General features: G+C 54.8%; 2 protein-coding genes across 6 annotated transcripts; both read right to left on the bottom strand.

Moving 5' to 3' along the window:
- Positions 1-39604: 39604 nt before the first annotated feature.
- On the bottom strand, positions 39605-107335 carry LOC144730392 (uncharacterized). 4 transcript variants are annotated; one of them, XM_078611189.1, is made up of 20 exons: positions 107083-107335; positions 80283-80395; positions 69162-69392; positions 68339-68547; positions 67294-67521; positions 65895-66581; positions 65440-65550; positions 56096-56189; positions 53946-54019; positions 53322-53431; positions 52411-53025; positions 52182-52247; positions 51990-52054; positions 50339-50510; positions 49866-50102; positions 49424-49508; positions 48398-48513; positions 47053-47220; positions 46749-46841; positions 39605-46236 (listed from the first exon to the last, which is right to left on the bottom strand). In XM_078611189.1, the coding sequence occupies exons 1-20, from the start codon at positions 107164-107166 to the stop codon at positions 46117-46119; spliced, it is 3678 nt and encodes a 1225-aa protein (XP_078467315.1). In that variant the 5' UTR covers positions 107167-107335; the 3' UTR covers positions 39605-46116. The 4 variants fall into 4 exon arrangements, with proteins under 4 accessions (XP_078467315.1, XP_078467317.1, XP_078467316.1 ...); XM_078611191.1 differs by lacking the exon at positions 107083-107335 and adding an exon at positions 97687-97762; XM_078611190.1 differs by lacking the exon at positions 107083-107335 and adding an exon at positions 86283-87053.
- Positions 107336-108835: 1500 nt separating this feature from the next.
- On the bottom strand, positions 108836-121367 carry LOC144730391 (uncharacterized). Of its 2 annotated transcripts, none has more exons than XM_078611188.1 (4): positions 119402-121367; positions 115628-115789; positions 114458-114628; positions 108836-113176 (listed from the first exon to the last, which is right to left on the bottom strand). In XM_078611188.1, the coding sequence occupies exons 1-4, from the start codon at positions 119913-119915 to the stop codon at positions 112371-112373; spliced, it is 1653 nt and encodes a 550-aa protein (XP_078467314.1). In that variant the 5' UTR covers positions 119916-121367; the 3' UTR covers positions 108836-112370. The 2 variants fall into 2 exon arrangements, with proteins under 2 accessions (XP_078467314.1, XP_078467312.1); XM_078611186.1 differs by having other exon boundaries at positions 119384-121365.
- Between the last annotated feature and the right edge of the window lie 10332 nt (positions 121368-131699).

The raw sequence follows: 131699 nt of genomic DNA, 5'->3' as shown, positions 1-131699 counted from the left end.
CACTTGGCTCAATCCACTGCTGGACGAAGGCCTCCCCCCCACCCCCCCACACGCTCTGTCAATCGTGGGGGCTACTTGGCCCCCCATCCCCCCCCCCCGTTCTTCACCGCATCGCGCGCTTTCTGATGCGGCCGTCTGGAACGCTCTGCCTCACGATATCAAGAAGCCACTGGGAGCTGTGAGCACGTTTAAATCATCTAGGGATTCTAGGCTTACAAACTCGATTCTTTAGAACTGCTTTTTGCGTTTAGTTTGTTGTTGTCCCCCTCTCACCTCCGTACGGTGCGACAGAAGTTCAACATAGTTGTCGGAGGACGTGGTTAGCTGACATCACCAGTTCGCGTTATGATATCACTCGTGCACTGATTTTAGCCGTGGCAGGGAATCAAATTTACGCGTCAGGTGGAAACCAATACTGTAGAATGAGAGATGGAGATTTGGGGTGATCGAGGTTGGCAGAAAAGGCGCTGCTGCTGGACGAAGACGAGCTGGAGCTTTGTTGAGAGAAACGAGAGTGCCGGATGCCAATTCAAGGACAATGGCACAGGGATATCTGTGCAAGGAGAAATGCTAAATGACTTGAGATTCGCGGACGACGTAGATCTGATGGGATTAAAGCTGCGTGGTACAGCAGGAAAGTGTCCATCCGGTGAATAAGACAGGAAAGGATGCAGGGCTGAGGATTAAAGTGGACAATACAAAGACGGCGGTGTTCGGAAGGGATGGCATTGGGAATGAAGTAATAATGAAAGAAAGCAGCAAGATTGTGAATGTAAAGGATTGTGTTTTATACTTGGGAAGTCTCCTGACATGGGACAACGTCTCCATGGAAGACAGAAGCGCGATGATCGCAAAGGCAAAGTGGTGATGTCAGGATTCAATAACATCTGGGAGGAGCAAGCAAATCTGCGACAAGACCAAACTGAACATCTTCAGAGCAATGCGTGTTCTGTGCAGCCTTGTGTGTCTGCGAGACTTGGACGTTGAAAAATACTGGCAGAGATACGATAGTGGCACTTAAAATGTATTGCTACAGAAGAATAATGCATCTAAACTGGGCTCAAAGAGTGACTAACGTAGAAGTGAGAAAATATGTTTACATCGAAGAAGACGACCTGATGATGCAGGCACTGTTTTAACACACATGTAGGATGGACAACAACAGGTCAATTAAAAGTGTTGTTTGGAATAATGGAAGTAATCGGAAAGAGAAGAAGACCTCACAGAGAACGGCTTAACGACGACGACGTAAGAGATTGGTGCAGAGGAAAGTGGATACAAATGGCGAAATGTGCAGTGGAAACCTACGGGATATCTGCCCATGGGCCGTGACGATGACAAAGAGTGAGTTGACAATTAAAATGAAGAGTCTGCACTGTGTTTGCTGTTACACCGCAGCAGGAACATTGGTGCCAGCCCTGTCCAAGTTCTGTTTTACACACACCTATACAGCACTTACAGCTTATGCGAATTGCATTGTTAGTGTCACTGGATAGATGGTCAGTCGTTGTCAAGAGCAGTGGCTAAACATTCCTCGTTGCTGTGTCTTAGGGTCAAGTGCTCAGTGGGTGCATCCGTTTAAAGGTGTTGATGCTTGGATTACGTGCCATTATTAGTACAGTCAGATTCTTGTGTTTCGCGATACAAGACAGAGTTGCTATTATTGCAGGGCTCAAACAGTACTGTACTGTAAAAATCCAGGCATACAACAGGGTTCTTAGGTTTTGTCCATAGTAGTTCAGCAGCACAGGAAGAGACTCTCAGGGAACAGTTATCCCCACCAGCAGTGTCTTTAGGGGACGGAATTATCGCGACAATTCGTGTCGGTCAGTCCCGGCACCACCAATATTCAGAATCAGAATATGTTTTTGTACTGCAAGAATCCGATGAGCTATGAAGCTCTTTTTCACAGATGTCCAGTAGGGATGGGCAGACTGTTACAACAACAAACAATACAACAACACGATAAGAGTGCAAAGTAGTGGAAAGATAAACAAATACCTAGATATATAGAAATACAACTAAGCTAGATTTGATCTTAGCAGAGTCCCAGCATCTAGACCTCACGCTTGGCAGGAGGCCCTGTACCCATTTGTCACCATTTACCCTCAGCCCCTCTCTCCTCAGTAAACGTTCTACATTGGTACAAAAAATATCTGCAAGAATATTACAGCTATTTAAGATGTTCAAACACCAAAATACACCTTTATAATAGACATCGTCTGCATTAACCGCACATACCTGTGGTAAAACAGGCAAACACGCATCCTTTGATCATTTAATGTACGCCATTGTCCTTGAAAGTGATTTGTCTACACGAGAGACAGTTTCCTTTATGGCTATGTCTCACCGGTGCTAGCGAGCAAATAAACGCCAAAAGGCAAACAGCAAACGCCAAAGCATGTTGAGCCAACGTTGGTATGCGGTTGGTACCATTGGGCCAAGGTTGGGCCAATGTTGGTATGTGGTTGGTACCATCGACAAAAGCATAAGACAGCAAGTCTACAGAGAACTTTATTGCACACTAGATAACTGCCAAGAAACCTCTGAATTCCCCCGTCCATTCTCAGTGAAGGAAGTAGATGCCGGTATTGCCCAGTTGAAATGCGGGAAAGCCTCAGGTCTTGACGCTATTTATCCAGAATTCATCAAGAACTTGGGACCAAGAGCAAGAAAATGCCTAACCGCATTCTTCACTGACATCCATTCCACAAGCATCGTTCCCAAGGAGTGGAAATAGGCAAGGATAATAGCCATTCTGAAACCAGGCAAGGACGCATCGGGCGCTCAAAACTACCGCCCTATCTCCCTACTCAACGTCTGCTACAAACTAATGGAGCGGCTTCTGCTCAAAAGGCTGATGATGCCCACGCTTGAGGAAATAGTTCCCGGGAACAAGCAGGATTTAAAACTGGTCAAAATTATTGTGACCAGGTGCTTGCCTTAACAAGTCACATCGAAGCCGGTTTGAACGCCAGCTCTAAACAGCAACAACTTTCATCTACCTCTCTTCAGCTTACGATACCGTATGATGGAAGGGACTCCTGCTGAAGCTTGCGAAAGCCGTGCTTTGCCGCCCGACAATTAGACTAGTCACGGAAATGCTGAGCAACCGATGGTTCACCGTCCACCTTGGTGAAGCTGCCAGCAGCCCAGGAAGATTGAACAATGGACTCCCATAGGGATCAGCTCTGGCACCAGCGCTGGTCAATCTCTATACTAGCGACATTCCAGCAACATCTTGTCATGTGTTCACATATGCGGGTGATATCGCACTTGCAACCCAAGCACGGAATATGGAGGACACTGAGGCAGTCCTCGAAAAAGATCTGAAGACTCTGGAAGAATACTTCAAGAATTGGTGCCTTAAGCCAAACCCATCAAAGAGTGTCGTCTCCGCCGTCTACCTGAACAACAGACAAGCTTCGAAAACGTTGAACATTAACTTCTGCGGGGCGAAGCTAAGGCATGGTGAACACCCTCGGTATCTAGGTGTTAGCCTGGATCAGACACTTAACTACCATCACCACTTCAAACAAGCTGAAGGTAAAACGAAAGCACGAGTGAATATTATTCAGAAACTTGCAGGAACAACCTGGGGAAGTGATGCCAGCACGTTGAAGATATCGACGTAGGCCCTTGTTCACTCCACTGCGGAGTACTGTGCCCCAGTCTGGGGTGCGAGCCCTCACACGAACCTTGTCGATGCCGAAATTAACAACGCGCTTCGTATCATCAGCGGTTCCCTAAAGTTTACTCCGCTCCCGTGGCTTCCAGTGCTGGCGAACATCGCTCTGGCCAACATGCGACGCGATGATGCGATGACACGGGAGTACAACAAGATAATGAAAAACTTCACTCTGCCGTTCCTCAAGATCTAAAGGAACCCCCACACTCAAGGCTAAAATCCAGGAAACCGTTCTGGATACGCGCCTCCGCTCTAGCAGCCGAAAATAAAGACACCGCCACTCGGTGGTCTGTATCATGGGCAGCTATGGACGTGACAAACAAAAACATAATTCACGATCCGACGGTGGAAATACCGGGATTCTCTCTTCCACGACGACTATGGACCGCACTGAACCACGCTCGAACACAACACGGCAGATGCGCGTACATGTTCCATAAATGGAAGATCAAAGAATCGCCCAACTGCGACTGTGGAGAAGTCCTACCATCAAGCACATCACCGATGAATGCTCCATCCATGCACATCCTGGCGGTATCGCTGAAATCCACACTGCGTCATCCACATCAGCGGACTGGATGAGGAACCTTTGCATTCATTTATGACAAGAATTAAGAAAAAATAAACACTGTTGCTTTTCACAATGCCATACGAAAGAAGAAGACCATCAGGCCTATGTTGGGACAATGTTGGTATGTGATTTGAACCATTGGGCCAAGGTGGGGCAATGTTGGGCCAAAGTTGGTATGTAGTTGTTACTATTGGGCCAACCTTGATACAAAGTTGGTATGTGGTTGTAACCATTGGGCCAATGTTGGTCAAAGTTGACCCAACGATCCATCCCTCATCTCCTCCAGTAGTTCAGCTAACCTTACATTTGGGTATGGGGGAAATCTGCGAGTAGTTTGTATCTTGAAGCAATAATGGGGCTTCCGTGATGGTCTTTTAGAGGCAAAGATGGGGTACAATTTAGAGAAGACAATGGGTCGGAAGGGATATGGTGTGAGAGGGAAAAACTTGCTGAGACCTTGCTGGATAGTCACCGGGGCTTGCCGGGTGTTGTAGGCATGGGGTCCGAGTTCACCAGGAGATGGTAATTACAAGTTCCATTGTGAGATACATTGATTCCGTTCATCATTCCATTCCCATTGTCTCGTTGTGCCCTTTCATTTGTAATGTCTGGCCTCGTGTTTTGTCTTGTTCCAGCCACTTGCGGTGTTGCCCTTACACTATGATGAGGCCTGTGTATCTCGGAAGACAATTATTTTGCGCCTTACGAGGTCAGCTGTGGGGTTTGCAGTGCCTGGAATTACTTAGTAGGCCAATTCTTGAGTGGCAATCCTTGCCACATCCATTGCAAGTGAATGCGGTGACAGCTCCAGGGGTGTTTGTGTTTTTTTCTTTACGTAACTCCCTCTTGGTCTGCCACGCAGTGTGTCTTTACTCCTCGCCTCTCCTGAGGCCTGTTTGCACAGCCGGCTGCCAGCTGAGTCGGTCGCCGGCAGTTTGCTCCCAGTCCCATGGGTTGATGTCACAGCTCTTCGTGTCCCATTTGCAAACTGGGCGACCAGTGGCCCGTGTGCCTGATGCCAGCTTGCCGTACAAGACATCCTTGGGTGTTCTGCCATCCTGCATGCGGCGCATGTACCCAAGCCATCTCAGGCGCCTTTGACTTAGTACAGAGTACATGCTGAGAATGTTGGCCATGTTGAGGATTGATGTGTTGGAAATGCGATTTTGTCATCTGATACCGAGGAGGTGGAATGTGTTTCGTCGATGTTCTTGTCGGGCGTATGTTGTCCAGGACTCGGACCTATAGAGCAGGGTGCTAAGGACGCAGGCCCGGTACACCTGCACTTTGGTGTTGAGCGTTAGGGATTTGTTCTCCCACACTCTTTTGCTCAACCTGAACATCGCTGTAGACGCCTTCCCAATGCGCTGTGACAAGGGATACGTTGCAGGTGATGGTGGAACCCAAGTAGGTGAGGTCCTGAACGGCTTCCAGGGTGTAGCTGCCAATGCTTTTGGAAGGGGTGTCTCTGACACCCTGACCCATGACATTGGTCCTTTTCAGGCTGATTGTCAGGCCAAAGTTGTTGCAGACATTGGCAAGGTGGTCGATGAGTGTCTGCAGACCTTGTTCTGTGTGAGCTGTCAGCGCGGCATCATCAGTGAAGAGGAGTTCTCTGATGAGGACTTTGCGGACTTTGGTTTTGGATCTAAGGCAGCCAAGGTTGAAGAGTTTGCCATCAGATCTTGTATGGAGAAAGACTCCCCTCTTTTGCTGTAATTTGCATATGACGTTCATAAATTACTATATAATAGTTTTTAATACGCTATTAAATGCATCTACTATACTGTATTTTGAGAACTTTATGGGCAGCGGTAGTAAAGCAGTTAGCGCTACGCTGCGCTACGAACCCAGCGACCCGAGTTCTATTCCCGCTCACGGCCAACTCACGGCCAACACCAGTGACGATTATCTGAATCGGTCCTGGGCCTCCCCCTAGGTATGCTCAGTCTCGAATGAGAACATGGTGTGTAATCATCGCCACTGGGGAGGCAGAGGCTGCTGGGCGGAGTGATGGCTATCCAACCATTCGTGTGCCGTTCCGGCCTTCATAGGTGCTCGCTAACAGCACCTGCCCCAACAGTCTGTTCAGGCTATACGGGGGAAATCTGTCTTTGTTGTCTGAACATAAGAGTCGATTATAATTTATCAATGACTGCAGCCTTTTGTCAATCCACTGCTGAATGAAGATCTCCCCGTGTTGTGCGGGTCGTGGGGGTCCATATGACCATACTTCACCACGCTCGTCAGTTCCAGTTTTCGAAGGCAGGTAGCGCAGAAATACAGTCCAACAATTGATTTTTCTGTACTGTTGCAATGCTCGTATAGCTCCCCTTTGTGTGCTGATAAAGGCTGAACACGGCACAGCGAGAGCCAGAGGTCAGCATGCCAACTGTGCAGAAAACAGCCCGTGATGGCGAGGTGCGGTGGCCTATTGACCTTGACAATAAGCAACAGTCACTATCGACCTGGGGGGTGGGGGGTTCGTTACGGCCAGACTGTGCTCCGCCATGGGAACGTGGAATTGATTCTACAGCACTGGTCCGGAACGGCGGTTGTTTGAGAGCAGGCGCTGGTTGGTGGATTGACTTTGACAGGTCCGTGCGACGGACACGTGCATTTTACATCAACGTTGATGTGATGCTAACGACGACGACGACGCTGATGATGCTGGGGGTGATGACCGTGACGACGTGGCCGTGCAACGAGGTGGCGGCGAGCGGGCTCGAGTGGTGGGGATCGTGAGCGGTGGGAAGCCGCTGCACGTGGTGACGTAATGGCTGCTGCTGCTGCGGCTGCTGCGTTTTTCCCGCGAAAAAAAAAGAAGTTTGCACGCGCCGGTGGGCGGGGCCAGACGGCGGCGCCGACCACTGAGACCACGCCGCGGGCTGTGACGTCACAGAGATTCTTGGAATCCCGCGCTGTGGCTCCGCCCCCACCCCAGTGTCGGCGGTGGGGGCGTGGGGGAAAGGGGGGGGCACGTGGAGGAGACGCGGCCGCGTGTCCACAGTTCCTCAATTCGCGAGGTTCACTTTTCTTTGTTTGGCTGCTGCGGTGGTGGCGTTGGCCGCATCCCTCCCCCCGCTTGTTGGATGACTCCCCCCTCCCCGCCCCCCCGTGCTTGTGTTGTGAACGAGGAGAGAGGAGGAGGCGGTGTGTGACGCGGCCTCCCCGGGGTTAATGAGGACGACGGGCGGGCGGGTGGGTGGATGGGTGGTGGGAGAGCTACGAGCAAATTTAAATGTGCGGGGGATCGCGTTGGCAGCCGCGTTCCAAGTGCAGGCAGAACCCGTGCCTCCCCTCCGCCGTCTCGATCCACCACCCCCACCCCCACGCCTCTAAAACTCGAGGACAGACAGCACCCGTGCGCTGCACGCTCCATCCGAAGGCTCACCGCCGCTGTAGAGGGAAGGGCGGTGCTTTGCCTCTTCACGAAGCGCGTGAAGTCAGTGCCCACGGCGGCATGGCGCATGTGCGGTGCGTGCACCTGGACGGGTCGACAGGTTGCGTGGCTCTGCCGCCGCCGCCGCCGCTGCTGCTGCTTCTGTGTCTGGACGTGCCCCGCTTCTTGAAGCCTCTGCAGGCGAGGTGAGTGTGAGCACAATGCCCAACGCGTGCCCTCGTGTATGCGAAGGCATCTGGGATGCTGGCTAGGCAAGTGTGCTCAGCTGGGTGAGTGGGTGGGTGAATGATCAGCTGGGTGAGTGGGTGGGTGAGGGGGTGGATGGGTGAGTGAGTGGCTGAGTGAGTGGGTGAGTGCTCAGCTGGGTGAGTGGGCGGGTGAATGATCAACTGGGTGAGTGGGTGAGTGATCAACTGGGTGAGTGGGTGGGTGAGTGTGTGGGTGAGTGGGTGGGTGAGTGAGTGGGTGGGTGAGTGAGTGCTCAGCTGGGTGAGTGGGTGGGTGAGTGATGTTGGCAGGTAGTGGGGAATCTCTTGCATCCGTTGCGTTCTGTGCAAGTCGCGTGAAGCGCCGAGTGCCATATCAAGGTTGCTCTAAATTCCACAATATTAGCTCCGAGGGTGAGTGGCCGTTGATCCACCCGCATACGACACGCGGCGTCGCGTCACCGCTCACATGGCATGCGCGCGCGCGTGCGAGGCTAACCCTTTGTTGCGCCAACGCATCACACACGCGGGCGCTAGAACGGTTTCCCGTCCAGCGGTGGATAAGACAAAAAGGGCCGTGCGTTAAACGAGGCCACGAAGCGCGCACGAAACAACGAAGCGAACAACAAAGAACAGGAGCGTCGCCGTCTCTGGGCGGCGTGACACGCGCACACGCACGCGCGTGGTGGTGGTGAGCGCGCCCACCACCCTCGGAGCCCCACCACTTTTCCGAGCCGCGGGTTCACGGGCGGCGCGGAATTCCTAGAAAGAGCTCGGGTCACGCGCTCGATGCGCACAGCGGCGCGGGCAGTGCCACGGCGCTGGCGGCACGCATTCCTATAGGGCAGCAGCGGCAGCAGCAGCAGACGGCAGTAGCAGCAGCAGCATAACCAGCAGTAGCAGCGGCAGTACCAGCAGCAGTCCCAGCAGCAGCGGCAGTACCGACAGCAATAGCTGCAGTAGCAGCAGTACCAGCAGCAGTAGCTGCAGCAGCGGCATTACCAGCAGCAGTCCCAGCAGCAGCGGCAGTACCGACAGCGGTAGCTGCAGTAGCAGCAGTACCAGCAGCAGTAGTAACGACAGCGGCATTGCCAGCAGCAGTAGCAACGTTATCAGCAGAAGCAGTAGCGGCAGCAGCAGCAGCGGCAGCAGTGGGGGCTTGCAGCCCACGACACACTCCAGCAAGTAAGCCTCATTCATTACAGCCGCTATTGTATCGGCGCTGCGTCTACAATGCTGTTTGTGCTGAAGCGTGCTCAAGTTAATTCAATGTCATTCGCTCCGTTTCTAGAAAGCGCGCATACAGGACTGTAACGTGTGGCCGTGTAGATCGCCAGACGTGTCGGTGGGGGGGGGGTCTTGCTGATATGTGATTTCACAGGCTTTGTGTGTTTTATCCGAATGTGCTTTCGACATTTGAGGATTTTTTTTTCGCTACGTTCATCATTGCGTTGAGTTGATCACCACTCAGCACGCTTGCACCACCACCAGCACCACCACCAGCACCACCAACAGCACCACCAGCAGCACCACCACCAGCACCACGGTGAGCACCGCTATTATGACATCACCAGCATTGTCTTCACCGGTTCACGTCGTCATCACCTGCAAGCAGCGATGCTGTAGCCATTGTCATCTCCACCACCACCACCTTGGGAGCGTTCACCACTGACCTTGCAGTCGCGACACTCACCACTTGCGACCACTTTGGTCACCCGTAATTAACGCGACCGCCACCAATCCTCGTCTTCGTCAACGATATTGCTCATTACTGGCACCACCATCGACAGCGACCAATACAATCCTCATCATCGTCAGCATAGGCGGTGGTGGCGGGGTTGGCGGGTTGCGTGCGCGAGACAGACAGCCACCTTCACCGGGAGGCAGTGGAGTAAGTAGGTTTCCCACCTATCCGTGCGCAGTGTTATCCGCCCCATACCGTGTGAGGTTTCCTCCAGGGACTTGGCTCACCTCCCACCCACACAATAAAGGGACTTGCCAAACGCCTGAACTCGTGAGTGAATAAAGAATTTGTCACAGTCGTCATCATCATATTGTCATCATCGTCGTCATCATCATTGCCATTATCATTGTCATCACAACCATTGCGATCACGATGAGTCGTCACGACCGTCGTAGTGGTCGCCGTCGCTGTCACGCAATCTGGCGGATGTCCACCACGGGTCGACATGGCGAGGAGGAGCCTTGGCGGCCACGATGCGCGCGTCTGGTGCCGGGGTTTCACGGTGCCAGCCGAGCCCCACAGCGGATCCACTGGCCCGTAAAGTCCCGACGCCCGGCGCCGCTCACGCACGCGCAGGCGCCGGGGCTCTCAGCTGATGCTGCTGCTGCCCGCATTCCACGGCGGCGACGTCACTCGGACGAGCTTCACAGGCGACCGCGCGAACACACGAGGAGGAGGCACATATCGAACGGGAGTTGAAGCGGGTTCGTTTTCACTTCGTATGCTCCACCGCTCGCAGCCTCACTGGGACCCCCGGCGGTCCGAGGTGGCGAGATGTTAACTACCTCGCCAGGTTTACAGGGGGTCGGGGGTTCGATCCCGTGGTCGCGTGGGTTTTTTTCCGGATCCCTCGGGTTTCCCCCTCCACATTTAGGATCGACATGCGTGTCCACGTGACGAGCCACTTTGCTGAGCTTATCATTTGTGGCCAGGTCGCTTCTGAAAATGAGGCGTCTAGTTCAGTGGGCCTTGCCTGGTGAAATTAAAATAGCACAGTAACAGTGTGAGGACCGCCACACATTGCAAACCATTGGGGTTGGCAGCACGATTGGGTGTTGTCATATCCGTTGTGTCGTGTCGGAGGTCCCACTACAGGCCACGAGGGGCCGCCAGTGGCTCGCGGGCCTTGTAGCAGCGAAGATCGCGGTGACTAAGAAGTTCGTGCCATTGACGGAGTCGGTGGTTTCCATCGCGAGTCTCGCGGTCACAGGGAACGCCTCTGAATGGACTTGCTCCTCCCGACATCGATGACCTCCTTCAGCCATCAAGATCATTGAGATCAAGATCAGTAAGATCCTCACATTGGGCATTGACCGCTGTTCCACGGTCCAGGCTTCACACGGGGGGGGGGGGGGGGTGAAGGCGCCTTTGCAATTGCGGCACCTAAACTCTGGAGGTCAGGGGGACTCCCAAGACACTGCACATCTTCAGATCTCGACGAAAAACGTGTCCGATTAAAATGGCTTTCTCCCTCTTTCGTTATTTTCCAACGTCTTTCTCACTTGTTATTTTCTCGGTTGATGTTAAACTATTTCCGCCTTTCCATGCAAAGCGCTACGAGAACGATTGTTTAAGGGCGCTTCGTGAATTTAATGACTATTACTCACCTTGGGAGGAGCTAGGGATGTGATGCGTGCTCTAAATGTATCCACGCGAGTGTCGTCGAACAGAAATCCACCGTCCTCCAGCTGACCAATGGTGGGCCATTCCACGTTCCGATGGCGGGAGCCATTCTATAACCATGGGTGGACTTTATAGTGTTGAGTCCAAAAGAGATGACATGGCCGAGTGGAACCCCCCCAGTAAAGATTATAACTCGCAAACTTCCGATTGTGAGACGAGTGATATACATAGCAAGGCAGTATATATGCTGTACTGTACATGATAAGTGAGGCAGAGTGGAAGGCACGGAAAGATGAATGGATTGCGTGTGTGTGGTCCTTCAGACTTCACTGGCAGAAATCTGAGATGCTTGGTGGATTGGAATGTGATTTTTTCTTCCTTCTACGAAATGATTCTGCAAAGCGGCTGTCAGAATAATAATCATAGAATAGAGGTCGGAGCGGGCGGGCGAGGAGACTCCGGGGCAATAACGAGCGGAGCCAGAGACGCATCAGTGCGAGCCACACTCACGTGAGGCTCAGTCACGTGGGAGTCACGAGCTCACACAGACAAAGAAACCCCGTATGGGCTAAAGAGACTGTTGGGGCAAGTGCTGTTAGACTTTGAAGACAGGCACACGAGAGGGTGGGTGGCCAGCACCACGCCCGGCCGCCTTTGTCTCCCTAGTGGCGATGTTTTACACATCGCACCAGGTACTCATTTGAGACTGGGTCGGCCTAGGGGAGGACCAGGACCGGTTGACACTTTCTCCACTTGTTATTTGGTCGTGAGCGTGAATCGAACTCGGGTCGCCGAGTCCGTATGGCGCTGATCACCACTGACACTTCCGCTCCCCCACGCACACACCCCAGACACCCACCCCACCCACGCACCCACCCCAGACACCCACCCCACCCACGCACCCACCCCAGACACCCACCCCACCCACACACGCACCCACCCCACCCACGCACCCACCCCAGACACCCACCCCACCCCAGACACCCACCCCACCCACGCACCCACCCACCCCAGACACCCACCCCACCCACGCACCCACCCCAGACACCCATCCCACCCACACACGCACCCACCCCACCCACGCACCCACCCCAGACACCCACCCCACCCACCCCACGCACGCGCCCACGCTCCCTCGCGCCCAGAGACGCGGGGACTCCTCTTCGTCTGTGAGCGAAGCACGCGCTGAGGCCGACGCGGTCACACAAAGGAGCCGATGGGGTCCGGCACCAGGCCCCGCAGCCTTTGTCTTCCCAGCGCGTGTCTCGATCCAAGACACTGCACCAGATTCGATCCTGGGTTTTAGGCTTAGTCGACCTCGGAGCAGCGACCACGCCAGATTGAGCTGACAGTAACCACGATCGGCTGGAATCGATGCGTTTAAAAAGGGGGGTATCGGACGTGAGTTCGAACCCCAGTCGCCGCAGACTCGCACACGGCCATGGATGCTCGGGACCCCGGTTCGTCCTGGGGTTGAGTCTCAGGGCTTGCGCAGGGCAACGTCGCTCTGACGTTGTCCTGGGATGGGCCGGTGGGGGGCGACACTCGCAACGGAGTGGGCAGCCAAAGCGGGCGGAGAAGAAGAAACACTTTCTAGAGAGCCAGGCCACTGCGGAGATGGAGCGACGGGTTCATGCCACGCGCAGGAGTAGCTCGAGAGAGATTGCAGCATCACGAGACCGTGAGGGATCAGCGACGGTGTGGGGCGGGGGCTTATCGCCCAGCAGTGGATAGAGCTTCGCCGACGCTCGCGATGACCGCCGGAGGTTGAACCGCAGAGCGCGGCGCGCGCAGGGCGGTGTCGGGGTGCCTCTGCGCTGAGTCACCCGCCCGGTGCGGGGTGGAGGGGGGGGCTGGGGGGGGGTCTGGGGGTGGATGGGAGGGGGGACGCATTCCCACCGCAAGCATCACTCCACCACCACCACGAGCAAAAAACAACCACCGCTACCAACCACCGCTACCATCCACCATCAACCTATACACCACCATCATCATCATCGGCACCACCCAATCGACCACCACCACCACTTCCATCACTACCCATACCAATCGCCACCACGAATGCACCGCCACCAAATCATCATCGCCACTCCCGTCCATGCAACCACCACCACCAGCGGCGCCACGGGGTGGGCTGCGAGAGGGATTCTGAGTCTAAAATAAATGCGCGTCGCTGGGGAGCGCGCGGGGCGGGAGGGGCGCAGGGCGGGGGGCGGGGCGGGGGGGGGCGTGGGGCGAGGGGGGCGGGGCGGGCGCGCTATTCCCGGGAGCAGCGCCGCGCCGGAATGCGCCACTCGCTGTAAGGGGACCCTCACTGCGGGACCGGGGGGGGGGGGGTGGTGTGATGGGGGGGGGGGTGATGGGGTTCGTGATGGGGGGGCGGTGATGGGGGTCGTGATGGGGGGGGGTGATGGGGTTCGTGATGGGGGGGGGGGGTGATGGGGGGGCGGTGATGGGGGTCGTGATGGGGGTTCCACCAGGCTCCATGTACAGTGTCTCTCCTGGTGAGATGGAGGTTAGGGAGGGTTGGTGGACTATGTAGAAGGTATGGGAGCATGCAGGAGAGTGGGGGGCAGTGCTGGGGGAGGGAAGGGGGTTTGGGAGGAGGGGGGCTCTGGTGGTGCAGTGGGAATGCGCGTCGCTTGGCTCTCTGCCCAGACGCTGCACAGCCCCCGGTCCGCGCTGTGGCGCACACGGGGTTTCAATTAGAGCCACGGCGGTTTAATATTTAATTTTATGTCTCTTTCTCTTTTGAGCTGACACCGCTGCAGTGCGAATACCAGAGCGAGGCATTGTAACCCATTACAGTAATTCATACATTGACACACAAAGACAAAGATCTTTCGTTTTAGCCTCGACATACTATAGGGACAAGTGCTGTTAGCGAGTGGCAGCACCTATGAGGGGGTGGGTGACCAACACCACACGCTCGGCCGCCTTTGTCTCCCGAGTGGCTATGATTTCAACCACCGCACCAGGTACTAATTTTAGGCTGAGTCAACCCAGGGGATAATCGTCACTGGTGTTGGCCGTGAGCAGGAATCGAACTCAAGGCGTCAGATTCGTAGCGCAGCGCACTAACCGCTACACTACCACTCCCCACAACGCCAACACACACACTGACATACATACACATTGACATACAGACACACACATTGACATACAGACATACACATTGACATACATACAGACACACACATTGACATATATACAGACACACACATTGACATACATACAGACACACACATTGACATACATACAGACACACACATTGACATACATACATACAGGCACACACATTGACATACATACAGACACACACATTGACATACATACAGACACACACATTGACATACATACAGACACACACATTGACATACATACAGACACACACAATGACATACATACAGACACACATTGACATACATACAGACACACACATTGACATACATACAGACACACACATTGACATACATACAGACACACACATTGACATACATACAGACACACACATTGACATACATACAGACACACATTGACATACATACAGACACACACATTGACATACATACAGACACACACATTGACATACATACAGACACACACATTGACATACATACAGAGACACACATTGACATACATACAGACACACACATTGACATACATACAGACACACACATTGACATACATACAGACACACACATTGACATACATACAGACACACATGGACATACATACAGACACACACATTGACATACATACAGACACACATTAACATACATACAGACACACACATTGACATACATACAGACACACACATTGACATACATACAGACACACACATTGACATACATACGGACACACACATTGACATACATACAGCCACACACATTGACATACATACAGACACACATGGACATACATACATACAGACACACACATTGACATGCATACAGACATACACATACATGCACGCACGTTGACATAAAGACACAGTGACATACATTTGCATTCAAATCCATGTGCTGAATGTCATTACATTACACCTCGTATGATTACTGATTACATTACACATCACGGGGATTACTGATTATATTACACATCACATGGGTTACTGATTACATTACACCTCGCGGGGATTAATGATTACATTACACCCCAAGGGGATATTTAAAAATCTCAATATTTTTTCAGAGGTCAGGACAGGGAGCATCGCTGAGAGCCTGGGTTCGATCCCGGGGTTCAGCCGCCTCTGAGTAATCCAGGCTCGCAATCCGCGTAACGGAGCACAATCCCGGCTGGAAGAAGTCAAACATCACTCTGCCGTGTCGCAAACTTCAATTCAAGTCAATTTATTCCGGTTAACATGGCGCCTTTCTCGCACAAATCTGCCACCGAAAGCGTCATTGTTAAACATAAAAAAATAACAATTACATTCTTTGGGTCTTTTGGTAAAGCCACGTAGATAGAAAAATTATTTAAAAAATAACAAAAATAATCACATCATCACGATGTTTCGACCGCAGCACAAGCAATCGTTATCAGGTGAGAGCTGCTGAAGCAGGAAAAAAATTGGCCATTTTTAAAAATAAACAATTATACACAGCTAAACATAGAGCAGACCGTGTCAATAAGCGCAGTAACTATGGGCGGAGTTTGGGGGGCGGGCGGCACTGGAGGGCAATGCCCCCCCCCCCCCCACAACGTCAAACTGGTCACAATTATGAATTTATTTTCACTGGTTTACAATAAAGATTAAAAATAAATCAATGATATGCACCCGCGATTCGTCATGTGAAGGACGAAGCGACACCACCCCCGTCCCAATACAGACGTCAAACTCCGCCGATGGCAGTAGCTGCTGTGTAGCTTGAGAGGGGTGTCCGCGGTAGTTCTGCAGGTGTCTCCTTCCGCCGCGCGCCGTTCTCGACACCGCACGGCGAGGGTTTCCGAGTGGGCGCTTCACGCCATGGGCCCAACTCCGACAGCACAAATGGGAATGACGTTGAAAGCGGCAACAAAGAAAAGGACAAATCTACCACCACCACCGCCAACAACAACAACAACACGATTCCCTGCGTAGTGCTGGCGAAGGAATGGAAATGTATTGATGTGAGCAGGCCTCGTGGGCATATCCGGCACGGGCAACCTCGTGGCCCGAGCCTCCAGCGGTTTGAGACGCGGAGTCGCCGTGACCCCGGCCGGAGTCGCCGTGACCCCGACCGCGCGTGCCAGGTCCGCAGAGCGTCTCACAACGGGTGCCGAGGGGTGGACGATGAGTGGACGATGAGTAGACGATGGCTCTCCTCATTGTCCACCTTCCCCGTGCACCAGCGGGGAGATGGATGCTGAGGAGGACACAGAGAGGGGCCGGAGATGTTGAGCAAACATTTGAATTCAAAGAGAGAGAGAAATAAAAATCTCTCTGGAAACTTGTGAATGTGGGCCAAGTGAGTTGTGTGTGTACGGGGGGTGGCGGGGTGTAAGGATGAGCGCGAGTGCGCTACGAACCCAGTGACCCCGAGTTCGATTCCCGCTCGCGGCCAACGCCAGTGACGATTATCTGAACCGGTGCTGGGTGGACTCAGCCTCCCCAAGTAAGCGCCTTGCGTGTGCCGTGTCGGCCGTCATAGGTGCTCGCGATCAGCACTTGCCACAAAAGTCTGTTAAGACTATGAGGGGGATCTTTGTCTTGTGTGTGTGCACGCGCGCGCGTGTGTAATGCATTCCAAGTCGTGGCATTTTTGATTGAAGCCCTCCTGGCATGATTGGGGGCATTCCACTGCAGCCTCAAGCCAGCACAGCTGTTTCGCAAAGTTTCCCACTTAAATGGGATGTTTTTATATTTAAAAAAAAACACATTGGAGGCCTTGGCAATTGGCTTCATTACCCTTCACGAACCAAATAAATAATTAAACGGAATGCAATTACTATTATTATTGTTGAATAGATCAGCGGCTGGTTTTCAAAAGAACAAACTAAACATACAATCTGTAAACCCACAGCTCACGGCCAGCAATCGTCACAGAGTCTTTAACGACGCTCAGAGGCGAGACTCAGAGGGCATCTGGCCAACTCAGAACCACCGTTTGGCTCTGGGAACTAAAGCCACGTGTACTCTAAACTAGAAACTATATTTTTGTATTTAATCGGGTAAGACCCATTAAGCTCTATAGCTTTCTTTCAGAAGCGACATGGTTATCACGAATAGCTCAAGGAAGTGGCTTATCAGCATCATGTGGCAATGTATAGCAGCAGCCAAATACTCTAAATGTCTGATGTCGATTCTAAATGTGGAGGGGAAACCCGGAGGACCCGTAGAAAAATCCACGCGACTACGGAGAGAGTGAACACGCAAACTCCAAATATACAGCAGGCATCGTCAGGATCGGGATCGGACCCACGACCTCCTGTATACCAGGCGAGGGAGATCACATCTCCTAGCCACCGTGGCGCACGATTCACTCCTGTAGCATGCCACTCCGCTGACTCGAGCCGGAGTGAAGAAACCTAAGTATTAATTCTCGGAAGAGGGAAACACAATCACACTTGCTACACGAATCGACGGCCAGGATCAGTGTTTCCCGTTGGCAGTTTGTCAGCGGCGGAGATTTGGATGGTTCCACGATCGACAGCACTGGTCAGCCAACCACCGTTATTCGACATTCATGTCCACAAGGCACGATATTTAGCGCTAGAAGTGCGCGCATTTGCACATAATTGTAGTTCCTCCAGAATCTAAACCATTCGTGGTAGATTTCGATGCTGGGTATATATCACCTGCTTGGCTGACTTTCAATACATGTTGGTGTACTTAGAGTGGGCCCTGTATCCCACCCAGCCCTTGTGTTTGTGACGAACACCTCATCTCAATGGGTCCTCAGCTGATACTCACGTGCCTGCCCATCTACCGAAATACATGATGATGATGATGGTGATGATGGTGATGATGATGGTGATGATGGTGATGATGATGATGGTGGTGATGGTGATGATGGTGATGATGATGGTGATGATGGTGATGATGATGGTGATGATAGTGATGATGGTGGTGATGGTGATGATAGCGATGATGGTGGTGGTGATGATGATGATGGTGGTGGTGATGGTAATGATGGTGATGATGATGGTGATGATAGTGATGATGGTGATAATGGTGATGATGGTGATGATGATGGTGGTGATGATGGTGATGATGGTGGTGATGATGATAGTGATGATGATGGTGATGATGGTGATGATGATGGTGGTGATGGTGATGATGATGGTGGTAATGGTGGTGATGGTGGTGATAATAAGCCACCACTTGGTCGAGCTATTATTTGTCACTTCTGAAAACAAACAGCGATATAACTTAGTGGGCCTTACTGGCAAAATAACAAAACACCCCTTTTAGAATTTCGTTTTAGGACTCCCCCTTTGGCGCTCACCCAGAAAGCATCGATTCACCAAACGACACCGGGGGGTGTGGGGGGGGCTGGGGGTGGCGTGATGCCAGGCAGCGGGCACGCGCCGCGCTCCCTTCTGCTCCCTTCTGGCCTCGGCGTCGCGGACTCGCGGAGCGGCCGCCCGCGGCGATGTCACCGCAGTGCCCCGCGTGCACGTCGCTGGCGGTGGCGCCAGTGGGGGGCTGTCGTGTCAAGCACACACGGGATGAGCGACTTCGTTACTCAACAGAGACAAGGGTCCCCCCCCCCCCCATATAGCCGTGAACAGACCTGTGGGGGGCAAGTGCTGCGAGCGAGTAGCACCGATGCAGGCCGGCACGGCGCACGAGGGGGTGAGTGGCCGGCATCAGTGCTCGGCAGCCTTTGTCTCCCTCCAGCCGATGTTTACACACCGCACCGGGTGCTCGTTTTGAGGCTGAGTCGACTTAGGGGAGGCCCAGGATCGGTTCAGATAATAGTCACTGGTGTTGGCCCGTGAGCAGGAATCGACCTCGGGTTGTTGAGTTCGAAGGCGGGGTGGGGGGGGGGGCTTGGAGGGGCGGGGTGGGGGGGGGGCTTGGAGGGGCGGGGTGGGGGGGTGGCTTGGACGTAGAGGGCCGAGAGCCGACAGCTCCAACTCCACTGCCTCACTGCCATCTGCGAGGCAGTGAAGCAAAACATTTGAGGACATACCAGCGAATGTAATGTACGCGTGTTGTATGTATGTTCAACTTCTTTCGCACCGTACGTAGCCAACCGTGCTAATCGTTGGTGCGGGGTGAAGGACAACAAACTAATTTGTAATAAGAAATTAGTTGATGATGTAAAAGCGCACAGCTCTCAGTGGCTTCCTGATATCGCAAGGAGAACGTTCCCGACGGCCGCAGAAGCAGCGCGTCTGAAAGCGCGCGATGCGACGACCGCCGTCTTTGTTCGATGGTCAGCCAACAAATAACGAAGACATGCGCTGGACAGTGCACGCTTGGACGAGGCGACGAGAGACAGAGTTGGGATCGCAGGCCACGCGTCGTCCATCCATTGCTGCCTCCGGAGGGCAAAGGCGGCGAGACGGAGCTACCGGGACTCGTGGACATCGCAAGAGCGCAGACTCTGGACCCCCCCCCCCCCGCAAGGGAACCGGCTCGGACGTGTCCGCGGCTGCGCAGCAGGAAAGAGAAGGGACTTTCAGGGGCAGTTATGTGCGCCGCCGAGCAAGCCGTAATGCCCCTGAAAATCCTTAATGCTCCCTGCCACTCGCTCACCGCCTGGCGACCACGGAGACAGCGGAGAAGAGCGCGCCACCACCATCACCAACAGCACCACAGGGGCGGTTTCTTCATTAGGGCGATTGGGCGACGCACCACCAATGTCATTCAACCACAGAGTCACGCTAGCCGTCACTGTGCCTCTGGATATAGTCCAATCAGCGTCATGCTACGTTCTGTGGAGTGCCGCCTCTTTTTGGGCGATTTCACTCCGGCTGAGAATCGCCCCGAGTGGCCCCATAGACTTACATTCAAAGATGTTTTTTTTCGAACGGGGGCGCTGCAATGCATTCTCTATGGCTTCCGGGAGGGCTCGCCCTAACGTGCTTACGTCATCATACGTAAGCACGTTTCATCCAACAATACAATTTGTCGCCACCTAGTGGAATCTTTAATAAAAGAAACTTGAGTGGTTTGTTTTAATAGTGAGTATAGAAACAAACAAGATGTATTGTAAGAGTCACTTTATTTTTCATTAATATTAAAGAAGTGAAGTTGCCTTTACATGTTAATTTATCCATTGCATGGGTGGTTAATTGGATGGGTGGTTAATTTATCCATTGCATGGGTGGACCTTATCCTTATCAATCATCCAGACATTTGCCCCCCCTGAGAGATTTTGCAGGAGCCGCCACTGCAGCACCACCAACACAGCACCACCAACACAGCACCACCAACACAACACCACCACCATCACCACCAACACAGCACCACCATCACCAACAGCACCACCAACACAGCACCACCAACACAGCACCACCACCATCACCAACAGCACCACCAACACAGCACCACCACCACCAACAGCACCACCAACAGCACCACCAACACAACACCACCAACACAGCACCACCAACAGCACCACCAACACAGCACCACCAACACAACACCACCAACACAGCACCACCATCACCAACAGCACCACCAACACAGCACCACCAACACAGCACCACCACCACCAACAGCACCACCAACAGCACCACCAACACAGCACCACCATCACCAACAGCACCACCAACACAGCACCACCAACACAACACCACCACCATCACCACCAACACAGCACCACCAACACAGCACCACCATCACCAACAGCACCACCAACACAGCACCACCAACACAGCACCACCACCAACAGCACCACCAACACAGCACCACCACCATCACCACCAACACAGCACCACCAACGCAGCACCACCACCAACAGCACCACCAACACAGCACCACCACCATCACCAACAGCACCACCAACACAACACCACCAACACAGCACCACCACCAACAGCACCACCAACACAGCACCACCACCATCACCACCAACACAGCACCACCAACGCAGCACCACCACCAACAGCACCACCAACACAGCACCACCACCATCACCAACAGCACCACCAACACAGCACCACCACCACCAACAGCACCACCAACACAACACCACCAACACAGCACCACCAACAGCACCACCAACACAGCACCACCAACACAACACCACCAACACAGCACCACCAACACCAACACAGCACCACCAACACAGCACCACCATCACCAACAGCACCACCAACACAGCACCACCAACACAGCACCACCAACACAGCACCACCAACACAGCATCACCAGCAGCACCACCAACACAGCACCACCAACACCAACAGCACCACCAACACAGCACCACCAACACAGCACCACCAACACAGCACCACCAACACAGCATCACCAACAGAGCACCACCATCACAGCACCACCATCACCAACAGCACCACCAACACAGCACCACCAACACCAACAGCACCACCAACACAGCACCACCAACACAGCACCACCAACACAGCACCACCAACACAGCACCACCAACACAGCACCACCAACACAGCACCACCAACACAGCATCACCAGCAGCACCACCAACACAGCACCACCAACACAGCACCACCAACACAGCATCACCAGCAGCACCACCAACACAGCACCACCAACACCAACACAGCACCACCAACACAGCACCACCAACACCAACACAGCACCACCAACAGAGCACCACCATCACAGCACCACCATCACCAACAGCACCACCAACACAGCACCACCAACACAGCACCACCAACACAGCACCACCAACACAGCACCACCAACACAGCACCACCAACACAACACCACCAACACAGCACCACCAACACAGCACCACCAACACAGCATCACCAGCAGCACCACCAACACAGCACCACCATCACCAACAGCACCACCAACACCAACACAGCACCACCATCACCAGCAGCACCACCAACACAGCACCACCAACACAGCACCACCAACACAGCACCACCAACACAGCACCACCAACACAACACCACCATCACCAACAGCACCACCAACACAGCACCACCAACACAGCATCACCAACACAGCACCACCAACACAGCACCACCAACACAGCATCACCAGCAGCACCACCAACACAGCACCACCATCACCAACAGCACCACCAACACCAACACAGCACCACCATCACCAACACAGCACCACCAACACAGCACCACCAACACAGCACCACCAACACAGCACCACCATCACCAACAGCACCACCAACACAGCACCACCAACACAACACCACCACCAACAGCACCACCAACACAGCACCACCACCACCACCAACAGCACCACCAACACAGCACCACCACCACCACCAACAGCACCACCAACACAGCATCACCAACACAACACCACCAACACAGCACCACCAACACAGCACCACCATCACCAACAGCACCACCAACACAGCATCACCAACACAACACCACCAACACAGCACCACCAACACAGCACCACCAACACAGCACCACCAACACAGCACCACCATCACCAACAGCACCACCAACACAGCACCACCAACACAACACCACCAACACAGCACCACCACCATCACCAACAGCACCACCAACACAGCACCACCAACACAGCACCACCACCACCAACAGCACCACCAACACAGCACCACCATCACCAACAGCACCACCAACACAGCACCACCACCACCAACAGCACCACCAACACAGCACCACCATCACCAACAGCACCACCAACACAGCACCACCACCATCACCAACAGCACCACCAACACAGCACCACCACCAACACAGCACCACCATCACCAACAGCACCACCAACACAACACCACCAACACAGCACCACCAACACAGCATCACCAACACAGCACCACCAGCGGGCGAAGCGGGGTCTCCCCCCCGCCCCGTCTGCCCGCTGGCTGCCTTATTACAAATGTGCGGGGTAATTGCTCTCGGTTTTAAAAAGAAAACCCACTTCCTCTGTCACCACCATCACCACCATCATCAGCAGCAGCAGCAGCGCCACCTCCTCCTCCTCCTGGCGCCTCCTCCGCCGCACAGCGCGGGGTCCCCGCTCGCCCGCTGAGCCATCCCCCCACTCGCTCTCAACTTCACGACGTCCGTTACCCACCGCACGCGCCTGATGGTTGCTGAATGCATCGCAGCCGATGTAATGTGATGCGGTAGAGAGACATTGAGTGAGCGTGTGTCTTTGTGTGTCCCAGGGCTAGTGGGGAGCGGCGGTGTAGCGCCGCTGTTCGATGAACCCGGCGGCCCGAGTTCGACTCCCGCTCACGGTCAAGGCCAGTGACGATTATCTGAACCGGTCCTGGGCACTCCGTCCGTCGACTCAACATCCCACGAGTGCCTGGTGCGGTGTGTAAACATCGCCACTGGGGAGACAAAGGTGGCCGGGCGTGGTCTCGTGGCCACCCACCCCTAGTGTGGCGTTCTGGCTTTCATAGGTGCTCGCTAACAGCACTTGCCCCTCCAGTCTGTTAAGGCTACACGGGGGATCTATTTCTCTGTATGCGTGTGTGTGTTAACGTGTGTGTTAACGTGTGTTCTGTGTGTGTGATAACGTGTGTGTGTGTTAACGTGTGTGTGTGTTAACGCGTGTGTTAGCGTGTGTGTGTTAACGTGTGTGTGTTAACGTGTGTGTTAACGTGTGTGTGTTAACGTGTGTGTTCTGTGTGTGTTAACGTGTGTGTGTTAACGTGTGTGTGTGTTAACGTGTGTGTGTGTTAACGCGTGTGTGTGTTAACGCGTGTGTGTTAACGTGTGTGTTCTGTGTGTGTTAACGCGTGTGTGTGTTAACGCGTGTGTTCTGTGTGTGTTAACGTGTGTGTTAACGTGTGTGTGTTAACGTGTGTGTTCTGTGTGTGTTAACGCGTGTGTGTGTTAACGCGTGTGTGTGTTTACGTGTGTGTGTTAACGTGTGTGTTCTGTGTGTGTTAGCGTGTGTGTGTTCTGTGTGTGTGTTAACGTGTGTGTGTGTTAACGTGTGTGTGTTCTGTGTGTGTTAGCGTGTGTGTGTTCTGTGTGTGTTAACGCGTGTGTGTGTGTTTACGTGTGTGTGTTAACGTGTGTGTTAGCGTGGCGGTGAGGTGTGGGAAGCTGTAAGCCCCAGGATACTTTGGGCTCGCCTTCCCATCAACCAGAGGCGAGGAGTGGTGGTCGTGGTTACTTACGCCCCCACCGAAGACGAACATCCGTGGAGGGATGCAGGCAAAGCCGATGAGTCAGACGCTTTCTATGACCTACTGTCACAGGTGCTGGCTAAAGTGGCCACTCGGGACAGAGTCATCTTGTTGGGTGACTTCAATGCCCGAGTTGGTCATGATGCTGGCACCTGGTCTGGAGTGATTGGAAGGCATGGGCCAGATCAGCTCAATAACAACGGTAGGAGGCTGCTAGATTTCTGTGCAGCCCATGGGCTTGTAATTACCAACACGCTCTTCCGGCATCGGCGCATCCACACAACATCATGGATGCATGCCGGGTCCAAGCAAGAACATCTGCTGGACTACGTAGTGACGGACCAGCGGATGCGAGCCCATGTCCTTGACACCAGGACCTACCGTGGAGCTGATCTGCCCTCTGACCATCGACTAGTCATCTGTAAGATGCGCCTGCCATTCTTCCACTCCGGTGGTGGGTGTACACCCAGGATCCCATTCCAACCAAAAGTGGCCTGGTCTAAGTTAGCTGATGAAAGTTGCAAGCGAGAATTTCATCATCGCTTGCAGCTGGGGTTGGCATCGTCCCCCACTCCACCTGATGTCGAGGGTAAATGGGCGAGGTTTAAGACTGTGACTCATGCAGCTGCAATGGCTGCTTTGGGTACGCGGTCCAGACCTCGCCGGGAACCCTGGCTGACGGAGGAGGTGTTCAGGTTAATTGAGAAAAAGCGACAGGCCCACTCTCATCGCCTACAGCATCCCACGTCAGAGAATGAGGAGGTTTACCGCAGCCTTCGCTCGGAGGTTCGGAGAGCCGTAAGGCGCTGTAAGGATGGGTGGTGGTCGCGGGTTGCTGAGGAGATGGAGTCTGCCTCAGTGGCCCGCGATCACAAATCACTATTTAACTCCATCAAAAAAGTAACCTGCAGCGCCACACCTATTACCATCATTAGAGGAAAAAACGGTGATCCAATCTCCGACCCCCAGGAACAGGTTTGCAGATTTGCTGAGCATTTCTGTGAGGTCCTGGGGGAGGGAAAATCTCTCAGCCAGGAAAACATCATGGCACAAAGTGGGGATAACCCTGCTGAGGCTGCGGTGCCTCAAATATTGGAAGAGGTCACCCCCTGTGAGTGGCTGGCTGAGGTACCGGCTGTTGAGGAAGTACTGAGGGCGATCCGGAGTCTGAGACCAGGGAAGGCACCGGGCAGAGATGATCTCCCAGGCGAAATGCTGAGGGAGGGTGGCGTTTGTGCACAGACTGCCCTATATGACATCATAACAACAGTCTGGACCACTGGACGGGTTCCGCAGGACTGGAAGGATGCCCTGGTGGTCCCCCTCTTTAAGAAGGGGGACCGCACAGACTGTAACAACTACAGGGGCATCTCACTCCTCAGTGTGCCGGGTAAGGTCCTGGCAAGGATTATTCAACATCGCCTTGCTAGGCATGCTGAGGAGAGGCTTGCGGAGCCCCAATGTGGTTTCAGGAAAGGGCGGTCCTGCACAGATGCCATATTTTCTGTCCGTCTGCTACAGCAGAGGTGTAGGGAATTCCAAAAAGACCTACATCTCTGCTTTATTGACCTGGTCAAGGCCTATGATACCATCAGTAGGACTGGGCTCTGGGTTGTTCTTCGTGCTTTCGGAGTCCCTGACCCTCTGCTCACGATCATTAAGGACCTTCATGATGGTGAGCGGGCCCGGGTAAAACTACGTGGCCGGGAGTCGGAGCCTTTCCCTGTACACCTTGGGGTGCGACAGGGATGTCCTCTAGCTCCCACATTATTTAACATCTATTTCGACTGCGTAGTTCGTGAAGCCTTCAATAGCTGTACCGGGGGAATTACCATTTGGTACAGATATAATGGGAGGCTGATCGACGCCCGGGTGCGATCAAGGGATGGCTCCCTATTGGTCAACCACGTTATGTATGCCGATGATTTGGTAATAGCTGCTCATTCAGAAGAGGAGTTGGAGACGCTGCTGCTGAGGCTGGAGTGTGCCACTAAGAGGTGGGGCCTTACCATCAGCCCCACCAAAACTAAGCACCTGCCTGGGTATTTTGTACCATCGGGCACTCCGCCCCCACAACTCCCAATCGGTGATGGGGCAGTTGTGGAGAGAGTAGAGAGTTTCCCATACCTGGGCAGTGTGCTCATGACCAGCTCCAGTTTATCAGCAGAGGTCTCACTCCGAATCAGTCGAGCGGCAATATCTTTTCATCGGTTGCGTAACGCTGTGTGGAAGCTACCTGGTCTGTCGCTCCGCACGAAGCTTCAGGTCTTCTCGGCCACGGTCATTCCCTCCCTTCTCTACGCTTGCGAAACGTGGACCCCCCTAGTGGAGCATCTTCGCCGGTTGGAAACATTTAGGCTGGCCTGCCTACGATCCATCCTGGGTTTGACCAGGCTGGATTGTGTGAGGAGCTCACAAGTCCTTGAAAGATCTGGGCAAAGTCCCATCAGTGAGCTCCTCCGGCAGGCAAGGCTGCGTTTGGCTGGGTCATGTAGCCCGCATGCCCAGCCACCGCATGCCTAAACAGCTTTTGTTCGGCCGGATCGAGGGGGCTAAACGGGCGCGGCACGGGCTAGAGAAGAGATGGAGTGATGTGGTACAGGAGGACGTGGAGCTGAGTGGACTTGCCGATGACTGGTACCAGCGGTGTCAAGATCGGCCTCAGTGGAGGAGGCTCGTGAAGGACGCTACTGGGCAGTTGGAGGCAGTCGCCCTCCAACAACAACGGAGGGCGGAGGAGCGACGCTCACAACAACGAGCGGAGCGCCGGGTGGCTAAAGCACAGCAAGTTGGCACAGTAGGGGGCACAGGTGGTGCATCAGCCAGTCATCTCGGTCATCTCGGTCAGTCGACCCGTGGCACCTGGGTCTGCCCCGTGACCTCCTGCCAGCGGGCGTTCGACACTTCACGTGGCCTCAAGGTGCACATGGCCTGGCACAAGCGTCGTGGTGACGTCACCGCCACTTAGTGGCGAATGGCGGTTGTTGTTGTTGTTGTGTGTACGTGTGTGTGTGTTAGCGTGTGTGTGTTCTGTGTGTGTTAGCGTGTGTGTGTTCTGTGTGTGTGTTAGCGTGTGTGTGTTCTGTGTGTGTTAGCGTGTGTGTGTTCTGTGTGTGTTAGCGTGTGTGTGTTCTGTGTGTGTTAGCGTGTGTGTGTTCTGTGTGTGTTAGCGTGTGTGTGTTCTGTGTGTGTTAGCGTGTGTGTGTTCTGTGTGTGTGTTAGCGTGTGTGTGTTCTGTGTGTGTTAGCGTGTGTGTGTTCTGTGTGTGTGTTAGCGTGTGTGTGTTCTGTGTGTGTTAGCGTGTGTGTTCTGTGTGTGTTAACGTGTGTGTGTTCTGTGTGTGTGTTAGCGTGTGTGTGTTCTGTGTGTGTTAGCGTGTGTGTGTTCTGTGTGTGTGTTAGCGTGTGTGTGTTCTGTGTGTGTGTTAGCGTGTGTGTGTTCTGTGTGTGTTAGCGTGTGTGTGTTCTGTGTGTGTGTTAGCGTGTGTGTTCTGTGTGTGTTAACGTGTGTGTTCTGTGTGTGTTAACGTGTGTGTGTTCTGTGTGTGTGTTAGCGTGTGTGTGTTCTGTGTGTGTGTTAGCGTGTGTGTTCTGTGTGTGTTAACGTGTGTGTTCTGTGTGTGTTAACGTGTGTGTTCTGTGTGTGTTAACGTGTGTGTGTTCTGTGTGTGTGTTAACGTGTGTGTGTTCTGTGTGTGTGTTAGCGTGTGTGTTCTGTGTGTGTTAACGTGTGTGTTCTGTGTGTGTTAACGTGTGTGTGTTCTGTGTGTGTGTTAGCGTGTGTGTGTTCTGTGTGTGTGTTAGCGTGTGTGTTCTGTGTGTGTGTTAGCGTGTGTGTTCTGTGTGTGTTAACGTGTGTGTTCTGTGTGTGTTAGCGTGTGTGTGTTATGTGTGTGTGTGTTAACGTGTGTGTTCTGTGTGTGTTAACGTGTGTGTTCTGTGTGTGTTAGCGTGTGTGTGTTCTGTGTGTGTGTTAGCGTGTGTGTTCTGTGTGTGTTAACGTGTGTGTTCTGTGTGTGTTAACGTGTGTGTGTTCTGTGTGTGTTAGCGTGTGTGTGTTATGTGTGTGTGTGTTAACGTGTGTGTTCTGTGTGTGTTAGCGTGTGTGTGTTCTGTGTGTGTTAGCGTGTGTGTGTTATGTGTGTGTGTTAACGTGTGTGTTCTGTGTGTGTTAACGTGTGTGTTCTGTGTGTGTTAACGTGTGTGTCTTAACGTGTGTGTTAACGTGTGTGTTAACGTGTGTGTTAACGTGTGTGTGTTAACGTGTGTGTGTGTTCTGTGTGTGTTCTGTGTGTGTTAACGTGTGTGTGTTCTGTGTGTGTTAACGTGTGTGTGTTCTGTGTGTGTTAGCGTGTGTGTGTTATGTGTGTGTGTGTTAACGTGTGTGTTCTGTGTGTGTTAACGTGTGTGTTCTGTGTGTGTTAACGTGTGTGTCTTAACGTGTGTGTTAACGTGTGTGTTAACGTGTGTGTGTGTGTTCTGTGTGTGTTAGCGTGTGTGTGTTCTGTGTGTGTTAGCGTGTGTGTGTTATGTGTGTGTGTTAACGTGTGCGTGTGTTAACGTGTGTGTTCTGTGTGTGTTAACGTGTGTGTGTTAACGTGTGTGTTAACGTGTGTGTGTTAACGTGTGTGTGTTAGCGTGTGTGTGTTCTGTGTGTGTTAGCGTGTGTGTGTTATGTGTGTGTGTTAACGTGTGTGTGTGTTAACTTGTGTGTTCTGTGTGTGTTAACGTGTGTGTGTTAACGTGTGTGTTAACGTGTGTGTGTTAACGTGTGTGTGTTAACGTGTGTGTGTTAACGTGTGTGTTAACGTGTGTGTGTTAACGTGTGTGTTAACGTGTGCGTGTGTTAACGTGTGTGTGTTAACGTGTGTGTTAACGTGTGTGTTAACGTGTGTGTGTGTGTGTTCTGTGTTTTTGTCATTGCACAGCAGCAGCAGCGGAGAGGCATCGCGCGGGGCAGGGTGCGAGGAGCGGCGGCCGGGAACACGCGCACCGCGAACACGATCGCCTCAATAGAGAAATGTGTGTCAATGTGTGTCAGTGTGTGTCGGTGTGTGTCGTCAAACCCGCCACCAACCCGGCACAGCCAACTCGTAAGGTTTGTCACGTAAACGAAACGTGACGATTAGCTACTTTGTCAGCCCGCCGGTGTGTTGGAGAGTGAATACACAACAATTTACAATTCTAGTACGACGTTTCGCCGCGATTTACAACCAGCATCATCGTCTGATGAGGCTGGGTACTGGAATTGTAAATGTTGTGGGTTTACTCTCCAACACACCGGTTAGTGCTGAACGAGTAATGTGTTGGTTGGTTTGCGGGTTTAACGACACATTCATATTTACGCGATCTAACCCCCAAACAAACCTCTTTTGTGGATCATTTTGGTCGCGGAAGTCTTCCACGTGTTAAACCGATGACGGAGTTTCTGTAACCCAAGAACATCCGCACTGCACGCCCCCCTTGTCAACCCACTGTTGAATGAGCAGGTTGTCCCCATGCTGTGTCTATCATGGGAGAGGCGGTGCGGGGGGGGGGTGCCGTTTGACCATACTTCACCACGTCAGTCAGTGCGCTTTGTCGTGGCCGCTCAATTGGCCCAGGACCAAATTCAGACATCGCTCGCCACTGTGTTGGCCGTCGCCGGGAGTTGAACTCACGCGGCCCGGGTTCACGATAGCCCGCCGTGCTCTTCCGCTGGCCACCACGCGTGCCAGCACCTTCGACGAGCACGCTTGGCTACGTATGGTGCGAAAGAAGTGTTACGTACATACGTACGTACGGTGCGAAAGAAATGTCACGTACATACAGACACCAGGCCCTGTGACGGGCTGCCCGTGCGTGCGTGCTGCGTCCCTGCGTGTCAACGAGTTTGTGGTGGGGAGGAGGAGCGTCTTGGCCCCTTCCCGTAGGAACTCCGTGACCCTCGCTTGAGGTTTGTTTGAGCTGCGATCCGAGGCTCAGATATGGAACGTCTGTGAGAATTATGGCATGGATTTATACTCGGAGACGACCCGGAGCTTCCAGGAATTTTCTCTAAACGCAGCCAAAAAAATAACAAAAAAAATCCAAGACTGGAGTGGATGGGGATGGTGGGGGGGGGGCTCCCTCCCCTGAGGTATTCCGGATACTTTTGCCAAATTGGCAAGAGCGCGCGTGTGGAGTGGAGGCTGGAGAAGGAAGCGTCGCGCTCAGATGTGGAAGCCGCCTGCCGTGCCCGGGGCGAGGCCCCCGTGGCTCGCGCTGGCGACAGCGCGGCGGCCTTCAGCCCCCCCCCCCCCCGTGAGTGGTCGGGGGTCTCTCACCCCCGAGGGGCTCGAGGCGTCATCGCGACGACGAGGGGAGGCGAAGGCATCGACTGGATGTCGGAATTTCTTTGCACAATGACTCACCGCCACCTCCTCCGCCTGCCCACTGTCTCCACTGCCTGTCTTGTCTGGCCATGAGTGCCATAAACTCCTGCCACGACTCAAACCTCGCTCGCTGCATTCATCATGAAACATCATTTCATGCCGGTATTCTTCATCACCTTATTAAAAGGGTAATTCGCTGGTGGCTAGGAGATGTTAACTGTCTCGCCTGGTATACAGGAGGTCGTGGGTTCCATCGAGACCCTGACGCCTGCTGCTGTATATTTTAAGTTTGAATGTCTCTCATCCCCGCGGTCGCGTGAATTTTTCTCCGGGTCCTCCGGTTTCCCGCTCCACATTTAGAATGAACGTGCGTTTAGAGTCTTTGGCTGCTGGACGTTTCCACACGACGATGATATAAGCCATTTCGTTGGGCTATCAATGGCGGGCAGTTCGCGTCTGAAGAAGAGCCATACAGCTCAGTGGGCCTAACCTGGTAAGATATAAAAAAAAATAGCTTCAGTAATCGTTGTTTTGGCAACCGTCGCTATCGCGTGCGTACTCTATCTGTTATACGGTCACGGGATTGACAAACGTGCTAAGTGAGTTTTAGAATTGTGCCAAGAATGCACGGCCACAGCTGACGAGGCTACCGCGTGATGTTTTGTGCCTTGCTCAGATCTCTCGGGGGCCAGAGCCTATTTCTATTTGACCAGGTGAGGCCCACACTGATCCCTACGCAGCTCTTTTTCAGAAGCCACCTGGCCACAAATGATAGGCCAACAAAGTGGCTTATCGCGTGTAAATGTTTATAGCAGCCAAATACTCTAAATGCGTGTTTCTAAATTTGGAGGGGAAAACTAGAAGACCTGCAGAAAAAACCACTGGACCATGGGGAGAGAGACACGCAAACTCCAAAAATACAGCAGGCGTCCGGGTCGGGATAGAACCCACGACCTCCTGCATACCAGGCGAGATAGTTAACATCTCTCCAAACTCACCAGTCTTCTCCTTTCAAACACAAACTACAGACAAGTCGAAGTGATGCATGGTCGCTAAAGTGGGTACCGCTGCGAAAACCCCACAATCGTTGCTCTGTGGGGAAACTGCCCCCCCCCCCCGTCCCGGCAGAAGCGTGCTGCGGCATTTCACCCGCGGAGCCTCGACCACACTGAGCCCAGAGGAGGCGGTGAGTCAGGCGCAAGTCTCGCGAGCGAGCGTCGTGCCGTGAGTGTGCGCACGGGGACGAGAGGAGAGTGGACGAGTCGGGGAGGGAGAGAGCGGAGTGTTGGTGCGTGACTTCGCATGAGTGCAGGGACTTGGCTCGGAGGACCCCGTGGGAGGGGTGCAGAGCAGAGTGGGAGGGGGGGAAACGTCTCAGCGGAATGCCGGCTCGGAACGGAGCAAAGGCGACAGAGGATGTGCGTACAGTGTAGCAGTGGACAACAGTCGCGTCACGAGCGTGGGGGCAGGGGGTGCCTCGCTACCACCCGGTGGTCAAAGCTACGAGTTCCCCCCCCCCTGACAGCCACCAAACTACGGAGCTGTGGTGGCTGCATGTCACGAAGACGGAGACCGTGAGCGGAGTAACGAGGACGCGATTCGGCAAGAGGAGCCGCGATATAGAATAGCCGACAGTGCGACACAAATCAAATATTGGGGCCTCATCTGATCGATTGCCGCACCCGCTGAGCTGATAATGTAGTTACTACGCCACTGATAATGTAGTCACTACGTCACTGATAATGTTGTCACTACGCCACTGATAATGTAGTTACTACGCCACTGATAATGTAGTTACTACGCCACTGATAATGTAGTCACTACGCCACTGATAATGTCGTTACTACGTCACTGATAATGTAGTCACTACGCCACTGATAATGTAGTTACTACGCCACTGATAATGTAGTTACCACGCCACTGATAATGTAGTCACTACACCACTGATAATATAGTTACTACGTCACCGATAATGTAGTCATACGCCACTGATAATGTAGTTACTACGCCACTGATAATGTAGTTACTACGCCACTGATAATGTAGTCACTACACCACTGATAATATTGTTACTACGTCACTGATAATGTAGTCACTACGCCACTGATAATGTAGTCACTACGGCACTGATAATGTAGTTACTACGCCACTGATAATGTAGTCACTACACCACTGATAATATAGTTACTACGCCACTGATAATGTAGTCACTACACCACTGATAATATAGTTACTACGTCACTGATAATGTAGTCACTACGCCACTGATAATGTAGTTACTATGCCACTGATAATGTAGTTACTACGCCACTGATAATGTAGTCACTACACCACTGATAATATAGTTACTACGTCACTGATAATGTAGTCACTACACCACTGATAATATAGTTACTACGTCACTGATAATATAGTCACTACGCCACTGATAATGTAGTTACTACACCACTGATAATGTAGTTACTACGTCACTGATAATGTAGTCACTACGCCACTGATAATGAAGTCACTACGTCACTGATAATGTAGTCACTACGCCACTGATAATATAGTTACTACATCACTGATAATGTAGTTACTACGCCACTGATAATGTAGTCACTACACCACTGATAATGTAGTTACTACGTCATTGAAAATGTAGTCACTACGCCACTGATAATGTAGTCACTACGCCACTGATAATGTAGTTACTACGCCACTGATAATGTAGTTACTACGCCACTGATAATGTAGTCACTACACCACTGATAATATAGTTACTACGTCACTGATAATGTAGTCACTACGCCACTAATAATGTAGTCACTACGCCACTGATAATGTAGTTACTACGCCACTGATAATGTAGTCACTACGCCACTGATAATGTTGTTACTACACCACTGATAATGTAGTTACTACGCCACTGATAATGTTGTTACTACACCACTGATAATGTAGTTACTACGCCACTGATAATGTAGTTACTACGTCACTGATAATGTAGTTACTACGCCACTGATAATGTTACTACACCACTGATAATGTAGTTACTACGCCACTGATGATGTAGTTACTACGCCACTGATAATGTAGTTACTACACCACTGAAAATGTTGTTACTACACCACTGATAATGTAGTTACTACGCCACTGATAATGTAGTTACTATGCCACTGATAATGTAGTTACTATGCCACTGATGACGTTACTACGCCACAGATAATGTAGTTACTAGAATACTGATAATGTCGTTACTACGCCACTGATAATGCAGTTACTATGCCACTGATAATGTAGCTACTACACCACTGATAATGTAGTTACTACGCCACTGATAATGTCGTTACTACACCACTGATAATGTAGTTACTACGCCACTGATAATGTAGTTACTATGCCACTGATAATGTAGTTAGTACACCACTGATAATGTAGTTACTATGCCACTGATAATGTAGTTACTATGCCACTGATAATGTCGTTACTACGCCACAGATAATGTAGTCACTACGCCACTAATAATGTAGTCACTACGCCACTGATAATGTAGTTACTACGCCACTGATAATGTAGTCACTACGCCACTGATAATGTTGTTACTACACCACTGATAATGTAGTTACTACGCCACTGATAATGTTGTTACTACACCACTGATAATGTAGTTACTACGCCACTGATAATGTAGTTACTACGTCACTGATAATGTAGTTACTACGCCACTGATAATGTTACTACACCACTGATAATGTAGTTACTACGCCACTGATGATGTAGTTACTACGCCACTGATAATGTAGTTACTACACCACTGAAAATGTTGTTACTACACCACTGATAATGTAGTTACTACGCCACTGATAATGTAGTTACTATGCCACTGATAATGTAGTTACTATGCCACTGATGACGTTACTACGCCACAGATAATGTAGTTACTAGAATACTGATAATGTCGTTACTACGCCACTGATAATGCAGTTACTATGCCACTGATAATGTAGCTACTACACCACTGATAATGTAGTTACTACGCCACTGATAATGTCGTTACTACACCACTGATAATGTAGTTACTACGCCACTGATAATGTAGTTACTATGCCACTGATAATGTAGTTAGTACACCACTGATAATGTAGTTACTATGCCACTGATAATGTAGTTACTATGCCACTGATAATGTCGTTACTACGCCACAGATAATGTAGTCACTACACCACTGATAATGTCGTTACTATGCCACTGATAATGTAGTGACTACGCCACTGATAATGTAGTCACTACGCCACTGATAATATAGTTACTACGTCACTGATAATGTAGTCACTACACCACTGATAATGTAGTTACTACGCCACTGATGATGTAGATACTACGCCACTGATAATGTAGTTACTACACCACTGATAATGTTGTTACTACACCACTGATAATGTAGTTACTACGCCACTGATAATGTAGTTACTATGCCACTGATAATGTAGTTACTATGCCACTGATAATGACGTTACTACGCCACAGATAATGTAGTTACTACACTACTGAAAATGTCGTTACTACGCCACTGATAATGTAGTTACTATGCCACTGATAATGTAGCTACTACACCACTGATAATGTAGTTACTACGCCACTGATAATGTCGTTACTACACCACTGATAATGTAGTTACTACGCCACTGATAATGTAGTTACTACGCCACTGATAATGTAGTTAGTACACCACTTATAATGTATTTAATATGCCACTGATAATGTAGTTACTATGCCACTGATAATGTCGTTACTACGCCACAGATAATGTAGTCACTACACCACTAATAACAGCATTAGCGCACTGAACAGCATTAGCGCACTGAACAGCATTAGCGCACTGAACAGCATTAGTGCACTGAACAGCATTAGCGCACTGAACAGCATTAGCGCACTGAACAGCATTAGCGCACTGAACAGCATTTCCGCACTGAACAGAATTAGCGCACTGAACAGCATTAGCGCACTGAACAGAATTAGTGCACTGAACAGCATTAGCGCACTGAACAGAATTAGTGCACTGAACAGCATTAGCGCACTGAACAGCATTAGCGCACTAAACAGCATTAGCGCACTGAACAGCATTAGCGCACTGAACAGCATTAGTGCACTGAACAGCATTAGCGCACTGAACAGCATTAGCGCACTGAACAGCATTAGCGCACTGAACAGCATTAGTGCACTGAACAGCATTTCCGCACTGAACAGAATTAGCGCACTGAACAGCATTAGCGCACTGAACAGAATTAGTGCACTGAACAGCATTAGCGCACTGAACAGCATTAGCGCACTAAACAGCATTAGCGCACTGAACAGAATTAGCGCACTGAACAGCATTAGCGCACTGAACAGCATTAGCGCACTGAACAGAATTAGCACACTGAACAGCATTAGCGCACCGAACAGAATTAGCGCACTGAACAGCATTAGCGCACCGAACAGAATTAGCGCACTGAACAGCATTAGCGCACTGAACAGAATTAGCGCACTGAACAGAATTAGCGCACTGAACAGCATTAGCGCACTGAACAGCATTAGCGCACTGAACAGCATTAGCGCACTGAACAGCATTAGCGCACTAAACAGCATTAGCGCACTGAACAGAATAAGCGCACTAAACAGCATTAGCGCACTGAACAGAATTAGCGCACTGAACAGCATTAGCGCACTGAACAGCATTAGCGCACTGAACAGAATTAGCACACTGAACAGCATTAGCGCACTGAACAGAATTAGGGCACTGAACAGCATTAGCGCACTGAACAGAATTAGCGCACTGAACAGCATTAGCGCACTAAACAGCATTAGCGCACTGAACAGAATTAGCGCACTGAACAGCATTAGCGCACTGAACAGCATTAGCGCACCGAACAGAATTAGCACACTGAACAGCATTAGCGCACTGAACAGCATTAGTGCACTGAACAGAATTAGCACACTGAACAGAATTAGCGCACTGAACAGAATTAGCACACTGAACAGAATTAGCACACTGAACAGAATTAGCACACTGAACAGCATTAGCGCACTGAACAGCATTAGTGCACTGAACAGAATTAGCACACTGAACAGCATTAGCGCACTGAACAGAATTAGCGCACTGAACAGAATTAGTGCACTGAACAGCATTAGCGCACTGAACAGCAGTAGCGCACTGAACAGAATTAGCTCACTGAACAGCATTAGCGCACTGAACAGCATTAGCGCACTAAACAGCATTAGTGCACTGAACAGCATTAGCGCACTGAACAGAATTAGTGCACTGAACAGAATTAGCGCACTGAACAGCATTAGCGCACTGAACAGCATTAGCGCACTGCACAGCATTAGCGCACTGAACAGCATGCGTGCACTGAACAGCATTAGCGCACTGAACAGCATTAGCGCACTGAACAGCATTAGCGCACTGAACAGCATTTCCGCACTGAACAGCATTAGCGCACTGAACAGAATTAGCGCACTGAACAGCATTAGCGCACTGAACAGCATTAGCGCACTGAACAGAATTAGTGCACTGAACAGCATTAGTGCACTGAACAGCATTAGCGCACTGAACAGCATTAGCGCACTGAACAGCATTAGCGCACTTGAACAGCGTTAGCGCACTGAACAGCATTAGCGCACTGAACAGCATTAGCGCACTGAACAGAATTAGCGCACTGAACAGGATTAGCGCACTGAACAGCATTAGCGCACTGAACAGCGTTAGCGCACTGAACAGCGTTAGCGCACTGAACAGCGTTAGCGCACTGAACAGCGTTAGCGCACTGAACAGCATTAGCGCACTGAACAGCATTAGCGCACTGAACAGCATTAGCGCACTGAACAGCGTTAGCGCACTGAACAGCATTAGCGCACTGAACAGCATTAGCGCACTGAACAGCATTAGCGCACTGAACAGAATTAGCGCACTGAACAGCATAAGCGCACTGAACAGCATTTCCGCACTGAACAGCATTAGCGCACTGAACAGCATTAGCGCACTGAACAGAATTAGTGCACTGAACAGGATTGCTGCACTGAACAGCATTAGTGCACTGAACAGGATTGCTGCACTGAACAGCATTAGCGCACTGAACAGCATTAGCGCACTGCACAGGATTGCTGCACTGAACAGAATTAGCGCACTGAACAGCATGCGTGCACTGAACAGCATTAGCGCACTGAACAGCATGCGTGCACTGAACAGCATGAGTGCACTGAACAGCATTAGCGCACTGAACAGCATTAGCGCACTGAACAGCATGCGTGCACTGAACAGCATGCGTGCACTGAACAGCATTAGCTTTGCGGAGAAGTTTTTTGCGTTCTTGCTATCGATGACCTAACCGAGATGGACGGATGCTAAACGACCAAAACGAGAACGCCCGCTGCATCGACAGTGACTGTTCGCTAACTTGAAATGATCTGACACGCACCACTAAAAACGCTCAGCCGAGGCAGCTCCTCGGACCGTCAAGCCTCTGCTGAGGATGCCTCTCCGAGCTGACAAGAGGTCGTTCAATGGAAAATCGCTCTGGAGCGCTCTGCCCAGTGAACGCACCTCCGGCTTCGTGTAATGACAAGGTGCCATCTGTTGACCAGGAGGGGTAATGACGAGTATGGGTGCGTTATATAATAACCAACCAGAAGGGGGTGTGTCTGTGTTAAAGGTTAAAGGCAGGGTCAGTCGGGAAGCTCCGGGAACCTGCTCGAAGGTTCTGGAAGGGGGCGTGGCCGGAGGCGGGGCCTGGTCACGGCGGGAAGTATATAAGGGGGATGTGATCGAGGGTTCGAGGCTGTCGTGCGATCCCGGGTCTTGGCTGCCGTCGCTGTCCCGTCGTCGTTCGGCCTCGTGGCTGATCTTCTGCACGGCTCCCATCGTCGTCGTCCCTACATTAGTCAGCCAGCTATATAGTTAGACGCCGACGATGGGGTTGTGTGGATGGGTCAGCTATGCGTAGCTGTGGATGTATATTTGTCACCCAGTGATTGTGCCTGGAGTGTGAGAATAAATAAGAAGCCCTCTACACGTTGTGTCTCGGAAGTCGCTCACGACAGACGGATACGTCGCTGCGACAGGTGCAGCAAGCGACTTGAGGGTCCATTCGACCACAGGTAGCTCCACATTACCGCTTGGCACTGGCATTTAGTGCGCGGCCAGGGATTGAACCCCAGTCACCCACGAAGGATGGAATGGTGCACAAGGTGGTGCGGTCGGCAAAAAACACGCTCAGCCGCCGGTCTCCCCAGTGGTGATGTTTTTCCACACGGTACCAGGTGTACTCAATTAAAGCTCACCGATCGGCGGTCCAGGACCGTTTTAGATATTCGCCATCGATGTTGACCGTGAGCGGGAATCTAACTCGTGCGGCTCGGTTTGTGGTGCGGGGCGCTAATCACGCCACCACTGCTTCCCCACGCACCACACACTCCACACATAAAGCCCCCGTATTATAGCCTTAACAAACTGGAGGGGCAAATGCGGTTAGCGAGCACCTATGAAGGCCGGAACGGTACACGAGGGAGTTTGTGGTCAAGCACCACACCCGACCGCCTTTGTCTCCCCAGTGGCGATGTTTACACACCGCACCAGGTGATCATTTGAGGCTGAGTCGACCTAGGGGAGGCCCAGGACCAGTTCAGATAATCGTCACTGGTGTTGGCCGTGAGCGGGAATCGAACTCGAGTCGCCGGTTTCATAGCGCAGCGCGCGAACCGCGACACTACCGCTCCCCACTACACACATACACACACACCATCACCACACACACACGAGATGTGAAACGTATTTGTTTTGCTTTATTTATTACGGAGTTCAAGGCGCGCCAAGAAGACTGCGTTCACCTGGACAGGAAAGCAAAGCCATTGAGGGCAGGCGAGCGCGGTTTGTACACGGGGCCCCACGCCACGAACCCCCCCCCCCCCCGGACTTGCAGCCGAGAGGGGATTCACCCCAACGTGAACGAGAGAACTCGACCCCCGTCGCGTCGCCACGGCCGCGTGCGCTGCACGGCTCTCCGATTGGTTGGTGCCGCTACGCGGTGGTGGACTCCGCATCGTCCTCTTGGTGACGAGGTGGTGGTGGTGGTGGTTACCATCCTGGGAAATCAGTCCCGGTTTTTGTCAGTGTGACATTTCAGTCCCACGTGCTGGCTGGGCGTACCTTCAGAAAGTGAACTCTGCAGGGGTGCTGGGACGTGCCGCGTGCCGCTGGGCACGATGCCCGAAAGAATCCGGTTCATGAAAACGCTGCCAGCATGTTCAGCAAAAACGTTGGACGTCACGGAGCCGCACGTGCCGAGCGAGACAACAAACGACACGATGATAACGACGACGATAGAGCAACGTGGCGATGCGTGGATACAGCGACGTAGCAACGCGTGGGTACAGCGACACACACGAGTCATCCCACACAGGCGATGGGACGAATTTACGCCACCTTCCTGCGTGTGTCCCATACGTGTATGTACAAGTCCTGTGTGTGTGCTGCACTTTGAACCTGGCAACCCGAGTTCGATTCCCGTTCACGGCCAACACCAGTGACAATATCTAAACCGGTCCTGGGTCTTCCCCTAGGTCGACTCGGCCTCAAATGAGTACTTGATGCGGTGTGCAAACATTGCCACTAGGGAGACAAAGGTGGCCGGACGTGATGCCGGTCACCCACTCCATGGTGTGCAATGCAGGTCTTCAAGGTGCTCACTTACAGCACTGGCCCCAACAGTCTACGGTGGATTTTTGTCTTTGTGTGCGTCCCGTGTGTGTGTGCCCCGTGGGTAAGTCCCTAAGTCGGGTGTGTGTGCGCTCGCTAATAGCACTTGCCTAACAGTTTGTTAAGGCTATATGGGGGTTATTTGTCTGCATAAGTCCCATGTGAGTGTGTAAGTCCCATGTGAGTGAGTGTGTAAGTCCCATGTGAGTGAGTGTGTAAGTCCCATATGTGTGAGTAAGTCCTGTGTGAGTGTGTAAGTCCAGTGTGAGTGTGTGTGTGCGACTCCGCTGTCGGGACCGCTGCCCGCGAACTGCGCTGCAGGAAATCCGCAGTGGCACTGACTTTATTTAAAATGTCGGACGCGTCCGCTTTTAAGTCTTTGGCAGCGGAAGCGCTGAGCTCCGCTGTTTTTTGTTGTGGGGCGACGGCTGCTGCGCCGCGCCACGGCTGGGCAGGCGGCGGTGCTCGCGGGCCAAGTGTGTCGACCGCTGTTTACCCGCGTTGTGGGAAAGCAGAGACGTCCAAACTCCGGCGCCCTCGGAGTCCTGGCCACCGTCACGCGCCGTCGCATCATCGCACGACTCCCCCCCCGCCCCGCTCGGATCGAGCCGACGGCGTCGTCGCCCGGCTCTCGAGCCAGGGGGTGCGCGCCGAATTTGGGGGTTGGCAAAAGCCAGAATCCGTGCCGGTGCGGTTGTTGTGAGAGTAAAAAAAAAAAATTTGCCTCTGAAATTGTTCCTTGTTTTTTTGAAGGTGGATTTCAACTCAACTCCCGGGAAAAAAAAACAGGAGCCCAAATTGAGCCTCAAACAACAAAAACAGCAGCTGCCTTTTTAATTGTGACGTGTCGTGCCACGTGCCACCCACGCTGAAGAACAGGGTGACATGTCACACCGCACGCGCGAGCCACCAACACGCCGGCCCCAACAACGCCGAGAGACGGTTTCTCAGGATTGTCCCCTTGTCGAGGAGGTGGTCGCCGTCCTAGGAAATCCGTGCCAGTTTCTGTCGGTCGTGTAACGGCGCACAATCCGCGCGTGTGCTCCCCTCCCGGGACCCGAACGGCCGTGCGTGCGAGGCGAGAGCCTGACGCAGCCGGATGCGCCGTGCGATGCTGGCCCAGAGCGCACGGTGTCTACAAGCCCCGTGCGTTTAGATATCGGGGACACGCGACCGCCGCGCGTATACCACGGCGCGGTGACACTCGGAAGTGAATTGGTAGAGGAGGCCGAGGGCCGTCAGCCCGGTGGCTGAGTGGCCACCGTGGGGATCGTCCGGGGCGGACGACACAGACGGCTTCGTCTCCGAAGGAGCCACAACAACAACCAGATTACAAACGAGATTCGAAGCTTTTGTGACTGCAGGAATTACTCTTTCGTTCTTTCGTTAAAGTCACATAGAAAATATTATTCTTTAATTTTATTTTCTACGCGTGACTTTACCGAAAGAACCAAAGAAGTAACCAGGTTACGGTTTGACGTTTTGCGAATTAAAACGGGCAGCGTGGCCACTATCGCCGCCGGACGACGCGTCGGCAATTTGGCGCGACGGAGCAAGGCTTGGATGAGCATGTTGCAGCGGAGGGAGACGTCATTTCGTCAAAGCCGGACGACCGACGCGTGGCAGGTTTGTGACTCACTGGGCTCTGAGAGACGTTGCACACGGATAGACCCGGAATGTGATTTTTGCGTAACGGAAAATTCAGGGTCAATTATCGTGCTGCTTGGCTTCCAGAATATCGATCTGTGATTTTTTTCTTAAAAAAATGAAACATGCTTTTTCCATAAAATAAACACTGCCATACCAGCAAAATACTCGTGTGTGTGTGTGTGTGCGCGCGCGGTGTGTACTTTACATTGAATGTACAGGGCGTGGCAAGCGCTCGCCTGCTAATCATCAGGCATCCCAGCATACGGCATAGCATACAGTATGTACAGTCCGAACCCGACGCCACAATATGGATACATTGCATAAAACCACCAGTGATATCTTTCCCCACACTTTCCACTTGTGAACTAAAATGGAAACCATACGAAAGAAAATGCCCAGCGACCGTAAACCCACAGAGATAAGCCGCTTAACGGCTCTACAGCAATTTTTCTTTTGGTTCTCGATCAAAAATATTTTTTTCCCAGTTTAAATAATTTTCTGTCAAATCAACAGATCCCAAAGATATTTGCATGATTTCCCAACGATATTTGCGTGATTTCAGAACAACAACACCGTCTAACGTACAATTATTTTGTAGTCATTAAACACAATCCCCCCTCTTCCCCGTCAACACTGCACAAATAATCGCAGTAGCGAGGAGGACACGCAAAACTAAACAGGGGCTATTCCACAAGCCACTGCAAGAATGGAAAGGTCCTCAAGTGGCAACATTACCGAGCAGCACTCTCATGCAACATGTCTGGAGCTGGAGAGAACCACGGTGGCTAGATGTTCACTACCTCGCCTGGTCTACAGGAGGTCGCCGGTTCGATCCCGACCCCCTGCTGCTGCATATTTGGAGTTTGCATCTCTCTCTCTCTCTCCCCGTGGTCGCGTGGATTTTTCTCCGCGTCCTCCGGTTTTACCCTCCACATTTAGAGTCAACATCATGCGTTTAGAGTATTTGGCTGCTATACATTTCCACGTGATGATAATCTACTTCGTTGAGGTTGCATTTGTGGCCAGGTGGCTTCTGAAAAAAAGAGCTATGTAGCTCAGTGGGCCTTACCTGGTCAAATAAAAAAAGAGTTTTCGTTTAGTTTAGTGTTTCTGTAACAGCATCTCAACCCCAGTCTCTCGGGAGTTTGTGTAACTGACTGACATCGTTGTCGTAGCGATGTCGGTGAAACTGGGCAGTCACCGTGAAGGAGTCAACGTGGACTCCACGTGAAGTGAATAGTTATCAGAGGATAGGCCCTCGAGCCGCCGTTGGAAATTCCACGTCACATGGCGCACGGACCGGTCTGCACCCAACGGACAATTACATTTTTGACTTCCCACAGTGGTACTTGTATTTTCATCAACCCGAGGATCGATGACGGTCCGAGTGAGACAACTCTCCCGGCAACTGCACAGTGAAACGCCGGATCCGAGCGCGGAAAAACCCCAACGGCACCGCCAGCAACACCGCGACGACGCTGGCCGAGCGAGGCCCGCGGGGGTTCCGGTTCCAGCCAAAGCTTCAGTGGGGGTAGGGGCTACGGTGGTGCGGCCGTCGTGATCCAATGGAAACTTTCCCAACCCCACCCCGAAATGTCAAAACTTTCTGTACGGATGACTCCGTGACCGTGGTGCGCAGGGCTCTGAACACCTGTGGAGCAGCGTTTTCCACATTTTACACCAACTCCGAGAGACTCCTTCGCATCACTTCCACAAAACCCGCGACATTCATTCACCTCGGTCGATTGGGGGCAGCCCCAAGGCTTGGGAGGGTGGCTCCCAGCCGGCACTAAAGGTCAAAGGTGAACCGTGCCTGTGGTTCATTCTTTTTTTCCCGTTACCCGCCCTCTCTCTCGCTCGCCCCGCAAACCTGCCGAGCGGAGCATGGGAACGTAGCTGTTAAAAACGGCTGCTCCGAGAGAACTTGATTGAGGGAACACCTGGCCCAGGCATGGCGAGCCAACGCGCGGCGGGGCCATGTGACCTGGCGCACGACCCGTTGGCGCGTGGTGTCAGATTCTGAGCTCTCCGTTTTTCACACCTCAATGGGGACCCGGTTTTAGTCGGAACGTCGGAACGGTCCAAGTTTCCCTCGCGGTCATGTTTGCTGGCCGTTACAAGCTTCCGCTAAAACGCGCGTTGTCAACACCTTGTCTAATATTGGATTTCGGTGCCACGGTGGTAAGATGTTTCATCTGCCTCGCTTGGTATACAGCAGGTGGTGGGTTCAATTCAGACCCTGACACCTGTTTATTTGGAGTTTTCCCGTCTCTCTCCCCCGTGGCCACGTGGAATTTTCTCTGGGTCCTCCGGTTTTTCCCCTCCACATTTAGAATCAACACGCATTTATATTATTTGGCTGCTAGAAATATCCACATACGCTGCTTAGTTGAGCAATCACAATTATTTGTGGCCAGGTTGCTTCTGAAAATAACTATTTGGCTCAGTGGGCTTTACCTGGTAAAGTAAAAATAATAGTTTCGTTGAAAATGTGGGTTCCACTGCCGGACAATCGCTGGCCTTCCCCCCCACCCCGCCCCCGAGGCTCACGCATGTGGCGACTCGTAAGAAGATTCATCCGGTCAGCGGCGGAAACGCCGTGAGCTCAACACGTGACGAAGCCCAGCGAGATGACGACCAAAGCGGACGGGATATTTACATGAAGGGGGGGGGGGGAGAATGAATGACAATTCCGATGGGAGTGGGTGACAAACCGATACAAGGAGAACCACAGGTTTAGCGTCGTTGCGCTTGGAAATGCGAATGAGCACGGCGGCAAAGAGGGGGGGGGGGGGAGGCGCAGACTGGGGGTTGCGAAATTAACGTCGCAGAAAAACCAAAAACAACCAGAGCAAGCGTCCTTGAGGCGCGGCCCACAGACACCGCGGCAGCGTCGGAGATTACAATAAAAATACAAAACAACAACAAATCGATTCAGCGACAGCATGTAAATATATTATAACTTTTTGTTTGTTTGTTATAATCGTTTCCCTACACAGCGCTGCGTGGTTTAGCGTTCCGGGCACAATATACAAAGCGGTGGCAGTGATGTATGTACAACGGACTCAACCCCGTGGCGTTGCAGACGGATTGGCGCTACGTTTGCAAAATTACGTCTTCTTCCTTATTTTTCTATTTTTTTTTTTCTTTTATACACACGTATGTATCATCGTAAAAAAAAATCCTTAAAACTTTGCCAAAAATCGCAAAGCTTATAAAAACGTGAATTGCTCTGTGCCGTTTTGACTCTTCCCACGTGTGACATTCATTGTAGTCTGGCCCACCCCTCCCCCACTTCCCCCCCACAAACCTCCCTCAGTTTTGGGTGATGCCGTGTACAATAAAGATTTTCACGAACGCGTTTTACATTTTTCTTAACGAAATTCTCTTTTTTCCGTCGCGACGTTGGCGCCGCGGCCGCGTCGGAGCGAGGGAGACGCGGCCTCCGGTGGCAGCCCAACAGCGCGTTTCGTCGCGAGGCTTTAAAAAAAAAAATCTGTCCGATTGCTTTTTGGCAGAAGAACAACAGAAGGAAAGGAAAAAAAACAAAGAGAGCCTTCGAAATTATTTATGGAGGCGCGCGAAAACGACCGCGAGACCACAACGGGACGGGCGACGCCGCGAACACAAAATTAACAAAAAACCCCGACGGCCTTCGCGACGGCCTTCGCGACGGCCTTCGCCAACTTTAAGGACGGCCAAACATGCCGCTCGGGTAGCCGCTACGAACGCCCCCCGGGTAAGAAATGAAACGTGGCGGCGGTTCCCGCAAAACTTTCATCATCGGCGTTTAAGTTCGGGCGGTCGCCGCGCACTGGCACGCGGGGTCGGCGCGTCGCATCCTCGTCGCGCCCTACCGGTGCAGGCCGGTGCGGCGGGTGGGTGGGGTGGCAGGGCGGGGGGGGGCGGCGGGGGGGGGGGTGGCGGCCTCAGTGCGGCGTGAGGCGGCCGTGCACGCGGAAGCGGTAGAGGCACGTGTACTCCGGGTGGCCCCAGTTGCTGAACACGCGCAGCTCCACGATGCGGAACGTCGCGTCGCCCATCTCCTCCTGCCGGGCGGAGAGACAGCGACGGTGAACGCGGGAGGGAGGAGGGGGGGAGCAGCGCGGTGAAGACGGCGCAGCAGTGCCGGGCTTGAGGGGCCAGCGCCCCCTACAGGCCGGTCGGTGGCGCGAGACTCGAGAAGTGGACTTTGAGGTGGCTGCGTGGGCTCAGGGAAACAATGCCCCCTCCCCCCCCATTATCCCCCCGACCACCACCAACCACCCCGCCTCACCCGTCCATCCCTGTCAATTTGGGAAAACTTCGACAATTACACCGCGGCACTATTGTTAACGTTTCCAACTCGATTCGCATTCTCGGCAGCAGCTCTGTCTGTAGCGAGGGTGGCGGTGGGCACATCTCCCGTCACGTGGATCCAACGCCAGCGGAGCTGGTGGAAAAAAAAAAAAATCGCTCGATTGAAACCCGGCCAATTGCACGCGAGCGTGAAAGCATCCCAAGATCCGCACGTACGTGGGACGTCCCGTCTCGTTTCTCGATCTCCGAGACGGCCGCTCACCTGCACAGTGAAGGTCTGGATGGCCTCCCCGTCCTGGTCGTATTCGTAGCGTCCCAGCATCAGCCCCTCCTCCTGGTCCTCACTCTCCAGGCCCTGGCGGCAACAACAGCAGCGGCGCGCGTTACACAGCGATTGCCGCCGACGTGTGACGCGCGCGTGGAGGGGCGTCACATTGACGTGCGCGTGGGAGCCGCGGGTAGCGGAACAGTGAGCGACCGAGCGGTGAATGCGAGTGGCGATTGAGCAGTGAGTGAGGATGCGCGAGTTGGCGAGCGGAGCGCTCCGTCTCGGCGCGGGGACGTACGTAGATGGCGAAGTCGCGCGGCGCGCTGCTCACGGCGCCGGTCGGGGAGAGGGAGCGTGGCACGTGCTCGAGCGAGAACGCCGTGGGGCGGATCGTGGCCGACAGCTGCACCACCACGTAGCCGTACGTGCCGCGGAACGGCCAGCAGTTCCCCGGGTTCACGTCCGGCTGGGGGAGTGCGCACCACAGAGACAAGAAGAGAAGGGGGGAATGTTACATCAACCCTTTCCCGTTCCGATGACGAACGTCGTGTACGTCATCGTGCGGGAGGGCGTGCGTCACAGTTTGGCGCCAGCTATCGAAGAGTCCGGATCGGATCACGCGAGCGGGTTACTCCCCCCGACCAGGGGAGGGGCTTGCGTGTCCCAACCGCGTGCAGGAGGGAGGCGTGAGCACAGCAGCAGCAGTAGTTCAGGGCCGTGGGTGTCGCCGTCTCTCTCACGGCACGCGACGATCCACCCGGGCTCCCCCAGCCCCCCCCCCTTCCCAGCCAGGGCAACCCGAGACTGTTCCCACGATTCGAGGTCGCGAGTCCAGTCAAGGATCGGTGCTCGTTTGTGCTGCCCTTCTCACACGCCAGCACGCCTCTCTCGTTTCTAACTATTTATTGATTTTATTTTTTATTTTACCAGGTTAGGCCCACTGAGGCTATACAGCTCTTTTTCAGAAGCGGCCTGGCCACAAATGACAGCTCAACTTAGTGGCTGATCATCATGTGGAAATTTACAGCAGACACGTGATGTTGATTCGAAATGTGGAGGGAAAAACCGGAGAGAAACACCGCAAACTCCAAATATACATCAGGCATCGTCAGGGTCGGGATCGAACCCACGACCTCCTGCATACCAGCCGAGGTGGTTCACATCTCTCCACCGTGGCACCCTGTAAGGTCTGGCACGTCACGCCGCGTTGGCCTCCACGTGCAAATCGGGTTATCGTTTGTGTCAATCGCCAGGGAGGCGTTCTCACGTGCGCCGTTCAATCGCGCATCATGAGCGCAGGGCTCCATTTTTGTTTTTTTCGCTCATTGTCCACGCTCGTCCGCCCGGGAGAGCTTCAGGACTCTTTACAGGAGGTTCCTGCCAAGTGTTCGCAGTAAGGGGACGATGTTGCTGCTGCTGATGCTCCTGCTGCCGTGTGCGATCCCAATTGAGTGTTTTGCAGTTGTTTTTTGTAGCATTGCGATGTGGTTTGGCAGGCACCGGTTTACATTGTGTGTTTAAAACCCAGAGGATGCCCGTGCAGAACTGGGCGAGACCTTACAAACGCCACACAGGAAGGCGCCCGAGCCCGGGAATCGAACCCGGGACCTTCGTGCTGCGAGGCGCGAGCGTCACCGCCGCACCTGGATGATGACGCGCGGCGACTGCGACAGGTGCCAGATGGGGAGGCCGAAGAAGCTGACCATGGCCGTCTTGGTCTCGTACGTCTCTGTGCAGCGAGTGCTCAGGATGCTGCCGCCTGCGCGGACACACGCAGACGGGAGAGACGTGAACACGCAGAGACAAGCGGAGAGAGAGACACGGACATGCAGAGACAAGCAGAGAGAGAGACACGGACATGTAGAGACACACAGAGAGAGACAGACACATCGAGACACGCAGAGAGAGACACGGACACGCAGAGACATACACAGAGAAAGACGTGGACACGCAGAGAGAGACACGGAGAGACACACAAGACACACGGAGAGACACACACACACACAGAGGTACAGACACAGGCAGACTTGCGCAGACATGCGATGCAAGTCAGAGGCAACACAGACGTGGGACTCCGGAGACGCAACCGACACGCGGTGAACTTGCACCAGGACAAAGCACGGACGAACAAGAGGTGGGGACGGTGGTTCGGGGGGGTCTCAGGGCACCGCGCCTTCAACACCCAAGACCTGGGTTGAAATCCGAGTGACAATCGGTACCTGGACAGAATCTCTCTCATATGCCTTATGTAGAGTAACCATTAGAGATTCAAGACATAGATCCCCCGTACAGCCTGTAACAGACTGTTGGGGCAAGTGCTCTTAGCGAGCAGCTACGGGGTCCGGCACGGCACACGAGGGGGTGGGTGGCCACGCCCGGCCGCCTTTGTCTCCCAAGCGGCGATGTTTACACATCGCGCGAGGTACCCATTTGAGGCCGAGCAGATCGAGGGGAGGCCAGGGACCGGGTCAAATAATCGTCAATGGTGTTGGTGACCGTGAGCGGGAATCGAACTCGGGTGGCTGGAGTTAGCAGCGCAGGGCGCTACCACCCGGCGGCTTGGGTGGTAGCACCCACACGGTTTGCGGTTGCTAGGCGCAGTCGCACACGAGGGGAGTGCGACTGGAATCAGGTTTGGCGAAGGTGGCGTGGAGCAGGTGGAGCCGTACCGGCCGACTCGAGGGCGTAGTCCACCTGGCCGATGCGGTCCGCGCTGTACAGCCGCAGCGCGTCCTGCACGATGTGCTGCACGCGCTGCACGGGGACCCACGGGGACACAGGGGGACACACGGGGACGTACGTCACTTTGCCTGCTCTGGAATACGGGGGCTCAGCTCTGTAATTGGTGTAGTTATGCACTTTACTTATTTGAGTTATTTATCCATTTTTTGTGATTCGCTTACCTTTCCTACACTTTGCACGCCTATCGTGTGTTTGTATTGTGTTTGTTGCTGTAGCTTTCTGACCCGCCCCCTACTGGACATCTGTGAAAAGGAGCTTCACAGCTCAAATACAGACTGATTCTGATCATCGCCGTAGGCGAGACCGGCGCACGGCCGCGGGGGCGAACATTCGCTTGGCTCCTGGCGACAACGCGCCGGCTCGGCTCACCTCCTCCGAGACGCCGTCGGCAGCGCCGCCGCGAATCCCCGCGGTGACGGTGGCGCCCGCGGCAACGACCGCGTCGGCCGCGTGATCGCGCACCGCCTTGCCCAGCTGGTCGTGTCGCACGAAGCGCTCGCTCAGCCAGCGCAGCAGCGCCGCCCGCGTCTCGCCGGCCTCGCCTTCGCCTTTGCCGTCTCCGCCGGCCAGCAGCGCCAGCAGGAACGCCTCCACGCCCGCGCGGACCTGGCCCACGACGGCGAAAAAGAGACGAGAACGAGCGACGGACGATTCGCAAAGCGAAGCGAGAGGCAGCCCCCACGTGGGGCCCCGGGGGGGGGCCACGGCGCCGTGATCTCCTCACGGGCCCCCCGCTGCCAGCACGGGGAGATCCACGACAGCGTCACTGGATGCGGTGTGACGCGGTGAGACGCCGTGTGACGCGGTGCGACGCCGTGTGACGCGCTTGTGGCGACGCGCACCGTGCGTTCCGTTGCGCCGGCAGCGTCTCCGCAGCAGCGCTCGGTGGCGGCGGCGATGCCGTCGGCGACGCGGCCGCTCAGGGCCTCGAGCCGCGACTCCAGGCGGGCCACGTCCACCTCGAGGCGCGCCAGGGCCTCCGACAGGCGGCGGCGGCCGGCACCCTCGTCCCACCTGGGGGCGGCAACGCAAACGACGTCGCCGTGAAGTCGCGCCGGCGGCGGCGGCAGCGGCGGGGTCACCTGGAAAACCGCGGTGGAGTAAGAGGCAGACTACGTGCGCTAGAAGGCCTCCGTTGTCCTGCTCTGCACGCGTGACGTAATTTGTTCGCGATCGCTGGTTACACTTGGAAACCGCACTGTGCACCATCAATGAGTTTAAAAAGGTATTTTATATCGTTCTAGGTTACCATGTGGAATTAAATTTTATCGTTATTTTATATTGGCAGATTCATACGTGATTATTTACCGATGACTCTCACGCTTGATATAATTTCACACATTTATAAAATCACCTTACGTACCCCCCAGGGGTCCCCGTTACCCCCGGCTGAGAACCACTGGACTGGAGGAGGGCACCAACCTGTACCTCGACATCACCGCGGCTCAAGGAGCACCGGGACAAATTGACCACCCGTGGGCCTCTTATCCCATCATTGCCGAGACAGTTAGGCGTCGTTTTGGGTAACCGTCCTTCTCAATGGCAGCGGGATGAACCTGGCAACAGGATTTCCGTGTTGGCGCCCCAGCACGTGCCTTGCGATGAAGCATCGTTGGGACATTGGCAAAATTTTGCGGGGATTGTTCCGAATCTAATTTCTATCGAATGAAATCACAACATCGGCAATCTGTCTTAGCCGTAAAACACAAAGAAGCTCCGACGAGGAGTTCCCTCTGCTCAGGTGTGCGCACAAGTTAACTGTGGGTAGGCGGGGCGGGGGGAGGGTCCTGCGATGTTATAGGTGTCTAAGGCGGAAGCGCTTCAGTGCCTGTCAAGAGTTGCCCTCTCGCCCTCTCTCTCCACAGACGTTCCCACGAAGGGACTCGCCGACTGCGATGACCAAACTAAAAGTCCGCCACGCCAACACCAACGAGCCGGCGCTCCTCTCCACTGGCGCTGCGCTCAGGGAGTCGTCAGACACTTTCCACAATCCTAAGGCAAGCCACCACGGGGTCTCTCCGTGAGACAGCCACTGTGGTACTTATATTCTATCTTCCCCAGAGGGATGATGAGGCTAAAGGTTTGACCCCATGACCTTATGTAATTGCGAGCCGAGCCTTGGCGTCTGTGTACACATGCCGATGTGTTCTTGTTATAACGACATAAAAATAACTGGGCTCATATGCTCAGCAAGGTCCCACGCAAATCTATTTAAACTATTTTTTAAACTAAACAATTTTTTTTATTTTTACCAGGTAAGGCCCACTGAGCAATGTAGCTCTTTTTAAGAAGCAACCTGTAAATGTAAAGCAGCCAAATACGTGATGTTGATTCTAAATATGGAGGGGGAAAAAGCGGAGGACCCTAGCAGGCGTCAGGGTCAAACCCATGCCCGCCTGTAAACCGTGGTGATGAAATCTGCCGGAATTGCCCCCAATTGGAGCACCGCGTCGCCGGTGAGACCGTGACGCGCCGCTCCTGGCTCATCCGCACCTTTCGTTGTCTTGGCTCCCGTTCCTTTTCCAGTCCTGGAGCTGAATCTGCACCTTCTGAATTTCCTGTCGGCACACAGAGCAGAGGACCGCCCGGTGAGGTTCCGCCGTTCGCCGTCGCCGCTTACCGGTCGCCCCGCTCAACCCGACGGCAAAAACCCGGCAAACCAGCGCGGTGGTCACGGCGACTCACCAAGACGCTGCCCTCGATGCTGCTCAGCAGCCTTGTCACCTCCGAGTCTCGCTGCTCCACGCGAGTCTGAAATAAAAAGAAGCGCGTGTGCCGTGCGTCAACGACCGCAGCTCGGTACCCAAATCGACGGGCGCGCAGAGTCCACCGTAGCCGCGACGCCCGGTGTACGAAGCCCGATTCACGCGCACTTGTAACCGCGAGGCAGCAGTCTCCGCCGCCGCCCGCTCACCCCGAGGCTGCCGATGCCGTCGCGGTTCTGCCGGACGTCCGCGAGCAACACGGCCAGGCTGCCCCCGACTCGCTCGTCCACCTTCGCGAGCAGCTCCTCCTCGCTCGCCCGCCTCGCCTCCTCGGCCCGCTCCCCTGCGGTGGCACTGGCGGCACCGGCGTCTCGGGAGCGCGCCACCTCCCCGCCGGCCGACAGCGCGCTCACTTGCCGCCCCAGCAGCTGAATCCTGAGCCGCTGCCTCTCCGCCTCGTCCGTCTGCGCCGCCAGCGCCTTGGCCAAGCGCTTAATGTGATCGTCCAGGTGCCGGTACCGATGCTCCTCCGCCAACGCCGCGGCCGCCAGCGCCGCCGCAGCCGCCGCCCTGCCCTGCTCGCCGTTCGTCTCCGCCGCGGCCGCCGCCTGCCGCTGCTCGGCGCGCAGGTCGAGGATGAGCCGCACGGCCTCCTGGATGCTCTCGTGCTGATCGGCTGCTGACGCTCGCAGCAACAGCAGCTCCCTCTCGAGGCGATCGATCCGGAGCGTGTGCTGCGTGCTGGCGCCGGGCGGCGCCGCGGGGTGCCCGTCGGTGGCAGCGCCGTCCGGCGTCCCCACGGAAGCCGAGGGTGCAAGCACGGCCTAGGAGGAACAGCGACACGAGCGGCACGCAAGAGCACGACGTCGGTGAGACGGCACGGTGAGACGGCGCGGTGAGACAATACAGAAAAGCCGAAGTGAAAATTACAAATTGAATCCGTCTGGATATCTAAATGCAACTCGCGCAACGCCGTACACGCGCAACGCCGCGAGCCCAAAGCGACACGACGCAGACACGGAGACGCGGGGTGGGGGGGCAGCACGGCGGAGCAACGCGATGCGTGACGGCGGACGCGAGGAGCGGAGAACGATGCGGCAAGACGGCGCTTCACGGGTACCTTCTGCTCGTGCGTCGGGGGGGGCAGCACGGGCAGCACGGGCAGCACGGCGCCTGCGGGGCCCGCGCTGGGCAGCAGCGACCCCAGCGCCGCCCAGCACCACCAGCCGCCTGCTCAACGACAACGGCGCAAACTTCACAGGCTGCAGGCATTCGCGACCAGCATTCGTGATTGGGTTTTTGCGATAGATCGCATTAAAAAAAATTGTACTTTCACTTTATCTTAGCATGTACTTTGATTACATATGAGGGGACCAAATCCCATACAGAGCCACTGCCAAGAAAATAAAACCCGTTGACCAAGCAAAATCAACAAATGATGATGATGATGCACAGCGAGGCGCCTTGCAGCGGCGCTCTGTTGAACGGCGTCACATGAACGTGATTTACGGTCGCGTTATTTATTTGTACGACGTTAATATTCCCAGCCGCCGCTCCGCAACGCCAGAAGCATCGGGCGCGACGCTCATTTAGACGCAGTGGGCGCTGCTATGCGGGCGGGCGCCATCGACTCGAATCCACGCCGAGTCGGTCCGTGCAGTCGGCGTGGTCAGCGGTGATGGACACACGACGGCACCGGCCATCGTGCGGGCGTCACGAGGGCATCGCGACGGCGCGAGCGTACCGTAGAAGAGCAGCAGGGGCAGGAGCAGCAGCAGTAGCAGCAACAGGAGGCCGAGCAGGTGCCTACGGTAGTGCCTACAAGGGGGGAGGGGAGGAGGAGTGGTGGGGTTGAGCCTCGCGTTGGGACCGTCTGCACGCCTGGCCACTGCTGCCACATCATCGGTGGCGATTGAGATCTCCACTGGTCCTGCCCCCCCCCCTGCCCCACCCCACCCAATAAGTATGGTGGAGCAGCAGCCCCCTACAACCACCACAACATGGCGGGCAGGGGAACTGGGGGAGAAGGGGGCTTCAACCGGCACTTGACTTAAAGAGATGTACCAAATTAGAACGTTACTCTGAAATTCATATTCTTGGGTCTTTCGGTAAAGTCACGTAGATAGGTTCAAAGAAAACAACAAAATAACAAAAAAACTATGACGTTTCGATCCCAACGCAAGCAATCACTTTAAGTCAAGATTTACTTTGAAATTGCTTAATTGAGAGGCCACATGGCAGCAGCGGTGGCGGTCATTGGCACTCCTCTCCGCGCGCAGACGAATCGCCGCTTCCAGGCCAGGTGCCGAGCCACGCTGCCTTGTGGCCATGGGGTCAGTCGTCATTGGGGGCGCCCATTTCCCACGTGCCGAGATGATGAGATCATCTATGAACGCACAACTCATCATTGTCATCATTGTCGCCAACGAGCCGTCATTATTTTTAGTTACATTATTATTGCGACTGTGATCGCAACGTTCGTCTGAATGGCAATTTCGGTCAGAAACGCTTCACTCGCGATTGGGACGGTGTGAGTTTGAATCCCGGTCAATGGTCGACTTGGCCCATCATCATCGTCAACATCGTCATCATCATAGTTATCGGTTTGGTGTCGATAAAAGAAATGGCTGATAATGATCAATATTATTGTCATTATCATTGCAAGTGTTAACGAATCGAACTCCGGAAGGGCAGATTCGTGGCACGGTGCGTCACCGCTCCGCAACGATCCACGGGAAAACAACGTCAGGAATATTCCCACGGCACGGAGGTTGGAATGCGGCCGTGCAGCGGGGCCCTTATTCCAGGTAGCTCGACTCTGAAATTAAATCTTACAACTCATTTGTATGCGAGGCCTCAATTCAGAGTTGGACTTGGATTGACGCACGGCTTGCAGAGTTTTGCGTCGCAAAGCACTCTGGCAGGACGCTCGGCAGCGGAGAGTGACGCACGTGGTGTCGTTGTGTTTATGCCGTGTCATTGTGCCGCTGTATGGTGTCGTTGTGCCGTTGCGTTGTGACGCTGTGTGGTGTCGTTGTGACGCTGTGTGGTGTCGTTGTGTTTACGCTGTGTCGTTGTGCCGTTGTGTTGTGACGCTGTGTGGTGTCGTTGTGACGCTGTGTGGTGTCGTTGTGACGCTGTGTGGTGTCGTTGTGTTTACGCTGTGTGGTTGTGCCATTGTGTTATGACGCTGTGTGGTGTCGTTGTGCCGTTGTGTTGTGACGCTGTGTGGTGTCGTTGTGACGCTGTGTGGTGTCATTGTGACGCTGTGTGGTGTCGTTGTGTCGTTGTGTTGTGACGCTGTGTGGTGTCGTTGTGACGCTGTGTGGTGTCGTTGTGACGCTGTGTTATGACACTGTGTGGTGTCGTTGTGACGCTGTGTGGTGTCGTTGTGTCGTTGTGTTATGACGCAGTGTGGTGTCGTTGTGTTGTGACGCTGTGTGGTGTCGTTGTGACGCTGTGTGGTGTCGTTGTGACGCTGTGTGGTGTCGTTGTGTCATGACGCTGTGTGGTGTCGTTGTGACGCTGTGTGGTGTCGTTGTGACGCTGTGTGGTGTCGTTGTGACGCTGTGTGGTGTCGTTGTGTCGTTGTGTTATGACGCTGTGTGGTGTCGTTGTGTTGTGACGCTGTGTGGTGTCGTTGTGACGCTGTGTGGTGTCGTTGTGTCGTTGTGTTATGACGCTGTGTGGTGTCGTTGTGTTGTGACACTGTGTGGTGTCGTTGTGACGCTGTGTGGTGTCGTTGTGTCGTTGTGTTATGACGCTGTGTGGTGTCGTTGTGTTGTGACGCTGTGTGGTGTCGTTGTGACGCTGTGTGGTGTCGTTGTGTCGTTGTGTTGTGACGCTGTGTGGTGTCGTTGTGTCGTGTTGTTGTCGTGCGGAGGGAACCGCCACCTGGTGAGCAGGAAGACGTTGAGCAGCGACACGAGCGTCACCAGCTGGTACCACCCAGTGCCGAGCCACCAGAAGAGGGCAGACACGCAGCGCCCTGAGACACACGCACACACGCCCATGTGCACACACGCCCACACACGCGCCCACACCGCCTTAAATAGACGCACACACACAAATGCCTTGCAAAGACAGCGCAAAAAACAAAGACAAAGATCCGCCGTAAAGCATTAACAGACTGTTGGGGCAAATGCGGTTAGCGAGCACCGATGAAGGTCGGCACGGCACACGAAGATGCCCAGCACCAAGCCCGACCGCCTTTGTCTCCCCAGTGGCAATGTTTTTACACACCAGGTACTCAGCCGACTTAGGGGAGGCCCAGGACCGGTTCAGATAATCGTCACCGGTGTTGGCCGCGAGCGGGAACGAACTTGAGTCGCCGGGTTCGGAGCGCAGCGTAGCGCCAACCGCTACACTGCCGCTCCCCAGTGCAGGGCACAGTGACGCGCGCACACAACGAGCGGACAGGGAGAGTGGGTGGGGGGGGGGTTCGTCCACTCGCGCCCTCGTTTACGCAGGAGGCGAATCCGACAAATCGTCTCGCGCTGCCACGATCCGGGCGTGGTTTTGCCGCACGGCGCCCAATGCGGAGAGAAACGACGCCGGAACCCTCGGCGGCGCGATTACGGCGCCAACCCCGCCCCTGCCGCCGTTGCCGGGATCGCAAACGGCGGAAACGGCACGGCCGCAGCGTCGCCGCGTTCCCCGCGTCGTCCGTCTCAGGGATTTTGTTGCCGGGCGGGGGGAAGGTAAAAAACGCCGTTAAGGCGACGAGGAACTAATTAGGAAACGACCGGCATGAGGAAGGAGGGGGTGGGGCCGCTCGCGCCGCGCCATCGGCTCTCCGCCCGCGCGTGCCGCCACGCGTCACGACAAGCCCGGCAGAGGAACAAAACAGAAACTCCGTCGCGAGGGCGCGCCAACCCCTCCCTCTAGACACACACACACAAAGTTGGCACCAGCGCCAGCCACCGCCGCACGGGAGCGGCCGCCGCTGCCGCCGCCGACGGTTGCGTGCGGTGTGGGAGACCGCCTCCTTCGTCAATCTGCCACTGCACAAAGGCCTCCCCCCCCCCCCCCCCCTGTGCTGTGTCTGTTGTATGGGGGTTGTTCGACCATACTTCACCACGTGGATCGGTAAAGGGCGGGGGGCCGGCCTACAACTGGATTAGATGTCATCGCCCGCCACCCACGTTAGTCGTGGCCAAGAAGGGAATTCGATGGGTTCAGTGCACAGCTCAGCTAACCGCCACGCCACCGCTCCACCCAACGATCGTTTTGACGGAGCGGCGATTGTGTCTCCTGTCGAGGAAACCAACCAGCGTCTGGGCATCCCTGCCTGAGCCAGCGCTCTTACGCCAAACGACACCCCAGTTGCTTATATATTGATTTTCACCTAATTTTTCTACGTATGGGGACAGACATCGACAACAAGTTTACAATGTGTGTGTGTGTATGTTGAACGCACATACATTGTACATACATTGTATGTACAATGTATGTACAATGTAAATACATTGTACATACATTGTACATTGTATGTGAAGTATTGGAAAATGACGGCAGGAAACTCCTTGACGGGAACACACTTCTTTTATTAAATCTTGACTTGTAACAATACAACGCGTGGCCTCTCTTCTTCACACTGCACTTCTCTTGACTCAGGATTCTGTGCTGCCGGCTCTCTGTGCCTCGTGTAGACTCCGCGCCTCGGCTACACTCCTCTCTCGCCTCGTGTAGACTCTGCGCCTCTGCTACACTCTCCACTCGCCTCGTGTAGACTTTGCACCGCTCTCGCTGGCTACACCGTATGCATACTCGGCTCGTGCAGACCTTCCTCTCTCGCTGGCTACACCGTATGCATACTCGGCTCGTGCAGACCGTTCTCTCTCGCTGGCTACACACTACACATTACTCAGCTCGTGTAGACCGTTCTATCTCGCTGGCTACACACTACACATTACTCAGCTCGTGTAGACCGTTCTATCTCGCTGGCTACACACTATACATTACTCAGCTCGTGTAGACCGTTCTATCTCGCTGGCTACACACTATACATTACTCAGCTCGTGTAGACCGTTCTATCTCGCTGGCTACACACTATACATCACTCAGCTTCTACTCTCCCTTACTCTCCTCTCCGGGCTCTATCTCTGCACCTTCCTCTTCATTCTTAGATGGTTCCACTTCTGCCTCCTGCTCCTCTGTGCATCACCTTATATACCCCTTCTTCCCGGGAGGCGGAGCGGATGCGGACCTCAACGTCGGCACCGCTCCTCAGTTACCCAATCCCCACGCGCTATCCTTACGATCCGGTTCCGCTCAGCGCGTGTTTCCACTCCCCGACCAATCACACCGCGCTGCTACCCGATCACTCCCTCTGGGCGCGTCACCGGCACACAGCCAATCAGCAGCACTACCCCCACCCGCGCACTGACGCCTGCTCCTCCCCGTCAGCGCGCGTCACCACACACACACCCGTACATACGCGCTGGCACACGACATATACACCCAGCGCGTATCACCACTACATCACCCCCTCCCACATAGCTCGCAGCCGGCCCGGCTGCTAACAACAACCAACCGCGACGATAAAACGACAACCAACCAAAAAAAACCCCATAACCCCCCGAGTGTGCCCCGTAACATAACACAACAACAACAACAACAAGAATAACTATGTACAGATTGACAATGAACCCGAAAAGTCAACAATAACACGATACGAGCAAATTCGAAACGAACGCGCCCCACGTCCCTGCGACTACACGCAGTGACGAGGCGCTCCAACTGCCCCGACTCCTCACGAGGCAGGTCATGCAAAGTAGCACGACCTGGCGCGAGTCCGTCTGGCTGGTCCATCGTATGGGGCGGGACACTGACGACCGTCCGGCGGCTCCGGCCGCTCCAGACGGCGCGGAACGGGCCTGAAAGGGCCGGCCCCGCCGCGGAGATCCGGCCGCCGGTGATCGGCAGCTGTCAGTTCCGAGACACCTGGGAGCAGATCAGGCGAAAATACGTGTGGATCAGGCAGAGACATTTCCCCCTCTGGGTCGCCGGTCACGTCACACGCCCGGCCATCACGACACAAGGGGAGGCCATATGGAGGCGAGAACGGTTTCAGTCGGGAGGGGTGAACGTACCACCGGCGCTTTCCCCACTTTATCTGAACGCACTGGGGCCGTGCAACGCGCACGACCTCCACGGGTCCCCTCCACGGTCTCAACAATTTAGGCGACGTAGCCAAGGGTGCCTGAGGGCAATGCAGCCAGGCCCTGTCACCTGGTTTCCATTCGTGCATGGACACCTTCCGTGCCCGCAACCGTTCATTAGCAATTTGGCGAGCCCGCGAATTAAGCCGCGCGGCCTCCCTCGCCTCTGTCAGCTTGTGAATATTAAACTTAATATGTTCTGCCAAATTAGAATTAGTTCGTGGAGCGGACAGGCCAAGTTGCGTTTCTATTGGCGGGTCAGCTTCCCGACCGTACATCAAATAGAATGGGGAAAACCCCGTAGCTGCATGGGGGGCCATTCTATACGCAGCAAGGACTCCCGGGACCTGCAGGTCCCAATCTACATGTGCCTCGCACACCTGCTGGCACAGCATGGAAGTCAAGGTTTTGTGGAGTCTCTCCACCATCCCGTCAGTCTGCGGGTGGTACGGGGAGGTACGCACCTTCTTGGTACCCAGCAGATCGCACACCTCTTGCAACAATTTACTCGAAAAATTTTTACCTTGGTCGGTCAGCAGGCGTTCGGGAGCCCCCTTGTCCAGGACATAGCCCTGGACGAAGGCATCCGTCACAGCCGCTGCCGACTGGTTAGCGAGAGGCCACGCCATAGGCCATCGGGTAAAGTATTCGACCCCCACTAACAAATATTTATTCCCTCTCGGCGTGACTGGGAAGGGCCCCAAAATATCGAGTGCAACGAGCTCGTTGGTACGCGAGACCTGAATAGATTGCAGCGGTGGATTAGCTGCCACGGCCGGTGGTTTACGCCTGGCGCACTCAACGCACCCCTTCAGAATATGCACCACATCACTTCCCATTCCCGGCCAGTAATAGTCACGCTGAAGCAGGGCAAGCGTCTTGTTAACTCCCAAGTGCAAGAGGCGTTCGTGTGCCGCCAAGACAACCCTCCCCCTCACAGCGGAAGGCACCACGAGTGCGTTCCGCCGGGACAAACTGTCCCATTTCAATAACACGCCCCGCTCAAGTACATAGGAGCCGGTACGCTCCTGGTCCCCCTCGGGACCCCCAACCTTGCGGCGCAATGCTAGCAGCGAGCTGTCCGCCATCTGGAGGCGGCCCCATTCGCTGAGCGACAGCGAGAGCAGCGAGTCCCGACCCTGAGAGGCAGTGGAATCATCCCCGATCGGTGCGCCCGCTGTCGCAGCCAGTGCCCCCATCTCCCCCGCAAGCGTCGGTTTACAGCGCGCCGATCCCGACAAACACGCGCATTCATCACAAGGCAACAACCGCGACAAGCAATCGGCATTCGTGTGTCGCAACCCCTTACGGTACGTAGTCGTAAACTGATAGTCCTGGAGGACTTCCAACCAACGCGACAACTGGCCCGAGGGCTGGGCGACCCTCAATGAATACTGTAGCGCCGCGTGGTCCGTTCGGACTGTAAAGTGACGACCATAAAGATATGGCCTAAACTGTTGCACAAAAAAAACAATGGCAAGCAGCTCGCGACGGGTGACACAGTAGCGCTGCTCCGCCGGAGACAACACCCTACTACCGTAGGCGACAACTCTTTCGACACCCCCAACGACTTGGGATAGCACCCCCCCAATGCCCGTGTTGCTAGCATCCGTGTCCAGCAAAAAGGGACTGGCAAAATCGGGATAACACAAGGGTGGGGCACCCACCAAGGCGTCCCGGAGGGAGCGAAACGCGGCCTCCTCCTCCGGTCCCCATTTGAACTTCACTCCCTTCGCCGTTAGAGCGTGCAAGGGTTTTGCAATAGTGGCGAAGTGCTCAACGAACCGCCGATAATAAGAAGCAAACCCGATGAAACTACGCACGTCGGAAACGGACGTAGGTGTCGGCCACGAACCGACACAATCCGTCTTCGCGGGATCGGTGGAGATCCCCGAAGAATCGACAATGTGACCCAAGTATCTAACGGACCTACGAAGGAGGTGACATTTGGCCGGTTTAAATTTCAACTTAGCCGATCGCATTCGCAAGAACACCCCTCTCAATCGCCGGAGGTGTTCCTCAAACGTTTTACTGAAAACAATGACATCGTCCATATAAATCAAGCATGTATCCCACTGCAAGCCCGACAAAACCAGCTCCATAAGTCGCTGAAACGTCGCTGGAGAGGAGTGAAGTCCCATGGGTAACCGGTTAAACTGGAACAGCCCCCCTGGAGTCCGAAATGCTGTCTTAGGTTTCGACTCTTCGTCGAGCGGCAACTGCCAAAACCCCGATAACAAATCAAGAGTCGAAAAATATCGCGCACCAGACAATGCATCGAGGGACTCATCCATCCTGGGGAGCGGATACGCGTCAGCCACAGAGATCTTATTCAGGCGACGGAAATCAACGCAGAATCGCAGGGACCCGTCCTGCTTCTTAACCAGCACAATAGGCGCTCCCCACGGGCTCGAGGAGGGCGAAATAATATCGGCTTCTAGCATATCGTTAACAGCCGACTGAACATGTTCCTTCTCCACGGGACTCAGTCGGAAGGGATTTAGCCTGACCGGCGCCGCATCGCCCGTTTCAATGTGATGGTGCAACAAATCCGTGCACCCAATGTCATACTTATGTTTACTGAATACATCAGAGAATTCAATGAGCAACTCGCGCAGCGCACCCAACTGCGCCGCCGACAAATCGTCCGAGGCGGCACATAACGAATGGACCCACTCAAGGTCTTCCCTTGGCTCAACGTTCCGCGCGGGGCTCGAGCCCACCTGCGCAACCAACCCATCATCCCCAGGAACCTGCGCCGCGTGAGCCAGCACGGTGCCCTGCGGGATGACAGCTGGTCGCGACCCCGCGTTCAAAACCATCACAAACGGATCCCTGTCAGCCCGCACCAAAGTGTGAGCCACCGATAAATCAAGACCCCCGACAGCCTTGTTAGAAGGACCCAAAAGCATACTCTGTCCCGAAGCCTCCCTCACCCATGGTTTTCGCAACCGGAGGGGAATCAACATCTGTGAACCCGGGGGCACTTGCACTGTCTGCGTCGCCACCGCTTGTATCGTAGCGCACGCCGTCCGAATGTCAGTAGGGCCCGTCAAAAATGAAATCCGGCGACCCGATGGCAGTTCAATGCATCGTTGATCGATAAGAATTTTAATGGGCATTTTAGCCAAAAAGTCAGTGCCCAAAAGACACGGAACTGCCAAAGAAGACGAAACGAAAACGGGTCCCGATAATTTGATATCTCCAATGCAAATGGACGCCCTAACCTGACCGATAATGCCCAACGATCCCCCATTAGCGGCGTAAAATGGCACATCCACTGGAAGCAGCGGACGACATTGGACTGGAAGAATATTATAAATGAGGTCCGATATAATAGTTGCCGATGCCCCCGTGTCCACTAACACCCTAATCTCAACCCCATCAATAGATCCCGTAACAACGGACGAACCCGCCGAAGCAGCCACAATTCTATGCCCCAATTCCGCCCATTCAATGTCTCCCTGGTCCCGGCCGAACCCCCCTCGCCGAACCGAATCCCCGAACCTTAACCGGCCCTCCTCCGCCGCAACGCGGCGTCCCATGTGTGCCGAATAAACAGGCCGAGCGTGTGAGGTGCCGCGACTTGCCGGGGATTGTAGAGATGACTTGGGCTCTCGGTCGTCGTCCAGCCGAGCTCCCATGGCGCGCTGCCGCGGAGCGCGGCACCCGGACGCCACGTGGCCCCGGAGGCCGCAGTTATAGCACGTGACGAGGGTCGGAGTAGATCTTGGTTGCTCCGACTTTCGGCCCGATCGCAGAGGCGACCGGGCCCCCGGCCTCCAGTCCCCTGGTCGTCCCGTGGCGAACGCCTCCTCTCGTGGGCTGACGACTTGGGGTTCGGCGACCACCAACCCCGGGGCTGCGACGACAGCAGCGTTGCAACCAACGCTTTGCTTCCGTTGTAGGGCCTCGTGCGCTTGAATACTCGTGGCGACTCTCAAAGAAGAAATATCAATATCGTCAGCTGTGTTGATAGGGACCCCCAGGTCCTGCGCCAACTTGAGCAGCTGCTCCAAAACCATCGCGTCTTGGCCCTCCTCGACCATCCGAGGGAACGCAGCATCAGCAAGAGCCAGCAACGCCGTGCGATAGGCCAGCGCGGTCTCCGTGGCCGCTTTCCGTCTTGCGTAGAACTGATGGCGGCATGTAGAGGGAGGCCCGTAGACCCTGGCCAACAAACCCAGCGCATCCTTCAGCGTGGAGCGGTCCGACTTCCGTGCAGCCCTGAAGGCCGCGAGCGCATCGTCGTCCAGCATGGCGGGCAATGCCCGCAGCGCTGTAGCATCGGACCACGCTGACATCTCTTGATGCGCCAAAAACCTTCGCTGAAATTGGCCCCAGTCTCCGCCTTCCGCCTTGAAGGCTGACAATGTGGGCAGGCGCTGCTGAAAAATGAAGTCATCCGCCTCGTGGTTCCTCTCCGCCTGTCCGTCGGTGTCTAAGATGGCGGCTCCAGCAGCAGACGTAAGATGGCGGACCCCCTCGCGCGCTGATGACGTCGATGCGCGCGCTTGGGAACCCACCACCACGTGGCGCTCGCCGTTCCCGCCAAAAGTAGGCCCAGGCGCAATGGCGGGAATCCCCCATTCGTTTTGGCGGGAATCTGCGGGGCGACCTTGTAAAATGTCCCCCACCGTCCCCGCTCCTCCCGACGAGCTGATCTCCGCCAAGATGGACGCGGCGGCGAGCAGCAGCTCCGCCAGTCGGGAGTGCGCCTCACGAAGCCCGGCGTCTGTCCCCGGTCGCTCGGCCGGCGCCGTCGACGGACCCTGCAGCGTGGGCAAGTCCTCTTCCTCACCCCCCGCCACCAGCGGCTCCGAGTCGTCCAGGTCTTCCTCGCGGTCAATCCCGTGGGTCCTACGGGTCTTCCTCGTCTCCATACTTGGAAGCCCGTTTCACTTCTGACGCCAGATGAAGTATTGGAAAATGACGGCAGGAAACTCCTTGACGGGAACACACTTCTTTTATTAAATCTTGACTTGTAACAATACAACGCGTGGCCTCTCTTCTTCACACTGCACTTCTCTTGACTCAGGATTCTGTGCTGCCGGCTCTCTGTGCCTCGTGTAGACTCCGCGCCTCGGCTACACTCCTCTCTCGCCTCGTGTAGACTCTGCGCCTCTGCTACACTCTCCACTCGCCTCGTGTAGACTTTGCACCGCTCTCGCTGGCTACACCGTATGCATACTCGGCTCGTGCAGACCTTCCTCTCTCGCTGGCTACACCGTATGCATACTCGGCTCGTGCAGACCGTTCTCTCTCGCTGGCTACACACTACACATTACTCAGCTCGTGTAGACCGTTCTATCTCGCTGGCTACACACTACACATTACTCAGCTCGTGTAGACCGTTCTATCGCGCTGGCTACACACTATACATTACTCAGCTCGTGTAGACCGTTCTATCTCGCTGGCTACACACTATACATTACTCAGCTCGTGTAGACCGTTCTATCTCGCTGGCTACACACTATACATCACTCAGCTTCTACTCTCCCTTACTCTCCTCTCCGGGCTCTATCTCTGCACCTTCCTCTTCATTCTTAGATGGTTCCACTTCTGCCTCCTGCTCCTCTGTGCATCACCTTATATACCCCTTCTTCCCGGGAGGCGGAGCGGATGCGGACCTCAACGTCGGCACCGCTCCTCAGTTACCCAATCCCCACGCGCTATCCTTACGATCCGGTTCCGCTCAGCGCGTGTTTCCACTCCCCGACCAATCACACCGCGCTGCTACCCGATCACTCCCTCTGGGCGCGTCACCGGCACACAGCCAATCAGCAGCACTACCCCCACCCGCGCACTGACGCCTGCTCCTCCCCGTCAGCGCGCGTCACCACACACACACCCGTACATACGCGCTGGCACACGACATATACACCCAGCGCGTATCACCACTACATATGTACTATGTCTCGACTGTCACTCGCGCGCACCACGCATGACGAACTGCGCGAGCGAGCGCATCGCGGCTCTGTAAAGTGCCTCGGCGCAGTGTGCGCGGCGCGGTGCTGTCGAACCGACCGTGAGCGGTAGCAGGAGGTCGTCGTCGATTTCGTCATCGCGCATTACCTGGACTCGTCAGGAGGCGTCTCACGGAGGACCACGTCCACGACGACGATGCAGCCGCTGCCCCTGACGCCACCGCCGAAGTCGCCTCGCTGCGCTTCTCAATCTCGCAGCCTGAGCGCCACACGCGGAGACACACGGTGACGCGACGGCACGCAGCCGTCACGGCGCTCCGCTCGCACGACCTCAACCGCTCGCCACACGGTCAACACCGACCGGGTGGGCCGTCGCACAGCGGCAAAATTCATTGTGGGTATGTGATATAAAGGTGGGCCATTGGCGAAAACGTCGCCTGTTGGGATGATCGTTTTGCTCTCGGTTCGAGGACGACTCAGCCCATCAGCCTTCCTCCACCGTGGCGATCGGGAATTGCCACTGGTGACTCACAGCCAGATGACTTTCGATTGCAAGGAACTTTGCGGAATTAGCAAACACGACGGAATAAAGGAGCTGGGTACCTTCCCCATCGGAGAACTCTGCCAGCGACGCCGCGCCACCCACGCTGCCGCCCACGCTGCCGCCGCCGTAGCCGCCGCCACCGTAGCCGCCGTAGTGCGCGACCCCGGCGTGAAACGTCTCGTGGGCCGAGGACGAGCTCCGCTGCGTCGCCAAGGAACGCGACGACCACCGCTCATCGCGGCCGCCACCGCTCACCGCCACTGCCGCAGCCGCCACCGCCACCGGCGCCTCCACGGCCGCGCCCGGCTGCTCGTGGTGCACGCAGCGGCCCTGCCACGCCAGCGCCCGCGACCTCAGGGTCATGTAGCGATCGTCCTCCTCGGCGTCGGCGGCGCCGGTGGCGGCGGCATCGTCGAGTTCGAACGTCGGCGTCGAGCGGGAAGAATCGGTTCGGCGACGCTGGCGCCGCGTCTTGGTGGTGGTCGTCACCGTGGTGGTGGTCGTCTGGGTCATCTCGGCTCGGGGGATCTTGCCGAACGAGGCGTCGCGGGTGAACGAGGCGTCGTGGGCGAAGGCCGCCGCTTTGCTGGAGTCGTCCGAGTCCAAGCCGGCCTGCGAGACGCCGGCCTCATCGCTCCAGAGCAGCTGCGCCAGCAGCAGCAGCAGCCACCGCAGCACGGCGCGTCTCGCCCGCGCGACGCCCTGCGCCACCCACGTAACGGCCCACGTGGCGGTCTCCACCAGGCCTGGCAAAGGTGGCGGGGGGGGGAGACACGGCAGCAGCGCAACGGCAGACGATGCTGACAAACAAGCCTCTGCCTGAAACAACCAAAGCAGCGGAACTCTTTTACTGCAAGATCCAACTGCGTCTGTCTGGTTCTCGCGCCGAGCTGAATTGGCTTCCGTATTGCGGAACGAACACATTGTAAGGTTGCGCTTATTACACAAAGCGCTTGCCACAAATGAACCACGAAACCTTGCTGTATGTATGTAGAACTTATTTTACACCGTACGTAGCCAACCATTCTAATTGTCAAGGAGCATAAACCATCACGCGAATTCAGGTCATGCTCACAGCAGCAGATTTTGGCGAGCCATCGAACAAAGACGGTCACCGCATCGCGCGCTTATGCAGGCGTCTGGAACGCTCTCCCCCTTCCAATGTTAGGAAGCTACTGGAGCTCATTTCTTTACAGCTGCTTTTTGTGTTTGGTTTGTTGTTCTTCGCCCGCACCTCCATTAACCACGGTTGGATACGTACAACAAGCGAGGCCGATTGTCCCCCGTATGTGTAATGAGCTCGGGGCCACACGACAGGAGCAGAAGTTCAACGCGGCTACGGCGGGGAGCCGTCTCTCTCTCTCTTCCTTAAGGATTGCGGCGTCAACCAAGATCCCAGCAAGAGGACAGCGAGGCCACGGAGCGGACACGGGACGCGTCACGCTTTAGCCCGCTCACCTCCGACCCGCTCGCCCCAGGAGTGAGCGGCCCACGTGTTGCCGGAGGAGTAGAGGGAGGAGGAGGATGAGCAGGAGGACTGCTCGTGTGCGTGACGGCCGGAGGAGCCGTAGCCGTTGGTGGGCGTCGCCCGGGCGCCACGCGGCAGGGCGGAGTCCGTCTCCGCCGCCGGCGTCGCCGAGGGCACTGCGCCGTTAGCCAGACTCACCTCCGAGTCCATGGCGCCAGCTGCAGCGGCCAGAGAGAGAGAGCGAGGGAAGGGAGTAACTCGAATCTATCGGACGGGAAATGCAAAGCGACGTCCCCCCCTGGAGCCGAAGCTGGCTAAGCCCTCCTGAAATAACAATGGGGGCCTGGAGACTCGGCGAGCTCCACCGGGTATAGCGGCGTCGTCAAAATCATTCGCAGGGCGCGACACCGACACACCGACTGGGCCGGAGGGTCTCCATTCGGGGGGGGGGGGGGATCGAATCGCTTTGTCCGGTTCAAGAGCGAGTGGGCCTAGGGCAGGACACGTCTCCGCAAGAACAAAGGCAGATTCACAGTCGAGGGGATGGGACGCGTCCAAGGCTACGCCCACCGAGCCGAGGAGATGGAGCGAGGAAATCAGCACGCGAGCATGGCCGCCGGCGTTGCGTCGGGAGCAGAGCCATGACGGACCCCTCCCTCCCCCACCAGTTGCCCACCGTGGAGTCGCACGGCCGCTGCGACATCGCCGCGGAACGCTTTTTGTCAACGAGCGCAAAGCGGCGCTTCCTCCGGGTTGCGAAATCCCATTGAGGCGAAGCGTCACTCCACAAAGTGCCGCTGCGTCCCACAGGGAGTCCCCGGTAGCCCCCCCTCACCCGCCCCCTACAGGGAGAGTTCGACCTCGCACAAGCCAGCAACCCCATCTGTGACTCGGCACTCGGCACGGGGGGGAATAAACCGGCAAGCAGAGCCGGCCTCAACGACGACCGTGGCCGTGCGATGTCAACGAACCGCGGCTGCGAGTCGCGAACCGCGAAGATCGGCCCCCGGGTTCGCCGGCGGCGCACGCGCTCACCCCGGCTGTGGACGGAGGCGGAGGTCGTCTCCACCTTGGTGTAGGAGGAGAGGTCCGGGAGCGGGGATGAGGAGGACAGGAGGAGGTCCGGGTGGTTTCCGGCGGAGATGGCGGCACGGCGCTGCGGGGACCGGCGGGGCGACCCGGCGGCGCCGCCGTCCAGTCGCACGCGCGCCGCGTTCGTCACCGCGGCCGAGCTCCACGCGAACCTGCACCGTCGCGGCGGCCAGAGGTCGTCAGAGGCGGAACGGCTCACCAGGAAATACGATCATCACGCCCACAATCCATCAAAACGCAAGAGGCTATTTTGTGAAAGCGCGCGAGCGACTCAAACGCAGCAAGACGGAGACGGGAGACGACTCGAGACCCTTACCATCGTGTCGTCTCGTTTGTCGTACGCGCCGTCTCTCCCGGAGAGTTTTTTACGTTGCGTCTGGTCTGCAATCACTCCCTTCATTATCTCGAAGGCCTCCTTATTCTGGTGCCACGAAATGTCCCGGCTGCAAGCCGCCGCGGGATCAACAATGAGGATGATGCTGGCGTTATGAACGCACGCAACGACAATCACGCGAACTCTGGACCGCGATTCGAATGTTCACCGACGGCGCGAGCCCATGTGCGATCGGGCCTCGCCCGGTACCGGTGGAGACTCGCTGTCAGCGGCGGAGGCCATTCTAAAGCCACTGCAGGCCCCTCCACGTGCTGCACCTGAGAGATCAAGGCCCAGGGTGCGGTGTGACTACCGTCCTCCCGTCTCCCTCGCGAGCGCCGGCGAGAGAGAGCCGCGACGAGACCACGACGCGACCGCGGCGGGCCGGCTCACTTGATTTCGCCGCTGTCCGATCCGTCCCGGGTTTTGCCGGCGCTGCCTTGGGAGGCCATCACCGCCGCCGTCTGCGATGCCGCGCCGTTGTCCCCGGCGAGGGAGGAGGCGGCGGAGTGGCCGTTACCGCCGTGCAGGCGCAGGCCGCGGCGCGACATCCGCGGGGAGTCGTACACGGGGTCCAGGGAGTTCCGGATCTCGTACTCCAGCGCCGCCCTCGAGTAGCTCGAGCTGAGCGCCGCACGGACAGACGCACGGGGGGTGGGGGGAGGGGGTAGGGAGAGTTTAACGAGCAGCATCGCGACGCCGGCACCAGCGGAGGTGGCTGTCGGGTGTGCGGGCGGTGAAGCAGGGTTCCATGCCAACCGCGCTCCGCCCCCGGCCGATATAGAAATACGATCGCGATTCACTCCCGCGCCCTTCTGTTTGTCAGCGCGCATTCGCTCGTCGGTCAGGCGATGCTGTCGGCTGACCATGTCCGTCCGGTCCTCGCCGAGCAGCATTGGCTTCCGGTTGCTAAACGAATACATTATGAGGTCGCACTCATCACACACCAAGTGCTTGCCACAAACGAACCACAACACCTTGCTGATCTCGTCAAGGAGGATAAAGCATCACGCGAACTCCGGTCATCCTCGCAGCAGCGGCTTTTGGCTAACCATCGAACAAAGACGGTCAACGCATCGCGCGCTTTAGCCAACCGTGCCAAATCGGAGGTGCGGCTATCCTTCCCCCGCACCTCTGATTATCAGGGTTGGCTTTGCACGGTGCGAACGAAGTTCAACATACACATATATACATGTGCTCTCCGAGAACCTGTGAACGACTTCACTCTCGTTAATTTCATTCACAGTGCGTCAAAGGTGCGTGGCCTTAGGGTCAAAGGTCATCCAGCTTCACGCTGACCAACGCCACCCTCATATGAACAAATACAGAATGGCATGAACTTGGACGTAAGTTGCAGAACTTATCATGACGTGGTACAGCGCTGCCTTGTTTTGCACGCATCAGGCCGAGCCACCACACTGCCTCTCTCTTCTCTCCCAAGTCCCGCCGTCTTGACCTGACCCGACCCCTCTTCCCCACCCTCTACTCTGACGCACTCACTCACTTTTCTAAGGCGTCTTGAGATGCGGCTTTCATTTAGAGGCCGTAAACATTTCAATCGTCGTCGTCGACGATGTTGTTGCCTTCAGGTGTCAAGTGTTGAGTACTGCACATGAGGCACCGAACTGATTTGTGTTTAGTTTGTTGTCCTTCACCCGCTCCTCTAGGTACGGTGCAAAAGAGGTTGAACGTACATACAGTACATATATACTGAGTGACGGACGCCTCATTCGCAAACTCGGAGCGGTTGGCTGTTTGCAAAAGGTCACGATGCCCGGATGTTACAGGAAGTCAGAGGTCAAGCAGGAACGCACGAAGAGCTGCCCCGCGCGCGTGGGAGGAACGTTGTGCGGAGCGATCGCCGCATACCCATGTTGGGCGCCGTAGCCCGAGTGCGACGAAGCGGACTTTGGCCCGAGCTAGCCTTATCTATCTCAAGACGCACCGAGCCCTTCCCGGCTTAGACCGCCGTGCGGGGAGGACGCCGACGTTCGGTCGCACCCTCCGTACACGCGGCAAAACCGATCAAATCAAGTTGCCAACTTAAAATTGTCAAAACGTTGCTCGGGCTTTTCAACATTCCTCCATCCTCTTCCGATTTTGCTGAAAGAGCAAAGTGAACGGCAAAATTTGCCCATCACGTGACAACTCGATTTGATTGGCTCTGTCGGGTTATGGAGTTATTCTAAACTTGGCGTGACTGAACAGTGGCGATGTACCTATGCGACGATCGAACCCGGCAGAAGCTCGTTACGAATAGTGATACTGGTCGAGAAAGCCTGCGTTAGAAACTTCACTCCGTGAGAAGCCAACGATGACAAAACAATACCGAAACAATGCAGAGGCGGCGCTCGGCACCGCCGCGTCTACACCGAGGGACCACGAGGCCGCAGGGCCGGAGTGGCCCAGGCGCAGGGCTGCCAGGCGAGCAAAGATATCGGACAAGGGCCCCCATTTAAACCAAACAATTTTTTTATTTGACCAGGTAAGGCCCCCTGAGCTATGGAGCTCTTTTTCAGAAGCAACCTGCCCACAAGTGATAGCCCAACCAAGTGGCTTACACCGTGTGGAAATGTATAGCAGCCACGTCGATTCTAAATGTGGAGATAAAAAACGAAGGAGCCAGAGATCAATCTACACGACCACGGAGAGAACATGCAAACCACAAATATACAGCAGGCGTCCGGGTTGGGAACGAACCCACGACCTCCTGTATACTAGGCGAGGTAATTATCATCTCGCCACCATGGCGCGCCTTTCATTCTTGCCACCAGGGCCCATGCCACCCTCGCTCCATCGCCGACTCACCCCGGGTGAAGCCCGCACGAGGTAACATTTCTTTAGAACTCCTTTTCATGTTTAGTTTGTTGTCCATCCCACGCACCTCCGATTACCACGGTTGGCTATGTACGGTGCGAAAGAAGTTCAACGTACAAACGTACGACAACATCCACGCAAAATCACAAACCAAGTGCGAGGGCCCGGCCAAACACCGCCCGACCCCCGGCACGGCTGTACTGTACGCGAACTAGGACACAGCCGCCACCACCCCCCCCTCCCCTCGTGCCAGCTCCAGCAGCTGCTGCCATTCGCCACTGCAGAAATAACGGCCACACGTATCGGCACGGGGGGGGGAGTGGGGCGCAGCGACCCCTCCCCTCAAGCCTCCTCTCTCACGCGCTCCCCCGGCTCCCTCTCCACTAATCTGGGCCACGCGGCCTCATCCGCCCGCTCAGCCGATGATCGGGTCCGAGGTCGCGGGGTCAACGTTTGTACGTATGTTGAACTTTATTCGCACCGCACGTAGCCAACCGTGCTCATCGGAGGTGAAACTCATCCATGGTCAGTAAGGGTTCACGTCAACTATTACCACGTGATAATTACATCTATATATTGTCACATGTACGTATGCATGTTGAACTTCTTTCGCAACGTACGGAGCCCACCGTGCTCACCGGAGGTGCTTGTGGGGGGGGGGGGGGACAACAAACTAAACAGAAAAAGCAGTTCTTAAGAAATTAGTTTTCATTTTAGCTGGGGGCACGAGCGTACCCGTGGGGAAGGTGAAGGCACGGCCCACAGGCGCTCGCTGCCGACAGCACGGGCCTCCACTGGGGGGAGCGTGCAAGTGCCCTCTCAGACCGAGGTATTTGGCCTCCTCTTCCACTCTGGCCAGACGCTTCAGCCCACCAAACGACGCGACCTGCCGGGCGACTGGCCGCGGCACGGCCATTGACACCGCTGGCTGGACGGAGGCGGTGGGGGCAGGAGGCTCAAGAAACTAAAAACTAAACTACACCCGAGAACCCGGTTCAACTCCGGGCAGTGGCCACTCCCCGAGATCCACACCCAGCACCTCCGCGGTGCTGCCGAGCGCTCCGAGTAACCCGGACTCATTCCGTAATGCAGATGACCGTGATAGAAATTCCACATTCCGATGGCGGGGACCAGTCCGCCCAGAGCACAATTGCCAAACATTTTATATGACGTTCAACACACATCAACAGCCCGCGTGGAAACAGACGCTGCCCGGACTCTACTTAATCTGTGACACTAGAATGCGTTGGTTCCGAGTGGTACCTTGCATGGTTCGGCACGGTGTCCTGGTGTTTAACGCCAAAGTGCTGGGAACTTCTTCAGGAAGTGAATTAAGCTAAACTAAAACGTACATTTCTAAATGTAGAGGGAAAAACCGGAGCACCCGGAGAAAAATCCAGGTGACACGCAAACTCCAAATATACAACAGGCGTCAGGGTCGGGATCGAACCCACTAACTATTGCGTATCAGGCAAGGTAGCTAACATCTCGCCACCGCACCGCTGCTTCAACTGCCGCGCCGAGGCGGATCGCACCGAATCGGCGACCTTTGGATTCAAGTCCGGCGGTGCGCCGCTCGCCGCTACACCGCGGCAGGGTTCCGATATCTCCACGAGCCGCTCAGGAGCTGCCAAGGGGAGAGGAGCGTCGTCCAATGCCGACGATTTGAGCGACGGAGGCACCTGACGTTTGTCCGGGTCGAGAGCGAGTGCGCCTGGGGCAGGACGCGTCGCTGCAAGATCAAAGGCAGATTCAAAGTCGAGGGGAGAGGACGCGTCCGTGGGAATCATGTCCACCGAGGAAATGGAGTGACGAAATCAGCTTGTGAGCGGGGTCTACGGTCGATTGCTCCGGTGCAGAAACGCGAGATGGTGACAGCTTGGGAAAGATGGCGACGCCCTCCATCCAGCAGTGGACGGATCATAGCAGAGGATGATGATGATGAGGATTACATTCAAAGGTTGAATGCTTCAGCTCCATGAGTCTGAAAGAGGGGCCACGGTAACTCTCATGGTGATGATGATGATCCAATAGGAATTAAAGCCAAGTGTAGAGTTGTGTTGCTATTAGGGAATTGCCCAATAGAAAACTGGCCACGACGATCAAAAAGGTTTCCCTTAACCTAGAGAGAAGGAAAAAAATACGCGCGAAAAGTATTCACCCCAAGACGTCATCAAGCGACGTGGCGCGCCGTGCGTGACATCGTCTCGTTTCCACAGCGAGGAGCTTCACGTCACCATCGCTCGTCAAATGCTCCAGAGGGGCCGGGCGAGCGTCGTGGAATCCATGCGTGCGCGAGCGAACGTCATCGCGGTCGCGGACGACGACAACGCTGCCGCCGAGACGAAGCGATCGAGCGCATCGACGACGCTACGCGCAGCCGCGGGGACCGGCGGGGAAGAACGGCGCGGGACGGCCACTTCGCCCGCTCGGCCCGCTCCGGCCGCCGCTCTCGGCCGGCGGCGCGTGCCCCCCTACTCCATCGCCGCGCCAACCACGCGACGGGAGCTTGGATAATGCGCTCTGCGGACACAATGGGCGCGGCAGCTGCGCTCGTCCTGTTTACGGTCGCTCGCATTCTCAACGATCCCCGCGGCGGAGATCCGATTGTACAGCCGTGCCACCGCCGCGGCGCGTACGGGGCTCGCCGTTTCAGAACGCTCGTCCGCGAACACGCGGACCGCGGGGCACGCACGCACCGCAATCGACACAGGTGGCGGGGCCTCTCTTTCCATTGCTTTGTTGGGGCAGGAGCGAGAGCTCAAGGCGACCAGAGGGAGAGCATCGGGGCGCCGCGTGTCGCCCGCCCCAGCGGCTGTGGGATCAGCCGGAGGGTGGAGAGCGTCGGTAGCGAGGAGGTGCGTGGTCTGATCATACAGACTCGGGCGATCGCCAGTCTGTATTAGCAAACACCGCACCTCCGATGAGCACGGTTGGATGCGTACGGGGCGAAAGAAGTTCAACATACGTACGTATACGTCAGCACTTCTTAAATTTCCCGCGATTCGGTGATGTAGCCACTGCTCCGTGTGAGAATTGGTGAATGGCAGACCCAGCCACCCACGCACCCACTCCCGTCACGTGTATTTATAAACCCCCCCCCCCCCACCATACGCATTGTACAGCGACACGTGCCCCATCTCCAGACCCGTGCCAGGGTAACACAATGCCCGTGTGCAGAAAAAGACGGCGGTCGCCGGCATCGCCACGGTTTCAGACGCGCTTCTGCGGCCGTCGGGAACACGCTTCCATTCCGACGTTAGGAAGCCACTCGGAGCCGTGCACTTTTAAATCATCTACATTGAAAACTAATTTAATTGGAACTGCTTCTTGTGTTTGGTTCGTTGTTCTTTCTCCGCACCTCCGATTAGTGCGGTTGGCTACGTACGGTGCGAAAGAAGTTCAACGTACGTAGATGAAGGAGTCAAATAACGAGCCACTGTTCTTTTGACCTCCACAGCGTGAACCGCGGGGCCGCACGAGCGGCGCACGGCAGCCGGCCCTCGCGACGGCCCCACGGTCCCCAACGCTGGCGACGGGGTGAGCGTGGCGGAGCGGGACAGGGCTCCCGGACGGCGTCTCGGTCGCTCACGAGGTCACCCACACCGCCCACCCCCACCGACTCCCACCCACGCTCTCCAAATCTCGCCTCACCCACGAGAGCCGGCACTCCACCCCCCATCGATTCTCCAACGAAGAGAGACACAGCCGATTAACAACGTTTGAGAGCTGTGGGGTTGGATGGGTGGGAGGCGAGGCGGGGGGGCGGGGCAGGGAGCGAGGTGGGGGGCGGGGCATGGAGCGAGGTGGGGGGTGGGGCGGGGGGCAGGGTGGGGGGCGGGGTTGGGGGCGGGGCAGGGGGCGAGGTGGGGGGCAGAGTGGGCGAATTTTTCGAATGACCGACCGTGCCCAGCTGCTCGGCAAGTGGTCGAGCACAGATACGAGCTGGACACTGCTCAGGCTCTGTGTTGCTCCTGCAGCCGGACCACGCGTGAGAAAACCGCCGTGACTTCTGGGTCACACTGGACAAACTCTGTTTGCGTGGTGAACAGAGGGTCCATCATCAATTGCCACGATCCATCCGCTGCTGGATGAAGACTTCCCCAAGCCGATGCCATCTCCCACGGGGTCGCATGTCAATCATGTAAATCAAACCAAAGGCTAAATATATACGTGATCGAACCCTAAAAAACCTGTATTATGGATGATATTGGTCGAGAAAGCCTACGTGTTAAACAAACCAAAGGCTCTTTGAGTCTCAGAGTTGGATGTTAACCAAATTCAGTGAAACACCACATCGAATAAAATTATTTTTGCGTGCAGTCGTCGCTTCAACTGAGAACCCCGTTCAACTCTGAGCAATGGCCACTCCCAGATCCACACCAGGCCCTCCACGGTGCTGCTCAGCGCTCAGAGTCATCCGCGCTCAATCCGCAATGCATGCAGCCGTGATAGAAATTCCACATACGTATGGCGGGGACCAGTCTGCCGAAAGCATAATTGGCAAATATGTTGTATTACGTTGAACACAAACCAATACCCCGTGTGGAACGGACGCTGCCCGGACTCGGATGCGTTGTTTCTGAGTGGTACCTCGCGTGGTTCGGCACTGCGCTGGGAACTTCTTTAACAAGTGAATTAAATAAACTAAAACTATCAAGTTTGTTATTTTACCAGGTAAGGCCCACTGAGCTGTAGAGTTATTTTTCAAAAGTAACCTGGTCACAAATGATAGCTCAATGAAGCAGCAGCCGTAAATACTCTAAACGCGTGATGTTCGACTCAAAATGTGGAGGGAAAAACCAGAGGATCCGGAGAAAAATCCATTCGACCACGGGGAGAGAGACACCACAAACTCCAAATACACGAAAGGCATCAGGGTTTGTATTGAACGCACGACCTCCTACGGGGGACTTCTTCAATAAGTTAATAAAACTAAACTAAATTTTATCTTACCAGGTAAGGCCCACTGAGCTAGAAAGCTCCTTTTCAAAAGCGACCTGGCCATCACAAATGATAGCCCAATGAAGTGGCTTGTCACGTGGACATTTATAGCAGCAGCCAAACACTGGATAAACGCACGATTCGAAATTAAATTAATCAAGAAGCTCCTGGCCCGTGCGAGCGTCGAACAGCTGTATGGCACGACCGCCAGAAACTACGCGGGCAGCGTTCGCCCACCCACCCACCGCGTGTTGGGAACGCGCTCGGGGCGCGCGTTACGCTGCCACGGGCGTCGGGCTCACGCACCCGACGAGAGTCCACGGTGCCGCTCGCCGTCAGCGCCGCGAGGCGGCGCGGCCAAAGTTTCCGTTGGTCGGGCGGCAGCCGCCATTAATTTACGACGCTCCAACACAGCTCCGAGCGGTTTCCGAGAGAGACAACGGCGGAACCCCCCCGGCACGTGGCGGCGCCGTGCAGCGCTGCCGACAAATCAATATTTCACGACGGCAGCGCGCAGCTGCGAGGATTAATCCACCGGCACCCCACCCACCCCCCCCGGTCACCCCCTCCACGCGCAGGTGCTCTCCGGCTGCTGCCAGACGCCCGCGCGAGCAGTGGCGAGCGCACAAAGCCGGCGCTTGTGCCCGTGCCGCTGGCGCGGCAGCTTCACCAACGGCTGCGCGCGTCGCTTAAACCTGACCGCTGAGCCCCGTAGCGTCGGGGGGAGGTGGAGGGGGTTGGGCTGAAGAAGGCTTAGCCCCCCCACTGCTGTCGAATGCTCGGACCCCTTTTCTAAATTATTAAATTCTTATTCAGCGAGTCAATACAACGGAGGCACAGTATTTGACGCGAGTGGAGATGAAGCGATGGGCGCCGCAGCTTTGGCTCGCGTCCACAGCGGTCCTCCTCGCGGCACGGAGGCGGCGGCCCCCGCAACGCGAGGTACAAGACAGGTAAAGGACGGAGTTTGACAAGAGATGAGAGCGCTTTGCTGGTTTCCCATTGCGAGTAGCGCATGTGACGGAAGCCCTTCAAGCGTTACACACGCCTCCCCTCCCCGCGGCCGAGAATTACGTGGCCGAGAATCAGGCGGCCGAGAATGAACATGAGACCAGGGAGCAGCAAACACTACAAGTCAACAGTCCCGTGAACAGTTCTCAACAATAAAACCATCCGTGTACAGTGTGTAAATAATGCACAGAGCGCTTAAGGGCCTGGGTTTAGCTGTGGTGGTAGGTGGTGGATAAGAGGCACTGACAATTAGAATGAGCAGGCAATGAATCCAATTGCCCATTAAACACCGACGGGGATAGAGGTCGCTCAGACTCATGTCAGCGGTAGTTCTGTGATATCGGCTTCCGTGGGCCGTTCTCTAGCACCACGCTGGGCCACCTTTGTCTCCCCGGTGCTGACGGTTACGCATCAGGTGAGGCCAACGACTGATTCGGACTTTCGCCGCAAGTATCGGTCGGTCGCGAGCGGGAGCCGAACTCGAGTGGCCGGGTTCGTCGTGCAGTGCGCTAACTGCTGTGCCACCGCACCCTGCCCCCCACACACTCAGTGTATCAAATCGTATCACAAACCCCTCGCAATGAATCCCAATTTTTTTGGAAACCTCTGCCAGAATCTCATGGTGGCAAGATGTCATCTGCCTCGCCTGGTATACAGGAGGTCGTGTGGATTTGTCTCTGGGTCCTCCGGTTTTTCCCTCCACATTTTTTAACATGCATTTTGAATATTTGGCTGCTATAAATTTCCACGTGATAAGCCACTTTGTTGAGCTATCACTTGTGGCCAGGTCGCTTCTGAAAAATAAGCTACATAGAGCTCAGTGGGCCTTACCTGGTAAAATAAAAACAATCGTTTATAGGAGTTCTATTTTATAGTTTCACTTACTGTACAAGGGCGAGCGTATCTCCTGTACAGGAACACTCGGCTAGACTCTCAAGCCGCCCGCCAGCTTGTAGCAATGAACAATACAAATAGTTTAGCTCAACACCCCGTCAGACCCAACCCACGGGTTCCAAGCAGGCACGGGCAGGGTCCGCACTGCGTGCAATTAAAACGTGCCCACAATTATTTGTATAATTAGCATCTGAATTACACCCCTCAAAGTATTTGGCAACCTGAAACTCAACGACATTTCCTCGAGAGGATTGCGCCATCTCAGAGCGTAACCCCAGTGAGCAATGGCCCAGCCCTGAAAAAAAACTTCATTGTGAAACGACTTTGCGCCGCTTCCAGCGAATCTATCCTGACACTTAACATGGTGGGGGGGGGGTGCCCACACTTCCCCCGGGTAAACATTTCACGGAGGCAACGAGAGCGCCGCACGCACGGCGCGCTGCGGTCGGGCGGCGGGCCACGGTCGACGGTTTGGCGAGACGACGATGGCACGGACACGTTGACGCCGGCCGACTTTTCACAACAACCCGGCGAGCGTGCGCGCGGACAAGCACGACTTAACGCGGACTCACGTGGGAACGCACGGCCGCACGCGGACTCGCGTGGACACGCACGGACACGCGTGGGCGCGCATGGACGTGCAGGAATGTGCGTGGACACGGCGCCGCGGGTCGCCTCGACACGTGCACTCTGCCGCCATTCGCCGGGAACGCCGAGGCTGTGGCAGGTGGCTAATCCAGCCACCCCAAAGGCGCACGCAACAGTGACCGCGTCCCCGCCAATCACGGATGGCCGCAAGTAACGTCGTCGCTTGTTTGGCTTTTTGTATAAATAGATGTATAAATAAATATAAATAACCAATGGGAAAAATGGCGATTGTGTTTCATAAGCAGAAGTTAGAGGCAATATCCGCTCACCACTTCTCTCTCCGAGAGCCACGCTTCTCCCCAGACAACGCAATTATTTAGCGGCAGGACCCTGTGCCAGTTCCCGTAGATTGCCCTCCGATTGGTGGGACTGCAGCATATCGTTATTCGCCGACAGCCCGGGTTGAAGTGGGTGCTGACGTTCATTAAGAATCTTGATTTGAAGCTTTCGTGACTACAGGAATCCATACTCTTTGGTTCTTTCAGTAAAGTTACGTAGATAGAAAAGTAATAGATCACGACGTTTTGATCGCAACACAAGCAACTGTCATCAGCAGGAGAACTGCTGACGTAGGAGCGGGGATGGACCCGTGACCGACCTTGTGGATTATTGTCACTCCGTAGTTATTTCGATCGCTCGATGACATCGGTAGGTCACTGATAGATCAAAATTACACAAGGTGAGGAGTAAGGAAGTGAAAGCAAAGGTAAACAATCACCAAAACGCAGCTCCCTCTTAGACGAGCCCATATGTGTTGACAGCTCAATCGAACGAAAAGTGAAAAGTGCACAAAAGAAGCAATGCCAGATGAATGTTATAAAATGAAGCGGAGAGGCAAGAGAACACACGGACGGGAGAACACGCGCAGGTTACAGACATCGCACTGCTGACACACAAGGCGACGGAGACCAAACCGGGTGCGTCGTCGCAGCTGGAAAGGGATGACGACGGCCGACGGCCAAGAAGAACAACAAACAGGGCGGCAGTCAAAGGAACAGAACACGCCCCGTCGTGAAGGAGTGATGAGCTCAGCTCGCGTTCAGAGATAGCGATGGCTTGGCAAGGCCTTCAACCGGCAGTGGGTTGACTACGACAACCGGTGACAGTGATAATGACGACGGTGACGATGATGATGGTTACGATGCTGACGATGACGACAACGGTGACGATGACGACGAGTGAGTTGGTGCGGGGACTGACCTGAGCGCGTAGGTGTACCCCGTGTTGTCGGGCGCGAACTCTGGCGGGGAGTACGTGTGAATGGGAGAGAAGTCCATCCCCGAACCACGTCCCGGGGGGCACGTCGCCGGCTCCTGGCACACAAAACCGCCGACGGCGACACTCACTTCAGGTGGCCCCCCACCGATCGCCCTTCCCCCGACATCACTCTGACGGTCCGCTGTCACGACAAGCGGCGGTGCAGGTACAACGGCATCATCGTGCACGCAACCTCGGCGTCAACACCACACGGGTCCCGAGTGAGCGCTGCGACTGGCGGACAGAACAAGTCCCGTGCGCTGCAGCTTAAACTCAGCTATTGAACAATGTTTTTATTTAACCAGCTAAGGCCCACTGAGCTGTGTAGCTCTTTTCAGAAGCGACCTGGACACAAATGATAAAGCAACAAAAGCGGCTTATCAGGTGGAAATTAATAGCAGCACGAGAGCTGGACTCTCCCGGCTGGTGTGTATGTGGAACTTTTTCCGCAAAGTACGTAGGCCACCCGTGCTAAATGGGAGGCACGGAGCGGTTCCCTTCGGGAGCGAGCTGCCGAGGGCCGGGCAACTCAAGTGAAAAGGACCGCGGTCAGAAACTGCGGTTGGAAAGATCGCTGGAGGAGATGGGCGCAGGCGTTTATTTGAGAGGTCCAGAGACCAGGTAAGAGGTCCAGAGACCGAGGTCACCGCCACGCTCGATGTCACGCCGCGTTGGGGAGACCCCGGGGACTCCCTTCAAACCTCGCCGAGCGTCGCCGTCACCGAAGCGGGAGGTTTAAAGTTCAAATTCACACGATAGAATCTTCACACCGCCACCACCGCGGGCGTGCGTGCGGGTAAACTTTTACAAGGCCAACTTTTGAACCTGTCGTCTGATTATAATTCATGATTAAGGGATGATGGGTTTTTGGATGGCTGGGATTTTTTACCCGGGTCCTCCGGTTTTCCCTCCACGTTTAGAAACAGGCATTGGGATTATTTAGATTATTTTGCTGATATAAATGTTCCAAAGCCACTTTATTGAGCTATCATTTTGTGGCCAGTTCGCTTGTGAAAAGTAAGTTGATACCTCAGTGGGCTTTGCCTGCTAAGATGGGGGTGGTTTGTTTTTATCTGTTTGTGTTCAGGTGATTTGTTCACCTTTCTTGTACTTTGCACTCCTATCGTGTTTTTGTTTGTCATTGTAACGTTCTTACCCCGTGCCCTTACTGGACACCAGTGAAAGATCTTTATAGCTCATTGGATTCCTCCAGCTATAAATAAATACTCCGATTCTGAAAGATGATGCTCGCTTAATGCGTGTAACAGTTCCTCTTTGAGGGAACACTTTGCGTAATGAGGAACGCGCGCCGTTGCAACGCAGTCGACGACCAACTACTTTCTCAAGCTGCGTGGTCGAGCGCTACGGGAGCTCCGGGTCTACGTGTGGAATGATACGGTACGCCGTGGTGGCGTACCCTCATCTCGTTTCTGTCCCGCCACGGAATGACTGCAGGCTGGTTTTTAGAGTGCAAATGTGATTCAAATTTGCGGAATTTTTATTAATTTATTCCCTGCTGTGTGCGCACAAGTAATTCCTCGTTTAACGTGGCACTTGTCGGGAATGCCTGTGTGTCAGTGCAATTGTCAAGAAGCCGCTGCGTGCGTGCGTCACAAAACATCGTTAGTAGAGTGCCAAAAACACTTGGGATTCACGACCCCGCAATGACCCCGCAACGACGATCCCCCCGATGATGATGCCGCATGATAGGAACTTTACAATTTGGCGCTGTTACCCATCTGGCAATAAACCTATCCATGCGGTAAGCGAAAAACTATGTTTGGAAACAAGTGAAGCAGCTTACCTTAACATTTGTGCGCACGTGAAAAGACAGATAATAGGGCGAAGAGACATGTTACAATGCGATAGGCTTCATCGCAAATGCCAACCACATCACAATTGAGATAATGAATGCCCAGCGATGCAGGATTTAAGATACGCTGACACGGACGGGGCACACGAAGCCTCATCGTCTTCGATGACCGTGTTTCCAAGTTACAATCTGGCTCAGAGGGAACCCTCCCAGCTCAGCGAGGGTGGGTGATTAATCGCCACACACACACACACAGGGGGTCACCTGCGCCAAACTGGGTCATCCCCCCCCCTCGCCTGGAAAAAACTCTGCAGAGCAAAATACCCACATTGTTCACGGCCACTGCCGCGCCGTGCGTGAACGCGCTGGCGCGATGCCCACGCACGAGCTCTACAGGTGGTGGATACCGTGACGGAGTAGGTCGGGGGTGGAACGGTGGCAACGCAGTTGGCGAGCAGAGCCGTGGTCTCGACGACCCCCGCTCTATTCCCGGCCACGAATGACATCGGTGGCGGATGACGTCCGAACCGGTCCCTGCGCACGCTCCGCACCCCCCCCCCCCCGCTGCCCCCTTGCAGCGTTGGTGAAGTATGGTCAAACAATCCTCCCACCGCAATACGAGGTGTGGGGAGGCCGACACGCGGCAGTGGATTGTAACTTTACGGCTCGTGTTAGCTTGTGGGCGCCGCGGTGGCGAGATGTCAGCTCCCTCGCCTGGTACACAGGACATGTTCTCCCCATGGTTGCGCGAATTTTTCTCCGAGTCCTCCGGTTTGTCCCTCCACATTTATAAATGTGTGTTCAAATTATTTGGCCGCTATTTATTTGCACATAAGCCACTTCGTTGAACAATTATTTGTGGCGAGTTTGCTTCTGAAAAAAAGAGCTATTTAGCTCAGTGTGCTCGGTAAAATAAAAAATATTTTTTAAGTTAAAGTTACAATGTATATATTGTAATGGCGTAATGGATACTGGTCACACACATGCGTGAAACGCATATCGGGTGCACAGCAGACGCATACCGTGCAGCGTGCGGTCCACACAAGAACACACCGAGTGCAGAGTCTGCGAACGATCAATAGGCTTTGCTATCGATTACGATGCAGTGATGGGCACATTCCTCAATCGCTGGCGACAGCGGCACCGCGCCGTTCCTCTGGCGGAGATATCCTGGTTGCAATCGCCTCTCGACAATAATAACAATATGGTTGAACACACGCGGAATGATTGGGCTGCGCACGGGGAACCGCAGCTCTCTGTCACGAGCTCGGTTTTCTCAAGTTTGCACGGGAGACCCGACGGGGGGCCCCTTAAGGCGTCCTTGGATTTCACCACGAGCGCCGAGCGGTGCCGCCGATAAAACACCCGCAGGATAGGGGGGGGGGCCACCAAGGGGCAGCACTCCCCCGCGGACAGCCCAGCCGGCGGACTCGGGAACGCGCTCGGGAGGGACGGAGGGACACGCTTGGGAATTCCGCTCCAGGCGATGGGCTGGAGCGGCGGCGCAGCGGTCGGCGCCCGCACCACGATCCCGGGCTACCCGAGTTCGATTACAGGCCATGGCTACCCATCAGTGGCGACTGATATTTGAACCCTCCCCAGCCCATTCCCCTTCACACCAGGTGTGAAGTATAAAGGGGCGCCGCGGTGGCGAGATGTTAACTCCCTCGCCTGGTATGCAGGAGATTGTGGATTCGATCCCAACCCTGACACCTGCTATATATTTGGAGTTTGCGTATCTCTCTGCCCCTGGTCACGTGGATTTTTCTCCGGGTCCTCCGGCTTATCCCTCCACATTAGAAACGTGCGTTTAAGAGTATTTGGCTGCTATAAATTTCACATAAGCCACTTCGTTGGGCTATCATTTGTGATGCCCAGGTTGCTTCTGAAAAAGAGCTACGTAGCTCAGTGAGTACCTGGTAAAATAATCGTAAAAAAATTGTCAAACATCCCCTACGAACGAAACGGCGTGGGAAAAAGCCTCATCTGTCATCGTGCCTCCGACGAGCGCGGTTTGCTCCGTGCGGCGCAAAGGAAGTTTAACGTATGTACGAGGGCTGTTGCCGCTGCCCTTTGCTTCACCGGGCAGTGGCTACACTCAGAAGCGGGAGGGAGAATGCGGGGGGGCAGGGGGACCATTCTCCTGCAGCGCGTTGGTGAGTCACTCGTCGAAAATAACACTCGGACAATTGCCAATTGCTCAAAACACAACCGAGAGTGATCGTCAGGACCGCTGCCCGGGAGAGGAAATGCGTTAGCAGCCAGGCGACAATTTGGGCGAACGGCCCCTTTGCTGTCCATTATCGGATCTCTAAGCCCGCACGCGTCACCCGGGGGTAAAGCCACGGCCACAGAGGACCCCAACAGCGGATTTAGCCGGGAGGTTGCGGCGTCCCTGAGCATCGATCCCTTCCCTTGCCCCCCCCCCCCGCATCGACCCCCACTGGGCAGCGGTGGTGGTGACGACGCCGGCGAAGCTGTCAAAGTGAACGGAGCGGCAGGGGCCACCAGCGGGCAGGGTGAGCGTGATGGTGCTTGTCGATGAGCTTCAGGACGGTCGCACACCCGGGAGTTGGTTCCTGCGTTTGCGACGTCCGCGAGTCACACGCAGATGTCTTTTTACGATCAGGCGAATGGCGCACACTTAAAATTTTACGAGCGTGTAAGGATACAACAGACTGTAAACAGTGGGAACAACACCTAGATTCGTGAGGGTAGAATCAATGGTGTGAAGTTTGCCAGGTTAATCAGTACATGGCCAGCAATGACACCTGACCTTCGGCACACGCCTTCGCCTCTCGGCAATTTAACCTAATTCCCATCGCCATAAAGTCTGCCTGCGCGGGTCGTGCGCTCCCCATTCAGATCCTCGGCACGGTTCTGCCACGTGCACGGAGTGTGCCTGATGAAGGGAGCATCATACCGTGGATACATTTCGAAGCGCTTCACCGTTAATCATTTACCGTTAATCTCGTCCACGACATCCAAATGCCTCAAGTTTAAATACTTCAGCCAAAGCTATTCCACAAGGTGTATGCAGAAGATTGCATCAAATGGGGAAAAATAAATCAGCTCGCCCAATGACAGTTAATTTTTTTTGTCGACGATAAATAAAAACACAAAGCATTCTTGTCCACCCCAATGCTGGACGAGCCGTCCTCCGCGAGGAGTGAAACTCGCAACATCCCCCCACGTCGTCCAAGCGGGTCCCCTCGGCTCGTCCGGCGGTGTCCCTGCGGCCAGCGACACGGCGGCCGCTCCCGGCGAGGCCTCCGCGGCGAACACCACGAGGCCCACGAAGACAAAATGTTCCACCCCAGCCCCCTCCCCCCCGTGTGGCCTCCACAGACTGATGGGGCAAGTGCTGTTGGCGAGTAGCGGCACCTACGAAGGCTGACACGACGCACGAGGGGAGGGGGGGTTGCCAACACCACGCCCGGCCGCCTTTGTCTCCCCAGTGGTGCCTACGAGGTCCACGCGCGCACCGTTACCGGCACCGCGCCCCGAGGTCACAAACCCACAGCCACCTCCCCCGGCAGGGCGACTGATTACCAACGTTTCAAGGATCAATTCGTTCTTTTGTCAAATTTACACTGTCTCAATTGTGCAAATGAATATTCTCTGCGAGCCGAACCGTAACATCGGCATAAGACGGGCACACAATCGGCATGAGACGGGCACACAATCGGCATAAGACGGGCACACAATCTCCATAAGACGGACACACAATCGGCATACGTCGTTAAACAACCGAGGCGCGTGGTGCGGTACGCGCGTCTCCTCGAGTGATTTTAAATCGACGGGGAGACCCAAAACACCTCCCTCGGTCCCAAGAGGCAGCGGCGCGTCAAGGCCACGGCAGACGAGGCCGGAGAGGCCGAGGGCTGTGGTCAAACAGCTCGGACATCGCCCAGAAGCCAGAGGGGGCGCGCACGCACGGACGCACACGCGGCGTTTTGAAAAGGAGCTCGTGAATAAGGCGGCTGGCCGGCGAAGCGGCGTGGATTGTACCCGGGGCACCCGCGGGCACCCGGGGCACCCAGAGCCCGCGGGCACCGCAACAGGAATCGCGGCGCACGTGGCGGGCACGCCGGGTCGCTCCGTCAGGTTGCAAGGCGCTGGGGACGTACCTCGCCAGCTTCGCCTCCCACTTCTCACGCTCCCCGCCCCCCCGCAGGCGACTCGGCGGTTGATTTTCCCTTCTTTCTTCCGTCGTCAAAAAAAATAAACTTTTGAAGCCCTGATTTAAAGGTCACGTGACAACAACAAAAATCCACCAAACCAAAAAACTAAATCTCTGCCGCTCAGTGGCTCGGAACGGCGCGGCAGGAATTCGTGGGGCACGCGCCCCCCCCCCCACGCGGGACGTGCCGAGCGGGCCCCCCCCTACGCAAGACGTGTCGAGCGGGCCCCCCGCAGGCCCCCGTTAGACCCCGGGCCCCATCGCCGCCCGCGGGAGAAGAGGGCCACGCGGCCTCAGCAGCCTCCACGTGCGGTCGCTCCGGAGAGAGCCGCGAGCACGAGCCCCCAACCAGAGACCCCGGCGCACGTGTTCACAAGTCCAGATAAATAAATAGATTTCGTGCCATGATTTTTTCTTAAAAATCTCCCTTTTTCTTTCTCTTCGGAGAACCACTTCTTGCCTTGACGTTGCCCACGAGTGGAAGCAGACCCCCAGCGAGATGCACGCGGGGCTGGCGCGCAGAGCGCACGTCACTCCCTCTCTCCTCCCTCTTGCTCTTCTCGCACAACAACACTGCCACAAGATGGCCACTGCTCAACCAGGGCTCTTACATCGGTCACGTGGGGGCCCCTCCTCCTCCTCCCCCGCAACACGAATGCAGCACACGCGGACGCACGCATGGACACACACGCACGCACGGCCACACGCTGCACACAATCACCACGTGACCGCAGAGAGCGCCTCCCTCCTCTCCCACCCCCCACCTCCCTCTAATCCGAGTGGCTCCCCCCCCACCACCTCTCGCCTGGCTTGGAAACGCCGTGGGGGTTTTGTGTCAACAAACACGGCGGCGTCCTGCGCGCACGACGTCGCCGGAGATGGGCGGCGGCGGGGGGGCGCGATACGAGGTGTGACCAGGGCGACCCGTGACCTTGAGCCGTGAACTCGCAGAGGAATTCGGTCACCCGCACGCCTCAAATTCGACTTCTCTCTGCGACCCACGGTGGCAATTGTGGGTTCTTTCGTCGCGATCGTCAAATGTCACCGGTCTCCCTCGATGCGTGGACGCGATCTCATCCGGTACTTTGCGATCGTAGAAATGAGCTCGTGATGTTTAAACCATCGGGGTATGTTTACACTTATCTTGCGGCCGGCGCGGAGGGGCACGTTTAAGTAAAAACGAAAATGTTTTAGTCCTTCAGCCTCCCGGTCGGGTCGTCACCGTCAAAGGGAGTTCACAAGTAACTAGAACGTTTGCCACCGAAATCCTGAGCTGTGAAGAGACATCCGCCACCCAGAGGCACTGCCCCGTCCCCTTCCAAGGGGCCCGCACGGGCCGCTCGCGGGAGAACGTGGCAGGAGGGGACATTCAGACGTCGGCGCGACGAGAAAACTGGGGACGCGACGCCGCAGCCAAAACGCGACGTGGATTTTGCGCCTTTTTGTGCCGACGAAGGCCTCCCCCATACCGAGTCGTTGGCGGTGGTGTCGTGTTTCATTTTGACCGCGCTTCACCGCCCACAGTGCGGGTGGGTGATGGGGTCAAGGGGACGAGGCTCGCGACCGGTTTTCAAAATATCGCCGCCACTGCTGTACGCCGGCCGGCGTGCCACCGCTCCCACCCGCCCCCCACCGACGTATCTAACACCAAGCCCCATACGCGTTTAGCGCACACTGCAGGACCCCCCCTCCTCTCTCAGCCTCTTCATAACAACAACAAACTCTCCAAGCCCTGCCACGCGGCGCTCCACGCTCTACCAACAGCGACCCCCAACTTGACGAGAATATTTTCAGAGTTATTCCGTAGCCATGGCGACCGCTATTGTGACCACGCCCTCCGCGTTCAAATCCGATTGGTCGCCACCGGTCACGAGGCGGAGGCCTCAACCCAACGCCCCCCCCCTCCCGACTCTCGCCCCACCCCCCAACTGACCCATCAAAGACCCCTGTGTAGCTCCAACAGGCTTCTGGAGCAAGTGCTGTTAGCGAGCACCTATGAAGGACGGCACAAGAGGGGGTGGTTGGCCAACACCACGTCTGGCCGCCTTTGTCTTCCTAAGTGGCGATGTTTACACCGCACCAGGTATTCGTTTGAGGCCGAGTCGACCTAGGGGAAGCCCAGGACCGGTTGAGATAATCGCCACCGGTGTTGGCCGTGAGCGGGAATCGCCCACCCAGCCACAAACCAACTCGCCCACCCAGCCACGGACCAACTCGCCCACCCAGCCACGAACCAACTCGCCCACCCAGCCACGGACCAACTCGCCCACCCAGCCACGGACCAACTCGCCCACCCAGCCACGAACCAACTCGCCCACCCAGCCACGAACCAACTCGCCCACCCAGCCACGGACCAACTCGCCCACCCAGCCACGAACCAACTCGCCCACCCAGCCACGAACCAACTCGCCCACCCAGCCAAGGACCAACCCGCCCACCCAGCCACGAACCAACTCGCCCACCCAGCCACCCGCAGCAGCTGAACCACTCCCGTCAGAGTCCACACGTGGGACCCCACCCCGAGCCGTGCAGCCAACAACCACACCCGGCGGCCCTTCCCGTGGAATGTGACTCACTTTGAGCGGCTGGCACAGGAAGGCATGGGGGGGGGGAGAAAGACAACATGAAAATCGTTCGTAATTTACAGCAATAACTCAGCCACCACGCAACGCCAAAGTGGCCGCTGTTAGGCTCAAGTCTTGCGCTGAAGCCCGCGATCGGTGCGGTTACACAGGAAGCTGTTTTTGTTTCTGGGCACAGGGTCCAGTCTTGGCTACTCGCTGCCTAACAAAGTCTCGGCCGAGTTTTGGCGAGTGCACAATTAATTTGCGCGACTGTACTCAGAGATTTTCAACGGAGGCAGCAGTGGCCCAGCAAATGCATCGGGAGGGGAGCTGTGGGGGGTTTTGGACGCAGTATATTCCAGACACGTTGACCAAGGAGGTAATTACGGGTGGATCACAACAATAACGGGCCAGCAGCTGTTTTACCATGGTTTTAGAGCTTATTTGTGACAATCGCCGGTCATAATAGTGTAAGTTTCAATATTAGTTTTCCTGTCACCGTGGATTCTAACACGGGGTGCGTTCTCTGACGTTCCGTACTTCTGGTTTTTCAGGTCAGGGTCTCGGCTCGAATGCGCTTCGGGGCAGTCCCCGTCGTCTTCCGTGCCGCACGGTGGCCCCGAGGCGGCGGTCTAAATTCCACATTGAGACGGCGGAGGCCGGGTGCTCTCTCCATCACCGCAACAACAACAACCACCACCACCACTGTTGCCTTGCCACACGGCGTGGTGACTGCACACCGATCGTATCCACCCCGGGACGACGCCGAGTCGCGTCAACCCAACGACTTCGATCGCGCGATCTCTGCCGACGTTTGCAGCCGGCCGGTTGTTACCGCACGCTGCGCCCAAAGTCTCGTGGCCAACTCAACAGCGACGAAGATGAAACGTCGAAACAGCCGCCGCCCCGCACCTGGCGAGCCGCGACACGGCCGTTTAATCCGAAGCCAGCCGAGACGCGCCTCTACCCCCGAACCCCACGGGCCTTTTACTTTTTTTTTCCAGCTCTCTTAAGGCTGCGGCGTCAAATCCACATTTGATCGGTGGAGGGGTGGCTTTGTGAACACAAGAGGCGCCTTCGCTGCGCCCAGCTGACACGGACACACGGCACGGACACACGACACGGACACGCGATCATCTGTGACACCACTGATCTTGCCACTGGCTCCATCTGTCAACCGCACAAAGACCCCCGTATAGTCTTTCAACAATTTGTTCAGCCAAGTACTGTTGGCGTTAGCGAGCACCCATGAAGGGCAGCACGGCACACATGGGGCTGCGTGGCCAGCACCACGCCCGACTTAGGGGAGGCCCAGGACCGATTCAGATAATCACCACAGGTGTTGGCCGTGAGCGGGAATGAAACTCGTTGGTTCGTAACGCAGCGCTCTAACCGCCGTGCAACACCATAATTGCCGTCATCACACCGGATATTTCCACTTAAGGTTACAACAGTGGTTCAGGGTTAACCATGAACTTTTAGATCTACGAACACGAGCCTGGTGAATGAAACAGACCTCAACGTTCAGATTTTTTCGAGCGGCCGAGCGCCCGTGCCCACCAGCGGTGCCGAGGAGGGACCCTTTATGCCAGGGGTCCCCAACCGGGCCGCACAGCAAGAGGTGAGCGGTGAGTCCGTGCGTGGCCCGCCCCCATTGGTTTATTTACTACTTGCGTCCGCGCCTCTTTCCCGCACTGCGCACTTGTCTCAGTCACAGTGTTGGTGAGCACACAAGCTGCTAACCCCTAGTAGCCAATATGAGTAAAAAACAAACGTCGCTGGAGAGCTTCTTTGAAAAGGGGGAAAGACCGAATGATGAACACCCCCCCCCCCCCCGGTCTGTGAAAAAATTGTCTGCAAAAAGGTATGGGGACCGCTGCTCTACTCGACAGGTGTCGCCACCATTTTATGACATCTGGTTCCCCACCTCGCCCGTGACTGACCCGCGCCCATCTTAGCGCTCCCCTCATACGAAAGACGCAGTGCCATGCGATTAAGCACTCCGCTGCTCGGATATATGGAACTGCCTCCCTGAACACATTATCGGCGAGATCACCGATTCTGCTCTTCACGCCTTCGAACGCCGAGCACACACATGGACATCTCCTAACTTCACCGCACGCCTTGTAGGACTACGGAGTCTTTGAGCTGCAGTGAACCAATGATGATGCCGATCGGACGTACCAATGTCTGAGATGGCTAATTGTTCGCAATTGCACCTAATAAAAAATATTCACGCGCCCCCTTGCACCGGCTCAAACGCGCTTCTGCGCCGTGCGTCGCCGAGCTGCGCGGCCGGCAGAAACGTTCGCCGAGTGCAACGCCGCCGCTGGCGCAGTCGATCCCACGGGCAGCACGTGGCACAGCGGCACACGCGCCACTTTGCACCATCTTGGGAACGCCCAGCTTGCTTCTGCGTAGCCGCGACCTCACTCTCACGCACAGGAGCGTGCAGCCAGACGCTGCCCCAAGCGCTGCACAAACTTTCGTTGATCCGTCATCCCCGCACAGCCATCCACGACATTTGGTGCAGCCGAGCCTTCGAACGGTCCTCGTACAGCGTGGTCCAGATGTCGTCTTATGATCCCCCCCATAAACTGGAACACTCTGTAGATCGGCCCGAATGGGCACCTAGTATACAGGAGGTCGTTGATCCATTCCAACCTTGATCCTTGTGTGAACATTATCTCCCCGTGGTCATGTGAATTTTTCTCTGGGTCCTCCGGTTTTTCCCTCCACATTTACAACGTGCGTTTAGAGTATTTGGCTGCTCTACATTTCCACGTGATAAGCCACTGTGCTGAGCTATCATTTGCTGCCCGGTCGCTTCTGAAAAAGAGCACGATAGCTCAGCGGGCCTTACCTGGTAAAATAAAATAAGTAGTTAGTTGAGTATAAACGCTTCTTTAATCCGCTGCACTTCAGCTGCAGCACTCAACGCCGCATCTGAAGGCACGCGCTGAACGTTCGCAGGCGAGAGTGAAAAGTTAATAGAAATATTTGCTACGGTGCCCAAAGTTAACAGCACAAATATACGGCGATTGCAATATCAGTCAACAAATGTCTCATCAGAGGCTTTCGATATCACGGTTCAGTTCCTCTACAGAGCCGCCGCCGCCACAGTCGTCGGCCTGAAACTTCCTCCCACCGCTGGGCAAAGGCCCACGCGGGGCGTGCCCCACTGCGCTGCGAGTCCCCAAGGCGGCCGCGGTGGCCAGCGGGGAGCCTCTCGTGTTCAGGCCCGGGCCGCTCTCGGAAATCTCTTTGCCTCCAAGACAAACCGGGGCAGATAAAGAACCACACCCTTCCCTGACTAAAGATCCCCCGTGTAGCCTTAACAGACTATTGGGGGGCAACCCCCCCCCACTCCCCGTATGAATCTTCATGCCCTCCCCCCTGGCCACACACACGTGGTCCCTGCCTAGGTGGGGCAGCCACCCCAATTCTCCCCCCTTCACTGGGCCCAACTCTGGCTGCTGTTCGCCCAGTTTCCGTTCCCCCCCCCCGGCCCACCATCATCCCTGTTCTGCGATCGACGTTTTGGAACCGGGCTCGCGTCGAGTTGCAATGAAAACATCGGACGAAAAAAAAAACGGACCGTCGGGGCGAGCGCAGTCACAGCACGCGCTGACGAAGGCCGGCACGGCACACGAGGAGGAGGAGGTGGGGCGGTCAGCACCCCACGCGCACGGCCGTCTTCGTCTCCCCGGGTGCTCACTTGAGGCCGAGTCCATCTAGGGGAGGCCCCGTGACCGGTTCAAACATTCGCCACCGTTGTCGGTTGCGAGCGGGAGTCGAAGTCGTGTCCCCGGATTTGTTGCAGTGCGCAAAACCCACTGCACTGCGGGCACCCGCAAATTAAAAAAATTATAACGTGCACTCTATGTAGAACGTGAAATATGATGAGGTTGTACAGGATAACTCTCCTTATACGTTATCTCGTATACCCATAAGTGCTGCTATCCGTGGGAGCAGTAGGGTCAATAACCTCTCCTTATCACACCGTGGCCCTGTTCTTCCTATTATCCACTATATTTCCCACAGATAAGGGGAGTAAACTCTAGGAAAAAAATCCCGCAGATAAGAGAACCGCGATACCGGTTGCCCGTGAGACGAGTTCTCCTGCAGCACGAGTAAGCGGTGCTTTTCGCCTCGCGCAGGATTTCGCGACCAACATGATTATTGTTGTTATTATCATTAACAACAGATTTTTGGATCAGATCGCGCGAGTAAAACGTGTTTCGTTAAACCCTCCTCCAGCCAACATTTTCAGCTTTCTTGCACCTGTTTGATGATGATGCTGGTTGTGACTAGCAGTCAAACGTCCGCACTCAATTGTCAAACGTTTTGTGGATCGCTCTCCAACAACATTACCGGTGGTGATGCTAAAGCAGAAATAAATTGACCCGTTTGTTCATCACGTGACAACTCTATTACTTGGCTATGTCGGGAGGAGGGGGATTTGTGACGCAACATTTTACTTACAACCAAAAATCTATTCATCATCATCACGATTCATGGGCAGAGAGCCCATAGGTGTCCACTGCACTTTTCGCCATCTGTTTCCACTTTCTTCTGCCTTGTGCCCATTTGCTCAAGTAGCGGCCACATCTTTCTGGCACCAATCTCTTACGTCGTCGTCAAGACGTTCTCTGTGAGGTCTTCCTCTCTTTCCGGTTACTTCCATTTTTCCAAACAACAACACTTTCAATGTTCCTGTTGTTGTCTATCCTACACGTGTGTTTAAATTGTGCCACCTTCCTTCTCATCACTGCCTGCATCATCAGGTCTTTTGTACTAATTTTATTAATTGTGTTTGTGTTTTCATCGGCCCTCCAGTAAAATTTGGGCCCTGGACAAATGTCCCGTGTTGCTCCCCCCCCCCGCCTCTCAAAATCGGGTTCTGGTTCCGGTGCTCGCGGTCCCCAACGATCCGCGGCCCGGCGATCCAAGCGCAACGACGCGTCCGCCCGTCGGCGCGCGACGCCGGGGCGGCGGCTGCTGCTGCGTTCGCACCGGCACGACCAAGAATAACGGCGCACGCCGCGACACTCGAGGCGCCAAAAATAAACGTCGCCTCCCAACGCCCCCCCCCTCCCCAATGCCGGTCGCGGCCTCGCGTCACCGGGAGAGACAATCTCATCCCGCAGCTGTCGTGGCAACCCCCTGGGAAACGCGCGGCAGCCTCCGCGGCAACGCGCATCGCCCATCCTCGAGGGGGGAGCCCGCGGGGCAACGTGGGCAGGCCGGCACGGTCGCGGCTCCACCAGGTGGCCGGACACTCGAGGCCCGATCTCTCTTCCCCCGCCTTAGAACGTCGCCGTCGTCGCTGCCGCAAGGCTTCGCTCTACCCAGGCGTGACTTGCGCCGAGGCTCGGGACTCGGCATTTCGGAAGGGCCGTGCCGTGATTTCCGCGGTGTTGGGGGACGGCGGCGCTGCTACGCGGTGAGCCATTGGCAGGCGACTGTCCGCCGTTGCGATGTTTGCCCAATGCCAGTGACACTGCACGTGCGCGTGTTGAGCTCGCTATCAGCGAGCGACACAAGTGAACCATTTCTCCCCCAAAGTGCTCGGCGTAATAACGTGGAAAAGACGAAGACAGCCTACGACCAATCTAGCAGTGGATTGAGCATGGCCGATTATGACGATGAGACTTCATATAATGCCTACGACGGGATCACTCGGAATCTGCTCGGTCTTTTCAGATCATGGAAGCTAAGCAGCTTGGAACCTGGAGAGTGCTCCGATGGGTAACGACCATGCATCAATAACGACGCGTTATATAGGCTGTCGTGAGGCTATGTTGTTAGCAGCGCAGCAATATCCGCAAGTGCATGCTCCCCTTCCTTCGCCAACCCTGCACCGAGCGGCGTGGGACCAACGTCGTCAAACAAACCACACGACCCTCCGGGCACGAGGATGCCCCTCGTCCAGCAGTGGATCGGCGAGATCCGGTGCAACGCCCCGCCATAGGAACGTGAAAGTTCCAGTGGCTCAGGGCTGCCCACCAATGGAGATGGGCACCTCCCCCATGCTAACAACGTAAGGAATCGAGGCGAGCACCGGCACCACCACCGCCCCACCGAGCTCGTTACAGACCCCACACAAGAGCCTCCGGGGTTCGACCCCTAAACGCTAACCCCGAATTGGGGAAACCGTGGCTATCTCCGAGCCGCTGCAGATGCAGGCACGGCAGATGCGGCAGTCACGTCCTTCACGGATAGAATAAGAGTCGAGAAAGAGGCTGCCGCGGTCACCAGAGCCGGATGATCGATCGCGCGCTGCCCTCACCCCGCTGCATTTGAAGGTACCGTGACCGACATCCACCAAGTCGCCTCCACAGAGGCAAACGAATGCCTTAGCAACCTCCACAAGACAAAGATCCCCCGTACAGCCTTAACAGACTGTTGGGGCAAGGGCTGTTGGCGAGCGCCTGTGAAGGTCGGCACTGCACACGAGGGGGTTGGGTCCGTCTTTGTCTCCCCAATGGCGATGTTTACACACCGCACCAGGCACTCGTTTGAGGCTGACTCGACCTGTAGGAAGGCCCAGGACCGGATCAGATAATCGTCACTGGCGTTGGCCGCGAGCGGGAATCGAACTCGGGTGGCCGGGTTCGTAACGTGGCGCGCTGACTGCTAACTGCCACTCTTCAAAACCTCGACATGCACACACGTGCACACACATGCACGCATGCTCACTGCTAGTTTCCCCTTGCCATAGGAAAGAAGAAGAAGACCCCCCAGGCTCACGAGAAACCACAGCCGCCTGCACTCGATTAGTCGCGCTCTGCTGCGGGACCGCGACCGGGTGTGGCGTGTTCGCTCCAGCTCAACCCGGCCCACCACCAAACTAAAACTAAACTACAAACAATTTTTTTTATTTTACCACGTAAGGCCCACTGAGCTATGTGGCTTTTTTCCAGAAGCGACCGGGCAGCAAATGATAGCTCAACAAAGTGGCTTATCATGTGGGAAACGTATAGCAGCCAAAAACTCTGAACGTCGATTCTAAATGCGGGGAGAAAATGCAAACTCCAAATATACAGCAGGCATCAGGGTCTGGATCGAACCCACAACCGTGGCACCCTAAAACCCCGGCGTCACTCCGCGCAGCGTTTGCCGCAGCCGACGACAATCGCCAGAGCCAACATCCTCACCATGGGTGAACGACGAGAAGCGTGGAACGAACACGAACGCGGCGTGACTCCTCTTATCCATCCGCAAGGCCCGAGAGCTCTTGTCTAACCGCTACACGACCACCAGAGAGATACACACAGCCATAGATATAATATACACAGCCATATAAAATACGCAGCCAGAGAGATACACACAGCGGAAGAGATACATACAGATGTAGAAATACACACAGCCTTGGAAATACACACAGTGGTAGATATACACACAGCCAGAGAAATACGTATGTACGTTGACCCTCTTTCGCACCGTACGTAGCCAACACACACCAGCACAGTCCGTGTCTGCCCTCAGCACCGATGTCTCGGCAACTCTGTGCAGCTGGGGGACTGGCCTCGCAAGCCACACGTGAACCCAATGGCTCTGCCTTCTTATTCTTCTCTCCTTCTCGACTCATCCTGCGCCGAGGCCGATCAACACAAAATCCAAACATCCGTGCGATTGTGATTCCGATCATAATCGGAGTCAGCTGGAGGCGGTGGCGAATCGGTCCCGTCGCTCGACCTGGTATTCACAACGTTACAACAACAAAAACACTCAACGCCCTCGTGAACAACAGGGGTCGGCAAAAAAAAAATGACGAGCGAGAGGCATTTTGGTTTGAGTTCGGCACAAAACTCTTCTGCATTCCAAGAGCCGTCAAATTGCACGCGATCACACGCGTACGTACAGTACGTCGCGAAGCAGCCCGTCAAAGAGAGAGAGCCGCGTGCGGCTCCGGAGCCGCGGGTTTCTGACCCCTGGCCAGGAACAACAACCGTGGTGGCGTCACAGGGAGACACGTAAAATATCATCGGTGCCTTTCCTCGTTCACGGCGCCATGCCCAGAGGGGACAGAGAGACAGTGTGCACGGTCAGAGTCGGAGATCCCACTGAACGCCACGGGCCCCGATGAGAATCACATTTCTTAAATGTTTTCCGACGATCGGTTTTGTAAACGGGCCAGAAAAAAAGAGGGAAACACCTATTATCATATTTTGGTACTGGCAAAGGAGGTCCCATGATGAAGGCGTATGAATAGTTACACTATTAGTAGCCGTTGAGGAAGAGATCAACCATTTCGATGGTCCAACTATTTTCCACTTCGTCTTCCTGGCCTCTCCTATGGCCCAAACGTCGCCTATGAAGTACTTTTCCTTTAAAGGCCACCGCGTTGTGATTGATGAATTGTGTCGAGATCGTTTTGCTGCCTGCGCTTGCTCACCGCTGCCTTGGCAGCGGCAGTAGTGGCGGCAGCAGCATCACCGGATACTGTGTTGTGTTTACAACAAAACGTGGATAAAAATGGCTCATTTTGTGCAGGCAAGTGCAGATTTTTAGGATCCGCCCGTAGCTCCTCAAGCACGTGGCGACTCAGACGATTGACACGGTGCCACCTCACCTGCGTGGGCAAAGACAACTTTCTCAGAAACTCTGAACAGAAGCGCTGGCGGTGCTGCTCCTCGACGCCGGGCAGAGAGACGCCGACACTCTGCAACAGCAAACATCATCGCGGGCCAAGAGTCCAAAGAACTCGGGAGGAGCCTCGCAAATTTCCAAGGCGAACGGGCGACCGGCACGCGGACGGGACGGCCACCCAGCTCGGCTCACCTCAACCGCACGGCGGGCCGCACTCAGAGACACGGCGATCCCAGCCTGCCGACGGCGGGGGAGACGACCGCGTTGCGGCGCTCACCGATCGGAGTCCCGCGTCACGAGCGGTGGACGCCGGCGGGAGCTCACTCCCACCGGGACCCGCCCAGGCCCCGGTGCGTCGTGCCAACTCCTCCCCCCCAAGGCGCTCGCGTCGCCTCGCCTCGAGAGAGAGCGAGCGAGAGACGATCGCCGTTTGAAATCGGCAAATTGGCGAGGAGGGGTGGGCCTCATCTCGGCTGGGCAACGGATGGGCAGCGCTGTGCGGCTCACACCGTGAAGTGAACGCGCCGATGCGCTCCTGCTGTTGTACGCTGAACTTCCTTCGCACCGCACGCAGCCAACCGTGCTAATCGGAGGTGCTGCTGCTGTTGCTGCTGCTGTTGGCAACGGTGCACAAGCACGACTGACAACAGAAATCTCGTCACGTTCGTCAATAATACTGCGGCGTTAACTGGAACATGCATCTTAGGCGATTTTTTATGTGTGCAATGGCCCTATCTTTGTAACACAAGTGCAAGTGAAGTTAGGGCCATTTCTTGCACATGACCCGGCCCACAGAAGCGTCTTGAGTTTACAGTTAACACACTGTGTGCACTAATTTCACAGCTAAATGAAACACGCAATGGTAACCGGTATTGGGCAAATATCCCAGTGCTGATAAAATCACCTGCAAATTATTCGATTGGGAGTGTACGCAACTTTGTAAGACCACCTCCTGAAGAAGAGTCTTGAGACTCGCCAAGGTATTCATTTGTAAAACAAGCGCAGTAATATCAGTAACAATCAGTGCGCAAAGAAGCGTGCAGGGAGAGACGCACGCTTGGAATTACATTGAGCGAGAGAACATGGCACATGCAGATTAAAATATATATTTTTTATTTTACCAAGTAAGGCCCACTGAGCTATGTAGCTCTTTTTCAGAAGTGACCTGGCCACGAATGATAGCTCAACGAAGTGGCTTATCATCACATGGAAATTCATAGCAACCAAATACTATATATATACATCTTTATAAATGTGGAGGGAAAAGCCAGAGGACCCAGAGAAAAATCCACGGCACCACAGGGATAGACACACGCAAACTCCAAATATACAGCAGCAGAAGTCATGGTTGGGATCGAACCCACGACCTCCTGCATACCAGGCGAGGGAGATAACATCTCCTAGCCACCGAGAATGTACACGGGCCAAAGACCAAATTCAAGCCGGTCAGAAACCCAAGGGGGCGTGAGAATGCTCACGACGTGTGCCAACCACAGCAACCTGCCCAACGCCTTCCTCAGCTACCTGCCCAACGCCTTCCTCAGCTGCCTGCCCAACGCCTTCCTCAGCTGCCTGCCCAACGCATTCCTCAGCTGCCTGCCCAACGCCTTCCTCAGCTGCCTGCCCAACGCCTTCCTCAGCTACCTGCCCAACGCCTTCCTCAGCTACCTGCCCAACGCCTTCCTCAGCTGCCTTCCCAACGCCTTCCTCAGCTGCCTGCCCAACGCCTTCCTCAGCTACCTGCCCGACGCCTTCCTCAGCTACCTGCCCAATACCTTTCTCAGCTACCTGCCCAACGCCTTCCTCAGCTGCCTGCCCAACGCCTTCCTCAGCTACCTGCCCAACGCCTTCCTCAGCTACCTGCCCGATGCCTTCCTCAGCTACCTGCCCGACGCCTTCCTCAGCTACCTGCCCAACACCTTCCTCAGCTACCTGCCCAACACCTTCCACAGCTACCTGCCCAACACCTTCCTCAGCTACCTGCCCAACACCTTCCTCAGCTACCTGCCCAACACCTTCCTCAGCTACCTGCCCAACACCTTCCTCAGCTACCTGCCCAACGCCTTCCACAGCTACCTGCCCAACGCCTTCCTCAGCTACCTGCCCGATGCCTTCCTCAGCTACCTGCCCGACGCCTTCCTCAGCTACCTGCCCAACACCTTCCTCAGCTACCTGCCCAACACCTTCCTCAGCTACCTGCCCGATGCCTTCCTCAGCTACCTGCCCAACACCTTCCTCAGCTACCTGCCCAACACCTTCCTCAGCTACCTGCCCGATGCCTTCTTCAGCTACCTGCCCGACGCCTTCCTCAGCTACCTGCCCAACACCTTCCTCAGCTACCTGCCCAACACCTTCCTCAGCTACCTGCCCAACGCCTTCCTCAGCTACCTGCCCGATGCCTTCCTCAGCTACCTGCCCGACGCCTTCCTCAGCTACCTGCCCAACACCTTCCTCAGCTACCTGCCCAATGCCTTCCACAGCTACCTGCCCAACGCCTTCCTCAGCTACCTGCCCGATGCCTTCCTCAGCTACCTGCCCGACGCCTTCCTCAGCTACCTGCCCAACACGTTCCTCAGCTACCTGCCCAACGCCTTCCTCAGCTACCTGCCCGATGCCTTCCTCAGCTACCTGCCCGACGCCTTCCTCAGCTACCTGCCCAATACCTTCCTCAGCTACCTGCCCAACGCCTTCCTCAGCTACCTGCCCAACGCCTTCCTCAGCTACCTGCCCAACGCCTTCCTCAGCTACCTGCCCAACGCCTTCCTCAGCTACCTGCCCAACACCTTCCTCAGCCACCTGCCTGATGCCTTCCTCAGCTACCTGCCCAACACCTTCCTCAGCTACCTGCCCAACGCCTTCCTCAGCTACCTGCCCAACGCCTTCCTCAGCTACCTGCCCAACGCCTTCCTCAGCTACCTGCCCAACGCCTTCCTCAGCTACCTGCCCAACGCCTTCCTCAGCTACCTGCCCAACACCTTCCTCAGCTACCTGCCCAACGCCTTCCTCAGCTACCTGCCCAACGCCTTCCTCAGCCACCTGCCCAACGCCTTCCTCAGCTACCTGCCCAACGCCTTCCTCAGCTACCTGCCCAACGCCTTCCTCAGCTACCTGCCCAACGCCTTCCTCAGCCACCTGCCCAACGCCTTCCTCAGCTACCTGCCCAACACCTTCCTCAGATACCTGCCCAACACCTTCCTCAGCTACCTGCCCAACGCCTTCCTCAGCTACCTGCCCAACACCTTCCTCAGCTACCTGCCCAATACCTTCCTCAGCTACCTGCCCAACGCCTTCCTCAGCTACCTGCCCGATGCCTTCCTCAGCTACCTGCCCAACGCCTTCCTCAGCTACCTGCCCAACGCCTTCCTCAGCTACCTGCCCAACGCCTTCCTCAGCTACCTGCCCAACACCTTCCTCAGCTACCTGCCCAACGCCTTCCTCAGCTACCTGCCCGATGCCTTCCTCAGCTACCTGCCCAACACCTTCCTCAGCTACCTGCCCAACGCCTTCCTCAGCTACCTGCCCAACACCTTCCTCAGCTACCTGCCCAACGCCTTCCTCAGCTACCTGCCCGATGCCTCCCTCAGCTACCTGCCCGATGCCTTCCTCAGCTACCTGCCCAACGCCTTCCTCAGCTACCTGCCCAACGCCTTCCTCAGCTACCTGCCCGATGCCTTCCTCAGCTACCTGCCCAACACCTTCCTCAGCTACCTGCCCAACGCCTTCCTCAGTTACCTGCCCGATGCCTTCCTCAGCTACCTGCCCAACGCCTTCCTCAGCTACCTGCCCAACACCTTCCTCAGCTACCTGCCCAACGCCTTCCTCAGCTACCTGCCCAACGCCTTCCTCAGCTACCTGCCCGATGCCTTCCTCAGCTACCTGCCCAACGCCTTCCACAGCTACCTGCCCAACGCCTTCCTCAGCTACCTGCCCAACGCCTTCCTCAGCTACCTGCCCGATGCCTTCCTCAGCTACCTGCCCAACACCTTCCTCAGCTACCTGCCCAACGCCTTCCTCAGCTACCTGCCCAACGTCTTCCTCAATCCGATCGCAATGCAAAAGTTGCCACTCAAGTGCGTAAATCACAGTGGGTGGATCGTCTGCTGGCTGTGTCGGGTGGAGAAGTGTACACGACACACATTTTGCTCGCGTGATCAGACACAAATGTTAATTATGGATCGCGATAAAGGTTGCGAAAGTCCTGACTCGTAAATGTGAACATTATGAATCAAATTGTTACTGCGAGTCACGTAGGTAAAAATAAATAATACAAATAATAGAAATAAAATAATAAATCACGACGTTTCGGAGGCAACACAAGTCTCCGTCATCAGGTGGGACCGGCACAGCTAGATTTACTGTATCAATCTAGCTGTGACGGTCCCACCTGATGACGGAGACTTATGTTGCCTCCGAAACGCCGTGATTTATTGATGTTTACACACACACACCGTACCAGTTAATACTTTAAGGCTGAGTCGACCTAGGGGAGGCCCAGAACCGCAAGCGGAAATCGTTCAGCCCTACCGGGTTCAGGTCGGGCTCAACGATTTGGGGAAATTTTATATTTTTCTGACAGATTTTGCGATTTGATTTGATTTGCGATTACATTTTTTAAAGTCAAGTTTCAGTTCAATATTCACTGTGTGATAGATTTAAAACATGTGATGGAGCATTACCACGTGATACTATCTAAATATGAACTGCTCTATATATTCTAATGCAAGGATAAAAACTTAAAAGATATTAATTGCTTCCAACATGTATTTATTCAAATGTTTCAATTGAAATAGAACAATCAAACAGAGAACAATTGTTAAGTTAAATAAAAATAAGTTATAATAAAAATAAAATAGTTCCAATAAGAAAGTAAGAGGACTTCTCAAACCGCAAAAATTTGCAGCCTTTGCGATTTGCTAATCGCATTGTTTCAAATTGCGATTTCGATTTTAAATCGATTAATCGTTCAGCCCTAATTCACGGCGCAGTGCGCTCACCACTCGCGCCACCGCTCTCCTTGGTAAAACCATGCTTGGTGCCAGGCTAGGTGCACTTGGCGAATCTAAAACATCGCGGAAAAGCAACAAACAGAGACTCGAATCGGAAGCCGGGCTCGTCACACACCTACAAAGTGTCACTCTCGCAAAGACAAAGATCCCCCGTATAGCCTTGCGCACACTGTTGGGGCAAGTGCTGCTGTTCGCAAGCACCCGTGGACAGCCGGCAAGGGCGCACGAGGCGGTGTGGCCAGCACCACGCCGGGCCGTCTTTGTCTCCCCCCCCCGCCACGTGGCGATGTTGTACACGCCGCGCCAGGTACTCATTTGATGCCGAGTCAACCTAGGGGGGGGGGGGAGGCCCTGGATCGGTTTAGATACCCGCCGCTACCGCTATTGGTCGTAAGCGGGAATCGAACACGGGTTTTGGGGTTTGTAGCGGAGCGCGCTAACCGCTGCGCCACCGCTCCCCACACACAACACGCACACACACCCAACACACACACAACACTCACACACACCCACCACACACCCAACACTCACACACACCCAACACACACCCAACACTCACACACACCCAACACACACCCAACACTCACACACACCCAACACACACCCAACACTCACACACACCCAACACACACCCAACACTCACACACACCCAACACACACCCAACACTCACACACACCCAACACACACCCAACACTCACACACACCCAACACTCACACACACCCAACACACACCCAACACTCACACACACCCAACACTCACCCAACACTCACACACACCCAACACTCACCCAACACTCACACACACCCAACACTCACCCAACACTCACCCAACACTCACACACACCCAACACTCACCCAACACTCACACACACCCAACACTCACACTCACCCAACACTCACACACACCCAACACTCACACTCACCCAACACTCACACACACCCAACACTCACACACACCCAACACTCACACACACCCAACACACACACCAGTCACACACACCCAACACACACACCAGTCACACACACCCAACACACCCAACACTCACACACACCCAACACACCCAACACTCACACACACCCAACACACCCAACACTCACACACACCCAACACACACAACAGTCACACACACCCAACACACACAACAGTCACACACACCCAACACACACAACAGTCACACACACCCAACACACACAACAGTCACACACACCCAACACACACAACAGTCACACACACCCAACACACACAACAGTCACACACACCCAACACACACAACAGTCACACACACCCAACACACACAACAGTCACACACACCCAACACACACAACAGTCACACACACCCAACACACACAACAGTCACACACACCCAACACACACAACAGTCACACACACCCAACACACACAACAGTCACACACACCCAACACACACAACAGTCACACACACCCAACACACACAACAGTCACACACACCCAACACACACAACAGTCACACACACCCAACACACACAACAGTCACACACACCCAACACACACAACACTCACACACACCCAACACACACACCAGTCACACACACCCAACACACACACCAGTCACACACACCCAACACACACAACACTCACACACACCCAACACACACAACACTCACACACACCCAACACACACAACACTCACACACACACACAACACTCACACACACACCCAACACTCACACACACACACCCAACACACACACCCACACACACCCAACACTCACACACACCCAACACACACCCAACACTCACACACACCCAACACTCACACACACCCAACACACACCCAACACTCACACACACCCAACACACACCCAACACACACAACAGTCACACACACCCAACACACACAACAGTCACACACACCCAACACACACAACAGTCACACACACCCAACACACACAACAGTCACACACACCCAACACACACAACAGTCACACACACCCAACACACACAACAGTCACACACACCCAACACACACAACAGTCACACACACCCAACACACACAACAGTCACACACACCCAACACACACAACAGTCACACACACCCAACACACACAACAGTCACACACACCCAACACACACAACAGTCACACACACCCAACACACACAACAGTCACACACACCCAACACACACAACAGTCACACACACCCAACACACACAACAGTCACACACACCCAACACACACAACAGTCACACACACCCAACACACACAAGTCACACACACCCAACACACACAACAGTCACACACACCCAACACACACAACAGTCACACACACCCAACACACACAACAGTCACACACACCCAACACACACAACAGTCACACACACCCAACACACACAACAGTCACACACACCCAACACACACAACAGTCACACACACCCAACACACACAACAGTCACACACACCCAACACACACAACAGTCACACACACCCAACACACACAACACTCACACACACCCAACACACACAACACTCACACACACCCAACACACACAACACTCACACACACCCAACACACACAACACTCACACACACCCAACACACACAACACTCACACACACCCAACACACACAACACTCACACACACCCAACACACACAACACTCACACACACCCAACACACACAACACTCACACACACCCAACACACACAACACTCACACACACCCAACACACACAACACTCACACACACCCAACACACACACACAACACTCACACACACCCAACACACACAGCAGTCACACACACCCAACACACACACACACCCAACACACACAGCAGTCACACACACCCACACACACAACAGTCACACACACCCAACACACACAACAGTCACACACACCCAACACACACAACAGTCACACACACCCAACACACACAACAGTCACACACCCAACACACACACACACCCAACACACACAACACTCACACGCACCCAACACACACCCAACACACACAACACTCACACACACCCAACACACACACACACCCAACACACACAACAGTCACACACACCCAACATACACAACAGTCACACACACCCAACACACACAACAGTCACACACACCCAACACACACAACAGTCACACACCCAACACACACAACACTCACACACACCCAACACACACAACACTCACACACACACAACACTCACACACACCCAACACACACAACACTCACACACACAACACTCACACACACAACACTCACACACACACAACACACACAACACTCACACAACACACACAACACTCACACACACCCAACACACACACACACCCAACACACACAACAGTCACACACACCCAACATACACAACAGTCACACACACCCAACACACACAACAGTCACACACACCCAACACACACAACAGTCACACACCCAACACACACAACACTCACACACACCCAACACACACAACACTCACACACACACAACACTCACACACACCCAACACACACAACACTCACACACACAACACTCACACACACAACACTCACACACACACAACACACACAACACTCACACAACACACACAACACTCACACACACACACAACACTCACACACACACACAACACTCACACACAACACTCACACACTCACACACAACACTCACACACTCACACACACCCAACACTCACACACACACAACACTCACACACACCCAACACACACACAACACACACAACACTCACACACACCCAACACACACCCAACACACACAACACTCACACACACCCAACACACACAACACTCACACACACACAACACTCACACACAACACTCCACCACGCTGCTGCGTTCTGCGCCCCGAGCGAGCGTCACGGAAGGATCCACGGAACGCGTTCCGAGAGGCGCCGCCGCCGCACGCCGAGAGGAGACGGAGCTACGGAATCGGCGTTTTCGTGGCACCCACGAGTGCGGCGATCGCAGAGACGTTGAAGGCCCCTGGTGATGGTGGTGATGATGGTGATGGTGGTGATGATGATGATGGTGGTGATGATGATGGTGGTGATGATGATGATGGTGGTGATGGTGGTGGTGATGATGGTGGTGATGGTGGTGATGATGGTGATGATGGTGATGATGGTGGTGATGATGATGGTGGTGATGGTGGTGATGATGGTGATGATGATGGTGGTGATGGTGATGATGGTGGTGATGATGTTGGTGGTGATGGTGGTGATGGTGGTGATGGTGGTGGTGATGATGGTGGTGATGGTGGTGATGATGGTGATGATGGTGATGATGGTGGTGATGGTGATGATGATGGTGGTGATGGTGGATGGTGGTGATGGTGGTGATGATGATGATGGTGGTGATGGTGGTGGTGGTGGATGGTGGTGATGGTGGTGATGATGATGATGGTGGTGGTGATGGTGGTGGTGATGATGGTAGTGGTGATGGTGGTGATGATGATGATGGTGGTGGTGGTGATGGGTCTGGAGCCGTTGGCGCCAACGGCTCCAGACCCACGGGAGCCGCGTGGGTTTGTCAAGTCGCGAACTCGTTGTAAGTCGCCCGTGTGGAGTTTGGAGAGCTCTCACCTCTGTGCTGCTGCTGCTGTTGATGATGTTGTTGTTGATGATGTTGTTGACATGAGCTTTTCTCCCGACCCTGCGCGCCATCATCACCACCGCCAACCCAACCCCGACCACGACGAGTCTGAGGGCTGCCCCCACCCCCCTTCTGCTCTCGCTCGCCGAGGGAGAATCCGACGCGGCCGTGAGCTCCTCTCGCGTCCAATTTACAGCGAACTCGCAACGGTGTCTCCACCCCCCTCTCCTCCTCCTCGTCGTCGTCGTCTTCCCTCGCTCCCAACTCCAGCGAACGCCTCCCCCGTGGCCCTCGCGTGCCGCTGGCGCCCCCTGGCGGACTCGGCTGGTCTCGCGCTGCCCCCTCGAGTCCACGTGGCGGGCGGGCGGGGAGCGGCACGCGACGGTGATTTGAAACCAAACCGGGCAAACCGGTGAACGTGCAAACGTTGGGGGTCAAAGTGTCGCCCCCCCCCCCAACGTGTCGCCCCCAAAGTGTTGTCGCCCCCCCCCCCAACGTGTCGCCCGCAACGTGTTGCAGTGGCTGATACACAAATGTACAATGAAAAGCTCTCTCCAGTAGTGGTGCGACTGTGGTCATCCAGAACAGACCGTACCACGCGTCACGACGCAATGCCCCGATCCACAAATACGAAGGAGACATCACAGCGATGATGTTGATGCTGCTGGTGCTGCACTACTCCGCTTGCCCCTGACGCGGTTGTCTGGCTTGACCACCTTGAATGTGAAGTCGTGGTCGTTGTTCTGCATCTACATCAGCCGTACGATAGTAGAAGAATACCTGGTCACACAAAATAAAATTGCAAGATAGCAGGGTCGTTGCGAAGGTAACTAGATGACTCGGCCGGTGAATGTCACAGCCCGGACCAAAACACGAGGCCAACACGAAGAGGGCGCTTCAGACCTGCGCTGGGCCCGTGCGCGGCGCTCAGACCACGAGGAGCCGTTCCCACGGGCGAGAAGCCCAAATCGGGTGAGGCTTGGCGCGTACCCACATTTCACCCCACCGCGGAGATTCCACGAATTGTCGCCATATCAGGTTCGCGAGTCCGGGATGTTTGACACCGAGATGGGTGTATCGGCCTCGAGTGGCCGGCAGGGCTCACGTGATCTCATTGCATCGAACATTCACGAATAGAAAAACGTCGATCCTCACTGCACGCTTGTATTGCGAGCCTAATAATCGACATCAATGAAGCAAAGCATGTCCACAGCTACGGCGTGCACGGGGCGACGCTGGCAAAGGTGGAGGGATTCCTCGCCAAGTCACGATTGTCTCATCATCATCAGCCATGATCTAGCCACTGCTGGATCATGGCCTCCACAAGCATCCGGAGCCGTGAAGTCAGCTGGTGACGTGCAGAAGTTGGACGGATCTGAGTCCGTTGCCCCAGTTGCCGGGGGCAACGCGAATCTGACCATCGTGTTCCTTGCACCACGGTGGCTCGGAGATGTCAACTACCTTGGTATACAACAGGCCGTGGGTTCGATCCCGACCCTGACGCCCGCACATTTGGAGTCTTTCTCACCCCGTGGTCGCGTAAAATTTTCTGTGGGCCCTCAGGTTTTAGAAACACGCGTTTAGATTATTTGGCTGCGAAACATTTCCACATGATAGGCCATTTGGTTGGGCTATCATTTGTGCCCAGATCGTTTCTAAAAAAAATCGCTACATAGCTGAGTGGGTCTCACACCTGGTAAAATAACATTTAAATAAAAGCATGCACACCAGACAAAAAACAGCCTCCGTTTTTGTTGATTTATTACAAACGTTCGGTACACCATGCAAATATAATTTAAAAACTGCAAAAAACGTATCAAGCTTGCTGTCCATAACTTACGCAAAATGCGCAGTGCTGCATTTCGAGTGACAAACACGGCGACGCAGCCGAAACGGGGGGGGGGGGGGGGGGGGGAATCGTGCAGATCGCGGTGTCAGGCCCAACGGCAGGGCGCTCCGACGAAGTCACCGACGACAATTCATCGTGGCCAGACCGCGCGCACGCTGGAGCACACAGGAGCACACACGCACGCACGCTCGCACACTCACACACTCACACAGTCGCACACACTCGCACAGGAGCACACACTCACACACACTCACACAGTCGCACACTCACACAGGAGCACACACTCACACACACTCACACACACAGGAGAACACACTCACACAGTCACACACACTCACACAGTCGCACACACACACACTCGCACAGGAGCACACACTCACACACACTCACACAGTCGCACACACACACACTCACACAGTCGCACACTCACACACACTCACACAGGAGAACACACTCACACACACACAGTCACACACACTCACACAGTCGCACACACTCACACACACTCGCACAGGAGCACACACTTACACACACTCACACAGTCGCACACTCACACACACTCGCACAGGAGAACACATTCACACACAGTCACACACACTCACACAGTCGCACACACTCACACACACTCGCACAGGAGCACACACTCACACAGTCGCACACTCACACACACTCACACAGGAGAACACACTCACACACACACAGTCACACACACTCACACAGTCGCACACACTCACACACACTCGCACAGGAGCACACCCTCACACACACTCACAGTCGCACACAGTCGCACACTCACACACACTCACACAGTCGCACACACTCACACAGGAGAACACACTCACACACAGTCACACAGGAGCACACACTCACACACACTCACACACAGTCACACAGTCACACACACTCACACAGTCACACACACTCACACAGGAGCACACACTCACAGAGGCATCCGCACGTGCGGCGTTCGCCCGTGAGCAACCAATGAGCCCATCACGGAGTCGCGTCAACCTACGCGTGACTCGACGCGTTCGTGACGTCAGCTAACACGGCACCAGCTCGGCTTCTGCAGTGGCGGGGTAAAAACACAAAAAAACTAAATCCTTGCCGCCTCCCGAGTCACGCTGGGCTGGCTCAGCGCAGCCCGGAGCGCGGCTCGCCTGTTGCTGTCGTTGTTGCTGCGCAGTGGAACAAAGAGGCAATTTGGCTACGAGTGCATGCCATCATCACCAGCGATCGAAACGGAGCCGGGGTACACTCGCGGTACGCCACGCCGGCACTTCTCACGACAGCCGGACTCGCGCGCACGCACGCGTGTGTGTGCGCACGGGCGCTTAGTGGAACGGCCCCCCCGTCCCCGACGCTGCGATGTTCCACGCAGAGGGGAAAGGGAAATGAAAGCGCACCGCAGGGCGATTCGGTTTCATCACCCGGCGGTGGGGATTCTACATTTCCATTTCGACCACTGGTCATCGCTGCGAACAAGTTCAAGCACTGGGTTCATTGATTGTCAGCATTAACCGCAGCAAAAGCATCATCTGCATTGCATTGCCAAACAGTGCAAATATCTAAGTAACATTCAGTGCCTATGGTATTTTTTTTTTCTTATCAATCTTTGGAATAACGTAATAAAAAACAGTCTTAGCTTGGGCGCCTGGAATAAATGAATGCGAGAGATTATATATATGAATTGAACAGGCAAAACTAAAACACACACACACACGGTTAATTTGTTGTTGCAAAGTTCGAAAAGAAAATGGACAACCACGATGAAGTTCAAACGAAGCCACCAGACACAAGAGCAAACCCGGCGACGAAACCAAAGAACCGCGCTCCGTTAGTTCTTTTGGGCCGTTTGTGTGGCGCGAAAAAAATGAAATAAAATCGAGAAGCGAAGCTTTCCCCCGTAACGAGATCGACGAAACTAAACCCACGCTCCAGGATCGGCTTCGACGGCACTGACACAACGCCGATGTGCCGGAGCGCAAGTGCCGGGGAGCGTGCTCGCCCACCGCTATCGTCCAGGATAGTAAAACTGCTCTCCTCCCGCCTCCTGCCTTCACCTCCTCCTCTTCCCTCCTCCCTCCTCGCAAAGGCGCAACTGCTGCCTACCAAAAAGAAAACGTATCTGACACAGCGCGGAGAAATCCCTACGCAGTGCTGACGGATCCGCCTCACGGTAAAAAAAAGGTCCGCTTATTCAACAGCCGTTAAAAAAACGCTATTTATATAGATATGGGAGAAGAAAAAAACACAAAGGAGACTCGCTGCAGTGCACAAGGCAGTACAGAAAGTAGATTTCTTATCTACCTTGATGTGGGAGTGTTTCCCACTCAAGTTTTTTTTCGTGAGATTTTGTTCATGGGAACTCCGTTTCCTTCCCATGGATAGAATCTCTCGACAACATGGCTAAACATCCCAAGTGAGGCCTTCATAGGTAAATAGTAACATCTATTATACATCCTCAAGCTGGCTGTTAACAGGCGACACGCAAACTCGGAAACCCGCACGCGAACACTCGGGTCGCCTGGAGCAGGTGGCTCGTGAGTGGTAATCGCAGCCACAGCGAGAAACATACTGCACGCGGTGTGCCGGATGCGGAAATATTTTCCGAGCTACCAAACCCGGGCAGGCCTGGTTGAGATGAGGCCTTGCGTAGGCAACGCCGTTTCAGACTGGGCACAGCTGCCATCCATGGAAGGGAACTTTTTATTCCAGGATTCTTTTCTTTTACCAATCCTCATACAACAGCGAAACACACAACCAACGACTGCGTGGCATAATACAGGTTTTTTTGGGTTAGATCACGTAAATATATAAATGTGCCGTTAAACCCGCCACCACCCGACACAGCCAATAAGGTTCGTCACGTAAAGAGAACGTGCCAATTCGTTACTAGTACAGCACACCGGTGTGTTGGAGAGCCAACAATTCGTTACTAGTACAGCACACCAGTGTGTTGGTGTGCTGTACTAGTAATGGCATGTTCTGTTTACGTGACAAACCTTACTAATTGGCTGTGTCAGGTGGTGGCGGGTTTAACGAAACATTTCCATTTTTATGCAATCTAACCCAAAAAAACCTGTATGATGGATGATATTGGTCGCGAAAGCCTACGTGTTAAACTAACTGCGTGGCACTGTACGTTGCAAAAGTCAGTCCTTTCTCGCTCGCTCGCTCACTCATTCACTCATCCAGAATGCGGCTCACTCACGAGCTCACTCGTCCGCTCACAGGTCACTTGCTCGCTCGTTCAGCCACTCGTTTACCTATTCATCACGAATCCCTCTTACTCACTTCCCACTCACTTGTTTGCTCGCTAACTCACTAATTAACTCACTCATTCTCTCACCCACTCGCCCACAAGCTCTCATCCACGGCCCTCAACCCATCCACCGGCTCGCTCGCTCCTCTCGCTTGCGAGATCGCTCACGGCGGACAGATGGGCGACTGGCTCGGAAAGGGCTGCACATCGCCGGGGCCGTCGGGCACGCCGCCTCCGCTGCCGGCGCCGCCGTAGCCCATGACGGCGGTGAAGTCCTGCGCGAGGCGCTCGTGCGTGCGCCGGTGCCGCGCCAGGCTACAGGTGCGCGAAAAGCGCTTTCCGCACTCGTGGCACTCGAACGGCTTCTCGCCCGTGTGCCGCCGCTTGTGCCGGATCAGCACGTGCGAGTGCGTGAAGCGCATGCCGCACTGGTCGCACCAGAACCGCCGCGCCATCGCGTCCTCCGCCGAGCCCTCGGCCGCCATGGCCCCGAGCTGCGCCAGCTGCATGGCGGACACGTAGCTGCCGGGCGAGTAGCGCCCGTGCTCCTCCGCGTACGGCCTCTGGCCGCCGCCCCCGCCGGCGAGGCCGTAGACCGGGTCGCGCGGGCCGTAGGCCGCCGCGTCCCCGTCCCCGGCCGCCTTGACGCCGGGCTCCGTCTCGGCCGCGACTTCCTCGTCGGGGGAACCGGCGAGGCGCCGCGCCTCCCTCTTGTAGGGCTCGGGGGTCTCCCGGTGGGAGTACGCGGCTGGGTCGAGGCCGTTCCCGACGGTCTCCTGCGCCGCGGCCTCCTGGGCCTCGCCCCAGGGGGCCTCGCCGTTCTTGTCGAGCGGCCGGTACTCGGCGGGCGGCTGCTCGTAGGCGTCGTGCGCCGCCGGGGCTTTCCGATAGACGCTGCCGGCGGTGACGCCGGCGATGGGAGGAGCGTGCTGCTGCTCGCCGGATTCGGGGAACCTCGCGCCGTGGTCGACTGACGGGACACAGGGAGGAAGACTGAGCGCAGGCGGGCACTTTGCGCCACGACGACCGAGGTCGGTGCAGCTATGGGTTTGTGGGTAATTTATAAATGGTTTTAGTTACCACGCTTGGCACGCAGTTGAATTACAAACCGTGCTGCACAGATATAAAAACATTTACTACTTTTGCAGTGCTAGTTGTCACAGGGCAACGTGGTGGGCAGTGGAGCGCAGAGCAAAAAAACCCAACGTCGTCCTGTACTGCTATACTTCCACATTTAACCGCCCCACCTCCACCAACCCGCGCTGACGGTGAAGCACGGCCAAATAATCCCCCACAGCCCGTACAGACACGAAGAGGAGGCCCTCAACCAGCAGTGGAGTGATAACAAAGGGGCCGTGCACAGCTCTCCGATGCGTTTTCGGGTTGGAGGACGCTCGTTGTTCTGCACGACGCTCCTCTCCCGAGGAAGGCCTCAAAAGCACGCGGAGCGAAACAACGGAAGGGACATCACGGACGAAAACAACACGCCGAACGACCCAAACGCACGCCGCGGAGAGGCGCCTGAACCACGGGCGGCCACGACGCTCGCAGGGCCCCGCCCGGGGGTCCCCCATCGCTGCGCTGACCTCCCGTCCCGTCTCGTCTCCCGATGTGTAAAGTCACAGCCCGATTTACGCCCTCCCTCCTGCTGTGGGTACCTTCGCTGTAACGTCCTCAACGCGTTGATACCCAGTCCCATACTGTGTACCGTGGTACCACGCCACCACGTACTCGAGATTTTACAAACTTTACCATTAAGAGACAACGTTGGTTTACTGAGCATCCACTGTTTAGGTTCTGTAACCACGATACGATCCACCATCCCATCTCTAGTAGTACTAGTAGTAGTAGGTTCTGTACCACGTTACCATCCACCATTCCATCTCTAGTAGTACTAGTAGTAGTAGGTTCTGTATCATGCTACTATCCGCCATCCCACCTTTCTGCTGTGATTTGAGTACTTTCCAATAAAGTTCTGGTTTCAGGAGCGCATCCTGGGCCTACACACCGGGTTACACATCTGCGTATTCACATTTTTCAGACGAACACAAAAGAGAAATCCGGCCCCACATCCCCTCCCGACGTGACCGGCGCGTTGCGAGCACGATCGTTGCAATCCCCCCCAGCTGCGGATCTGTGCAGCGACGGAGGAGGAGACGCGCGGAGAGACGCACGGGGGAGACGCGCGGGGAGACACGTGGGGAGACACGTGGGGAGACGCGCGGGGAGACGTGCGGGGAGAGTCTCTCACCCGCGGCCTTGGCCCTGCGCTTGTTGGGGCTGGGCCCCTTCCACACGCGACTCAGGTCGACCGACTCGTCTTCGCCGAAGGCGGCGGCCCTCCCCGCAGGGGACGCGCGGTGTCGCTCCCCCAACGCCGCCGCCGCTGCCGCCGCGTGCCGCGCCGAGCGGCTTGCCGGGTCTGCGAGCGGGACGAACGCAAAGTTCCACGCTTGGCACGGGCAACGTCGCGTTGTTTTGGCAGCGGGTGAATTGTGAATCGGTTTTTTTGCCGTGATCACCCGCCTAGCCGGCAAATCATTTAGCGATAACAATAAAAGCAAAGCTTCACACTTTCCGGCATTGATATGGCTTTGCCTCACCAGTGCTATAGACCGCCAAAAGGTGACTGGTACAAGCACAATGCAAACACCACAGTATTAACATTGATGACTGCTGAACCCAATCTATTAATGCTTTGGTGTTTGGACATCTAAACATCGGTATTTATGCCAGAAAGGGTAAAACGCCTTTTTTAACATTCGATATCTTGATAGTGGAAAAAGGGTCCCACAGATAAGCCAAATAGTTATCACGCGAACCATGTATGCCGAACTTCTTTCGCACCATACAAAGCCAACTGTGCTAATCGGAGGTGTGGGGGAAGGACAACAAACTAAACACAAAAAGCAGTTTGAAATAAATGAGTTTTCAATCTAGATTTAACACGGTGCATAGCTCCAATGGCTTCCTAATAGCATAGCTGATAGTTAATAATTATGTCAACATCGCAGTTGTTTATTATATAAATAATGTGCCGTTGATGTTGTAAACCATTCCGGTGAATTATAGTGGTTTTACGGTTACGGTATAAGATACTGCTCTTCCGAAGAGATGGGACCAGTCCCAGAGATCGGCCCAGACAAGTGCCCCACGAGCACAACAACTGCTGACTCGAAGCAACGCAGCGCGCTCAGGGTCAAGGGTTACGGCCGGCGCGTGGGGGGCCCTGCTGGGCTCGCTCGGTTCGGCGTAGGGTGGCTGCGGTCCGGCCGGCTAGCGTGCGGCGGCACGACCCCACCGGGGCCCTTTTGCTTCCCGCTCGTGGCCTTTTAGAGTTCGGCTCTCTCGGGACCCCCCGCCGCCCCCCCCCCCCCGCCCACGGTCACCGCCGGTGGCCGTCTCTCGCTCTGCCCCCTACCTTCGGGGGGATGCTCCGTCTTGACGTGCACGTGGTCCCACGGCCGTGCGGGCCGCCGCTTCTCCCGCCGCTCCGCCGCCGCCGCCGGCTCCAACGCCGCCACCTCCAGAAGTGTCACGTCCGGGGCGGCCTTGTACCCCCCGGGGGGGCCCTCGTCCGCTTCTGCAACCGGCACGGCGCGTGTGGGTGGGGGGAGTGGGGGTCAACTCGGCGTAATGCCGCTCGGCTTGGCCGTGCCGGCGAAACCGGGGGACGTGCCCAACGAGCGGCGGGCGGGCGGGCTGAGCGCAGGGTGCCGCTCTGGGTTTTATCCAACAAAAAGATGCGGTTGTGTGAAATCACAACGGATACGGCACCACGGTTTCAAATGCTCGAGATGGCTTAACCATGAGAGAGGATAGTTGATTTCGGTGGGTGTGGACAACGCTGTGCACTTACTGCATATACGTTCAGATTACTATTTTATTTACCAGGTATGGCCCACTGAGCCTATATAGCTATTTTTCAGAATACATCTGCAACAAATTGCCTTCAAAAGCGTTGCCAAATGGGAATAACAGCGTACTGTGAATATCAAGACAAGGTCGTGACGGCTACCAGCTGCAAAGATAAACTAAACCGCTGTGTAAACCATTTTTATTTAACCAGGTAAGGACCGCTGATGCTCGACGTAGCTCTTTTTCAGAAGCGACCTGGCTACCACAAATGGTAGCTCAACCAAGTGGCTTATCACGTTGGAGATTCAGAGCAGCCGAAGATCTCTAAACGCATCGTTTCTAAACATTAGCGTTGGTGGGGGGGCGGTCCCAGGCGTGACATTAAACCGCACTGAGCGGTGTCGCCGTTGAGGAGGCACTGAGGGCAACCCCAACTCCATCGTCGCTCCCCTCCTCCGGTGATGGCTCAAGAGTCCTCAGACACAAGAGGGGGGTGTTGAGATCAGATGGCCCTCGGAGGTAGCTTGAGCTACGGACCTGCCCTCGGGCGGGGAACTCGTTGGAGAAGAGGAGGGCGCGTTTGTGTCACGAACGCGTGAAGACAACTCGTTGAATTTAAAGGCGGCCGTGGCGTTTGCCGAGGCGCGTTTGCCGGGAGCGTAGAGGCTCTGCGTCTGGTTTCTAACCGGCATGGCCGTTGGGGTCGACGGTGGGTGACCGGGCGGCATGCGGTGAGATGTATATGTGGCTATTGTATCTTAATGCACTGCTTGCTCTGGAACAAAAACTATTACAGTGCTATGGAAAACTCAAAATCCACAAGGATGGGAAGATTCATTCGAATTTAAAAACACTTTCAGACTTCCACGATATTGATTGCATTTTATCTCGTGGACCTTAGGGGGCGCCAATGTCCTGTCCAGACACTGCCCGGATTCGCCCGCACTCAGTCGCAGCGTCTTCACATTCACGTTGCACCCTCACGCTGCACTCGCATACTGCACAATGCACTCTGCACCCTGCACTCAGCATTGCACACTCACGCTGCACATGCACGCTGCACGCTGCACACTGCAAATTGACTCTGTACACTCAGCGGTGCACACTCACGCCGCACTCATGTATACTCAGCATTGCATATTCACGCTTACACACACGCTGCACTTTCAGCGTTGCGCACTTAATGCTGCACACGCACGCTGCACTGGCACCCTGCACACTCACGCTGCATTTTCATCATTACACACGCATGCTGCACCCTCACACTGCACCCTCACACTGCACCTGCACCTGCCACTCAGCCGCGCTATGCTCGAGTCCATTAGCGGCGGCAAGCCAGCCGGGCCCATCTCCCCGTGCGACAGGATTTATCGATCTCCCGCAAAAGCCGAGGGGAGAGACGCTGGGCTGAGCTGACCCCTGACCACAATTTGACCTCTGCCACATTGCGACTTTGAGGCAGGCACACGGCTACCGCACCAGTGCCCAGTCAGCAGACGGGAAGCTTGTTAAGCAAATCTGGCTCCGACATGAGAAACGTCATTCTGAAAAAAAAATTCGTAAGACTCCCACGGGGTACAACAAATATTAGTCACTCGCTCTGTCTGGACTGTCTGTCTCTACAATGAAGAGGGACTACTGCCTAAAGCGTCACCGGTTATATATATTGCTTTTTCTCCTTTTCGGGCCACCGTGTTATTGACAGAAGTGTTGCCGACTCCTTGGTTCGGGCACTGGCACACGCCGGACGCGGTCCGGAGGAGTTTGTGCCTCAGACGCGACAATAAACAACACAATGAGCGGAGGAGGAGCAACGTCCGCAGGGGAAGAAGGCCGCTCGTGTCACCGACGCGATGCTGCGCCGGCGGCTCGCCGCCTAGGGGTGGGGGTCTCCGAACCTCCTCGGCCTCGACGCTGGAAGCCTGACGGCGGACGTGGCCAGGCCACAAACCCGGCCCCGCTGCGACGGCTTCAGGGGCGGTTTGTGGTTCGCTAAAATGGTGCGGTGCAGCGGAATGGAAAAATGTTTCGTGGTCGCCCACCGCATTTTTCTGCCATTTTGAGCGCTCCACCTGAACTCCCCCCCCCCCCCCCCACGACTGCCATTAGCTGAAACCCGCGGCCCCCATTTGGAGGTTGCCGTCCGTTTGCAACCTCGGCTCGATCGCGGATGGCTGCGTTATTTGTGACTTTATTTTATTGAAACAAATACGTAACGACGTAAGTTTGTGGATGCCGGGAGTTAGATGACACGCGCGTTTTAACATTTGTAACACTTCAATTTGCAAATAGTGCCGGCTTACTCTTCCAACACACACGGTCACATGGCTGGGGGAAAGTCCAACCATCCACAGCACACCTCCAAAGATGTACGTTACACGTGCTTGAGTTGCTTCATAATAGCGGTAGATTCTCGTGACACAGCCAACTGCCGAACACCATCAGGCACGGTAACTCTGGCACGTCGCCTGACAAAGCTGGTTGCTGTCATCATTGTAAATGTTGTAGTGGGTTTACTCTCCAACACACCACATAGTGCTGAACTAGGAACTAATTGCCACGTTTTGTTTACGCGACAAACCTTACTCATTGGCTGTGTCAGATGGTGGTGGCCTAACGACCCATTTATACTCATGCAATCTAACCCAAAATAGCCTTGATTGTGATTGTGCAACACTTCACACGAACGCGCAAGGTGCCGAGGTTGTCAGAGTGGTCGGTTCTGCCCCCTGAATCCGGCGCTCTCTGCGCCAATCATTCCCTGCACTCAGATGCACCCTTCCCCACAACGCACAACACTTTACCGATGAAATACAAATCTGAGCGGAAGAGCGTGACGACGATACCACACAGATTGCGTCCGACCTCGTCACGCCTCCCGAGATTCGCTGGGCTGAGCTTTGACAACGCTTGGATGGGCGACTATCCTTTGCATAACACGGGTGACGCAAAGCGGTTGTGGGGCTACATTTTGGGTAGTGCGGCAAAAATCCGTTGATGTACTCTGATTCTATGCTCCGAGGTCTATGCTCCCTGCCTTCACCAACCGACCCCGACAAGCGAGGTGCAGTACGGGTAAGGGGAGGCCCTCATCCAGCAGTGGATTGACACACGGGCTGCTCGTGTGTATACAACGGTGGCGCTTTAACCAATGTTAACCTCGCGTGACCTCGCGTGACCGCGTGGCGGTGGCAGGTGGCGGCACCGCGTCGTGCGACGGGAACTATATCGGCCAACACCGTTTCGGGAAAAATGAACCGAGGTTCAATTCTGGGGAAGCAGGGTTAGCACTGCGTCGCTCTGCCACTCGCTCCCGCACCTGAGCAGGCGGACTCACGCGCGCCGCCGCCGTCTCCGTCGCCGTGCGCCGCCTCTCCTCCGTCATCCAGCAGCGGGTAGAGCGCGGGCTCCAGGCAGCTGAACCTCTCGGCCGACTGGAGCAGCTCGTGGCTCAGGCTGTTGAGCGTGAGGACGATGGCGTCCAGGAGGCCGCCGAGAAACGGCTGGAAGGCCGCGACGGCGGCGGCCACCTGCAGGCCCCCCCCGCCGGCGCCCCCCACCCCTGCCCCGTCGTGGCGCTTGGGGGACGAGGTCTCGGTGAGGCGGCGCAGCACGGCGTAGAAGGCGAAGGGCAGCCGCTCCCTGGCGGCGGCGAACATCTCGGCCCTGACGTGGGGCTGCTCGGCGCACGCCAGGAAGGCCTCGTAGTCGCCGATGCCCAGCTCCCTGTCCACGGCCTCGGCCACGCCGAGGCTCACGCCGTGGGCGGCCAGCCACGCGGGGAAATCCTGCCGCGGGTCCACGCCGGGCAAGGCCACCGGCGCCGCCGCCGTCACTGCCGCGGCGGCCATGGTCGTGACGTCCGTTCAGATGTTGTCTCCGCGCGCACCTGGGAAGGGGAGAAAAAGGGGCAAAGAAAACAGAGACGTGAGCGCTTCCCTCTTCTCCGCGGCGAGGCGGGAGGTCGACACCGTGGGCCCCGTCATCAGCGAGGCTTTCCGCGAATTCGCTCCGCTCGTCCGCAAGTGGATTATCGGAATGGAGCGGTGGACAATAGCGGCGTGCGCGCCTGCGTGTGTGCGTGCGTGCGGACCCTGTAGCTGTCGCGGATAACAGGAGTCGCACACGGGATGATAAGTTCAAGGATAAGGGGAGTTCTCCTGCAGGGCGCGACGCCGGTGCTCCCGGAGCGAGCGGAACGCCGCCGGTTTTCAACCAGATTTACCGCACAACCCAATGTCGAAGCAAAAACTGCAGCAAATTTTTGTTCCCCAAAATAGTGTGGAGAGTGAACAATTAGTGGTGCAGAACACAGCAACAAGGTTTAGAGCCAACATCAATTCTCTCTTTGCACTGAAAAAAACCTTCCAGTGGCGCAGACAGTGGATATGCAATGGGTCTTGGTATGCCAATGAGTTTGTGATGAGTATGAAAAGGGTATGCAATGGATATGTAATGGTATGTAATGGTTACGTGATGAATATGCAACGAGTTTGTAACGCTTATACAATGGGTATACAATGAGTATGCAATGGGTGTATCTCGTAAAGGAGTATAGACCATCAAGCAAACTCTGGTCATCTTCGCAGCAGGAGCAGCCCGGCTGTTGGCTCGCCATCGAATGAAGACGGTCACCGCATCGCGGCCGTCTGATACCAAGAAGCCACTGGGAGTTATGCACTTTAATTCATCACCGAGATTGGCAAACTCATTTCTTTAGAGCTGCTTTTTGTGTTTATTTTGTCCTCTCCCTCGCATTTCCGCGAAAGTAGTTCAACGTACAGACGTAGAACAAGTAAGCAATGTTATATTATGGGTATGTGATGGGTAAATAATGGGTATGTAATGGGTACGTAAAGGCATGTAATAAGTATATAATGGGCATGTAATTGGTCATTGGATTTGTCGCTGGGCGATTGTGAATTTATCACATTTGGATTGTGCCCCATTCCACAGATAAACCACATATTGTACTATTTAGACTGTTAATCTGTTTAGTATTAATGTGTTGCTGTTACGTATTCAATATTCATACTTAATTCCTAGTTATTGATGTATGTACGTATGTCGAATGTCTTTCGCATTATACGTAGCCAACCATGCTAATCGGAGGTGCGGGGGAAGGACAACAAACTAAACACACAAAGCAGTTAGAAAGAAACGAGTTCATGTCTCTATGTCCACCGCGGACAGTGATCTTCACTCATTCTCAGAGGGGGGCCACAGTCGCCGAGAAGTCATCGTCAGCGTGAGGGCCGCCACACGTTTGAGACCATCGGGGGTTTGACAGCACGACGACGATGATGATGGGGGGTGTTTTCACTCTTTGTGTTTTATCGGCGGGGGGGGGGGGGGTGCCGTGAGATATCGCGACGATCGTCCGTGCATTAGTGGGGGAACGGTTGTATTGCTCTCACCGGCTTGTTAAATGTGAATTGCTTCTCAACCTACCCAGGTCTCCCTTGAAATAACGTTCTCCTCGGTCGTGTTAAATAAACGACGGCTACAAACGCGCCTCGGAGAGCAGGCGTCCACTTCCCAACACTGGACAGCTTTCATCCTGTTGGGTCGCTGCGCACTTTTATTTGGAATATCAGAATTTGTACGCAGACTGGAGTTCGATGACCTATGAAGCTCTTTTTGCAGATGTCCAGTTGCGGTGAGTCGGCAAGCTACAATTGTTTAAAGATGGTTTTATTTCTTCATCATAATGGTTGCTTTATAGGGTCAATGGATAATTGTGAAACAATTCTAACGCTTAAAAATTGTTTTCGGTTGTTAGGGAGCAATTATTTACAATAAATGTAGTTACATTAGTTATTGATAAATAATCACGTACACTCTGGCAGGTAATCATTCCAAAACGCCTCTCTGGGTCTGGTCCGATCTCTTCAGAAGAATAGTATCTTAGACCGTAACTGTGAAACCACTATACAGTCGACCATTCTGCATCGCGACTTTCCATATCGCGGTTTCGACATATTTGTGGGGTCAGCATAAGAAATTAAATGTGAATTTTTGGAGAGTTTTGCAAAAGCCGCAGACGACACGCGAAGGCCAGCAGACGACACACAAAAAGTTTAGTAACTCATAAATGCATAAAATATATGTACAGTACTGTGTAATATTAAGGTATTTTATCTCACAGTGCACCGCCCCCCTGGAGGTGCTCGCTTCGCTCGCCAAGGGGACAGAATTTTTGACGTGGTTTTTCCAGATCGCGGGGGGCCTGCTCGCCCCTAACCCCCGCGATGTGGAAGGGTCGACTGTAATTCACTGGAATGGTTTACAACACTAACGGCACCTTATTTATATAATAGACAACTGCGATATTTACATAATTATTATTAACCATCAGCTGTGCTATTAGGAAGCCACTGGAGCTATGCACCGTGTTAAATCTAGATTGAAAACCCATTTCTTTCAAACTGCTTTTTGTGTTTAGTTTGTTGTCCTTCCCCCGCATCTCCGATTAGCACGGTTGGCTATGTATGGTGCGAAAGAAGTTCAGCATACATACACAAACATAACCACACGTCCTCTTGAGTCATACACTTTGGTCACAAAGTGTTCTACATTGCTCTGCATCTTTGGCCAGTAAAATCTGTCTCGGGTGAGGTGTAGTGTCTGTTATCCCTCCAGGTGTCCCTTTTCTTGGTGAAGTTCTCAGAACACCGGGTGAGTGGTACGGGCTCGGGCAGGACATGCGGCCTTCCGATATAGTATCCCCCTTCGTTGCCTAGGTGCAGTTTCTCCCATTGCCTCAGCAGTCCTATTATATAACTATGCAAGTTCAACCCCAATGAAGCTTGGAGAGGATGAATAGAGTTCAAAAGAACTCACAAACACCTTGTAAAAGAAAGTACCCAATTTAGTTTCTTCCACGAAGCTGATGATCCACCCTAAACTACATCCACTGGACAAACCATGGCAGCAGATGCAGATACCCGATGCACAAATGGAAAATTATATATTCTCCAGTGTGCGACTGTGGTCATCCAGAACAGACCGTACAACGTATAACGGCGCAATGCCCCAAACTACAAAGACATCACAGCGATGATAGACTCCACTTGCTCCTGACACGGTTATCTGGCTTGACCACCTGGAAGAAGATCATGGCGTTCTCCACTCTAGACAGTTCTGAATGGCCGTTGGTCCCTGACCTTCTACCGTTGGACTTTCCCTATTATTTGGTCGTCCTCTTAAGCTCCCTCAATATGTTCTGGGGTCAGAGAGCGGCCTCGTGTTTTGGGAAGTTCCTTCTCCACCAGCTCCAGCGCCTTCAGGTTGATATAGGTCCTCTGAGCCGGTGCCCCATAGTTCCATGTAATGTGCATGTTTGGAGATGCCGATGTGCCCGACATCAATGGCACCTTAGCCCTCTCTTGATCCCCAGCATTTCCCTGAGGGGCAGTCCTGGGCTCATAGCCTCGATTACTTCTTCCACAATTCTTGACTCCGAGTAGCCCTTCTGGAGTCCAGCTTCCATCTGGTGGACCAAGCGTGTTCAGGACAGTTTGTCTTCCTGTTCCCCTTCCCCAATCTGTCCACAGATCTGGAACTCTTTCCGGAGCGTTACTTCAGTGAGCCTGGGCTGGCGGCGGGTTGTGGTCGGTTCTACTTCTCTCCCAGCCTTGCCAAGTGCGGGTTATACTTTGTCTTCGAGGGCTTTGATCTCCGCTTCAAGCACCCTGCGAGCTTTCTCTTGCCGTCCCCGCAGGTCGAGGTACTGGTCCTTGAGCTGCTTCAGCTGGGCGAGCCCTTCCAAGGGGGTCGCTGCGTTGGCGCTCCGCTTCACTCGTGAGCGACAGAAGGCTACGCACAGCTCTCGGCAGTCCTCTCGGCGGTCCTCAATGTCCTCCAGCACCTGCTCAGCTGACCGTATTACAGCTCCCCGGCTTCTCCCTCCAGACTTCTATCAGATGAGCCTTCTCCAGCTGCAGCCAGTCTCCTGGCTGATCCCATCGTGCAAGCGTTCCATCTCTTCGCTGACTTTGGGTGTTTATCTTGGACAGTTATTTTGAGTAGAAATGCTTTAGGCTTGTCTCCGTTTGAGCAGCTGCACTTTCTTCAGTCGCGCTTGACTCTCCTGCCAGGTTCGGCAAAGAATATGTAGCACTTCCAAACTGTAGAGCTTTTGTCCAGTTAGTTTTAAAGATGGTCTCATTTTATCATATCGTTGCTTTATACGGTCACTGTATAATTGTGAAAACTATATAATGCTTAATAATCGTTTGCAGTCATTACGGGGCATTATTTTACGAATAAATCTATTCGCATTAAATATGAATAAATAACCACATACGCTATCGAATTCGTAACATATACAATAAGATAATACAGTTATCCCTCGATTTATGAAAGGGATGCGCTCTTCAAAAAACACGCATGAAACAAAAATTCGTAAATCTGAATGGCTTTTCCCATTGCTTTGACGCTAAACATTAGGGGTGTGTTTCGGACAGTCATAATAATAATGAACATAAATATAAAAATTGATTGAATAATAATTAATTTAAAACCAAAATATTTTTTCTTTTCAGGGAACTCACCAAAATATCTGCTGCATGTTGGAATGACTGGCAAGGCCATGATGATGTGGAGGCGTTGCTGTTGCACTGCAGGGACACCGTGACGCTGTGGCGGATGGAAGACTTCGCGGCGTGCCGGGTGGCTGCTTGTTTGATCTCACGGCGCGTGCCGCGTGAAATTTCATTGATGCGGAAATTCGATTTCGTCAATCGAAAAGCGTTCGTAATTTGTCAATTGGGTCCACGCGAAATTTCGTAAACGGAACGTTCGTAAATCGAGGGATGCCTGTAATTCTAAAACCTATCTGTGGGTCTGGTCCAATCTCTTCAGAGGCACGGTAAAATCTCTTCATTCAGGGATTTTTCTTTCGCGAAATTTGACGATGCGCAATTTTTTATTTGTATAGCAGTTTAACTTTACACCTTCTTCCTTCAACTTTCCAAATCGTGATTTGGCAACATTGCATCACGGTGAACCGGTACTGTCCGTGCACCGTGCAGCAGTGGATTGTGGGCCGTGTGCCGCCATCCACATGCTGAAGCTTTTCCTCCGCAAGTGCCCGTTGACGTAACAATAGTTTTCAACGAAGTGTTTGACAAGTGTAAATGCTGTTTGAAGGTGCTTGAACTCAGAATTGGTTATATGTGTACATTGTGTGTTGTACGACGTCGTACGGGTACTGCACATGTACAGTGCCTGGTTTTGGCTGCTAGGTATGAAACAGATCATTGCCCTAAGCGACGCTCCCTATCCCTACCTGATTCCATTGTTTCTTATGGGACAAATTGCCCTGCCTTGCGTTTATGCTTGTACGGTCCCAATCCCACCCCTATTAGCATAGATTTCTATGGGGGGAAAAGTCCCCACTGTACATATTTTCTTCTTTATAAGTCGAAACTTTCTGGTCCCTAACCCCGAGGTATATCGGGGACCCCCCCTCCCCTGTATAAAAATGGCGATTGATTGAATTTCGCAAAAGAAAAATCCACGAATTAATACGTTTTACTGGATCTACATTCGCGAATTCTACTTTCGCGGAGATTTTCAAAAGCAGAGACCTCGCGGATGTCGAGGAGTTACCGTACGTAATACAGTAACTGTGAAACCACTGTAATTCACTGTAATGCTTTACAACATTAATGGTACATTATTTATTGAATAGACAATTGCATAGCTTACAACAATTTTTAACACTCATCTGTGGTTTTGCTCATAACCACACTAACAAGCGTGTCTGTGAGAATATTCATAGTTATGTAGCTGCATGACTCTGAACAGTGACAAGGCGGCAGCAGCAGCAGCAGCCATCTGCTAGATCTCTACTCTCCCTCTTCCATCCCTTACCCCCCCCTACCTCGCTCTTTTCTCTCTTCCCATCCTTCACCACTATTATTTGTTTTGGTGATTATTTTGGCGACCCCTTAGCTTCGTTGGAGGCGCCACTCCACAATGCCTGCCTGCTCCTGCACCCATCGGGCATCTTCTCGGCAACCTGCTGCCGGCGCCTCCTCACCGGGCCGCGCCGTTGCCCGCTCCGCGCGGCTTCCTCGCCGCTCCTTACGATCGGCGCCGTTCCCCTGCCGCGTCTCCTGCTGCCTGCCCCCGCGACCACCGGCGACCTCGCAGCGGGCCGGCTGCCGGCGGCCGCTCGCTGGGCGGCACCGTCGCCGCCCAGCGACCTCCTCGTCGTCCCGTGTGGCCGGTGGGCCGCTCCGTCAGCCGCGTCGGGCGACTTCTTTTCCGGGCCACGTGGCGGCCGAGGCATCGGCGGCCCCAGGATGGGAGGTCGAGCTCCTGCCCCCCCGGGGGAGTCTTCACCGTGTCAGCATGCCGGGCACAGACGGAAGCTTCGCGTCCGTGGCAAGCGAGCCGGGCCAAGGCTGCGCATTCTACCTCGTGGCGGGCCCGGCCGAGACTCTGCTGCACTGCGCGGACGTTGCGGGGACGTCGTCGGTGGTGCGGGCGACTCGATCGCGGTGGCCCCCTTCTCCCTCCTGGCTCCAGCCCCTCGCTGTCCCCCTTTGTCTTCCCAATGCAATGATGCCTCATTACTTTTCAGCCCCCCCAGATTCCTGTCGCCCGTCACATACGACCAGGCCTATCCCAACCCCTTATTATCAATCCCTCTTGTTTTACTGCATAAAAACTACACCACCACTTACAATAATCCAATTCTTCACTTCAAATTATTATCATGTTATGTACAATGTTATAATTGATGTAAAGCACCTTTGGTAAAGGTGCTATATAAATTTCATTAAGATAAGATAATCACCCAACTCGCTCGATAAGTCTCTATACTTTATCCTATCGATCCCTAACATCATAGGCACATCCATCCAATGCACACTACCAGCAACTTAATTTCACATATCTGCACACAAGGAGCATGACAATAGGCTTCTTTAAAGTTCACGCCATCCACGCGCGCGTGTGCACGTCTATCGTCCACCAGACGCACGGCGGAGACCATGGGACGTGCATGCGCACAGGGTGGTCAGAGCCTCAGTGTTCAACTGCCTGCATACGGCGGCGTCATGACTCCTGACCAACTATATTGGCTAGGGATGGAATGAATCACACCCTGTGGATTTTTACCAGTGGGAGGAGTAGGGGGGGGCTTCTCTCAGACTCTAATGCCCTGTGCCAGCCAGCCTTACATCTGCAACATCTACAACGACATCCAACTCAGCGAAGAGCTGCCCGAGTCTCGTGACTCACTAGCAGGCGGACACTGCTTTGTTGTGCTCGGCTACATTCCTGAGCAATGATGCAAACCAACCTCCTCTTCAACCATCAAAACTGACGGCGGTGTGGCTGTGTGGCAAGCCTCTTCCTCTTAGTTTACCCATAGGGGACTGCGCAATGCGAGGACGGCCCGGTGGAGGCTAGCACGTGCACGCAGCTCGTAAAACGGCTCGCAAACGCCTGCCACTCTCAGCCTCCGCACTGCGAACGTCGCGATGGCACGACCGACACACACGCGCACACCGCCGGGGCCGCTGCTCTTGTGGGTGAGGGAGCACGCAGGTGGAGTGCGTCTGCCAATCATCTCAGTTAACCCATGGCACCTGGGTCTGTCCCGTGACCTCCTGCCCAGTGACAGTTCACGTGGCCTCAAAACGTCACCACCACTTAATGGCGAACGGCGGTTGTTGTTGCTGTGCATCCTGAAGCGGTGGCGCAGTGGCGCAGTGGTTAGCGCGCTACAAACTCGGCGACCCGGGTTCGAATCCTGCTCACGGCCAACACCAGTGACGAATATCTGAACCGGTCCTGGGCCTCCCCAAGATCGACTCAAATGAGTACCTGCTGCGGTGTGTAAACATCGCCACTCGGGATTCAAATGCGACCAGACTTGTTTTTTGGCCACCCACCCTCTCGTGTGCCATGCCGGCCATCATTGGTGCTCACTAACAGCACTTGCCCCAACAGTCTGGTAAGGCTATACGGGGGATCTTTATCTTTGTTTTTTGCTGAAGAGCAATCACAGGGAGACCCAGCGCTGCTGCTGAAGAGGTCGTGCCACTTCTCCAGGTCACATCCTGCCCTCTCAGGGGAGAAGATGCTCTGGCTGATTTGGCTGCGTTAGTCACCCTTTGTACGTGATTCTGGAGCTGTTGTTGGGGGGATGCCAAACGTTTTGCCATCCAACATTTGGTTATCCATCAAATAAAGTGACCCAAATCAGTATCATTTGCACGAGCAGAATTTATCTCGCGAAAAATATGCATCTTTCTCAAGAAGTGAAATGTGGCGCTCATCGCCATCGACAGCTCTAAGCCTGCGATGGAATTTCCACATTCCTACGACAGGGCCCGGTCTTCTCCGCAAGACAACCACCGTGTTGCCTTCCCACGCACTGGCAGTCACTTTATCAGATGCCCTGGGAGTTGATTGCGAGCTTGGTGCAACCCCCCCCCCACCACGTGTGGAAAAAAAATATAAATACCGTGCACTGCGTCTCAATCTGAAGCGGAGTGGTGACTTCCAACCACCCCACAACCGAACCCAACCACAGACAACAACAAGAAAATAATAAAAATAAAATCAACACGTGCTGCCATGAACTCGCTATGAGCAAACCATGCGACACACAGACTAGACGCAATTCACGGTGTAGCCCAGGCCGGATACATTCTCCTCTCCTGTCCTCGTTGTCTCGAACTCCGCCCTCACTTCCTTCACCCAGCTACTCGTGCTGTAGACTCCCTGCATCTCCCCACTCCAGCCCAACCTCACGGTGTCCCTCACTTCTCCTCTGCCCATTCCTCTGACCGCCTCTCACTCTATATAATGAATACGCGCAGCGCCTGGAGGTGCGGTGGTATCTATACGACGATATATCCAAGTAGCAGTGCCAACTCTGTTTCACACACAACACTCGTGTGTATGGTGTGTGTGTCTAGTGGTACGTGGTGTGTGTGTAGATACACGGTGTGTGTGTAGGTACATGGTGTGTGAGTGTATAGGTACATGGTGTGTGTGTGTGGGTATACGGTGTGTGTGTGTGTAGGTACACGGTGTGTGTGTAGGTACATGGTGTGTGTGTAGGTACACGGTGTGTGTGTAGGTACATGGTGTGTGTGTAGGTACATGGTGTGTGTGTGTGTAGGTACATGGTGTGTGTGTGTAGGTACACGGTGTGTGTGTAGGTACACGGTGTGTGTGTAGGTACATGGTGTGTGTGTAGGTACATGGTGTGTGTGTAGGTACATGGTGTGTGTGTGTGGGTACATGGTGTGTGTGTGTAGGTACATGGTGTGTGTGTAGGTACATGGTGTGTGTGTAGGTACACGGTGTGTGTGTAGGTACATGGTGTGTGTGTAGGTACATGGTGTGTGTGTGTGTAGGTACATGGTGTGTGTGTGTAGGTACATGGTGTGTGTGTGTGTAGGTACATGGTGTGTGTGTAGGTACATGGTGTGTGTAGGTACATGGTGTGTGTGTAGGTACACGGTGTGTGTGTGTAGGTACATGGTGTGTGTGTGTGTAGGTACATGGTGTGTGTGTAGGTACATGGTGTGTGTGTAGGTACATGGTGTGTGTGTAGGTACACGGTGTGTGTGTGTAGGTACACGGTGTGTGTGTGTAGGTACATGGTGTGTGTGTGTAGGTACATGGTGTGTGTGTAGGTACATGGTGTGTGTGTGTAGGTACACGGTGTGTGTGTGTAGGTACACGGTGTGTGTGTGTAGGTACATGGTGTGTGTGTGTAGGTACATGGTGTGTGTGTAGGTACATGGTGTGTGTGTAGGTACATGGTGTGTGTGTAGGTACACGGTGTGTGTGTGTAGGTACATGGTGTGTGTGTAGGTACACGGTGTGTGTGTGTAGGTACATGGTGTGTGTGTAGGTACATGGTGTGTGTGTAGGTACACGGTGTGTGTGTGTAGGTACATGGTGTGTGTGTGTAGGTACATGGTGTGTGTGTGTAGGTACATGGTGTGTGTGTAGGTACATGGTGTGTGTGTGTAGGTACACGGTGTGTGTGTAGGTACATGGTGTGTGTGTGTAGGTACATGGTGTGTGTGTAGGTACATGGTGTGTGTGTGGGTACACGATGTGTGTGTGTAGGTACATGGTGTGTGTGTAGGTACATGGTGTGTGTGTAGGTACATGGTGTGTGTGTGTAGGTACATGGTGTGTGTGTAGGTACATGGTGTGTGTGTGTAGGTACATGGTGTGTGTGTAGGTACACGGTGTGTGTGTGTAGGTACACGGTGTGTGTGTGTAGGTACACGGTGTGTGAGTGTAGGTACATGGTGTGTGTGTAGGTACACGGTGTGTGTGTGTAGGTACACGGTGTGTGTGTGTAGGTACATGGTGTGTGTGTGTAGGTACACGGTGTGTGTGTGTAGGTACACGGTGTGTGTGTAGGTACATGGTGTGTGTGTAGGTACATGGTGTGTGTGTAGGTACATGGTGTGTGTGTAGGTACATGGTGTGTGTGTAGGTACATGGTGTGTGTGTAGGTACATGGTGTGTGTGTGTAGGTACATGGTGTGTGTGTAGGTACATGGTGTGTGTGTGTAGGTACATGGTGTGTGTGTAGGTACATGGTGTGTGTGTGTAGGTACATGGTGTGTGTGTAGGTACACGGTGTGTGTGTGTAGGTACATGGTGTGTGTGTAGGTACACGGTGTGTGTGTGTAGGTACATGGTGTGTGTGTAGGTACATGGTGTGTGTGTAGGTACACGGTGTGTGTGTAGGTACATGGTGTGTGTGTAGGTACATGGTGTGTGTGTAGGTACACGGTGTGTGTGTGTAGGTACATGGTGTGTGTGTAGGTACATGGTGTGTGTGTAGGTACATGGTGTGTGTGTAGGTACACGGTGTGTGTGTGTAGGTACATGGTGTGTGTGTAGGTACACGGTGTGTGTGTGTAGGTACATGGTGTGTGTGTAGGTACATGGTGTGTGTGTAGGTACACGGTGTGTGTGTAGGTACATGGTGTGTGTGTAGGTACATGGTGTGTGTGTAGGTACACGGTGTGTGTGTAGGTACATGGTGTGTGTGTAGGTACATGGTGTGTGTGTAGGTACACGGTGTGTGTGTAGGTACATGGTGTGTGTGTAGGTACATGGTGTGTGTGTAGGTACACGGTGTGTGTGTGTAGGTAGATGGTGTGTGTGTAGGTACATGGTGTGTGTGTGTAGGTACATGGTGTGTGTGTGTGGGTACATGGTGTGTGTGTGTAGGTACACGGTGTGTGTGTAGGTACACGGTGTGTGTGTAGGTACATGGTGTGTGTGTAGGTACATGGTGTGTGTGTGTGGGTACATGGTGTGTGTGTGTGTAGGTAGATGGTGTGTGTGTGTAGGTACATGGTGTGTGTGTAGGTACACGGTGTGTGTGTGTAGGTACACGGTGTGTGTGTAGGTACATGGTGTGTGTGTGTAGGTACACGGTGTGTGTGTGTAGGTACATGGTGTGTGTGTGTGTAGGTAGATGGTGTGTGTGTGTAGGTACACGGTGTGTGTGTGTAGGTACATGGTGTGTGTAGGTACATGGTGTGTGTGTAGGTACACGGTGTGTGTGTGTAGGTACATGGTGTGTGTGTAGGTACATGGTGTGTGTGTAGGTACATGGTGTGAGT

Source organism: Lampetra planeri, chromosome 35, assembly GCF_965212315.1.
Source record: "Lampetra planeri chromosome 35, kcLamPlan1.2.h2, whole genome shotgun sequence".
Classification (NCBI taxonomy): Eukaryota; Metazoa; Chordata; class Hyperoartia; order Petromyzontiformes; family Petromyzontidae; genus Lampetra; species Lampetra planeri.
This window is presented reverse-complemented; position numbering and strand designations above follow the sequence as displayed.

Excerpts from the sequence above, each read along its gene's own strand:
- LOC144730392 (XM_078611189.1), bottom strand. The coding sequence starts at position 107,166 with ATGATGGCGCGCAGGGTCGGGAGAAAAGCTCATGTCAACAACATCATC. Across the intron at positions 66,582-67,293 it reads CTGGGGCGAGCGGGTCGGAG|GCCTGGTGGAGACCGCCACG; the intron begins GTGAGCGGGCTA and ends CACCTTTGCCAG. Across the intron at positions 54,020-56,095 it reads AACGTCTTCCTGCTCACCAG|GCACTACCGTAGGCACCTGC; the intron begins GTGGCGGTTCCC and ends CCCCCCTTGTAG.
- LOC144730391 (XM_078611186.1), bottom strand. The coding sequence starts at position 119,915 with ATGGCCGCCGCGGCAGTGACGGCGGCGGCGCCGGTGGCCTTGCCCGGC. Across the intron at positions 115,790-119,383 it reads GCGTGAGTCCGCCTGCTCAG|AAGCGGACGAGGGCCCCCCC; the intron begins GTGCGGGAGCGA and ends TGCCGGTTGCAG. Across the intron at positions 113,177-114,457 it reads GCGCAGGGCCAAGGCCGCGG|TCGACCACGGCGCGAGGTTC; the intron begins GTGAGAGACTCT and ends GTGTCCCGTCAG.